Raw genomic sequence first — 144179 nt, forward strand, 5'->3', positions numbered from 1 at the left:
GGGATGGGGGGTTTAGATGGAGATGGGACGTAACGTTGTCCTGTGTGGTGCTGCCTAGCGGGGTATGGAGTTGTTCTGGGTTAATCCCATCTGGGACCCAACTGGGGATGGATACTCAGGCCCTGGAAAAATGCCCAGGTAATACACGGTGCTACATTTCCAGGATGACATGCCCCAATGCCCCCCCCCCCCCATACCACACACACACCACTGGATAATAAACCTTTTCTTCCACTATGGCCAATTTTGGATTGTGGTAAAATTAACAAAGGAGGACAAAAGCGTCGAAAACCCAAGGATTCCCATAAAAATATGCCACCATCCATACATTGTATCACAATAAAGGATTCTGCAGGCCTGAAGCAGCAAGAGCGGTCCCACCACTCCTGTTCGGGGTGTCCCTGGGCTCTTGCTATTACTGCCTGTCCTGTTAACAAAGCAAAAGGGAAAGGAAAAAAATGTAAATGCACCTATTGGGGGAAATTGAGGCACATACAAAAACTATTTAAGTCATTAGTTATCCTGTTACAGCCCTCCCTCGCTTCCGTCATGGATGTCGTTTGCCTGCTTTAGGAGGTCATAACAACAATATTGCATCTAGGGATCAGAAATTTCTATTGCTTGCCAAAGGGCCTCCCATTCCGCTCCATGCCACCACCTGAGGAACAGGGTTTGTCCCTCTGGGGTCCGAGGGAGGTCCGGGGCCACCCACCAGGTATTTTGCTGTAGCCCTACTGTGTCTATCCGGACTATGCACTGCCTCCATGGCACCTCCCCTCCAGCCTTATGCCACATTGTGGCTCGGGCCCCATTAGCAGCTCAAACCAGGGAGAGCCTCTGGAGGTATTTTTCCTCCTCGTAATTATAAATATCCAGATAATCCCATGAACAGATGGAAACCCAGATAGTCCAGGCAAATGACAGATCCACAGCTGAGACCCATGAGGCCATGACCAGAAACCTAGGGAGACAAATGTTTTGAGTTGATTGGCATGCGCCCATTTTAGTTTGCCTGGTAGCTGAAGCTGGTACACTACTGGGGACATGCAATTCACAATGGAGTACGGACCCACCCACTCAGTGTCCAGAGTGTGGGCCACCTTCTCCAGCTTTTGCAACATTACCTTGTCTTTTCTATCCCCGGATGTCTTTAACGATGATCCCCTTACGCTTGGCCTTCTCCTTATCTAAAGCGGCCTCTACAGCTTCACGGGTTTCACATAGCTCCTCCCTTAACGGGGCACAGCTGAAACTTTTTTGGTTGTGGCAAAGAGTAAATGTGATTATTGGTAAACACTGTACTTATATTACATTTACATTTATCTACTAGCAGGTTGCTAACACTTCCATCCTCCCAAAACACTTCCTCCCAGGAATTAACACATACACACTGCCCATTATACAGTACTTTACCAATTCATCCCACATACAGGATCCTAGTGAAATGTCTTTACTACAGGGCTTTGGAGCAACAGGCAAGGATTTTTGAGGAGTCCACTTGGTACAACCTCTGGTGTCCAATAGCTTCCCTCCCTGGGGTAGCCAGAAGGATTCCATGTGCCATATGCAGAGTGGGCTAACTTTTCATATCTTTGCCTTCAAAGCTTGTTGGTGTGCATTTTTAACAATTTCCCAATTAAAAGATCTGGCCTTACCATGCTAGAAACATACTGCAACCATTCGCATTGATAAGTATCAAACAGTGATCTTTTCCTTTGCTTTAGCAAGTGTATCAAAACCTTAGTGTTTCCTGATATTACCTGAAACATTTTGTGTTCCGAGGTGGACAAAGCTAGTATCTGCATTTCAGTACATCCCATAGCTATAGCAGTATGGTTTTTCATTTCCATTTGTTTCTGTATTAGGCTGTCCTGTAGCTGGGACAGAGAGCTTAATTTATTTTTAATTACCTTCAGGTTTACAGTATTTATATTCCCTGCTCCAAAACCAATTCCTCCTAATATGGTGTTTACGATCTGAGGATGTTTCCCTGCAGTATTTTTTTAAATACACAATGGTGCTAGCAACAAGACAAACAACACAAGATAAAACATAGAACACAAAACACAATTTCTATTGTGACAGTAGATTCATGGTATTTTGGGTTGCTCTTCGGCTGGTATCAGGTTTTTCTGATTTTCTGAAAGACAAAAAGAACATGTATCTTACCCCTTTGGGGCTGGCAGATTATTGCTTAAAATATTCCTTTCTTTTACAAGTACCCTTGCTGATTAGAGGCAAAACAGAGGAATTACCCCCATATTTTCCTGTGTCTGTTCTATAGGCAGGTCAGGTTTCAATGGCTTCTACCTTTATCAGTTAGGTAATTTGCATTAACACAGACACTTTTGGGCTTGCTTTTGGATCCAAAGCCATTAGCAGCTCAGAGACTCTGTCTTAAAAGGGACACAATCAACTTTCCCCAGAGTTTTGATTACTTTTCACTTTTAACTCCTGCTTTTAAAACAAACAAAAATCTGAAAAAGAAAACACAACCTATTGTGGCTCCCTTTGGAGTCCTAATACGATTTTAATTAAGTAGCAAGGTATGTTTGCATTTCTTTTACCCCTTCTACAATATACATATCTTAGGGAAAATGCACATTCCTTCTACACTGCTCTGTTTTTACATAGCTGTATATAGATTGCATTCCCTTTATACATTTGGGGCAGTTAAGTTCCAATAGAACCCCCTTATATTCTTTTAGCAAATTTGACTAAATTGTCCATAGTGAAATGATTTCAATTCGATGGTCTCTTTGCCTGGATTATTTACAAACATTCCTTTAGAAAAGGATCTGCAGAGAAATGGCTGCAAAGAAACCAAGAATTTTCTTTTTATAACACTTTTCCTTTTTAACATTTTCGCCAAGTTTAACTGCTTAATTCCCTCCAGCCTTTGCAGAGTTAACTTCTCACAGTTTCCTTAAATCACTTGCTTATCTCCCAAAATGACACCTTAATCAACTCAGATTTCACCATTCCAAGTACTATTTCAGGGATCTGAATTTCCCATGTTTGCACTTACTTTCCTTACTCCTGCCACTATGCCCTCAGGACTTCCAACCGGTTTTCCATTTTTTTTATCTGATGCCTGCCTGCTTGTCAGGGCCTGATCCTGCTTTCCTCACTGAGCCATCCCTTTCCATGGGCACAGGCTATGTTCCACTACCAATTTAGCAAGGATGGTGGGCTCCTTAACTAGCCCCCATCTCTTCTGGTCCCTTTTCTTAAACATTTATTTCAAAATTGTGAAATTTCCACAATATTACTCACAAAAAAACTACACTGCCCAAACTCCTATATTCTTCAGAATTTGATTTAACAGAGCCAGATCTGTTTAAAAGGAATAATCTCTTGAACAAAGTATTATTTTTGGATTGCTTCCTTCTAAACATCTCCTACACAGGTGCTACCACTATTTGCCCACACTCCTATATCCTTCAGAGTTGGGTCTCATATAGAAAATACCACCCGAACATATTTCTTTATGAATTTCTTTTACCTTTATAACTCTTCCATGCCCATGCTCATACAAAACACAAAAGCCTATACCAATCCCACAGCTGCCCCCAAGTTTTTACCCTTCTGCCTTTCATACTCGACATACAGGTCTAACAAATCCTGCCAAGTTTGCACACTTTTCTGAAGCTCTGCCATGGAACCCCAGGGATTGTGTCCCCCCTTGGTGAGAGCCCTCTGCAGCCGGGAGAGGTCCTCACCCCCCTTTGAAAGAGGCAACATACCTTTTTGTTGCCCCTTCCATGGCTCGGGCATCAGGTCCACCAGCCTCCCATGATACCAGCGGGCCAGGCAGCGGGACTCCGTGTCTGCACTACCTAATGCCCATGTGTCCAGCCTTGAACCCATTGTGGATGCCGTCGCCCACGACCGCAGGATTTCCGAGTCTGCAATCGCGACCTTTAGTTTCCTGAACATGCCAACACAATTCATTAGTACAGCCGGTTAGAACAGTTGGTGTGCTAGTCAGAGCCCTCCTCCTCCACACTTCTCCACCAAAAATTTGACAGGTTTATGTTATCAATCTGCCTGGAGCTCTAGGTGATCAGGCTGAGGCCGCAGGATCTTTAGGGCAGGAAATGAAGGAGCACACCAAGTTTAAAGCTTTATTAACCAAATAACAGCGGTGAGTGCTGGGTGCGTCCCACATTACTCAGAGGGAGGAAGAAAGCGTTAGTGCCCGAGTCCTAACCCAATTTCATACTTACACCTGCACAACCCAAGGCCGGCCAAGCCTGGGTGTAACGTAAGAAGAAAAGGGGGAAAGGTATACGAGAGTTCTGCCCTGTGCACAGGTCATCTAGGGTCTGCTGTCTCCGACTTCCTTCAGCTCTCAGGAGGGTTTTAAGCCCTGGGTTCTTCTGGGGGCATTTCCTCCGGGGACCCCCATCCCCCGTGCTATCTGTACCAGTCCGAACTGGCCTTCCGCGGCTCCCTCAGCTTCCCCAAAACACACCGGTTTCTGGGTCGCGAGACTGTTGTGTTCCAACTCACTGACCTTCTCAATCTTACTAGTTTTGCAACCCCTTCAATTCTGTCTGGCTCAGTACTCCTTTCTCACGGCTGGCTGAGATTGAGACACAGGCTTCCGGCTGTTTGACAGCAGAGAGACTGTTTGTGTGCGCTGGCCTTGGGCTGCAGTTTCATTCCTTATTTTCGGGCCTAACTAGATCGTCGAGTTAACCCGTTCCTTTCTCCCTTCCTCTCCCTTCGGCCTCTTGTAACCTGCAAAGGAATCTTCCACTCCACACTCACACCTTGAACCCTTCCCAATATCCTTTCCAATGCATATAAAAGCGTTAGCAATATACAATAATGGTGCTTACCCAGGAGAACCCATGCGGGGGAGGCAATTTTTATTGTGATACTCAGATGCATTAGATCTGGACCCATGGACTTGTGCACATTCAGCTTTTCTAAATAGTCCTTAACCTGATCTTTCACCACTGAGGGCTGCTCACCTCCTCCCTATATTGTGATGCCCAGTGTAGCAGTCTGGGAGCTGACCTTGTGTGTGAAGACTGAGGCAAAAAAAAATCATTTATGTTATGAGTGGGGGGGACAAACATGTCTTGCAGACAGGGCCAAAAAAAGCGCTAAGGCTGGTTTGTTATCTGATCTAGGTATCTGTAATTTTAACATGTCAAGGGTCAACACACCTGTAACACAATACAAGACCAAGTAATTCCACAGACTTTAATATATAAAGCTGTCTTTGTTTCTTGGAAATTTTAAGACTTAATATTTTATTATTAAGTTAGAATTTTATGGTAATATGTTGAAATATTTCTTGAGAAGGAATTGCATGGAAATGTGATACTGTGAAATGTAATTTGTATGTAAAAATAACAGACCCCTGCCTTCCTTAGCCATTGTCCCTGCTAAATGAAAATGAACCAGCTCAGTTTTACCAAACTGAAAAACTTTATATGCATTGCTCTTGAATGCAAAGCATTTTTATTCTAAATGGATTTTGCTAAGTTTGTGAGCCACAGCTCTTTAGAAAATCAGCATTTTTCCTGTTGATTCAAACAAGCACAACAGAAAAAATGTTGTTTATCTCTTCTATTTCAATTAAAATGAATGTAGTAAATTGCAAGAAACCTGAATGCTTGTTAGTCTTAGGTTAAACTAATAGTCATAATTTCAAGCTATTAGATGTAATTGTTTTTGGGTTCTAAGTATTTAAAAAATATACTTTCAGCCATTCCTCCCCCCCCAAAAAAACAGTACATGATACTTGAATATTCTTCTTGCCTTTAATTTTGTACAATTTAAACAGAAGCACAAAATTCCACTATAGCAGAGACCTTTCTGACATATCTTTTAATCTTCAGGAAGAGAGCAAAAGGACTGAGATATCCAGTGCTGCAAGTAGGGTGGTCCCGTCCAGTACGCCATACCAGTAAGATATTTATAGCTGGCACACCGTACCAGTAAGGTATTTATAGCTGGTACACCGTACCAAAAAGACACAGGAGGAGCAGAACATGGGGCCGCTGGGCAATCCCATGCCGACAGCTCCTCCAGTGCTGCTGTACCGCCCCCAATTCTGTCCCCAGCCCTTCCTGCATCCCAGCAGCTGCGTCTCCTGTCTGGGGTCTGTACAGCAGCCTCGCAGGAGGACAGGGCTCGGGGTGGGGCCAGGAGGGGTACAGCTGCACTGGAGGAGCTGCTCACATGGGGCCGCCTGGTGGCCCCACATTCTGCTCTTCTTGCCACTGCGCAGACACCCCAACACTGTGAGCATGGAGCCCGCTGCAACCATCGCTGCAGTTATGGCTGTTGTCAACACCTCGCAGCTTATCATCCACCTTTTCCAGAGGCTGATGCTGAGAAATCGGGAGAGGAGGCTACGGCAGCGCGGTGAGGACATGAAGTCTGAGAGTGGCACAGACCTCTTGCAAAGCACGGGACCCCGCGCAGTGAACATCATGGTCACAATGGGTCATGTTGATGCTGTGGAACGGCGATTCTGGGCCCGGGAAACAAGCACGGACTGGTGGGACCGCATAGTGCTGCAGATCTGGGATGAATCACAGTGGCTGCGAAACTTTCGTATGTGGAAGGGAACTTTCCTGGAACTTTGTGAGTTGCTGTCCCCTGCCCTGAAGCGCAAGGACACCCGGATGCGAGCAGCCCTGACTATCCAGAAGAGAGTGGCCATAGCCCTATGGAAGCTTGCAATGCCAGACAGCTACCGGTCAGTCACGAATCACTTTGGCATCGGGAAATCTACCGTGGGGGTTGCTGTGATGCAAGTAGCCACCGCAATCGTTGAGCTACTGTTGTCAAAGTTAGTGACCCTTGGAAACGTCCAGGTCATCATAGATGGCTTCGCTGCGATGGGACTATCGATGGAACTCACATCCCTATCCTGGGACCGGAGCACCAGGCCAGCCAGTACATTAACCGAAAGGGCTACTTTTCAATGGTGCTGCAAGCACTGGTGGACCATAGGGGACGTTTTACCAACATCAACGTAGGATGGCCGGGCAAGGTTCATGACACTTGTGTTTTCAGGAACTCTGGTCTGTTTAGACGGCAGTGGAAGGTATTTACTTCCCGGACCAGAAAATAACTGTTGGGGATGTGGAGATGCCTATAGTGATCCTCGGGGACCCAGCCTACCCGCTAATGACCTGGCTCATGAAGCCCTATACAGGCACCCTGGACAGTGCAAAAGAACTGTTCAACTAGCGGCTGAGCAAGTGCAGAATGGTGGTGAGTGTGCTTTTGGACGTCTCAAGGGGAGATGGAGAAGCTTACTGACTCGCTCTGATCTCAGCGAAACCAATATCCCCATTGTTATTGCAGCTTGCTGTGTGCTCCACAATCTGTGTGAGAGCAAGGGGGAGACCTTTATGGCGGGGTGGGAGGTTGAGGCGAATAGCCTGGCTGCTGATTACGCCCAGCCAGACAGCCGTGCGATTAGAAGAGCCCAGCGGGACGCGCTGTGCATCCGGGAGGCTTTGAAAGCTAGGTTCCTCAGTGAGCAGGGTAACCTGTGACTATTATGTTTGTTTAAAGAGAAGCTGAACCTGCCCCCGTTTCTTTACCCACTTACTGTTGACTATCCTCTCCAGCTACATACCCCGTTCACCCCGTCCCCCCCTTCCAACACACGTTTAAAAATAAAAAAAATGGAACTTTGTTAATGAACACCATTTTCTTTATTATGCATTTCACGGTAAAGTGTTGAAAGTGGGACGCAGACGGTGGTGGGTAGCGGGCGTACTGATGGAAAGAACGCTTCTAAACTCGAGGAATGACAGGCTTCTGCTAATAGAATGGTCCGCAGTGGTGGACTGGTTGTTTCAACGGAGTCTGCCACCCCTCCTTTTCGGGACTCTGTGTGTGGGGGCTATGTGACTTTGTGGCGGGGGAGGATGGTTACAGATCCCCTGCTGCGTGGCTCTGTGATCCAGGACAAGGACCGCTGCATAAGATCTCTATCCGCCTTCCCCTGCCACAAAGTCACATGTCCCCCTCCCCCAACACAGAACATGAAAACCACCTCCTAGACTGACCAGGGTGCCTAGTGACTGCAATGTGTGTGTGACCTTCTGTTGAACCTGCCCCCGTGTCTGTACCCTGGTAAAGGTGACTGTCCTCTCCAATTACCAACCCCCTTCCCTCCCTTCAAACACAGTCTCCCCTAAAAGAACATGATGAATACAGTAATTAACAGAAACGTATCTTTTATTAACAACTACACAGTTAGGGGATGAAACTGGGACGGGGGCTTGGGTGAAGCGGGAAGGAAAGGACTTATCAAATTTTTGGGAATGAGAGCCTTCTGGTACTTGAGCAGTCTGCAGGCGTGGAGTGACAGTTTTCACGGCACCTGCCGCCCCTCTTTCTTGGGACTTTGGGTGAGGGGGGTATGGGACTTTGTGGAGGGGGATGGCGGTTAGAGATAGACTGCAGCGGGGCTCTGTCCTCCTGCCTCCGGTCCTGCAGAACATCCACAAGGCGCCGGAGCGTGTCTGTTTGCTCCCTCATTAGTCCAAGCAGCGTTTGAGTCGCCTGCTGGTCTTCCTGCCGCCACCTCTCCTCCCGTTCGCTGTGTGCTCGCTGGTATTGAGACATGTTCTCCCTCCACTGGGTCTGCTGTGCCAACTCGGCTCGGGAGCAGCCCATAAGTTCTGAGAACATGTCGTCCCGTGTCCTTTTCTTTCTCTGCCTAATCTGCACCAGCCTCTGTGAGGGGGATGGCAAGGTAGGTCGGGAGATATTTGCAGCTGAGGGATGGGAAAAAGGGAGTGAATTCCTCACAAAGATAATTTTTTTGTGAACAATGATCATAGTCTTTCTCTGTGAACAAGACCATGCACAGCACCTATCACATGCGCACTCAGGACAAGGTCGAATTTTTGGTCTTCACATTCAGTGCCTGGGGTCTTGCAGTGGAGATCAGACAACCGGGGCAGGACAGTGGAATTCAGGTAGCAGGCTGACATGGTAAGCCGTAGACTTTTGGCTGCTTAAAACTTAAATTATAGCTGTGCCCTCCTTTCACGTTCAAAGCAATGCTCCTATCGTTGGCCAGTTCCTGCTGCTGGAAATCCGGCAAGCATGAACTCTGCCCCTGTCCCACCCCCTCGCGGCTGTCCCCAGGAAAGATCCCTGTATGCTGCCCCTCTCCCTCCTCCACCGCGTGGCTGTAAACCGCCGGTGAGAGTTCTGTAAAGGAACAGGCAAGCAGTCCCAATAGTAACATTCCCCTAATTCTAAGCAGGTCACCATGAGCGACATCACTCTGCTGAGAATTTCAGAGACCGAGAAAGAACGCATGCTACGTGAAAGACAGCAAAAACCAGGGCCGTATGCCGCCATGCTCTGCAAGGCAATGATCCAAGAGTACTTGATGATAGCCTGGCGAGGAAAAGTTTCCTACTACAGAGGACACAATAAGGCCGCTCTCCCCAGGAACTTCATGCAAAGGCTTTCCAATTACCTCCAGGAGAGCTTCGTGGAGATGTCCCATGAGGATTTCAACTCTATCGCCGTACATATAGACCTTCTTTTCCAGTAGCTGCACTGGCAAGGACTAAAAAGTAGAGCACCTAGGGCAAACTAATCATGATAAACCGGACATTGTTAGATTCTTTTGCAGTAGTTGCACTGCCAAGGACTAAAACGATAAGCGCCTAGGGCAAACAAATCATGAAAAACTCATTGATAATATTCCTGTTCTGTTTAAAATAAATGTTTACATATTTAAAACACTTACCGACTGATCCTTCCCCTGATTCAGGGTCCGGGTTAACGCCTGGGGACGGTTGGTAGGGGATCTCTGTGAGGGTGATGAAGAGATCCTGGCTGTCTGGGAAATCAGCATTGTAAGCGCTGTCGACTGCCTCGTCCTCCTCCTCACCTTCCTCATCTTCCCCGTCCGCTAACATCTCCGAGGAAGCGGCCGTCGACAATATCCCATCCTCAGAGTCCACGGTCAGTGGTGGGGTAGTGATGGCGGCCGCACCTAGAATGGAATGCAGTGCCTCGTAGAAACGGCATGTCTGGGGCTGGGATCCGGAATGTCTGTTTGACTCTTTGGTCTTCTGGTACGCTTGTCTCAGCTCCTTGATTTTCACGCGGCACTGCGTTGCATCCCGGCTGTATCCTCTCTCTGTCATGGCTTTTGAGATCTTCTCGTAGATTTTTGCATTCCGTCTTTTCGATCGCAGCTCCGAAAGCACGGTCTCATCACCCCACACAGTGATCAGATCCAAGACTTCCCGATCGGTCCATGCTGGGGCCCTCTTTCTATTCTGAGATTGCATGGTCACCTCTGCTGGAGAACTCTGCATCGTTGCCAGTGCTGCTGAGCTCGCCACGATGTCCAAACAGCAAATGAGATTCAAACTGCCCAGACAGGAAAAGGAATTCAAATTTTCCCGGGGCTTTTCCTGTGTGGCTGGTCAGAGCATCCGAGCTTGGACTGCTGTCCAGAGCGTCAACAGAGTGGTGCACTGTGGGATAGCTCCCGGAGCTATTAGCGTCGATTTCCATCCACACCTACCCTAATTCGACATGGCCATGTCAAATTTAGCGCTACTCCCCTCGTTGGGGAAGAGTACAGAAATTGAATTTAAGAGACCTCTATGTCGAACTAAATAGCTTCGTTGTGTGGATGGGTGCAGGGTTAATTCGATTTAACACTGCTAAATTCGACATAACCTCCTAGTGTAGACCAGGCCTCAGAGACCCGGTCAGCTGACTCAGGCTTGTGGGGCTTGGGCTGAGAGGCTAAAAAGAGCAGTGTAGCTGTTTGGCTTCAGACAGGAGCCTCGGCTCTAAGACCCTCCCCACTCACAGGATATCAGAGCAAGGGCTCCAGCCTGAGACTGAATTTTATAGCCCCACAGCCCAACCCCCCCTGAGCCCAAGTCAGCTGACTGGGCCAGCAGTGGCCATGCTACGGGTCTTTTACTGCAGCGTAGGCGTACCCTGAGAGGTTACTGGAGCTGCAGCTCTGGCTGGTGAATTTAAGTGAAGGAACAGACTTCTCTGAACTCATTGGCTGAATGAGTTTAGCTGGTAAATCTGATGTTTAAGTCTTTAGGAGGTCTATAGGTGGGCTCGGTAGAATTCCATTTTTATTTTATTCTCTATCATTTTGATAGATGATATTGATTATTTTAAGTACTTTTTATTTTAATTGATTTAAATTTCATTGTCGTGCGGAATTGTGGTTTTTAAGAATTTTTTAATGTTTATCAATTAAAATTTTTACTGTTGTGACAGTTTATGGGGGGTCAGACAATAATGACCTAATAACAGTAGATGTTGAAATAAAAAAAAAATACAGCTTTATAACTGTTAAAACACAAATTGTCAACATCATATGTCAAAATATTCAAAGTAAATATTCTTAAATCAAATGTTAATAAGTTCTCAAACAGTATTTTTCTTTGCCTATCTGTACATTTCTATTATTATTGATGGAAATGCTGTTGTGTTTTTGGTCGATTTTGTGGTGGGGGGGGAAACTGATGTTTACTGACATTTACTGACAAAAATCTAACCCTATAGGTCAGTACATTTAGCATACTAGTCTTATACCAAGGCACAGTCCTCTGTGAATATTATTTACTCAGTAACCCCAGTTCTCTGTTACCTCTATCACTTCTATCGTGCTCAACTGATGCCATGGCAGCAGCTTGATTTAATACTTTCTATTGAAACAAATTATGCTAAATCAAGATCTGTTTTTTAATGGGTGACCTGCAAATGTTTACACCAAAAAACAAAACCTCAGAATAGTTTTGGAATTATGTGCTGGATGCTCCAATCACAAGAGTTTAGAGCTGTCAATACTGTCCTGAAAACAAATATTTTTGTTCTTATTTGGAGGTCCTGGACTTATAACTAATTGCATACTACTGCTCAGTGTGAGGAATCAGCATGCATTTTCCCCATAGACGTCTGTTGCAGCCTGGAGATGACTAAAGATCAGGTAAGAGACTTATAGTGCTTTATCAACTTTACGTAATGTTTTCATTGTATCCAATGTATTTGTTTTCTGTACAAACTAAAGATATTAACACAAAAAAAATCCCAGCCCTATGTCCCTAATCTCTGATGCATTAACTCCAGATTTTAATCGGACAAAAGCAGACCCTACATAGAATGATTCTGGATGGTGTGGAGATGCTGTAGTGGCTCCTACCTCACTCCTCCCTTCCCACAAAGTTTGTGGCCAAATTATGCCCTAGTGATATCTGGTAGCCTTTGCACTGTGTGCAACTGGTGTGATATAGAGTAGCCTTGAGACTGCTGTACATTATTCCGGGGTGTTAGGATTCACCACTGCCAACTGCAAGCATTCTAAAATCATAAGATTGGCTTAAGAATCATGAGATTTTAAAAATAATATATTTTAGGTTCTTTTTATTTGCCTCCTGGTATTCGATTCTTTAGGGCTCACATTTTCAAACTTTTATCTGCAACCTTGAAGGCTAGAAACTTGCTTTAAAAAAAAAAGCTGTAATTTTTGTGTGATCACCTAACTCTGGGAGATGGGGTTTGAAGGAAAAAAAACACCGCCCCACCCCACCAAATAGTTTAAGGCTTACAATAAAATCTCAAGAGCTGGTAACTCTTCAATTATCACCTGACAGCCCCAACTTCAGAGGAGACATGACAGGCGGGAGACATCAGATGGCACTGTTATCCATAGACTTAAAATTATTTTTCTCAACCACAAGCAAGTTTCTAACTTTGAAGGAAAGCTACATTTTTGTGAGATTTGTTGTGCAGTATTCTCTGAGAGAAGCTGTTGTAGACAGCTAGAGTTTGCTTTCTCTACTTTATTTTCTATAGGTGAAGGCAGTTCTTGAGATAATGTAGCTTCCTGGGAAGTGGGCATTAGTCTGCTGGCTGAGATTTCTGGAAGAGGGGGTTGCCTGAGTGATGGTTGTGACTATTTGTGTTCCAGGGCTGGTGTACGTGTGTAACTAAAGCAAGTTATACACAGAATATACCTAAACTTCACATCATTGTTTTCTCCTCCACTAAGACAGCAACCTACAAAGACCTAGAATTCTTTGACCACTTGGGGTGACACTGGTGTTAGAAGTGAGACACTGACAAAGAGACAAGAGTGGCATCAAGCCACCTTTGCATCCCTCCCTGTACACTATTATTTTTAAAAGACACTTGACAAGATTTTTCTTTTGTTCCCTCTCTCTTAGAATAGAGAAAAGAACTAAAGAAAAAGAAGAGGATTACACATATTGTTGTAGAATAAAATGAGTTAATATAGGTAATAATGGAATGAAAAATTGGAAATGAAGATGGATATAGTAGCTTAGCTCTTGAAATGGTAAACAACTGGATATTTCTTATCCATGATGCTTCAGATCCTGACTTATAGGCCATCTATCTGTACATTTGGAAGCAATTCTTAACATACTGTGCTAGAGTTTGACAGCACCTGCTCCTCATCCCTGGTGCTTGATCCAGGATTCGTTATGCTACCTCTGTATAACATAGTTAATATGTTTCTTTAAATCAGTCAATCAATAAGTTATATGTTAGCTAAGTTAATACATTTTTACATAAACATTTTTGTAGTGCTAGCTTTATAATTCCACAAAGAAAAGCTTGGCGGTACATACAAGTTCCAGTACATAAGCTGGCCTTCAGGAGTCTGTAAAACTTGCGTAGTGGCTGACTAATAAGGTCTTTTTAATGGCTAAAGGCAGAAAGTATTTTCTTAGTGAGGCATTTTTCCAAGTACTCTAGATGAACCACACAAATCTCCTTCTAAGGATGAAAAGATTGGCTGATTTGAATGAAGTTGCTTTTTATTACAATGGGCTAAATAGACCATTAAACAGGGATATATAGTCTTCTGAAACAGTTTTCTGCTTGACTGCTCTTGGTCTTAATTTAAATTTCCCTTTTGCAGAGTGATTTAAATCAGTCTGTTTATGATTTAAGTAAACAGTGTGCCCACTTTGTCAATCCCTCACTGTACTCCCTCTGAAAACTAAAACAGGTATATGTTCTTAACAGATTTATGTTCCAGTTTTCTCAGCTAATAGTGGGTACAGTGCTTGTGCTACTCCACACAAGTTACTGACTGATTTTTCAGCAACATCTTTCATCTGTTTGATAGTTTTAGGATGACCATATTTCCCTATGCTGAATACGGCAAACCTCGTAAAATTACTCATATTCAGGTGAGTTTAATGGCAATCAATCAGAACAATGCAGTACAAACGTTCAATTAACATCAAGTTGACTGAAATTGACTGAGCCCCCATTAAAAAGAAATACTAAGTTGGATTATTTGTATGTACCTTCTTATCTTTAAGGCTTTAGAGTTCACATGGGGAGAGGTGATACACACACACACACACACTCCCAAGCAGCTCTCTCACACGGGGGGGGTGACCAACCGACCTGACCCTCCCTGCCTGGCGCTGTCTGCCCTTCATGCCTAGCTGGGCCCCCAGGACAGACCCACATCTCCTGGTACCTGGCTCCGCATCTTCCCGAGGCAACACATGGGGGGTGACTTGCAGGGTCATATGCCCCCCCCACCAGATTTCTGCTGGGGTTCACATCAGAATGTGGCCAGCAGCAGCCTTTCAGCACTGTGTGGGCAGAAGGGATGGGAGCTGCTTCCAGCTGCAGGGGAGGAGGGGGGGAGAATGGATTACCTGCCCTGTGTCTTTGCAGAGCTCATCTCTTCCCCCCACCCCCACTTCACTGTGGCTGGAAGCAGCTTGTACCTTCCTGCCCGCACAGTGTGGAAAGGCAGCTAACACCTCCAGGCTGCTGCTGGCCACACCAACATATTGAGAGAGATCACTTGATCATTTCCTGTTAGGTTCACTCCCTCTGGGAGTCTGGCATTGGCCACTGTCGGCAGACAGGATACTGGGCTGGATGGACCATTGGTCTGACCCAGTATGGCCGTTCTTATGTTCTTAACATAACCCAACCTCCTCCTGTCCCCCGGCTACAGTTTGGACAGGAAGGGGTTAAGCCCTAAGGATGCACTGTGCCCCAGGGAACCTGACTGCAGGGACTTCAGTGAAGAAGGTGGCTCTGCAGGGGAGGGTGCCTAGGGGACAGAGCAGCCCTACGATCCCTGAGGGCAGGACCTAGGGTGGCAGAGGTGAAGAGGGAGCTAAGCCTCTGCCCAGGGGGCTGCTGTGGAGACTGCAGGGAACAGGCTGAAAATCGCTTTCCTCTCCGCCACCACTCCAGAGCTTAGCCAGCCATGCCAGTGTTGTGTTGGGCTTTGGTACATGCAGGACTGGGCTCCTCCTGGTCTGTGCCCCAGGCCCAAAGGTCTTGGGCTTTCCCGGGTATTCGGCCCAGCCAGAGGCAGTGGGGGAAGGAAGGCTCCTGCCAGCCAGGCTGTTGATGAGCTGAATGCGCCAACCAGGGCTGGTTCTCCACACACAGCACTGGGAGTGGGACACACACCGCTGGGGGGATATGGAGGAGCAGCAGGTCTGGGGAGGAGGGTGAAGGGGCAAAGCAGAGAGAGGACAGTGAGAGGGGGAGCACATAGAGGGCAGATGGGTGGGCAGCAGGCGACACTTAACCACGTGCTGCTCATACTCACCAGCCACTGCAGCTAACAGCCCAGCCAGTGCCAGCCAGAAATGGGCCGGGGGTTGGGGCCCTGCTGGCCGAGAGCCAGCGCGCAGGGGGGGCTGCCCTGACAGACCAGCAGGGGAAGCAGCCCAGCCCTGCGTGCTGCAGCTTTGCTCCACCACCAGCCTTGCACCCCCACCCCCATCGTTGGCCACTGGACCCCCCCACACACACCCTCACCACTGGTGGGTGGGCATCTGGCGAGCAGGGATCTGACCAGCAGCAGGAACTGCCAGTAATGATTGGGGAAAGACAGAAAATACGGGACAATTTCCCCGTTTTTAAGAAAAGGCCAGAACCCTTGTAGAAGAGCTTAAATATGGGACTGTCCATTTAAAAATGGGAAGTCTGGTCACCCTCAATAGTTTTGTTAGCTTTCAGTTATCAGTTTATGGTTTCACTTCTTCTATAATATCAGTGAATGTCATTGTGTATCATCCTCAAAAGTGATCTGTTCCTCCATCACAGTGTAGTTAAATTCACAGCAGTTAATTAGTTCAATGTGAAAAATGCTTCATTCCATTCCAAAAAAGTTTTATTTTTAAGCAGAAAAAAAGAAAAAAAAATCACTTAGCATTTTAATTAGGTCAATGACATGCGTAATTTTTCACTGTCTCCTCCTTCCCCTAGGTTTAATTAATTTTGATCAAATAATTACTAGGCATGGCCCTGAACCAAATTCCTAGATCCAAAATGTCTGAATTTCATTTAGATTTGGGGACTTTATTCTGAACCATCCCCAGGAGTTCTAATCTCTGGCTTGGAATCAAAATTTCAATGGCTTGAGGTGAGCAGGACAGAGTAATGTGTTCAGCTTGTCCAATCTCTGTTGTCTCTTTCCTGAGACATGCAGAGCTATTGAATCACTTTGCACTACTTTTCATGATGCTTCTCCAGGGGCCAGCTTCAGGGAACGGCCCCTATGCTTATTGCAGATCTGGCTGGCTTCTACCTGGGAAACTCAAGTGGAAGAAGGCTTTATTCCTTTAGAATTACCTAATGTACAAGGGGTATTATATCATCCCTCTCCCCACAGACCATACCAATATGGCAATTTCCTTTCTGAATATCAGTGTAGGCTGATCCAGATCTATGCCCAGTTTGGACTGGCAAGGGTCAAAGAGACTGAGACACCTAGAAATGGTGAGGATTGTCTTGCCACAACCTACTCAGTAGCACTGATCAAAAATGAAAGATTGGACACAGGATGGGAACTAGCTCCATCATCAACAGCAAACTATGGTTCTTTGCCCAAAGGCCAATGCTTCCTTAAGCAGTAGGCAGCCTGTCCTGTCTTTGAGCAGGGCTGGCGCTATCATTTTTGCCGCCCCAAGCAAAAAAAATAAAATAAAATAGCTGCTCGGACTACCACACGAATTGCCAAAGCAAAAAAAAAAAAAAAGCCGCCTGGACTGTGCCACCCCAAGAATGGACGGAATGCCGCCCCTTAGCATGTGCTTCCTCTGCTGGTGCCTGGAGCCGGCCCTGTTTATGAGAAGCAATGACAGTCTCTAGCAGTAGTATACCTTGTGCTGCTTTATTAGCCTTCATCAGCCCAGAAGAGCATAGCTCCAAAGCAAAAGCAGTGGTATACAGTCCTCCCAACATCCCTTCTACTTCAATGTGTGACACAGTCCAAAACTCAAGAAGATGTCTCTTATCATTTACCTCCTTAAAAAAAAAGAACTTTGATCAGCCACTGAATGGAGACAGCTTAGGTTAAAACAACTATCTATAACCTGAAACAAATCTGCTGTCTAAGAGGAGGCAATGGAACTCTTATTAATCCTCTGCAGAGCCCAGAAAAACTGTTTAAAAGTCCTTAGGTTTGAGTTAATCATCTGTACTGTAAAGAAAAAAAATCCATGTCAAAATTGGTACCTTGTTGATGGTCTCGGAGGTCAAGGGTTAAATGCACATAGGAACCATAAAAGGGAGTTTGCACCCAGTGATTTATGACTTTGGTGGTTGAGGAGGCTTTACTGTCACTCTGGCTGCCAATCTGCCATGTTTCATGGGATGTTAATTCACTTAAGAGAAACAAAAACAAAAATAACATGAAATAATTGAATCTCTGAGGCTTTTTAATTGCTGCCAACATCACAGAAAGGCACTTCTCCAAGAAAAAATGTTATGCTGATCTCATATGCAAAGGCTTATCACTATGTTAACATTGTGTGAAGTAGCAAGCGCACAGCCTTCTAAAATCTTTAAACTAGGAACATTTTATTTAAAGCTTTCTTCTTACCTAAGAGTATTTGGCAGGGGGTCTTACCATTGAGCTGGGTTCTTCCAAAAAAATAAGAATTATTATTTTAATGAGCATGAACCCCCAGTAGCTCTAGTCCCTAGTTGGGAAAGGATAAAGGTCTATTCCTGGTAATCTGGGATCATTTTATCTATTTAGGGGCATAGATGATCTTGTTATCATCTAGGAAGAAAAGGGTCATTAAATTGTAATGTGAAGTTTGGAATGCTAATGTGTTCATTTTGTGCCAATTCTCCATTCTCTTCATAAACTTTGTCAGCAGAATGGATTAATGCTGGGTCATTTTCTGCTCTTGAAAAAATCTTTGTCCCAAGTATGTGGAATAAGAATTATAATAATGTGAATTATTATTTTGACCTTTTCAATATGCAGAGTTTTATTTGACTGACCATTCCCTTTTGCCTTAAAAACATATTACAATCAGTTTACTTATTACTATGCCTGCAAGTCCTGGTATAGTCAACTACGCTTCTTTTTAGAAAAACAGACAATTTGATATACATAAGGGCTGCAACATCCACCATGACTGGCGTGACTTGACGACAAAGTTTCAGACTTAACTCATTCACAGCACCTATCACTTTAAGTCTTAATTTAAATGCATTTTCTGCTCTTCCAGCCTCATTCTGCAAAGTGCAGAACATTTTGGCCCTGATCCAGAAAAGCGCTTAAGCACGTTTTAGGCCTTACTCATATGTTCTAACAGGAGCACATAACCAGACTCTTATTTGACATCTGTTCAGATGTCAGCATCCTTTCTTATGGCTATTTTTAAAATTATAGTTAAGAAAATTGCTTCCACGGTGAATGTAAACTGTAAGTTCCTTGAAGCATGGACTTTTTCTTCTTCTGTGTCTTGTACAGCTAGTGCCTAACTAATAATAACTCTAATTACACACAGCATGGACGATTTAATGAGAATATTTTATTTTGCACAATAGATATAATAATAGCTAGCTCTTTTATAGCACATTGTAGCTCCATAGTTCTCAAAGCACTTTACAAAGGAGGTAAGTATTATTTTCCCCATTTTACAGATGGGGAAACTGCGGCTCTGACAGATGAAATGATGGGAAAAGGTAGAAACCTAGTGTGACACACATGGCAATTTCCTGAAATATTCTGGATAAACCTTACTGAATTAAATTAAGACTTACTGAAGTAAGTTTAAGTATTTTAGGAGTTCACTGCATTAAAAATGCAAATGTTTGTGTATATTGTAGGATTGCATGTAACGCCGCCGCTATGGAGGTGACCTATCTAATTTAAACCCTATGAAGTGTTGTCAGCTTCACTGGTCTATTTGAAACAATGTGAACTTTTAAAGTTAAGTGAGTTTCCTTGGAAAAACTGGAGAGGTGGGAATGCAAATTCCCCACCTCCATACCCAAGCTTTTGAAGCTATGCCTCCAGGAGAAAACCATTCTCTGACAGATTATCTACTCACAGTCTCTAAGGATCAAAGACCTAAACTATATAAAGGAGAAAATCACAGATTTGTGGGTGTGCAAGTTCTGAGCGAAGGTGGTTATGAACTTTTAACCACAGAAAATCCCTTAGTGGGGGTTCAAGGACCATTTACCGGCCAGAGCCCTTGGTGGAGTTAAGGGGATCTTTGATTATTTTAATGTATTTTCTCGGCAGTGCTTTAATTTTAAGAAGAAATGTGGTTGCTTAGAAAGAGCGGTGTGGTAATTTATAACTTTGGGCAATTACACTATTTAGATTCTCTGAGGAAAGAAGACAAAGAAGACCTGTTTAGAGAGTCTGACTTGTGGAGGGCTCACAATGCAGGCAGGGAACCGTGCAGTTTGGAATTACCCTGGTCTGGAAGGAAATAGATGCACATCCCTTACCCAGAGAGGTGACAGCTGGGGAGCGGAAGCCTAAGAGTGGGTGCCCTTGCTGGACCAAACAGAGGCATACAGGTGCAGTTGCCCTGAGTTGTGATATCCAGACCCTCATTCTACAAGCTGATCTGTGGGGTAGGACCCTTATGCCTGTGTGTAACCCTGTTGGAGCCAGTTAGATTATCCACAGGCACATACAGGAAACTGTGAGGCTCAGACTTTCAGAATTGGAGCTTTCAGGTGCTTTCCAGGTCAAGTTAGTCTTTAGCAAATATCGGACACTAGTTGCCCAGCAGTGGGTTTGGCAATTAAAATGTGAGTGAAATACGTCTTAAAGAGTGAAAAGGATATTATTACAAAGTGCCCATGTGCTGTAATTTAAAGGGAGAATTCTGGCTCTGTTTTTAAAGTTGGAATAAATAACTCTCGTGAACAGTTCTGTTTCTTTACTAAGGGAAATATGCCCTGTTCAAAACACATTGCAAGAGTGTTTACTTCGTGTTTTTGTTCTGTCACAATTAGATTAGACGTAGTCCCCGTTTTCTTGCAAATTAGGTTACATGGCTGTTTTTCACCTCTGTCATTCATCATTTGCACCAGAAATCTTATTTTCTGTCCTTTCATGCAGGCAGAACTGTGCTATTTATTATTTTATTTCCTGCTGATTATTGATTCAAGTCTGCAACATGAAGTCCCATTGCCTGTTGTATAATTCTTTCCTTTGGAAGAGAGAGAAAGGGTTTATAAAAGGAAAGCATTTAGTAACCTTGTTCCTATCCTTTTTAATGTTAAGGTTCCAAGTCAGAATCTGGCAAGCAGCAGCTGGCTGGAAATCTCTTTTTGTTTCATTTATTTAGTTCTGCTTTAAGTGATTATACTGGCAATGCCAAACTGACAAGCTAGGAGTCAGCGGTGGACTAGATGGAGTCGCTGTAGCAGAGGTAATGCAAGATTCCTCATGCCACAGCAAATGTTCCCCTCCCTAGGTAGAGATGCCCCCTATCACTATGCTATTTGAGAGCCTCACAAACTTTAATGTATTTAACCTCACAATGTCCCTGTGAAGTAGGGAAGTACATTTACACCATGTTGTGGATGAGGAATCAGGGTACAGAAGGTTAAGGGACTTTGCCCAAGCTCTCACAAGCTAGCAATGCAAATACATACCCACGGTCCCCTGGTGGGTTTGCAGAGCTAGTGCTGAAGCCCATGCACCACATCTCCACTGCTGCTTTTAGTGAGCTAGCTAGATTAAAGATAGCATAGGCATGCCGACCTCTGATGTCCTGTCCCTTTAAATGTTTGAGCACTCTCCCCAGTGCAAAACCTCACTTTCATGTTAGTTTCAGTTTTTGCAGCAAGAACAATAAAGCAAGCATAGCAGACAGCTATGTTTCTGTCTCCCTCTGTGTCTATCTCCTGCTCTGCTGGGTCAAAATATAGCACCACCCAATCACACCTCCAGTTGTAGAGTACGAATAGCCTAAGTGGTACCAGAAAGAATGACTCCCTTTTGCTTTTAAAGGAAGAGTAGGGGAATATCATTTCTTCACAATGTATTGTATGTAAGATTTTAATGAGAGATGCCCACGTGGAAAAAACACAAGCTGCTGCAGAATGATTTTCTTTATCTAAGTATTTTTATAGCAGCCCAGCAACTCTCAAAATAAGAATACCCAAATTTTTAAATGAAAAAAATTAAAGCTGTACCAAGGATAGTTTTAAAGTTCCATCTAACTCAAGTAACAGTCTTCAGTCTTTTAAATGAAATCTGTCTTTGGAGATATAACATTTCTGAAAAACCCATGAGATATTAAAATATAAAATATCTCTGACAGTCTCCTAAGTCATCCAAAGTGCACATTTTCATAATAATCCATTAATATTATGGATGGAATATGGTGTATTATAAAAGAAAGGTCACACAAGTTGTTTTTATCTCACTCTATCTTAATATAATATATTGAAGGGTCAGATGATGCAGTGAAAGATCTGTCACCAGAACTCATCCAGGAATAAAATATCCAAAAAGTTTAGCTCTACGTAGTCTACATTCACAATGGCATGCACATCTGGATATTTGATTAAAGAGATCGAAACAAACAAAAAAATCAAACTCACTAAGACTGTGATTATCAAAGGCTTCCTAAAGGATTTAAACACCTAATTTCAATTCAAATAAATGGGATCAATATTAGATATGTTTCTTGTTTTATTTTAATGTAGCTTTAAAAAGTGACTAGGACGTAAATAGATCAGAAATATTAACAGACTTTTCAAATAAAATAGTTCCAGTGAAATGACAGTACAGTTAAAACAGCTTATTTAGGGCTTAAGTTTTTAAACAGGGGTTTGAAAATGGACACATTCACTCTGTCCTGCTCCTAGCAATCACTGTGTGTGTGTGTGTGCAGAAAATGAATCGATATTAATATATTACACATTCCACCATTTTGACTATGGTATACTGAATTTTTTTCTTGAAAAATAACCTGAAGTACATACACCTATCATTGAGGATTGTAGGTGCAATTTCTCAGCGGACAACAGGGTATCCTTCTGTGGTAGTAAGCTTTTGCTTTATCTTTTTGCAAAGGAAGCCTTTTGTTACAACTTGTCTATTCTTTCCTCATCCTCAATAGTGGTCTTAGGTCTAAACACTTTTTTCAGAAGCTTTAATCTAACCCTCCTCCTAGCAATGCCATAGATATAACTACTGTAACAATCAAGACTGCAGGAGGAAAGACAGAGGGTTAAAACGGCTGCATGCTTAGCATAGTGACCTCAGCAAGTATGATGTTTGCCATGTTATTTATTTTGTGTATTATTCCAGTGCTTATGGGCCAACGAAGCACAGAACCCTGTTGTGCCAGCCACTGTAAACTAATAATAATAGACAGTCTCTGCTTATGAGGCCTGAAGTAAAGGGGATAATATGGGTTCTGATTTAGCAAAACACTTAAGCATGTGCTTAAAACTGAGAAGAATGGGAGCATGAAGGACACAAAACTACAACTCCCATGAAGGGCTATGTTGCTCAGGCTGATGAAGCGAATAATGCTGTGACCTGAACCAAGTGTTATGTTTTGATTTTTCCTGATGAGAAATTCTGCCAAAATCCATCTTTTCAGGAGGAATGTTTTGATTTTGACAAAAGCCAATTTTCCAATGGGAAAAATGTTTTGTTCATAATTTTTCAAGCATCCTCGCTCAATTCATAATCTGGCCATATGCTTAGTATGTAACCTTGGGCAAGTCACTACTTTGTGCCTAAATTTAGTCACCTGTAAAATGGGTATAATATTTGCTGGTCTCTGAGTACTGGTCATCAATTAATTATAAGTTCTGAAAACAGCTCTGATTAAATGTGCTTTGATGTATTGGCAAAGAATCACCTGTGTGACATCACAACAAGTTGCCTCAGCAACTCCCCTGTAACATGCAAGAAAGCCTATATCTCTGCATGCCAGCTGCGCAGAAAGTCACAGAAAAAGACTGGCAGTAACCATGAGAGTGGGAAGAGGAATGGCTTATGATCAGCCACTGAGTCTATTCTGGAATAGGGAAATTAGAATTGTGCTGGGGGACATAGAAAACATGCACCCTTCCTCTCTCTCTGCAACTACTTGTAGTTGCTGCTGGCCAGCTAAATTTATTTTTCCCAGATACATGCAGCTTTACCGTATGCTATGGCTAATCTCCCCACAGAGAAGGCCATATGCCAGTAGCTTGATTTAGCTACTGAAACTATTTGTGTGTGTGAGGAAGAAGAGACAGTTAGTGGAGGTTCTCCACATTGTATTCTGTGGAGAGGAACATCTATTGGGGGCAAAGAGACAAAGACAGAGTCCTCAGAATGAGTTAAGAAGCTTAATTTTCTGCCTACTGCTCTCCTTTAATCTCCTCTCTTCTATGCTAGTGGGATGGTTTTCCCCCCAGGCCTATGCCAGTGAAATGGAACGGATATTGAATTGACAGAACTCAGTTAGAGAGCATCTGTATGCTACAAATAATGTCAAGAGAGCGATGAGGGAGTTTTCTTTCCCAGGTACCCAGCAGTTTTTTTTCCCTTAAGGATGGTTGTTGCTTTGAGATACTGTTTCTCTTCTTCCTGTGCTTCTTTTTAATTTTTGTTTCCTGCTGTGCTGCATATTGAGAAGTAATTGATGCTGTTTAAACTCCCATGAACTCCTTGCCTTAAATCCCTGCATTACACTTTGTTCCACTGCTGTACTCATAAAATCATGCATAATATTATTATGAAATAATTGATCTTTGAATAAAGAGTGATAAGACTGAATGAAGTAGGAAGTATTCTTAATTCAAAGCCTCCTGCAAATTATTTCAAAACCCTTACTTGTTCCTCTGTCTTGCCTAGGGACACATAGGTTTGTTTTAAGTTAGCGGTCTGGTTAAAATCTGGCAGCGTTTGTCTGATGAAGAACTACAAATGAAGCAAAACTGGCCTATTTTTCCATTTTCCTTTCACAGACTTTGGGGAATTCAGAAATTCAGTCCTGGAAGTTTTGATTTTGCAAAACCAAATCCAACTGAGTATGTTTTATAAATGTAAAATCCAAACAACCTCCAAGTCTGCTCATCTTTACCAGGACCCTCCGTCTGCCCATTCTTTGTAGTCATCTGACTCTTCTTTGTCTGCAAAGATAAACTGGAATAATTACACAGTTATGTTGTGCCTATGCCAAAATACATGAATGAATGGTCACCAAAAATTAGGTTGGAAGCATTTTCACTTGTATGCCAGAGGCATAAGTCTACATTCTATACTCATTCTATACCCTCAAACTACACAAGCGTGCAATAGAAAAGCATCCAGGAAGGCTTTCATTGTGTTTGTGTCACTCTGCTAAACAGTAGAAAGCCACAAACATAGTGAAAGCCTGCCTAGATGCTTTCCTAACATGTTGATAAGCAGTTTTAAGGGCTTAAAATGATAGCTATTTTGGCAAGTCAGAAATATTACTGTATGGCAGCATAAAGCTATTTTTGTGTATAATTCATTTATATTTATCTTCTTCATGAATCCTTCCGGATACAGAGATGACATGCTAAGCATGTCCAGAATTCCCTAACTACATGCCACAGTCTTTTGAAATGACTAGGAAGTCAGGGATCAAAACCCTTTGGAATTATTTCCGAACTTTTCTCCTTATTACATTGCAATAAAATCCTAACATCCTACTGTGAATGCTTGTGACTTTTGAGATCTCTCTTTGAGGAAAATAAATTTTGTATATTTGTCCTGTGCCATATCTGTAATATAAGTACATTCCAGCCAGTCAAAATAATTCACATTGCCTCTTTGTATTGCTTATCCTGGCTTATTGAAAAGTTTGTGTCTTTCTATTGTTTGGAATGAAAGGAAAAAAGGAAAATAACATAATGCTTTTTATATAAGAGCCCACTAAGCTATATTTTAGCTTCTCCTAAGTAACAGACAATCAGTTTTGTGTAATTTTCTAAAAAGTGTCCATTATCAGCCTTTTTCAGATAGTTCCAAGAGGAACTGAATGCCTCAGTGAGTTGTTGTCTCTGTACTTTTATAACAAATTACAGCACTTCTGCAATTTCTTGAATGGACGAGTGAACATGCTTTTCATTTCATCTTTGAAATGGTTCATTTTGACTCAAACTAGATACCGTGATGTACCATTTATAGACTTTGTGACTGTACAAGCCATGGGAGAGTGTGGCGGCCTACCAGTTAGGTGTCAGGATTCCTGAATTCTATTCCTGGCTCTTCCATTGACTCGCCATATGCCCTAGCTCACTTGAACATGCTGGCTAAACTTTTCAAAAGCACCTGGTTAAATTAGGAGGCTATGCCCCTTTTTCAAAAGGGATTTAGGAGTCTAAGTTTCTATGGAAGTAAATGGAACTTAGATAAATAAATTAGATGCTTTTGAAAATATCACCCCGCACTGCAACTTAATATGATTTTGCAGATGAATAAACTAATAGCTTCCTCACAGGGATGTTTTGAATTCTGATGGTGCTGTATCATCCTTGAATTAAGACTCTTTACAAAGCCAAGGGGTCAGATTTGCATCAACTGTAAATTGCCATAGCTGCATTGACTTTCATGGAGCCGGACCAGTTTTTACCAGCTGGGAATCTGGTCCTATGTGGTTTGTATACCATTGTTGGAAGTAATTAAACAGTTAATCTCTATCCAATAATTAAGAAAGCCATGCACGCCTAAAAAAATTAGCCTTTTAATAAATTTTACAATGAACAATAAATGGATTTTACTTTCCCATTTCATAAATCTAATAGGCATTGTGTAGGTAAACTCCAACACAGTGTTCTGAAAATTAACCCTTAAGGAAGGGTGATTTGAGGATGTGCATTACTCTGTGTTCTTATTATGCAAAAGTGCATTTATTAGAATCTGTCTTTGAGCAGTGATTATCCAAAGCCATATGATGGCTGTTCTCTGTATTAGCACAGATTTACATCATCAGTGTAGTACTTCTGTGGCCTTCCTCACTGCAGTGTCTGAGTGCCCCAAAAAGGGGCATTGCAAATTAATATAGCTGAACATATGCTCATTTTGGGCTCGAATCTGCCTGGCCTTTATGAAGATGCACAGAGGAAGGAGAGTTCTCGTTCCCCATACAGACTATACGCAGGCTGGACAGAATTCCATTCTCTGTGCTATGTATAGGCAACCAGAGCTGTGGCTGGCTATATGTAGGTGTGGCAGAATTCAATTCTGATGTTTTTTATCATTTCAGTGGGTAATACCAATGCTTATTTTTAAGCATTTTTTAAATATTGATTTTCATTTTCACATTTGTCGGAAACTATGAAGGGGGGCCAGATAATTATTTAATGATGTTGGGATTCAAAACGTTAGAGCAGAGGTTCCCAAACTTATTTGGCCTACCGCCCCCTTTTCAGAAAAAAAATTACTCAGCGCCCCCCTTTTCAGAAAAAAATTACTCAGCGCCCCCCTAGAAATCTACCTTCCTTAAGCGAACAAACAGAAAGATGCAGTGACAAATTTGCGTTCTTTTATGTATCTATATTTCTACCTACGTCTTACAATATAGTAAAGAAAGATGTGTTATTAGAATATCGCCCACGACATCAGGTATACAGTGGTTTTTGCGTAAGACGGCAAAAGACAACCAAACTAAAATACTAATGAAACTAATAAACTGGGTTTTGTTCTTTGCTCAGCGTTAGATATATGTATTTGATATTAAATTGTCAAATATCAAACTAAATTTATCAAGAAATAATTAATTTAAAAAATAATCAATATTCAATTAAAAATCAGTTATAATTTTAATTTAGTTTGCCCTCATTTAAATAATTGTTCCTTATTAACACACGCCTTATTTACCAATTAACACAGATGATTCGATAGATATAAATAAATGTTAATAGTTAACAATTTTTTTCGATTTTATTCCCCTGTTTTCGTTAATATTGTAATAAAAAATATGACAAATATATTGACTGTACACTTCAAATAGTACTGTACCGACACAAGCCTGCTACGATTTTATTATTAGTAAGCACTAGAGACACAGAAACGTACGGTAGATATGTAAGAAAATGTATAAAAATACTCACGTGTAAATTGCTGTTTTATTGAAACAACAATAATACAATTTGCTTTGTATGTGATCCATAATCCGTAAAGATCAAAGGTATCGAATTATTAATAAAAAATTTTAAATACTTATTGCACTATTGTTAACTGCTTTTTACACAATTCAGAAACAATCTAAATTAGATTTCATACGTCGCCTATTTATAGTATCGTATTGTAAACAAGTCATTACACGCACATATTCCTGCCGATGCATGCTGGACTTCCCGACAATGCGCGACATGCTCGCCTGTCAACACTTGCTTGTTAATTATAACCTGATCGGTTATAATTTGTGAATTTATTTGGAAAATAAAGTAATCACTACAACTTTAACTCTATGTTACACAACAGATGAAACATGTACGAACGGTTTTTCAAAATTTTCTTATATTTTCTTTCTTTATGCTTCCACCGCCCCCTTATTTTTATTCAATGCCCCCCAATTGCACCTGAGGCTACTACTGCCCCCCTGGATCGTTACAGCACCCCCCAGGGGGCAGTATCGCCCACTTTGGGAACCTCTGCGTTAGAGCTTTTATAAGCATTAAAAACATACTGACAAAATCACAAGTCAAAATATATAAAGTAAACATCCTTAAATCAAACTCTAATAAATTCACAAGCATAATTTTTCTTACTTTGTCTATCTGCAACTTTAAATGGTTATCAATAGAAATTTCTTTTCAGGTGGACTTGATGCAATTTGCATTATGTGCTCCCTGGGTTCCTGCTGTGACTGCTGGGCATAGGACTGTTCATGTCTTTCCAGCCTCCTGCTGGAATATGAAAGGACAGAATGCTAACAAAATATTACATTTTAAAGGGATTTTATTGCTGTTTTAATTAAATAAAAAAGTATAGAGCCACACCTTAGCAAAAGTGCAATATTCTATATGCCAATACATCACAGCACATTTAATCAGAGCAGTATGCAGGTGAATCTTCAGCATGTGTTTAATTTTAAATATGAATATAGCACTGCTTGTGTGCTTGAAGTTATGCCTATGCTTAACTTTCTGAAGTTAAGGCTTTCTGAACTGGGGCCTTATAGCTTATTGAATTTGAGTGCCAAATGGTGCTCTGACTTTGGCTTTGAAACTCATAGTGCTTCTGATGCTAAGGAATCAGAAGTGTGCACCTCCTATTTTTGCTACCATATTTCCCCTGATTATATTGTGAATGGAGAAGGGGTGGCATTGATATCATGTGTAATTTCTACTGGAACAACCAGTCCTGAGTCTGGATTTCATTGCTGTCTCTGATTGTGATTTAATTTTTCCTGCTGCCTTTTCATACATAATTGAGAACTGATTTTATTTATTTAGTTAGTTAGTTAGTTAGGTTAGTTATTGGTAGTATCAAATGACTTTGGAAGATTTCTTTGACACTTCTAGGTCCTGATCCTGCAAACACTTATGCACATGCCTAACTTTACTCAAATAAGTAGCCCCACTTTATGTTATCATGTACCTATGTGTAAAATGGGTATAAAGGACTGCCAAATCCCATTTTACACTCATATTGACATTCATTTTGTAAAGGAATATACTAGTTCCAAAGCACTGGCTCTGTTTTGTTCATATAGTAGCACTAAAATGTGATATGTGCTTTACTGAGCAACTAAAGAGCCCCATTTCCACTCTTTCCAAATGGAATCCTACAGGTATTAGGTGCTTCTGGGCCAATTGTCCCAGAAGATCTTGATTCTACCATAAAAATATAATTTTAATGGCATAACTTCTAAAGAAGAAAACTATTACTCCATTGCCTCCTATCAATCTTTCTTGACTGGTTATAGTAGAATACATTAAAAGTGTTATAATTCCTCAAGTCATTTGTATATTAAGTGTGATACAAATTATATTCCTTGCTTCCTTTTAACAGGCAGATTTTGGGATTGCTTGGAGAATTTTTACGATCGAAAAAGGCTACGAAAAAATTACTTCTTCTAAAGTGTCTTTATCATGTTATTTCCTAACATTTTCCCCCTTTTTCATTGTTCCATGTATTAGACACAAGATTTAGGGCACAATCCAGTAAACAGTTACTCACAAGGATAACTTCAGATTTCTGATTAGCGCTTCTTTCACATCTGGGGCCTTTGTGTATTAATCTTTTGTGGACTATAGACCTTTATCTTAGTCCACTGAAGTCTAAGGGAGTTTTCCAGTTGCTTCAATGGGTATTAGATGAGGCCTCTAATTGTGGGCAAAATTTAAAAAAAATAAAAAACCCTAAATACTTCAAGAACTGAAATCCAATTTTTAAAAAGTGTCTAAGCCCTATTGAAAATTAGTGGGTTTTAAGATCTGAAGTGATTTAGGCACTTTTGAAATTTTTATCCTGTATTATGGGTGGGTAGTACGTGCATGTGTGCCTCATTTTTCTTCCAAAGAATTCAGGTTACAAAGTTCAGTGAAATAACGCTTTCATTTTATGAGATTTTTTTTTATGTTAAATCTACATTAATAATAATAATAATTAATGGAGATATCCCATCTCCTAGAACTGGAAGGGACCTTGAAAGGTCATTGAGTCCAGCCCCCTGCCTTCACTAGCAGGACCAAGTACTGATTTTGCCCCAGATCCCCAAGTGGCCCCTCAAGGATTGAACTCACAATCCTGGGTTTAGCAGGCCAATGCTCAAACCACTGAGCTATCCCTCCCACCCCCCCTATTATATTCATATAACTAAAAAGTGGGGATTGGGTTTAAAATGTTGTTTAAAATTGATTTTAAATTGATAGGTTTTATATAGAATTTAGCAGTTTATCTAGGGGTTTGTGCAATAATAAGTTTTTAGGGCTTAACACCAAAAACCTTGATCCCTATTCATAGGGAGGTAAATTAATTTATTCTGCCCTTCTTTGCTAATTATTTTTAACAGCTCTGAACGTACCATTTTAGCATAAGTGATGTCAAGTATATTTTAGTGGTTTGCAAAAGGGAACCCTCTAGCTTCTACCTATTAAAATAGATAATAGTATAGTTTAGCTGACTGCTGACCTTTATATCCCAAACTGAATGAAATTAGTCATCATTTCTTATATCATTTGGGTTAATTCTATCGCTTTTGATTGAATCTACTTAAATTCCCTTTTCAAATGTTTTTAAAGATATAAATGCTCTAGACGATGAACCACTCACTTCAAAGCATATTTGGGAGATTCCTAATGTATCTCACAGAAACTGTTTCAGAGTTTCTAAGACATCAGCACTGCAAATTCTGGCACACATGCTTGTAACTTGAAGCACATTGATTTTGATGTGTAAGTCACAATGTGTGCAGTACATTTCAGAGCTATATACTGTCTGAATGGAAGAATCAGAACACACTGCAATTGGGACAGCCATTTAGGAAGTCAGTTTCTATACAACTGCAGGATTGGAGAGGGTAGGAGACATATAAGACACAGGAGACAGGGGGAAAACAAGCTTTTAGGGGCTGATGTAACAGAACCAGCTCACCTTTTATGGTTCACCCATTTCTGTATGAGGCCCCACATCATATAGCCATCCTATCCACCAAAGCTAACTGGTTATGACTCAGCACAAATTTCATCCTTCTTGTTGTTTTACCAATCAAAAGTGAGGAGCAATGTGAGATATGCTAATCTGACCACATTTTATAGCATTTTTAGCCCCCTTGACCTGGACATCAGATGTCTTACCTTTGCTTTCCATATGGCAGTGCAAAGATTCCACATTCTGACAGTTGTCTCATTTAAAAAAAAAAAAATGTCAGGCATTTTAAGTGCCAACAGCTTGTAAAAAATAGACACAAATAAGTCAATAGAAAGGGAATATTAAAGTAACTCTGGTCCATGGCTCCCTGCTGGTACCTTTTTGTATGCTTGATCCACCTACCCACTGACCTGCTGTACTGTAACATTGTTCCTCTAAACATTCTCTTTTCTTACATGTAGCACTTTGGGCAACAGATTAGAGTGCAATAAAAGCATGATATTTCCTTCTGCCTGTGGTTTTTTTTTTATTATGTTGGTAGCAAAGTACTTCCTTTATCCAAAGGTCAACAGGTTCAAATCTTGTAACTTTTGAGCAATTCCTTTAGTTTCTATATACCTTAGCTTCTAGCTCATAATATCAGAATGACATTTAGAAATTTAACTGACTAGTTTCAGTACTTGCTAATTTTTCAGTGACTTGTGCTTGTGGCTTCTAGAGGACTCTTCTCTATAGCATGTATCATATTGTTCTTCCATCCGCTCACTTATTTATGGTGTCAGGTTTCAGAGTGGTAGCCATGTTAATCTGTATCAGCAAAAAGAATGAGGAGTACTTGTGGCACCTTAGAAACAAACAAATGTATTTGGGCATAATCTTTCGTGGACTAAAACCCACTTCCTCAGATTAGTCTCGTTAGAGTTGGTATGGCAACCCGCATTTTTTCATGTTCTCTGTATATATATATATATATCTTCTTACTGTATTTTCCACTGCATGCATCTAATGAAGTGGGTTTTAACCCATGAAAGTTTATGCCCAAATAAATTTGTTAGTCTCTAAGGTGCCACAAGTACTCCTCGTCTTTTTACACTTTTGTATGTAATACTTTCATCTAAATGGGGTTTGCTTGGTCAATTGGACAGGAAACCTATGACATGCAAGCACACTGTCTCCAGCATTAGGAATTATTCTAGCAACTAAGTATATTTCAGGTTTCCATATTGCAGCACAGAACGTGCTTTTTTATGGTGTGCAAATGTGGCTCAAACACTCTTGAAAAGAAATCATTGTCAAGGTATTCATAAGGAGTTCACAGGTGTGACCTTTCTCTTTTCTATCCTCGTAACTGCTTCCATGAAGTTATAAAGTACCAATGCCAGACTACCAGCCCCAAGATTCAATAGCTGGGAGATAACATGCTGCCTTGCATTCAAAGGTAGTTAAGCTTATTTTTTCTTGCACCAGATTTTCATTCTAAACACTGCATTAGTTATAATTTTTGTCTTTGTTTTATCCTTGTGAATAGCATTATGTATGAAAGATTCTGGCATGACAGCCATAGAGACTGAAGTTCTCTGTTTATCTACAAAACAGACACGTGAAGACAGTAGCAGAGAAAGCTTCTGTAGGTTGCCTGCCTCAATCCTTACCTGAAATGATCACTTCTGGAGTGGAAAGGAAGTCATCTCCGCACCCATTCAATGTTTGGCTTTTCTTCTGAGGCTACCAATAAAGAGGGCTAAATAGTGCCAATCCTGATTATGGCTTTTGCAATGTGTACCCATTTGGGATGCAATGTGTACACTGGGAACTCTTCTGAGCCAACAATCTCATCACACCAACTACCTAACAGTCATCTGAGTGTGGGCCTTTCAATATTAGATCAACAGTGAAAAAATATTTTGTGGAGACACTTACAAAGACAGCTTGAATTTTCTCAACTGCCCTTTGTGGGTTCACACTTCGTACAATTCATTTTTTGCAAACAGTCAGATGACTTCTGGGTTCTCATGAATTGTTCATGAATTCTGGAGAAAATCAAAACTTGTCTGACATTGAGATTACCAAATACTATACAACTAACTCTAATCAATAGCAACGTGAGGTCCATTCACAATTGTTATGAATAGTCTAAATATCAAAACAAACTATTAGGCAAGGAGACAAAATGTGACACTAATGCTGTTTAAAGTATGGTCTCTGTATGATTATTGATTACCAATAGAAATCATAATGCAAGAACAGATATATTAAATGAGAATCTCTCAAGCTGACATGAAAAAGAATAAAGACAGTGAGCTTGATCCAAAGTTTAGATATGAATGGGATTCTTGCAATTGACGTCAATGAATTTTGGATCAGAACCAGTATGCAGACAACGCAGGTAATACTCACATATCCAGAGAATCAGGTTAGTAGTGAAAGCTAAGTATTTTTACTAATAAGGCCAAGTAATCTATGTTGACAGATGACACAGGGAAGAATGCAGATATTCACAATGATATATTGATAAGACTGGCAAGCCAAGAATTATTCACGTAAATACATATGATTTCAAATAACTGATACACTCTAGAATTCAGCAATCCATTTATGGATAATTTTTGAACTTGAAACAAAAAGTGAAATGTTTCAAATTATTCACTATGAATAATTCAGTCAGCCCTATATACCTCTGTGGAGTGATGTGAAGCTTAATTTATTAGCTTTGGAAAGGACTATGGATACTTTAAGATCCTTGGGTGGCGGTATAAAAGTGCAAAGTATTATGATTACTTTAAAAAAAAGAAAATGTAATGGACCTCCAACATCTCTTATGCTCCCTGATCTTTCAGGAGTTTTTCCTCTAATTTATCAGTACTAGTGTGTTGTTGTGTCACTTTAGTCTGAATGGTCTACATATTTGAACAATGGATGAGACTGAGACAAAATAGAATAGCTGAATTATACACCACACGATTAAAGAGTTTTCCAGATGTCCATGGTACTAGGAGACTGAGCTGTGCCTGATGTCTAAAAGAACACTAAAAAAATAAAGCCAGAATCAAGTCACTTACATATTACTTTTCACACTGTGCCAATACTTTTCTAAGATATAGCTGAAAGTAACAATGGCAAACTTTTCCCTGGAGTTCTTTTTATTTACAAACAGGCCAAACAACTGGGCAATAAGTCAAATCTAGCTGACATAGAGGTTTGCCTGGAAGTAGCTGAAATAAAGGTCTGCTGCCAATTTTGTTTGTAACAGAGATTTGGTTATCCACAAACCTAACAACATCTGCATTATGTATAGAAAAGGACATTCAGAAGCATAGACTAATGAAGGTCTCTTAAATATGTTATTGACTTGCAGGGAAGCTGTGTTTTTGGAAGAACTTAATGGAATGTAAGATAATTATTTTTTCAGGCCAGAATCCACCTAAAGAGCAGAAATAATCTTGTGTGACATGAAGTGTACTGTAATGGAAAAGAATAAAGCCCTACATTCAATAATATCTGTATTAATAATAGTTTCACTTACCAGTATTTAGGTCCTGATCCTCCGGAAACATAAATAGGTGTATAGTTATTCATGTGAATAGTCCTGTTGAAATGTATGAGACTACTCATGTGTATAAAGTTATACATATGCTTAAGTCTTTGGAGGATTATGGATTTAGTGTTGATCATATGGGGCTCTCAAAACACTTTGCAAGCTGGATCCAAAAGAAAACTCCTGATCTGAAAATTATTAAATTTTAGAGTTTCAAAATCCAGGTCTGAATTTTTCATCTCTAACAATACTAAGTAAGCTCCACACTTTTATGTAGGTAAAGTCGTATCCATTTATAAATGGGTAAACTGAGGCATACTAGCCCAACATAAAGAGAGGTGTAAAACAAAAATTCAGATCTGGATTGCTAACCCTATGTTTTCAGACCTTTCATTCTGGTCTGACACCATTTCTAGTTCAGTGACGGTCCCAAAAAGAAAGATTTATCCTCTTCACCTGTAAAATAACATGGGAAAAACATGTTTTTTTCTTTCCAGTTTATTGCTAGAAATCAGTGGCTTACTCAACAGATACATCTTCTATTATTAACCAATTTGAAACATGAATTTAATTAGAAGTGGTGTTAGCTGTGTCTATTTCATTTCATATCAATAGATATTTCAACTAATCTCCTGCTTCATTCTTTAAGAGACTGCAGCATTGCGTAGGGAATCCATGTTCCATCTACTACATGCCCATGAAATTATGATAAATTTTAAATGCGGTATGATGGATTCATAGACTTTTTAATTTGGGCATATTTAAAAAAAAATTGGAATGTGGGTAGCTTGATTCTAGCTCAGGTCAATAACGACTGAAAGTTTTTACTATCTGTCAGTGCAGTTGGTTTGCTGATCTCACTTGACTCCTCATTGGACTAATAGCCACATCACAGAAATTACTAGCACAATGTTACCCACCTTGTTTCACTATCACAACTGGCCTTCCTTTTAGCAGCCCCAGCAAAGAGGACCAGGATTTGAACAGTGAAGAAAACTAAATTAATCTTTCAATCTCAGAGCAGGTCCCACTAAGACAGGACTGAGGAACAGTGGCAGAATATATTTGCTTTGCAACTGAGGGAGTAGGCATCTCAGCCCCTGGGCTCAGCCACAGGCTGGCTGGGAAGGGGAGGTTGTTTGTTGCTTCCTGCTGCACTGCAGGGAGCAGGCCACATCCTGAATCCTTTCCAGTTACCTTCAAAGATTAAGATTTAGTGGTGATAAATCATACCACGTATCACAAGGAACTTGTGCCCTGGATGATGGAAGCTGCTATACTGTGCCCTTGGGAGATGCAAGTAGACCACCCAACTGCCATGGCCCAGTGGAACCTCTCTAAACCCTTCAAAAGGAAGGATGATGGTTCTAGGATATGGTGGAAGGAGAATTTTCCCAAACCAAATCATATGAATTTTCAAGAACACAAGTGCTGAGGTTCATACTTTCCAGGCTGTGTTGTACTGTCCAGCCACTAGGTGGTGAAATTTGTAACATACCTTATTTAAGCTGTCAACAGCCGTTTCTGGTCGTGTATTAAGGATCTTACAGCAAACATGTGCGGTGTAACTCTCTGGGAAGGAAGCGCTGTAGCCAGTCCATAGCTGATCTGGAAGCCTGACCTGCAGTAGTAGCTCTGCAACTTATGTGCAGAAGGAGAACATGACAGTTAAGGCACTAGCCTAGTGAGTAGGAGACCTGGGCTCCACTCATGGCTCTACCACAAATGTCCTGTGTGACCCCGCATAAATCACTTAAACTTTTTGTGCATCAGTTCCCTCTCTGTAAAGCCGTGATAATAGCACTTCCCTGCCTCAGAGAGCATGTGATGGTAAAAATCATCAGTGATTGTGAGGTACTCACATACAGTGATAATGAAGACCACAGATACTCCAGATTGGTGGGTCTCAACCTATTTATCTTTGTGTGCTGCATATGCGGACCATAATGTGTTACCTGGGCCGCAGGTTGAAAACCACAGTGCTGCCCTGACCCCAGTGCCCCCCCCACCCCCGAGACCCCTCCACAGAGTGGGGCCAGGAGTGGAGACCAGGTGGCCGGGCAGCCCCGACCCCGGACCCCACTGTGTGGCAGGGCAGCCCTGACCCCCACTGCATAGTGCTGGGAGGCAGGGCAACCCCGACCCTGGGCCTCGGCAAAGGGCCAGGCAGGAGGGCAGGTGGGCAGCCCTACCTCCCCCTGCCCCCCCATGCCGGGCCACACGGCAGGGCAGCTGGGACCCCTGACCCTGCGGCGCCATGCGGCAAGGCAGCTGGGACCAGGTGGCCTTTAGCACACAGCTGGGCTGCAGCTGTGTACTAATTGGGCCACATGCGGCCCACAGGCTGAGAACCACTGGTCCAGATTATATTAATTGGCCAGTATTGGGAAGCCTGCACTAGTATAATCTACCTTTTCTGTAGTGGGAGGATTTTAGTCTCCAGCGCTGTCAATCGTAATGAGATATGTATCTCAGGTGGCTATCCCAGTGAGCTAAAATACCCTAGAACAAATAGAGATAGTTTCTTTCACTGGCCCTCAAAATTTATTTAAAAATAGTTTCAAAAATTTAATTCTGAGGAAAGGTTAGCTCAAGTGTTTCTGCAGAGACTGTGGTGCTTCACACAGTGACACTATTCCCTGGTGTACTAGATAGGCACTCAGCGTGGACATGAATATATTGGGAGCAACTTAGGCCCAACAACTAGAGAGAGCCACAAAGTCATGATCTAAAATGACAGCTTGAAGAGGAAATATTAGATCATTACAATTATTGCTGTCTTATGTTTTCATTATAATCTTGGTCACACGAATGAGACATTAGCATTTTAATGCGTATTTGAAAGAGAGCATGCCTCTGCTTTTCTCTGGACATACAAAAATATAATTCATGCAAGTATTGTTACACTGTTACAGATAAGGACTGACTGGTCTAAAGAAAATGCTCCAGTTTCAGCTAATAAATATCTCATAGTACCGAAGTATTCTATCACTCTCTTAAATGTGGGACAAATGCACGTCATTCCCCCTCCCTCCCACCCTTTACCCCCCACCTCCACTTTGCCATTACCATTGCTGGTTCCTCAGGCCCTAAGTACATGTTTGTGAAGTTAGGGTTACCATATTTCGTGCCTCCAAATGGAGGACACTCCATGGGCCTCGGCCCCGCCCCCAGCCCCGCCCACGCCCACGCCCCAACTCCGCCCCTTCCCCAAAGTCTCCGCCCCCTCCCCTGCTTCCCGCGAATATTTAATTCGCGGGAAGCCTGTAGCAGGTAAGGAGGAGTGTGGGGGGAGGAGGCGCGGCCCAGGCTGGCCCCCCGGCGGCTCCAGCCTGGGTCGGCTCGGGCCCTGGGGTGCCGGCCCCGGCCGACCACCCCCGGCCCGCCCAGCACTGCCGGCCCCCGGCGGCCCCGCGGACCCCCCGGCTCCCGGCCCCGCACCGGCCCGCGGACCCCGCGGCCCAGCGGGCCCGGCCCGGCTCCCGCCCCGCGGCCCAGCGGACCCCCCGGCCCAGCGGCCCCGGACCGGCTCCCGGCCCAGCGGGCCCCCCGGCCCAGCGGACCCCCCCGGCTCCCGGCCCCGCGGACCCCCCGGCCCAGCAGACCCCCCCGGCTCCCGGCCCAGCGGACCCCCCCGGCTCCCGGCCCCGCGGACCCCCCGACCCAGCGGACCCCCCCGGCTCCCGGCCCCGCGGACCCCCCGGCCCAGCGGACCCCCCCGGCTCCCGCCCCGTGGCCCAGCGGACCCCCCGGCTCCCAGCCCCGCGGGCCCAGACCGGCTCCCGGCCCCGCGGCCCAGCGGACCCGGATCCCGGCCCCGCGGGCCCCCCGGCCCAGCGGACCCCGCGGCCCAGCGGACCCCCCCGGCTCCCGGCCCAGCAGACCCCACGGCCCAGCGGACCCCCTGGCTCCCGGCCCCGCGACCCCGGCCCGGCCCCGCACCGGCCCCGGCCAAAGAGGCCCCGGCCGAGCCCTCCCGATTTTCCCGGACATGCCCGGCTTTTGGGGATTTCCCCCCGGACGGGGATTTGAGCCCCCAAAAGCCGGACATGTCCGGGAAAATCCGGACGTATGGTAACCCTAGTGAAGTGATGCTAAATTTTAAATACAGCATGATGGATTCATAAATTTTATTAATCTGGGCACAGTTTTGATTTAAAAAAAACCCTAGTTTTAAAATGCATAATTCTTTCAGTGTGGAACCCTCTCTCTTTTTTCAGTGGCTTGTGGGGTTTCTGCAAGACAGTGCTTTTTCGTTTTTTCTTCCTGAAATACATATATACAAGTTTGTGACCTATTCCCGAATGTGTGGAAGAGTACAAGGAGTCAAGGAAAAGTTATGGTTTTATTTTAAAGAGCAGGCTTTCAGAAGAAACACTGGTGACATGGTGTAAAATTCTGACCCAACTGAAGTCAGTGGGAGTTTTGCCACTGAAGTCAATGGGGCCAGAATTTCACCAATGGAATTCATTAGGCTGTTAATACATTCTAATAAATGTGCTTTTGTGTGGTCATTGCTGTTATTTCTAAAGGAATGCAATACTATCACAGCCATCAATGCACGTCACAGGGTGAACACAAAATCAGCTTTAGTCACTGTTGTTCTACTCCACAAGGGAGACCTTGGCAGTAGTAGTGGGAACAAAGGTTTAATCAAATACTGTTTGAACCCTCAGTGTGGCAGAATTCTGCCTCTGATAGTGCAGTGCTAGGAAGACCTTAAGGCCTTTAAAAGGTAATTATGATGCAGCAACAATTATTTCCTTTTAATGCTCCCTTATATAAATGCACTAATATCCTTCACAACTGTTCACAAATAATCATGTGTTCAATGTTAAAGATGACTTTATATTTTTTGCAATAGAAATAGCATTTGCAATCCCTGATTTGCTTATATGAACTGGGAAGCCTAGGAATAGAAATGAAATGTATCTAAATAAGCTGCAACTCAAGTCAAGAAACAAGCACAGTCTATTAGTTTTTATTACCTTTTGGCTTCCTTTTGTAAATGTTTACATGGCTTTCGGACAGATAGCATACAAGTATGAAACATTAAAAAAGCCAATTATGATGCCAACATAAAGCTGCAGGAGCTTATAAGCCCATGTCTTTGTTAAAGTTATTCAAGTCTAACAAGCTCACTAATTGAGGGTGAGCTTCATTAAGTTCAATAGAGAAATGATAGACATCTCAATGTGTTATTAAGGAGATAAACCCATTCTTCATTTCATTCCTTCCATCCCCCAAGAATGATGTTTTCAGAATTTGGTCGGTCTCTCCTCTTCCAAGTTATAAAACCCAAGTGTTAAAAAGGTGCTTATCTCAATTACCCATGCCATTGGTGATAGATCTAGATAGCAAAACACCTTTCTTAATCAAAGGTAAGAGGAAGATCTTAAATCCAATTGGCTCAGCCCATCTTTGATAAATAATAAAATAATTGAATGCAATAAGCAGTTTGGTTTATAACTGATTTCACAGCAAGCATTTACCATGAACTGAAGCATCTGAAAGTATTATTGTGCTCAGGGTGCTGGGATGTTACATATTCCTGTTTTGCAAGGATTATGTCATCTTGTTCTAGACAGTAGTTTTCAGCACTATCCACATTTAAATGCACTTCGCCCAAGGTGCGCATCTTTTTTACGTCCCTCATCGCTCTCATGAATAGTTTGTTCTATCTTGCAGCATTATGTTGCATTCTACTCTCTAATGATGGCTCTCGGTTAGAGAAAATGCAGAACAGAAGTGGTAGCATATGTTCTGATAAATTATGAGTGGCTATCAGAGATGGCTGGAATAGCTAGCACCAAGGTATTTGTTCAATTAGCTACTTTGTCAGCCATAAGTGCCTAAGGAATATTCCAGGCACAGTCCTTGTCTCTTTTTAGCTAGATAGAACATAAAGTTGTCTCTCTTGTAATGAAGTTGCTGGGAAGGCTGTCATCGCAGGAGTAAAAGCTGCAGACTCTGCTCCTAGGCTTGGTCTCGTGTGGTTTCGGGGCTCTGACTGCCCTACTAAAAGATCTATTCATGGCAACATGCAGCCGTGGCTCTGCCCTCCTCCTACTGCACCTTGCTAGTGAGCTGTTGAATGGGACTGGATGAGACAGCTGTGACTCCTACCACCAACTCATCATCTGCTTAGGAGGGTGGGGATTGCTCTTGCAGCATGCAACTGATAAGTAAACGTGACAGAGGTGGTCTTCTCCTCTATAGGGTATGTCTACACTGGAATGTAAGCCCAGGGTTAGTAGAACTCAAGTTAGGAGACCCTGGGTTTGTTAACCTAGGGCTTGAGCATCTACACTCATTTGTAACCCCATGTTAGGAATTGTTGAACCCTGGGTCCCAACGTGGGGGTACAACTGCTACACTATATTATGTGGGCCCAAGTCCAACCACTCATTTTCCAGACTAGGGCTCTCGTAAAAATGGGGCTTCTCTAGCCCTTTGTTCCTGGGAAAACTTGACTGTCCAGAGGACAAAGAAAGAAGGCCCATGGGATTGTAGAATGCTTTTGGCAGACTCCAAGAGTACAAGTCCAGTGGGGCTGCATTTACACTGCAAAGCAATACGTCTTGAATCTGGGGTCCTGGCTTTGACTGAGACTGCACCCCTGTAGGGTCCTGGAACCCTAGGTTACAATAATTTTAGACAGAAGGGGATTAGGTTTGAGTCTGAGTTCAAATCCTGGGCTTACATTGCAATGTAAACTTACCCATAGTGTTCCCCCTTTCATTCTCTCTCCTCCAACTTTGCCATGTACCCTCTTTTTCGTTTGCCCCTATAATGATTACTGTTGTTATTGTCATAGTGAGACAGCAGATAAGCCAGATTGTTCCCCATTAGGACCGTAAAGTGTAGCCCAAGCTTTACTGATTCTTATGGCCTGTTATTACAAAGGGGAATAAAACAAACTGCAGAACATACTATTAACATGGCCAAATGTTTTTATTTGTTTGTTTTTTTAAGAGAGATCTCTTGATTTATTCATCAAAGTTTTTTTTTCCTGTATGTTTGTTTGTATTTAATGTATATCATTTCACCGACTTGCTTTTTTTTTTTTAATGGCCTAGTTTATCACATTCCCTCCTAAGCCTGCATGAAGCTCACAGGCTGGTTACAAGGCATTTCCAAATTTAATTCACCAAACTTTTTTTTTTTTTATAATATGGCACTGATCTCAATCAGGTCATTTTTCTTAATCCTGTTCACACCAGGAATTAACCAAAAAGTATCAATTACTCACTCATTGCTATTTTGTTTGTTTGAAGACCACAATGCAATAAAGCAGGAATTATTAGGCATTCAGATATAGACATGACCTTATTTTAAAGGCACCAACAGTACAGGTTATTGTATTGGCCCTCTTAGCATTTCCCAAGATGCTCAGCAATGAAAGGTCAATGGCAGAGTTACACTTTAACAGCAAAAGGTGGGCAGGCAAACAGGGGAAATATAAGTGATTCGATGGTATTCTCCCCCCCCCCTCCTCCCTCCAGCCATGTGTGTGTCTTCATCCCATGGACAGGGGTGCTGGAACAATTTTTACAGTGGGGGCACTGAAATCAATTGACAAAACTGTAAACCATGTATATAATGGAAGCCACTTCAAGCCAGGGTGTGGCAGCACCCCTAGTTCAAGCACCTATGTCCATTGATGAAGTGTCAAGGAGTGAAAGGTCTCTCACATGGGATAGGTGCTTGAGGAGATTGATCATCCCTTTAGGAGACAGGGCTTTTAATTAAGGGAATATGTTATTTGGAGAAGTTGTTCCCCAGGGGGAAGTGAACAGTGAGGTTCAATAGAAGGAGGCTGATGGAATGTGTTACTCACAAGAGCTTGGTACAGAATAACACAGAGCTGAAGTCATCATCAGGCCACTCTCTCCCCATTGGCTACTCTTGGCAATGATGAACCTGTGCACAGAATGAGGAAGCTGTCGTGTGGAAAAGAATAGCATGTGATTATGCAGTTAAAGACTGTACCATAATACATATGCACAAAGGGGCTGATATAAGGTTGCATGTACACCTTTAGTTCTGGCATTTCCTAACTCTTCAGTGTCTTACTTTTCAGCCTTAAGATTCTTTTAATTTAGGTGGGGGTTTTTAATGCAATTATTTATTTATTCATTATAGTTAAGGAGAAAATGTCTCTATCTTGCATTCCATGACTAGCATTGTATCTGGGATGTTAGTGGTGTCTGCTTGCTTGTTTTGTAGGGCTAGATTAGATGACCCCTGTGGTCCCTTCTAACCTTATGGTTCTATGAGATAAGTCTTGTTCACTTTTGCATTCAAAATTATCGTTCCCTTGTTTAGGTGTCAAGTCTCTTGGGTCAGCGCATTCTCTCATAGGCAAAAGGACAAATGTCATACTATAGGGAGATAGCGGGTAAAAAAATCGCATACAACTCAGTATACCCAGAGCTCTTAGCAGAAGCAAGATGCTTTTTGTTACTGTGGCTCAGAAGTTCAAGGGCACATCAAAAGGTAGCAGTGCGCTTTGCCATAAATATTACTGACACTTATTCATTGCACTTTCTTTAAAATCAAGCTAATATTTCAAAAATAAATTAATAGTAGCATCATTCCTCAGCTCAATTATAAAATATGCTAATGTGTTAGACACATTCTTAATACATCAGGACCAGCTGGGGAATACTGCATGAAGGAGAGACAGAGAAAGGAATTTAAAGAGCAGGATTCTGTAGTGAGTAATTTATCCATATGGCCATTTGATTGGTAACATAATTTATTGAAAGGGGTGTCAGGTATATTATGTTGCACCTGGAATAGAGAGAGACTGCCCAAAATGGGGAACTTTAGTGGAAGCAGAGGGCAGAAGAAATACTATAAACTGACAAACTCTTTTTATTATTTTTCATTCCACCATTCACTATTCTCCTCAGATTCTCTCAGGAAATGTATTTGCTTGTGTGTATTATAAATGCCCTATCCAATTCAGGTGGATTCAAGCTTCCCACGAAAGGATGAAATAACCACATTAGATGAACACTTGCTAAATCAAAAGTTTTTGCAGTGTGATTCTGCAGAAGGAAGGGAACATCTTCTAAGGCCAATGCCCATTTATACATGACCCTAGTTGCATTCACTAGCTAGGCACCTTGTGTGCCTTCAAACAGCTGACTGCATAGTTCCAATAATCATAATCCAGGTCTTAAAATGTATACCTTCAAACCCCCTTCACTCCAGTACCTTGGTCCGAAGTATTGGACCATTCAAAGTGAATAGGCAGGTGTTTGCACTTGCTAAATGAGGGTGCATGAATGTGTGCATGCAGTATGTGCACACTTAACTGGAAATCCAATAGAGGCCTTTTGGGAAAGTTACCCCTTAATAGCTTATTGTAGGGTTTAGAGAGCTACCGGGGATGAACTTTATTCACTGAACAGCTTTCAGACACACACTGTTGTCCATTTTACTGTAAATCAGACTAAATAAATGTGGCACCTGTTTGTTCAGTGCAGTGCAATTGATTTTCAAATAATGGAGAGTCAGCGGGGTAGAGAGATGCAGTAAGATTGTTCCGGATGGCAGAACTGCAGAAAGAGCTCTTGTGCCACCAAGGGAAGGTAATAGATGAGGACAGGGTGCAAGGAGGGAAGCAGAGAGACAAGATCCAAGAAAGAAAGAAGTTGGGCAAAATTCAGAGGGTTTTAAAGACCATTTTGAACTGAATGCTGGAAAGAGGGAGGGATGGCATTGTCTCTCGATGGGGTGATGTGGCTGTGTAGCATTTTGAAAAGCAACAGGCCAGAACCATTTTTCACTATGTATCAATTTTTCTTAACGATTATGATTAAAATTGACATTTCTGACCCTTCTGCCTACGGCTCTCCTAGCTGGTAAGTAAACATCATTTGTCACATAAGTATTATGCAGAGTCCACTTGTACTAAATTAACTACTTTCCAAACCGTTGACCTTAAAACAAAAATACCAGTGAGAAACAGACCACAAACAGCTGCTTTCTAATCAAAATGTTAAATGATTCAGTAGCTACTCACAGTAAAACTAGAGATAGGAGAGCTTGTTTTATCAAACACAGATTTACAATAGAATGTGCTGTTTCTTAAGCTTAAGTGCCATTTGGCTCTGTCATACTATGCATTGTAGGATGATGCATGTATTAATTATTTCTAGTTATTTAATACTGTTGGTAGCTGAAGGTAAGGGTACATTTCAAGCAAGATATTTACAGTTTGCATACAATGGCTTCTGTTGAGCTTTTGCAAACAAACAAAAAACTCTGAAAAGCTTTCAATTAAACCATTGTTTTTAAGGAGGGAAAACTGTTTTACCAAATGCAAAATGTTTTTCTAATCCCAGCACTTGAAAGAAAACAGAATTCAAGAAGTTCCATGAAATTATAAAGGTTGTCTTATTGATATTAAGAATACTCTGCTAAGTCAAAGAGTTGCTGCTTTCCATTGAAAATTCTCTTCCAAGGGCACCTCAGTGATTCCTTTGCCTGGTATTTTATCTTAATTTATCCTCTGAAGTCTATCATTCCATGATGTGATACTGTGTTACACAGTGTTAATAAGATTTCAAACTTGTCAAATAAGGACACCATGTGGAGTTGAAAAGACAAAGTATAAATTATCAGGGAGATATGGAACAGCTGGCTTAGAACAAGAGTTGCATACGATGCTAAATAGTTTGTGAAAATCTGTGTGAAGAAATAGCATATTTAAAATATCTCTGTTACATTCTAACTAATACCTTTATACTGTGCTTTGGGAACAGAATAGGACTCAACTGGCAGACACAGACAATTTGCTACTGAAATGCCAGTAACTACAGAACAGAGATATCGATTGTGGTTGGTTTGTTTGTATGTGTGTATGAGGGGCAGTGAGGAACAACTTCCCCTCCCCCCAAAAACAAACTCACAAATCACTAACATTCAATGTACCACCAGAATAGTACAAATGTGTGTGGGGAGAGGGGACAGGGAGGAATTCTGTTTACGTTTCCACCTGTGTAACCCTGTTCAAATTGGGCTGAATAGATGTAACTAAGAACAGAATTTGGCCCACGATTCAGTCAATGGATTAGGAAATAGAAAAAAATATCATGTGCCTTATATAAAATGAACAGCTCAGCACAAGTAGGAAAATGTACAATGTACAATATAATTCCTAAATACATATTTGTGTGTTTCAGGTAAAAATTCACTATTCTAGATTATTCTCACTAATAAAGGTTGAGCACCCATGGAGAAAACAATGGTTGAATTGCAATCTAAGTGAAATTTGCCTTCAGATTCTTATGAATATTTCTGGAACACTGTTTCCACTAGTCATATCTTTACAGTTTCTCTGAAACCCTGCAAACAAATACAGCTGACATACTTACAGCTTTGCTGTCAAAACAGGCCTGGATCCTCCAAACACTTATTCATGTGCTTAATTTTAAGCACACGAGTAATCTCTTTGAATTTAATGTTTGCAGGATTAGCGTGTCAGTGTATTAACTCGGTTTTCTGTTTTATTCAAGTCGCATGCTGTGCTCATCAATGTTGCTTTCAAAAATGCATTGAGCAATGTAACTATCATCTCATGTTTCCACTCCTCTACTACCCAAACCTCTAAATCTGACACCCCTCCACAAATATATATATACAGAGAGAGAGAGAGAGAGAGAGAATCGATTGGTTCAGGAAGAATTAAGTCTTTCAAAAAAGATTCTTCCTTATCTGTGTAGCTTTATCTATTACAAAACATTGAATTTAATTAATCTACCTCCGAAGCGCATGTGGGAGGTGGGAGATGTATCCATCCAGATGATAAGACCATCAAAGATGAAAGCCATAAAAAGTCTTTTTTCTTTTTCATTTTTCAAAAGAAATAATTTCAGACACACACACGCAAAGGGATAAACATCGTGTTCGCAGCTCAGAGTTGTAGTTTAAAGTATAATGGGAGACTGTGAACACATTTCCTTAGTGAGATATTCCCATCTGATTTAGAAGAGAAAAAAAATGCAGCTTTCAAGATGATAATGATAGAAACATTTTCTTTGTTTATACTTCTATCACATCTCAGCAGCATGTACACAGAAATTAGGGTGCCTTAGAACAGCAGCATTTATGTGGTCTTTCAGATAACCCTCGAACTAAGCTCTCCTTGATTTCTGGAAACAATACCTCTTCAAAAACCTAACAAATATACCATCCAAAACAAGTATCTTTTCTCATCAAACTACAGATATCATAGTAGCCTTTAGCTGGTTGCTTTTCTTATTATTTTACTGACTAATATATTAGCCTTTGCAAATATCAAAGTGCTCAGTAGAATCAGAATACCTCTGTAGTGATCATTTCACACAACCAAATGCAGTCACGTCTGGGGAATAATGTGTCATCCTTTATAATGGTTTCAGTAGGATAACAAGTTACCAACACATTGATTTTAGTTCAGAGACTCAAGCCTAAGGCCTGTATATTGGATACACACCAACGTGTTGGGGGTAGCAGCCATTAGGAACTGCTTCCCCCATACAAAGCACACTGAGACTGAAGTGATAGGAAAATCGTGGAAGGTAGAACTGAATTGCCTGGACGCTCCTAAACTCCAGGGAAGTTTGAATCCGGATCCATTGTTAACAGTTGTGAACTATATAACATTAATCTATGGTGTTTAGGAAGGAGAGCCTGGGGACCTATCCCATAATTTATTTATCAGAGAAAGAAAACATTGCTAGAGAGTTTATTAAGAGACCTTAGTAAAACTAGATTCATCCAACAGTCTGGTCTTTGAAATGCTGTATCTGTGCTATGTCATTAAGCCTTTGAAAGGCAGCTATTAAATACAATTAATGTTTTTGTTTGTTTGTTTTTCCCTTAACGAACCAAATCCTGTAAGATTCATGGTTTCCAAGGCCAGAAGGTACCATACTGATAATCTAGTCTGACCACCTGTAAAACACCCCATAAAACTTCCCTAAAACAAGTCCTAGAGCATAGCTTTAAAAAAAAAATCCAATCTTGGTTTAAAAATGGTCAGTGATGAAGAATCCACCAACACTCTTGGTAAATTTTCAAATGGCTTATTAACCTCACTCTCCAAAATGTACACCTTATTTCCAGTCTGAATTTGTCTATCTTCAACTTCCAGTCATTGGCTTGTGTTAAACCTTTCTCTGCTAGATTGAATATTTGTTTCCCATGTAGATACTTGCTATAATCAAATCACCCCTTAACCTTCTCTTTGATAAAATAAATAGATTGAGCTCCTCGAATCTATCACTATAAGGCATGTTTTCTAATCCTTTAATCATTCTTGTGGATCTTCTCTGAACCTTCTCCAATTTATCTATAGCCTTCTTGAATTTTGAGCACCAAAATTGGAAACAGTATTCCAGCAGCAGTCACACCAGTGACAAACACAGAAATCAAATACCCTCTCTACTGCTAATTGAGTTTCCCTTATAAACACATCCCAGGATCACATTAGCTCTTTTGGCCACAGCATCACATTGGGAGCTCACGGTCAGCTGATCATCCACCCCCAGATCTTTTTCTGAGTCACGGCTTTCCAGGATAAAGTCCTGTAAGTTTGGCTTTGTTTCTAGATGTATATGTTTACATTTAGCCATTTTTAAAATGCATATTGTTTGGTTGTGCCTAGTTTATCACTCAGAGTCAGTGACCTGTCCTCTTCTTTATTTAGCACTCCCTCAATTTTTGTGACACCTGCAAACTTTATCAGTGATGATTTTATGTTTTCTTCCAGGACATTGGTAAAAATGTTAAATAGTATAGGGCCAAGAACCAGTCTCTGTGGAACTCCACTGGAAATATACTCTCTTGATGATGAATCCTCCTTTGCAATTACAGTTTTACACCAACCTATTAGCCATTTTTTAATCCATTTATTGTGAGGTATGTTAATTTTATATTGTTCTAATCCAAATGTCATGCGGTACCAAGTCAAACGCCTTATAGAAGTCTATGTATATTTTGTCAACACTATTACCTTTATCAACCAAACTTGACATTGAATCAAAAGTAAATCAAGTTAATTGGACAGGATCTATTTTCCATAAACCTATGTTCATTTGCATTAATTCCATTACCCTCCTTTAATTCTCTATTAATCAAGTCCCATATCAGCTGCTTCATTATTTTGATAAGCTGGAGAAGGAAGCTGTTCACTAACCCCTACTGTGCACAGTTGTTTACAGAAAATTCTTTAGGAAAACTAGGAAGAGATTGTCTACAGTTAGCTAGATCAGAGTTGCTATCTGGACAGCAAGAGATGCTGCCTGGCTGACCAGAGGGTTCAGAGTGGAACTTGCTTACAAGAGGAAATTAATTCAAGAAATAAATTAATTCAGGGAATTCCTATGGGCTGTGTTATCCAAGAGGTTAGACTAGATGAGCACAGTGGTCCATTCTGGTTTTATAATCCACAAATCTAAGCAAGCTATTCACTTTTGTTCTCCTGTGTAACTAAGCTGAAAATGCATTATCTAGTTTAGTTTGAGACCAGATATGTTAAGCAAACTGCTTCTTTTGTTCTACATAATTTTTATTCTGCTTTTAATAAATCTTGGTTTGGTTCAGATTACTGCAGCACGGATAGTTTCATACATATGTTCCCAAATAGAAGACAATCCCAAAACCTCTAAGGAGAGGTGCTGAAGGGTAAAGAGTTGCTGGAACCTATATTTCTCTGTCAGTCTCAGTCTTGGGATGTAGACAGAGATGTCTGCTGTCAGATTTAATTATTTTGTTGTCAGGCTGAGTGAAGGAACATAGGTGGGAGTAGCTGCAAAACAAAGGAGGTAATGAGAATTGGGGAAGGGTGGTACGCACTGAGTTACATTTGGTAACCTTCTGTATTGTAGTTTAGATCATTTTTAACATGCACTAAGTAAAATATTAAGAACACTGGAACAAGCTCTGTACAAATCGTTTACAGGAACTCCTCACTTAACGTTGTAGTTATGTTCCTGAAAAATGTGACTTTAAGCGAAACGATGTTAAGCGAATCCAATTTCCCCATAAGAATTAATGTAAATGGGGGGGTTAGGTTCCAGGGAATTTTTTTTCACCAGACAAAAGAATATAAATATATATATACACACACACACACACAGTATAAGTTTTAAACAAACAATTTAATACTGGTACACAATGATGATTGTGAAGCTTGGTTGAGGTGGAGGTATTAGAGGGTGGGATATTTTCCAGGGAATGCCTCACTGCTAAATGAACTAGCAATTGACTGAGCCCTCAAGGGTTAACTCTCACACTCTATGAGGCAGCAGGAGAGGAGGGAGGGCTAGACAGAGACACACATCCTGTGTGTGAGAGAGAAAAATGCGCATTTCCCCTTTAAGTAGCTGACCCCAGGCTTAAGTACACTGCCCTGTTAATTAAATCAGCTTGCTGAGACCTCCTGAGACCCCAGCTACTGCCTAGAAGCTCCCTCCGTAATGTGTCCCCCCCCCCCCCCCGCTCTATGGAAGATGGGGTAAGTGGGGTGCAGGAGCGGGGGGGAGGGGGAGACACCCTGGCATTAGCCCTCCTCTTCCCCCTCCCCCGTACAGCAAGCAGTAATCTCTGGGAGCAGCTCCAAGGCAGAGGGCAGGAGCAGAACATGGCAGTGGGGGGAGGGACACAGCTGAACTGCAGGCAGCTGCTGCACAGAGAATTTAGGGGAGCAGGGAGCTGATAGGGAGGGCTTATGGTCCACCCTGGTTCCAACCACCCACCAGCTAGCTGCAAGGGGCTGCTCTTCCTGCAAGCAGTGGACAAAACAGGCGGCTGCCAAAGGACTTTAGAAGGAAGCATTTCACAACTTTAAACAAGCATGTTCCCTAATTGATCAGCAACTTAACATCGAAACAACGTTAACCCAGACCACTTTAAGTGAGGAGTTACTGTATTTTAAAGTTACATTTCCTTGGGCCAGTTATAACAAAGCTTGAAAGTGCTCAAGCGGAGACACTGTCAGTCTGGGTGTGCTAATTTGTAGCAATCTATTAAGGTGCTAGCCAGGCCCTCTTGTGTACTTAGGAGGAAATTGCTCAGAGAAAGTGTTTTTGTGTGTTTCATTTCAGTGTGTTCAGTTACAGTATATTTACAGTTATGTGACTTATGAGATACATGTAAATAAGTTTCTCCCTTGTATATATTTTGGTATATTTCCTGAGAGACTGAAAACATATAAAATCAGTATTAAGAATCATAATTTATGCCTTGGATATTGGACTGGCGATTGCAAAATGTATCAGAGTAAACAGTGTGGCTCAGTTTGTAACTCTCTTGTTCCCTGTGGTGGCCTCAGATAAAGTCTGACACTGGTGCTCATGTTACTGCACAGTAGTTCAGCGTGTAGCTTGATGCCGCCCTTCAGGTGAGTTTATAAACCAGAATTCCTTCTTCTATCATTCTTTGGCGTCTGTATAAATCCAATGGCATTTTTCAAAACAAATGAGATAGTCCCATTGCCCTGATAAACATCCTCTTTTACACAGTTAAACATTTTGCAGAGTTAAACATGTACCAGTGTTCAAATCTATATGTCTGTTCACGTACTATAAAGATGCACTTACCCTCAAAGGATGCAATCCTGCAGCATCATGCACTCTCATTTAAGTCTGAAGTCTAGTTTCCTATTTCTTATGTATATTCCATATTTCATTCTATCAACAGTACAGAAAGCTCTTTTCTAGATCACTTTGACCACTAAACCAGCAAAATCACCCAAATGTCAACTGATTTTTTTTCTCCTGGTATGTTTCTTTTAAGTATTATTGGTACTTACTTTCTCTGATCTAAATCAGAATCAAAATGTCCATGTTCCTGTTCAGCCACATCCCTTTACTAAGTATGTCCGGTCATAATTTCCAGGGATATCTGAGCACCCTCACTGCATAAGGAACAAGAATCCTTCTCACCTCAGTCCTAGCGTGAAATATGTGGACACTCTTAACCATTTGTTTAACTCCACTGGGAAAATATCACACTGCTGGAATGATTTTGCTCAATACTATTGCAAAAGGAGGGGGCTAAAAAATAACAGTTTTAGAAAATACATAAGACTACCTCATTATATGCACTATTCCTAGAACTTCTCATGGGGAATATAAAAAAATACTCAGGCAATGAGTATAAAGCTGCCTATTGTAGCACATTTTCTGTGCCCATTGTTGTTAACAATTCATTCTTTATGTTCCATGGACCAGATTCTCAGCTGGTGTAAACCAATATAGCCCCAGTGAAGTCAATAGGAATACATGAGCTGAGGATCTGGCCCTTTAAGCTTAGAATTATGTTCTATATCTAAAATGATAGACTGGGAGCAAGCATGCAGCAAGTCTAATGTTCCACTTTTCATTTGTGATCTTTCCTATTATTATCTACTCAAACATTGATTTGTTTGGTTCCTTGGTTTGTGTGGCAGCTAAATGTGCTTACTTTCAAAATACAAGGGGTTGGAGGGAGGGGCACTGTTGGATTATCAATTTTTTAATATCACCTCTTAAATAAGGACAAGGCCCTTGTGACAGATATTGAAATTTTATCCAGTATTTTTGCAGACCATTGCATGAAACTTATGAATGGATTGTGTTCTACTCCATGGGAGAAGGTTACCACAGTTCCCCCACAGCAGTGTGTGTGTGGGGCGGGGGGGAGAAGAGGTGATTAAGGTGAGTCACTGAGACTAAACAACTCTAGAGCTGTACCAAGTCTCGAGAGGTTTGCATAGACTGGTTGAAACTTGGTTTCCAGAGACTCAGACAAAAAAAGGGTATTGACACTCCAACCCACACTGGGCTGGCCTCACACTAAGTCAAGGTAAGCAGCAGTTGCTTTCCTGCCTAGCTCAGGTTCCTTCAGATTGTCACAGAGTGTTGGGTAGTCAGACTGCTGGAGGAAGGGAAAGAGCAAGTTCCCCATCTTCCCTATCTCAGTTATTGGTTTCTTGTTACCTGCAGGGTAACTCCTCCCGCCTCCCACCCTGTGCCTCCCTGCAGTCGCATGAGGGAGTGTGAATCACCCTCTGCCATTCCTAGAGAGAGAGAGAGAGAACTGGATTTGCTTTTAGAGCTATAGCATCATTTCCCAAAATAACACAATGCAAGACATAACCTCCCACATTCTCACAATCAGAGTCCCCAGAACATTCTTTGGTGTCCATAGTGACTCAGGCCCATGCAGGGCATTAGTGTTCATCACAGCCATCCATACCTGTTTGTCTGACAGCCCCATAATAGGTACGCCCTCCTGCCTTTGCTCCTGGGTCCCATGGACATGACTTGACCCTCTTCTTCTGTTCTAGCTGGTAGCATTTGTCCTGATCAGCTAGCTTCTGTCACTCCAGCTACATCTCTGTCTCCTACACCAGCAGCCTTTTCCAGCCTCCACATCTCTAGACCGCTCACCATTGCTGCTACCTCTGCTATGCCATCTGTGGTACTATCCTCCTTGGTCTCCTGTAGGAGGAAAAGGGAGCTCTCTTGGTCTTTTCTGGAGGGGGTACCTGTTCCTGCCTCTGATCATCCGAGTGCAGCGTGGCTTACCTCCTCCAATTTATTCAGATCAGCAGCAGACAAATCTTGCTTCTCATACAAGTTCCACAGCTGCTGTTTCTACAGTAGTTCCTAATCCATGTTCATGTCTCTCTTCTTTATTCTTTTCCCGAAAAGGATTTCTCTGTGCTTTGTCCTTCTACAGTATTTGCTTTCAGTGCAGTTAGCACTGTACTGAGAATTACTTTACTGAGAATCCCACTACTAGGGCTGACAAGTCATTCAAAAATTAATCACAATTAATAGTATGATTAATCGCACTGTTAAAAAATAATAGAATACCATTTACTTAAATATTTTTGGATGATTTCTACATTTTCAAATATATTGATTTCCATTACAACACAGAATACAAAGTGTAAAGTGCTCACTTTAAATTTATTTTTGATTACAGATATTTGCACTGTAAAAAACAAAAGAAATATTTGTTTTTCAATTCACCTAATACAAGTACTGTAGTGGAATCTCTTTATCATGAAAGTTGAACTTAAAATGTAGAATTATGTACAAAAAAACCCCGCATTCAAAAATAAGACAATGTAAAACTTCAGAGCCTACAATTCCACTCAGTCCTACTTCTTCTTCAACCAATCACTCAGACAAACAAGTTTAGTTACAATTTGCAGGAGATAATGCTGCCTGCTTCTTGTTTACAATGTCACCTGAAAGTGAGAACAGGCATTGTTGTAGCCAGCATCGCAAGATATTTACATGTTAGATGTGCTAAAGATTTATATGACCCTTCATGTGTCAACCACCATTCCAGAGGACATGCGACCATGCTGATGACATGTTCTGCTTGATAACAATCCAAAGCAGTGCACCCCAATGCGTGTTCATTTTCATCACCTGAGTTAGATGTCACCAGCAGAAGGTTGATTTTCTCTTTTTGGTAGTTTCCGCATAGGAATGTTGCTCTTTTAAGACTTCTGAAAGCATTCCCCACACCTCGTCACTCTCAATTTTGGACAGCATTTCAGATTTTTAAACCTTGGGACAAGTGCTGTAGCTATTTTTAGAAATCTCACATTGGTACCTCCTTTGCATTTTATCAGATCTGCTGTGAAAGTGTTCTTAAAATTAACATGTGCTGGGTCATCATCCAAGAGTACTATAACATGACATGTGGGTAAAACAGAACAGGAGACATGCAATTATCCCCCAAGAAGTTCAGTCACAAATTTAATTAATGCATTATTTTTTTTCATGAGCATCATCAGCATGGAAGCATGTCCTCTGGAATGGTGTCCAAAGCATGAAGGGGAATACGAATGTTTAGCATATCTGGCACGTATATACCTTGCAATGCCTGCTATAAAAGTGCCATGTGAACACCTGTTCTCACTTTCAGGAGACATTGTAAACAAGAAGCAGGCAGCATTATCTCCCGAAAATGTAAACAAACTTGTTTGTCTTAGCAATTGGCTGAACAAGAAGTAGGACTGAGTGGACTTGTTTTGTTTTTGAGTGCAGTTATGTAACAAAAAAAAATCTACATTTGTAAGTTATACTTTCACGATAAAGAGATTGCACTACGGTACTTGTATGAGGTGAATTGAAAAATGCTATTTTTATCATTATTACAGTGCAAATATTTGTAATAAAAATAATAATATAAAGTGAGCACTGTACACTTTGTATTCTGTGTTGTAATTGAAATCAATATATTTGAAAATATAGAGAAACATCCAAAATATTTAATAAATTTCAATTGGTATTCTATTGTTTAATGGTGCAATTAATCGTGATTAATTTTTAAAATCGTTATTACTTTTATTAAGTTAATAATGTGATTTAACTGCAATTAATTGACAACCCTACCCACTGCTATCACCATATTGTCACAGTTTCAGGGTAACAGCACCTGTACCACCCCCATCCCATGGTCCACTCCTGGAGTGGCCAGTCAGGTCTCACGTCTTCAGACCTTACTTCTTTCTGGGCAGGGATCCTTGTCCCACTCCCTCCTGATCGCAGGTTCTAAGGCTGAACAGCTCCCTGCTTTACAATGTGATAACCCCAGCTGCCTACTGACCAGCACCTATGCATTGCTTTCTCCCCAAGGGTATGAAAAGTGTATTGCCAGCAGTTACAAGTTACCACAGCTCTTTCTAAGCTAATGCATTTATTCTTAAAGTAAAAACATTACAGAAAAAAAAACAGAATAAATCCAATAAACAGATTTAAACATGCCCGTAACATACCAGTAATCACCCATCAGTCTTATAGGGCCCTACTAAGCCAAAGTCTTTCCCACCCTTCTGCAATAGTTGGGACCCCTCTTGGACAGAAGGTCCTCTTTGTTTGCTGGATCAGAAAGAAGGCCCTGTCAGTTCAAACTCAGCCCTTTTATACCAAAAGCCCTTTCTTTGTTTGAGTCCCTAGAAACCCAGTTTCAACCTCTGCAGGGGGTGGGACCTCTCTGGAGCTTAGTCTCAGTGACTGTCCTGAATCACGCTCCATTCCCCATTATTTCCACTTGTCTAAATATCCTAATGTCCTGATCTATATAATAGAAAGGAACAGGAGTACTTGTGGCACCTTAGAGACTAACAAATTTATTAGAGCATAAGCTTTCGTGGACTACAGCCCACTTCTGCAGATGCATATAGAGTGGCATCCGAAGAAGTGGGCTGTAGTCCACGAAAGCTTATGCTCTAATAAATTTGTTAGTCTCTAAGGTGCCACAAGTACTCCTGTTCTTTTTGCGGATACAGACTAACACGGCTGCTACTCTGAAACCTGTCATAATAGAAAGGAATACAGCTTTCTAATATGTTAGATGAGAATGGCAGATGGTAGAATATATCTTATAGAACTCGCCTCTTCCATTTTCTAGCTCTTTTGCTGACTACTTAGAAGCTCTAAAGTTTGCATTCAGTTACCTATAACTCTGTCCAGGACAGGTCAAAATTGGGGGGCGGGGATACACCAAGGCTGGCAAGATAGTTGGACACTATCTTGTCAAACCCTTTTAAAAATACATTTGGAAGGTAGCTATATGTTTCTCCCACTTCCCTATATGACTCAAAATCCCAGTGCAACTCTTCCATAACCATTACAATAAAGTGGTGTCCTGATGAGACAAGGCAGGGCCCCTGGGACAGAGGAGGAAAATCCTATAAGTAGGTCCACATCTGAGGCAGCGGCTGCACAAGGTTTTCAAAGTCAGTGTAAGTTTATAAGTATACTGTAAACTTTCCATAAACATGGATATAAACCTGAAAGTGTTTAACTTCATTTAATGTCCTGCCAACTTCAATCGCTCTTTTACACTTCTGATGCCTGTGCTGGGAGCTGCTCAGCCTCTGTCCTTGGAAAACAGATGTTACCCCTATTAGCAGTACAAAAGGAAAAAGCTTAAGTTCAAAGCTCTTCTCCCTTGATCTGCACAAACAGTTTGAAAGCTGTTACCGTGTTTGGATTAAAGACACACTAAAACACATTAAAACTATATAGCTAGCATTTGTAATGAGTGCCTTTCATTACCATTGGTTAGCTTAAAATGACAGCTTTGAGTCATTTTCTGGTGGGAAGTTGCTTGCTGGTAAATTGGGAACTTTTAACCTGCTAGATAATATCAAAAATGTGTTAGCAAAAGTTATTATAACTACTTTTTATTGTGTTTACTGAAAGTGGGTGGGAAGAGGGATCTGGCTTATCCCATAGTTAATTCTCATTTTCTTTTATGCCAACCAAGATTCTTTTTTTGTAACTGAAACATATTTTTAACCTTTCCATTTTTCTTTCATGTTTCAGGGACATTATTTTACTTTATCTGAACAATGAAATGGATGAAACTAGATTCAGAGAATCCTTCAACTCTGTGGGTGAGAATCTTTGTGGCAGTTGTAAAAAGGACAGCAGAAAACTCACAGCTGCGGGGGGGAGCTAAAGAGGCTTTAAGACATTTTAGCACCTTCCTGATCATCTGCTTTTCTGTGGCTGGAGAGGAGCCACCGCATAAAAGCCCTGGGGACCTATCTAAGCTACAGCAGCCTCCCCAGACTATCTTATAGCACTTTCGGTGCCCTGCATGCCCCAACAAACCAGTCCCTCTTCCAGCATCCTCCCTATGCTGGGGCTTGGCTGGGGGTCTTCAGGTGGCAGCCTTTTAGCTATCTGCCACTGTCCCTGCAGCACTGGAATCCTCTCCCAGCTCAGGGTGAGGCTTTTAGGGGTCTCTATATCTCTCTGGCTTTTTTACATGACCTAAAGCAGTTGGAACATGGGTGAAGACTGTCGCAGTTCTGGAGTTATAACTGCACCTCTTCCTCTTCTGTGATCAGCTCAAGGGTGTCCCTTCCAGTCACAGACCTCCAGCCATTACCACACTATGGGCAGAGAACAGTACCTAGGGCTATGACAGTCCTTACCAGAGCCCAGCCAGCCTTCACAGAGCACAGTACCTTTATTTTAGGACAAAAGCATTACAGAGAAAACTGTTTATTAGTTTGCATTCTGTCTACACGTTTGCTAAGTTCACCAGGTGTTACCCATCTTCTACATGGAGACCCTGGCCGGTTCCAGTCCTTCAAACCTTTCCAGCAGGGTTCTTCCCTTTTGGTTACAACCTCATAACAGTGGTGGGAAAAAATGAATGATTCCTCACCCAGTTCAGGCTGGAACGTTATAAGAAAAGCTGTCTTTGTCTCCTGGGCCTCTTGAATGCGGTCTGAACCAGTGTAAGCAATTCATACTAGGGGTGGCACTTTTCTGGAATTGTTTACTTATCCCAGGGGTAGTAATTATCCCCCTTGATTTCACTTGTTGGGGAAAGCTCAATAATCCTCCCTCTGGAGTTAGCATACAGTCCCTGGCTCACAAGGATACATATAACATTTATAGACAACAGTTTATTACAAATCCTGGTGCCTATGGTGTCTGGACCATCTAAATAGATTAGTTTTTTGAGGTTTCTACATGTCCACGGTCTCACATCTGTCACAAGTATCTCAGCCTGTATGTTTGCATATTCTCTAGGCTACTTCTTTCCCCTTCTGCACTTCCTGATAGATGCATGCAGTATTCACAAGATGGCACTATGCCACGCCCTCAAAAGTGGCAACAAACCATCTCCAGGGAGTAGCTGGGGAAGCTGGTTTTGTGGAGTGCTTTGATGGAAATCTACATTACTAACAAACAACTTTTTAAAAAAATCTCCCCATACCTACTTTTGTTGTTCAAGTGACTTGAAAAAATTACAACAATAATGGGTGTATCAACTTGCTACAGTCAATCAAGCTATTGCTAATCAAGCCCTGCATTTAGCTAACAGCTGAGTTTGTGTTTTCTCACTAGAATAAATTGATGGAGCTAGGCAAATTGAGTAGTTGTATTTATCTCCAAAACACATGATAAAGTAGCCCAGTGAAAAGTTAAAGTACTCCATATATAAATGTGTCATCAACTTTTTATTTTAAACCCAGACTAAGCAATTCTATTAAAGGGCCATAAATTTCCACTGTTGAATGCAGCAGGCCCAGTTGAATGGCAGATGGGTACTGCTGTTTTACTGGTGCACACAGCAGGAGATAGTATGAAGAATGCAATCAGTTCCTTTTTCTTTTATTAAATACGATCTAAGCTTAAAGAAAAACTCATTCTCTTCCAATTTAAAGGTTGCATTCCTGGGCTTAATTGCCTATTTCATTAAGAATTAGGGTTGGGATTTTCCATGGGAGCTAATTGAGTTAGGTACCTAACTCTTATGGGTTGTAGTATCCAACGGGATACTGGATATACAACATCTTTGATCAATTACATAGTGATTGCTAGAGGTGACCTGCAGATCATGAGCTCAATCATACATGAAATGAATGAAAAAAATAGTGTCATATGAAAAAAAAAGTACAGTCATTTCCTGGGATTTCTCTTAGCACCTGTGTCACCAGTATGATGATGATAATCAAAATTGGTTATAGAAAAGACCAAATAAGTGTTCTAACCTTTCCCACAATAATACAGAATTGTCCCCTACCATACATTTTCAAATACTTTTATCTAGCCTTGTTTAACTGCATGCAAGTGCAGCATACAGACTTCCATGTAAGCACTGGCAGTGTTAGCATGTGCTTGGTCTCTTTGAAAACATTTAAGTGCTGAAATCCAGGTGTCCCACTTATCCATTGAGTGGATATATTTTCTCTAACCTACTAGAAAGAGCAATGAATGTGTGTAGGCATGGAGTGGGCTTGCAAATATTTAACTAGGGTTACCATTCGTCCGGATTTACCCGGACATGTCCTCCTTTTTGTGCTAAAAATAGCATCCGGGGGGAATTTGTAAAGCACTCAAAATGTCCGGGATTTCCCCCCTCCCCCGGCAGAGCAGAGCAGAGTGGCTGGGAGGGCTGCAGGGAAGTCCCGGGCTGGACTCCGGAGCAGCTGTAGAGGAGCTCCGCCCCCCCTCCTCCCTCCCTGCATTCTGAGCCGGCAGCTCTTCCCCGGCAGCCCCGCGCCCCGCTCCAGCAGCACTGTGCAGGGCCAGGGACCGGGTTTTGTTGTGCTGGGGAGCGCAGCCACGTGTCCGGCTGGCACAGAGCCCAACACCCTGTTCTGAGCAGCAGGGTAAGGGGGCCAGGGGGCAGGAGAAGGGGCAGGGAGGTTCTGGAGGGGGCAGTCAAGAAACGGGGGGGGGGGTCGGGAATTCAGGGGGGGGCTTTTGGGGGGGAGTGGAGAAAGTTTTGGGCAGTCAGGGTACAGGTAGGGGGTAGGGTCCTGGGGGGCAGTTGGGGGGGGTCTTAGGAGGGGGCAGTTAGGGGACAATGCACAGGGAGTCTTAGGTAGGGGGTGGGGTTCTGGAGGGCAGTTAGGAGCAGGGGTCCCAGGAGGGGGCAGTCAGGGGACAAGGAGCGGGGTGGGGATGGGGGGTTGGGAGTTCTGGGGGGGAGCTGTCAGGGGGCAGGAGTGGGGAGAGGGATCGGAGCAGTCAGGGGACAGGGAGCAGAGGGGTTTAGATGGGTTGGGAGTTCTGGGGGGGGCTGTCAGGGGGTGGGGAGTGGTTGGATGGGGCGTGGGAGTCCCAGGGGTCTGTCTGGGGGTGGGGGTGTGGATAAGGGTTGGGGCAGTCAGGGGACAAGAGGCAGGGAGGCTTAGATAGGGGGTGGAGTCCTGGGGGGCAGTTAGGGGCAGGGGTCCCAGGAGGGGGCAGTCAGGGGACAAGGAACGGGGGGAGGGTTGAGGGTTCTGGGGGGGCGGGAAGTGGGAGGGGCAGGGGCGGGGCTAGGGCGGGGCTCCTCCCGTCCTCTTTTTTGCTTGCTGAAATATGGTAACCCTAATTTAACCCTTCTTTAAATGATACATGCTTTAACTCTCAGCAGGTTCATTCTCTACAAGTATTATGATACTGAAAAAATGCTTCCATCTCCATCTCCCTCTTCCCCACAGGACAAAGTTTCCCAAAAAAACATTATGTAGAGAAGCTATAGATATGGTTTCTTCATCCTTTGATTGGAGGGAGGGGATATTTTGCATTTACTCATCACATAATCCAACATAAGAATGCCATTAAAGGACTGCAATACAGTTGAGGTAGCTGGAGGGTAATAGCTACAATAAATGAAAAGAGAATATTTTCTTTTTTGTATTTCTATGCTAATAAAGCTGAAGTTTCATGCCCACTGGTAAGAAATATAGCACTCACATTTACAGGACATAACTCAAACTGGTCAAAAATGGAAAATCAAAAGTGGTGTGTGTTTCACAAAAATTACCCCTTCCCCTTTTTTGCTATTTTAATTTTTCATTAAAGTTTTCTCCTGCCAAAAGCCAGGTGTTTGATGCACAAAACTTTGTCATTTTATAACATTTTAAAGAAAAAGGGCCATTTTAAATGAAGAAAATATCAGCCAACTGCAGATGTAACCCAGCATCCACACACTCCTCTATTTGTGTCCTATTATTTTTCATGTAACCAAGTCCTTTACAGTTGCCATTGTGAATGTATGGAATGTGCACTGCATTCAGAGGTTGAGAGAGGAGCCATCCACAAGAGCGGCTTTGTCTGCCCACAGTAAGAATGTGTTGGTGATACAATAGCAGAGCAAATAAGTAGAGCACAAACACAGCAGAGATAGCTCAGAGAGCTTTTCCATAGTGCGTCTATAAAGTCAATTGGACTGTACATATTTGGTCCTTTTTGTGCCACCTTATGTTTGTGGCTCTAGCTGCTAGATAACTGAGCTAAGGATGACTGTTTCAGATGAGAACAATCCAGAGAATTTAACAGAGGTTGTCTTCCCATTCTTCAGAGAGCAGGAATTTTTCTTCCATTTATTGATAAAACAATGGGTAGACAAAGAATGGAAAATGTCTTGCATAATAAATAGTAGTAAGATTTGGCTTTCCCCTTTGGATAAAGTTATTGTTTGTCTATACGTTGGTAAATATTTATATTGCTAACCTGGTGGCTACAGATGTCTTTTGCTTGATTTAATACATTAGGAGAAAATCAGTTGTGTGTGTGTGTGTGTGTGTGTGTGTGTGTGTGTGTGTGTGTGTGTGTGTGTACTTATTGTCCACAAGTAAAATTGGCATTAGAGTGCATGGTGATGTCAATATATTCTATTTGCTTTCCAGGGCTTTCCTTTACTACTGGCACTGTGCAGGTTGCAAGGTATTAACGTGCACTCAGTTTGTCATGTGACTTCTCCTTGGCTACATTCATTGTACATGAAAAGTTATCCCTGCAAACAAAGGCATATTGCAACAAAGTCTTGCAACAAAGACTAGTTCACATTAATAATAAGGCAACTTCTTCTCCCTGTAACATACAAGTTTGGTCTTCAAATAGCTGCCTATCTTAATTTGTTTTGAAAGGTAATGCAATATGGCTTTGAAAGTGTCCCTCTGGATTAGGAAAACTTTAGAAGGTAGTAGTAGCAAGAATAGGGTAGCTGCTAGGTGTTTCAATTCACCTGTCACAAAAATGTACCCACCTAAGTGGTGGTTTTATTATTGTACAGCAACACTACACAGCAGGTCAGGACAACAAGGGAAGAAGAATTCAGTGTCTAATTGAAACTGCAGTGGATTATATGTAGATAAAATGAAGTTGCGAAGTGATACTAGTTTTCGTCCCATGAAAAGTGAAAGATGTCCAAAGCTAAGATACATGACCTCGGGGGACTGGTAATAAAAATAAATAAGGAAACAGAACCCTGCCAGTGAAAACACCGGGAAAGAAGTTCTCTGTGTTTCCTTAAGTATTTTCATAACCAGGTGGAAAGAACACAGGCTAACATTTTCAGAAGCACAAAAATTCCCTTTTCAAAAGGGCTTACACACTTCGGGGTGGGATTCATAGAAGTATTTATTCCCATTAATTTCAACAGGATTTAGGTACCTAGATACCTTTGTGAATCCTACGCTATGAGCCTAAGTTCCATGGGAGCCTCTCACTTCTTAAAATGAGAATGAAACACTTTTGAGAAATTTATCTGCAATTCAGTTTGATAAGCAGTGTTTGCAGATTAATGTAAAAAAATCAGTTTTTTGTTTTTGTTTTCCAGAGCAGGTTTTGTCTGCCTGGCTTGGTTCTGAAAGAGAACTGCTATCCTGGTCCAGTTTGGATGTAGGTGGATTCCTACAAGAACAACCATTCTTGTATTTTTTTCACCATCTATCATGATGGAGATTACTTGATTTCTACAAGTTTGGGCCCATGAAATTAAAACTGAAGTAGACCCAAAGCCAAAACCCTATTCTAAACCTGATCTATGCCTGAATGCTATCTCCTTGGTCCATCTCCAGAGATTCAATTTTTACTGTTCTATAAATTAGAAGTTGCTTGGTAATTCCAAAAGGCTGTTTCCAGAGGATACCGTTTCTGTAGCTACATAACTGTTCACATAAACTGAAGCTGTGTCTAACAGAGTACTGTCATTTGCAAGTGCATTGCTATCATACACGCTACAAGATGTACAGTAAAGATTGTTCTATGCCTAGATTTAATAATTTCCCAGAGTCTACCAAACAAGAATCATTACAGATTTTGAATTGGCATGGAAAGATGCAATTGCTTTTGACTTCCCAAAAACTGGCATACTAGGTAGGTTGATTTTGTTCATTTGTTTTTTCATTAGCTTTGCTGTCACATAGAATGTTAGATCATATTATAAATATATCTATTATGACCGGCTTGCTTTATGTATGTAGGGTATATACCCCTTGTTCTACCATCTTTCCCTCCCAGTGATAAGAATTATGTATTAGCTTATACAACATACTGTTCATGATGTAGAATTTATCTGATAAAAAGCTGGCAATTCATATGTATAGAGATTGCCAATTATATACACAAAATCTGTCAGTAATTGGCATTAGAGTACATGGTGCTATAAATATACTGTATTCTATTTGTTAATCATGGCTTTCATTTATTACTGGAGGCTGTGCAAGTCTGCAAGATATTAACAGGACATATATTTAACTTGCTCGCCTAATCAATGGCTCAGTGGTAGGTGATGACAATAGTATCCAATTAGAACACTTGGAAGCATACAATTACAGGATTCTCAAGAACAAATACTGCTGTGGAACCTTGGCATAGCTATACTCAAGATGAACTATGTATGCACCATCAGTTCATTTGGAAATTTAGTACTGGGGTAGAAAAGGCTCAGTGATAGGCTACAATAGAGAAAAATTGCTTTTTCCTTACTCAGAACATAGAAAGACTAACAAAGAATTTTAGCTGTGAAGTATGATTGATATCATAAATGTAATGTTTACTTCTGGTGCATAGTTCAGAATGTTGTTTTATTATCAATTTTTGTTGTTGTTGTTCAATAAAACAAGGTGAATTGCAAAAAAAATTCTGATCATATTTTGAAAATATTTGATCATACTTTTTTAAATGAATTCACTTTGGACATGCTTATGCCCTTTTTGTGTTCACCTGCTGTGAAAATTCAAGTGATTAAATTTACTGGCAGAAATATTGATGGAGTGGGGGTGGGAATTCACAGTGGCATGAACATGTATTCATGGAAACAATACTTTTACGGGCCGATTTAAAATGATGTTATGGCAGGAGTCACCAGAGGGCAGATAGTTTTACAAGTTTTTAGTGTGTGAGCGTTGTTCGGCTTTAAGAAATGCAGAATTGTTGTTAATTCTATGATGTAGGTCCTTTAGGGGAGCTATGGCAAACAGCAAAAGAATTTGCTCTTTGTCTTAAACTCTCATTAGCATAAATTCTTGGGACAGAGTTGCTTCACTGGAACCAGACACTGGTGTTCATGATGAGATTCCTGCAAGCAGGTATTGTTTTTGTGCTATTAACACCACTAAAAATATACCCAGACTCGAACATGCAGGGCTCCAACATTTGCTACCAATAGCTCAACAATATGTATGTCAGATGCACACTCAACCAACTGGGGAAGAGAGACTTGTTCGATGTACCACAACTCAAACATTACTGCCCATAGAGACTATTCATGGTTCTTTCATGGGGTTAAAATGTATTTACAAACAAAAATTGAGTTGAATAATGACTAAATTTGAGGAAATCTTGGCCCTTTTACAAATATTCCACAACCAGGAAAAATGACAGTGTGTGTGTGGGGGGGGGAGGAGGGTTGTCAGATGATACCCAAATAGGCAATGATTGCCTGGTTTATGACCACCTCATTCCTCACACACCAAGTCACTTGAAATTGCATTTTGCTTGACAAATGAACAACAAATTTGTCATTAAAGCTAAAGCTGTTTGGATAAAATCCATCCATTAAAGATGGATTCTGGGGGTGGGTAAAATGTAAAACAATCCAACCCACTTTATTCATTCAAGAAGTTGTCGGAAACTGAAACAGCTGCACCTCCATTCAAGACATAATAGTGCTGAGAGAACACCTGACAGAGAGACTGGATATAATTCAATACAATATTCCAGGTCTTTTTAAACACATCTCCAAAGTAAACTCTTGTATGGAAGGTTTAGAAAATGAATTGGGGGTGTGTGGAGAGAACACCCTTCTGTTGAAAATAATGAGTTTAGGGGTAAACATATCGCAGTGAATAACTGAACTATTACACATACAGAGAAGCAAGGTTATTTGGAAAAACAGATTCAGAAGAATTAGCCTTTGGACAATTGGTGTCACTAAAGGTTTTGAAGGGGAAAATGTTACAAGTTTTCTTCAGAAATTTCTCCTGACATATGTAAATATGGGCTCTCAGCTCTTATCAGTAGATGTAGAAAAGGCTAAGTGTTTGTCAGGTCCCAAAAAGACAGGATTTGCACAAATCCTGACCTATTATCTTACAGCTATTCAATGAGAATATGATAAACACTTCCAGGAAAGCAGGAGAAATGCACCATAATGACCTCACAATTTCTATTTTTCTGCTAACCTTCTCCCCCCTACCCCAGCTGCCCAAAGTGCTACATTTAATGGAATAAAGCAGATTCTGAATGACATTGACATTAGATATACAATCAGGTACCCCGCTATCAATCGTAGGTTACACAGGATTTTATGAAGCACTAGCAGAGGCTTGGCAGACACTTCAAAATCAAAGCTCAGATCAGACCAAAATAATAGTACTTTTATTTTTTAGACCTAAAGGCTGTCCAACAGTGAAGTACAACTTTCACCTATAATGTTCAATTTCTAGAGTAACAATATTCTCATTAAAACACTAGTTCACCGGAGCTTATCAAACACTGTGACAAAGTACTGTATATGGATATATCTGTTTGCTTGTTACATTGTGATGTTCAATATTCCTTGTTAAAGAACGATCTATATATGGCATTTATATATGTGTGTAGTATTGCATATTAATGTACTTTAAACTCCACAGTGAGGAATGATAAAATGTTAGTGTTATCCTACTTCATTCTATTCCTCATCTAATTGTGCAGGGTATTTTATTATTTTATTTATTTGACCAAACTATCTTCAGTATTTTAACCCTGACATTGTACAAATTAGCAGGAGAGGGATGTGTTTGTGATAAAGAGTCACTTCATTCTTTTGGAAGCAAAACCACAAGACTACAGAGGAAACCCTTGATTGGTAGATAATAATCTAATTCGGAATGGACCTCTGCAAATTAGGGAGTATTCATAAAGTGCAGTGGGGGAGAGGAAGACTCTAATAGAAAATATCCCCAATCAAATGTGGACAGCGTGCTGAGCAACTCTTAACTAGATGTAGCAAACTATCAAGGTACTGTTACAGTGATATAGCATCTGATAAAGATTCTGCTTTATCCCATCACAAGATTGCCAGGTTCTTCAACATTTGAAACCAGTCCTGTAAAAAGGATACCGGTTTGATTACTTAAGTGAAATCACCTTCCTATAGTGTGACCTTTATCTTTCATCTTGGTCAGAAGTCCCCCTTGAAACTCACAATTCTTATTGCATGTATCACCAATCTCCCACAGCTATAAACGAGTGCACTATAGAGACATTGAAGACCTGAAACGCTTTTCTTTCTGTAACTGTGCCTCAGTGGGTCACAACTGAGAATATCAAATTCAGGACAAACTGCTAAGAAATAGGGCAGACACGTCCCCAAACTGGTGTTTATTCTCCCATAAGAGAACCAGCAACAAAAGTAAACTTCTGTTTCACCACACTGGCTAACAAGAAGTCAGAACAACAGTTTCCTTAGGCATTCCAGTCCTCGTATCACAATAAAAAAAACATTAGACTTTAAGATGCGTGGTTCTTTACAACCAACTTCATCAAATGAAAGGTTCTTCTGATCCCAAAGGATCAGCCACAGACCCAGGTCAATATATAACTCAGATCTTATCCAATAATCACGCCAAAAGGGTCAAAAGAAGGGAACCTGACAGGGACACTGAGCAGAGAACCCCGGACAACGCCCACTGATCCTCGAAGGAATCAAGGGAGCCAGTGGACGCTGCCCAGAGGAACTCTGCCCGCATATGTGAACGGACAGAGGATCGGAAACAGGCCCCACAGTCACAGGAGTCTCCATCGGCCAACCTCCTCTCCCTGGTTTTATAGATGGCGGTTTTAGCCAGGGCCAGGAGGAGGTTGACCAAGAGGTCCCATGACTTTGTGGGGCCATGGATAGGGAGTGCATAGAGAAGGAGGTGAGGGGGAAAAGTCCAACCAGAAACATAACAGAATATTCGTGAGGAGCCAGTATAGGGGCTGCAACCTGGCGCACTCCAAATAAACGTGTTCCAGGGTCTCCCTCATGCCGCGGAAGGGGCGGGTGTCTGGGAGAGGGGAAAACCGCGCCAATTCACGCCCGTGCTCACAGCCCATGAAGGAGCCACCAGCTGATATCCCCGGCGGGCCTCGGGACCAGGGTGTAGGATAGGTTGGCCCACCGGGCTTCTCACACTCTAGAGGTTTAATTGCAACCCAACCAAAACTGACAGGTCCCAACTACAAGGGGTGGGTTCAGGTCAGGTCACATATGAAAACAACCTGACATGCTTGGGTTGGGTTCAGACTGACTGTGGTTTAGTTAGGTTCAGGTTGGGCTTGAAGATAAGCCCTGAGCAGACCTCTAGCTCGATCCAGCACATTTCAAAGTCAATAGAAAGAGACCCACTGACTTCAATGAATGTTGGATTGTGCCCAATTACTTTGCCCATCATTAAACCTGAAGTAATGTGGCCCCAGATAGCCTTGCTGTCACTTCCCAAGATCTCAGATCAGCATATCTAGAGAGCAAAATAAATTAGCAGAACATGAAACAAGATGGAATGTTTTGAAAAATGCTAGATTTCTTTTTTGTTGTTGTTGCATTTGAACGTTAATATTGATCTAAACCTATTTGTAAATTTTAACCATAGTATTGATGTACTTTTTATGTACAGTCTTTAATTTAACCAAGGGTAAAAGTAAGTGAAGCCTCATTTTGCTAAGAAATGAGTCACTTCAATATATTCTTCAAGGACTGATTTCAATAAGATCAAAACCAACAAACTTACATATGTTTGAAGTTAAAATTATCACTACCATGCCCTGCATCCTCTGAGCAATGTGTGCATAAAATAATTATTCATGAGAGTTAGTTCTGTGTTCTGAAAAAAAATTATGCTGCTGTGGTGAGACTTCTATTATGTTCTATTGTTCACAATTCACTCTCACAGTGATAATTGTTACCAGATTTGCCTTTGCCCATTACTTTGGGGTATGCTCGATCATACACACACACCGTCTGAGGACTGGGTTAATCAGCACTCCCAAGCTGACCCCTTATATGTCCCTGGACTCAGCAGACTGGGTCAAGCAGCATTTACAAGCTGTCACTCTCATAGGCCCTTGGATTGAGCTGGCTAGGTCGAACAGCACCTCCAAGCTGTCACCCTCATATGCCATGGGCACTGCAGTGGCATAGAATACCCCTGAGCAGGCTGGGTCGAGCAGCACTTTCAATCTGCCATCCTCATATGCCCCAGGTTCAGCATGTCTCTATCCCCACTTTCATGTTATAATTGTTCTGTTTGTAACCTACTTCATGCGCAAACCCCACAGAATTTTTGGGTGCTGCAGGGATCTTTAGCTTAGGCCCGAGGAGCGTTGTTGCAGAGTGAATGAGGAAGCCAAAAAAACACCGAGGAGGGGAAGAGAGAGCGAGAGAAGCAACCAGCTTAACCATGAAAGTTATTTATTGCCAGGTAATAACCATAGGGGGGCCAAACAAACAAAACCGATAATATTAAATTTGTTGGTTTTGATCTTATTGAAATCAGTCCTTGAAGAATATATTAAAGTGACTCATTTCTTAGCAAAATGAGGCTTCAGTTACTTTTACCCTTGGTTAAATTAAATACATTTAAATAAAAGTCAGGTTTAGAAAACTATAACTGATCACACAAGTCAGAGTCAGAAGGCTATACCGAGAGAGCGAGAGAGAGAGAGAGAGAGAGAGCTGGGTTCTCACCACTCCATGAAGCTTGAATCGATTGTGGGTCCCAGGTGGTGGTGGTATCTGAGGGTCCGGAGTGCTGGAGACAGGCAAAGCCCCAGCATGATCTGTCAGGAGAAGATGAAGTCCCAATGGAACTGATGCAGATTTTGGATCCAGGCATTAGAACACTTACTTGAGCATGGGTATTGGTTTTTGTAGGGAAACAACAATGGTTCAGGGGAGAACACTAGGTTTGTTTATGGTTAAACTGATGGTTTAAGGGAGTATACCAAAGTTGTTTTGTTCAGACTAGACAATAGGAACTGATCGTTCCTGGGTATGGGCGGTGTTCCTTGTAGGGCGCTCACAATGCAATTAGGGAGTTTCACTATTTTGGATATCAATAAAGGATTTATTACTAGAATTGGTCTGATAACTACTGAGCTGAATGTGTGCAGGTGTGGGTTCATTAACATCTGGAGCAGAGATCTCCCATCATGCAGTGCTTTCCTGCTTTTCTGGTCCCAGAGTTCCTTGCAGTTCTTGCCTTGGAATCTCTGTTCTTCATTCTTTGTGCTAATGGAGATGCCTCCCTGACCCATCTTCAATGCAAATGAGGCTAGGGGAGTTTCCTTAATCCTGTCACCCTTGTCCCAGGGGTTTAGGTGTGTCCCATGGCCTTTTCATTGTTTTTTGTAAGTCTTTCTTCTGACTGGGTTTAGTTCAAGCAGAGGTTGGGGGTGGGGGGAGGGGGGAAAGGCCTCTCATGAGTAAGACAGGCTGGGTACTGTGCCCTGGTTCCCCAAGAACACAGAGCTGACAGGTAACATAATTTCTTAGACTGATCCTTACAGCCATAGGTGACATTTTCCCTAGGTGCTGCTCTCTTTTTTCTTAAGCTGACAGGGCATTTTATGTTTTCTTTTTTCCCTTAAAAGTAAACATGGTGTCAGTCAACACTGACATTCAGCAACAAAAGCAGCAGAAACCCCATCCACCTTCTGGAATAACATTGCGTTATTATGAGCATTTTGGTGATTTCTGACAACCTTTGTTTCAACTGGAATTGTAGGGAAAAAATACTACACAAAATGTGCCTGAACTGCAAGTGGGTGGAAAATTAAATTAATACATCTTTTATTCTGCATATTTAAACCCTTTTTTCTGTTCTCAAATGACCTGCAGACAACTAATGATTTTTATTTTTGATTGATTTCTCATGTATAATGGTTGGATGCACTTTTTTTTTTTAAGCAAATAGCATGTTATGGATTGTTCATAGAATCATAGAATTATAGAAACATAGGACAGGAAGGGACCTTGAGAGGTCATCTAGACCAAACCACCTCACTGAGGCAAGACCAAGTATAGCACAACCATCCCTAACAGGTGTTTATCTAACCTGTTCTTAAAAACCTCCAGTGATGGGGATTCTACAACCCAACCTTGAAAGCCTATTCCAGTTCTTAACTGTCCTCACAGTTAGAAAGTTCTTCTTAATATCTAACCTAAATTTCCTTTGCTGCAGATTAAACAGACCACTTCTTGTTTACCTTCAGTGACTATAGAAAACAACTGATCACTACCAACTTTATAACAGCCCTTAATGTATTTGAAGACTGGGTATGTTTAATCCTGAGAAAAGAATGTTGGGGAACCTGATAACAGTTTTTTTTTTAACCTATCCTCATTCGTCTGGTATTCAAAGTCTTCTATCATTTTCATTGCTCTCTTCTGGACTCTCTCTCCTATTTGTCTACATCTTTCTTAAAGCATGGAGCCCAAAACTGGACACAGTACTCCAGCTGAGGCCTCACCAGTGCAAAGTAGAGCAAAACAATTACCTCCTGTGTCTTATATATAACTGTCCTGTTAATACAGCCCAGAATGATATTAGCATTTTTCACAACTGTATCATTAAATAGGCTCATATTCAATTTGTGAGCCACTGTTGGCCCTACATCATTTTCTGCAGTACTGCTGCCTAGCCGGTTATTCCTCATTTTGTATTTGTGCATTTGATTTTTCCTTCCGAAGTGCAGTACTTTGCACTTGTCTTTATTGAATTTGATCTAATTGATTTCAGACCAATTCTCCAATTTGTCAAGCTCATTTTGAATTCTAATTCTGTCCTCTAAAATGTTCGCACCCTTTCCCAGCTTAGTGTAATTTGCAAATTTTATAAGCATACTTTCCACTCAAATTATCTAAGTCATTAGAATGTTGGATAGTACTCGACACAGGACAGCCCCTGTGGGACCCCACTAGATACACCCTCCCAGTATGACAGCAAGCAATTGATAACTACTCTGAGTATGGTCTTTCAACCAATTGTGCCCCCACCTTACAGTAATTTTATCTAGAACACATTTTGCTAGTTTGCTTATGAGAATGTCATGTGGGACAGCGTCAAAAGCTTTACTGAAAATCAAGATAAATCATGTCTACTGCTTTCCCCTAGGCCAGTTAACCTATCAAAGAAGGAAATAAGGTTAGTTTGGTATGATTTGTCATTGACAAATCCATGTTGGCTATTACTTATCATGTATTAATTGGGGTGTAGACTTCCAGGCTGGGTTCTGGCCCAAGTGCTTGTACCTCCCACCTTGCTGAACCTGAATGTCTACACGGCAATTAAGCCAAGCCTCACAAGCCTGAGTCAGTTGGCAAGGGGCCAGACATGGGTTTTTAATTGTAGTACAGACATGCCCTTGAAGACATAGGGTAGGGGACTAGATGGACCCTGGTCTGAAATGGTATGCCACGTTCCAGCTTTCTTCTTTTGACCCATGCATGCAACAGGACAAACTGATGTCTGGCATAACTCCACTGGAGTCAATGGAATTATGTCAGACATAAATTTGACCCAGTATATACTGGACAGCACTGTGCTTGCAGAATCAAGAACCTCATGAGTGAAAGTGAGGAACCGGTTGAATGCCTCTCAATGAAGCAAATCTAGACTGTTGCTCTAAACTTTGTGAATTCATTTAAGCAAACCTCAGTTGCTGGCATATCTCAGTTTATTGGAATGAGAGAGGAAGGTTTTATTACTCTCAACTCCAGTTAAGGGAATGTACAATGATATTTGTTAAATTAGTTGAATGTGTTTGGACAGCTAATATCTCAAATAGTCTATTATCTGTATTGAGTACAACACTATAGAATGCGATCAAATTAATTATATTCTTCATAGCTAAACAATGATTGCCTCATTTAGAAATAGAATTACCTATCACTGAGGTTTTCAACTGAAAGGTTTTTTTTAAGTACGGTATAGCAACTTGCTTTTGCCAATCTTAGTTTAAATCCCTTGCTTCTTTCTTCTCCTTGTAAATGTTTGAAATTTGAGACAACTGATTGTTTTAATATCAAAGTTTTATTCCATGTATTAAATGTCATAATACACAAAGGACAGTTTGACACTAAAAGAACAGGAAGACTAATAAGACAAGAGACTATCGACTGACAGCCTCTTACAGAATACTCAGGAACATAATGGGATTTGTGAGCAACATCCTCCTCCTCAAGGTTTAAAAGCAGAACAAATTAATATTCAGGAACAAAAATAATAACCCAGCTCCCCAATGGGTCATTCAAGGAGAGGCAAGTAGTAAAATGAAAATCCTTCAAGGTCTTCGCCAAGCTTGCAAAGCATTTGAGATACAGGTCACACAGATAGTACAGAAACAGGAATACTGGTCCATCAGAGATGCATTGGACCTGCAAATGGATGGCCCAGATTTACTGTTTGAGATGGTATAAACCTGGTGAGTAGTTACTGAAAGTCACTTTGGAAGGCTGTTTTACAGCATGAGTAATTAGCTTGAGTCTAGCTTCTACTGGATAGTTATTCAAGTGACAACTTGCAATGCTGGCACCCTGTTAGTGAGTTGAAGCTATAAACATGCAATATACATACACTAGCCCCCACAGAGGCAAACTCTCCAGATCAGAGTTGAGACATATTGGAGAAAAGTGGAAAATATATATGTGGCACACTGTACCTCAAAACAGCACCCTGGCACCCCCACATTCACCACTGTCATATAAATATGATATATTTTGTTCAAAGTATGCTGTGTGAGGTATAATTTTAAAAGTATTGATCTGTTGAACATTAATATCCTCTTGGATTGTATGTGCTATCATTGTATGTGAAGGTACGAAGTTTTACTATGTGTGTGTTACTGAAATATGTTGTGAGGTTGGGAACAACCACAACAAGCCTTTCAGGTACAACTGTGGAGTAGCCAGATGTACGGATGGCCCATTAAAGGGAATCCACTTTCCCAACAGCCATCCCAGAAGACTTCTGGGAGAGCACGTAGACAATGAAAAATGCTTGACCAATGGGGGTAGATCCCCATGTCACAAGCATACATCTGTCCACCAAGCTGGAAGAAACTATTAAAAAAAAAGAGGAAGAAACATCATGGCTTCGCTTCACTCCCCCCACAACTCATCACTTGGAAACATGTCTGGAGGACAAAGACTTTGAACTGGGGAGGGTGGCCCCAGGCTGTAGAAGAGTTCCAGCCTTGTACTGAAGATCTGTGATCTATCAGGGTGAGACACTGCTTGATTCAAATCCTGTTTAGTTTATACAACTCAAATTGCAAATTTATTGTTATTTCTTAGGTAACCAACTTTGATTTCTACACTCACTATTTATAATCACTTAAAATCTATCTTTCTGTAGTTAATAAATCTGTTTCATATTTTACCTAAAACAGTGTGTTTTGGTTGAAGTGCTTGGGAAATCTCATCTCAGGTTACTAAGGCTAGTGTATCTCCTCTCCACATCGAGGGAGGGGTGGACTGGGTAATAAACTTACACTGGTCAGGCTTCTGACTAGAGCAAGATGGTATAATTGTGGGGGTGCAAGGCTGGGAAGCTGGGGGGAAGTGGCTGAAGCGTCTCTATTGTTGGTTCATGAATGGCCGGGAGAAGCATTCATGTAACTCAGTTGGGTGTGTCCCTGCCTGTGGATGTCTGTGTAAGTGCAGTACCTGCCAGAGGTTTGCAGCTTGTCACAGCATCACAGTGTGAGAGGGATACCCCAAGTTGGTGGGACAGAGTTCTCAGTGGTCCCACAGTTCAGGTTGCACCCCGGGAACCCCATCATTGATACTTGTATAGTTGTAAAACATACATATATATCCCAACTATATTAAAGCTCAAATGGGGGGGGAAAGCATTGATATGCCCAAACCCTTAGAAATATAGCAAAAACAGAGGGGAAATGGCCAGATTATACCATAATCTGAGTATAAAGGGTTATATAGAGCAATTTGTACAATAGAGTATGCACTGTACCATTAAAAGTATCCTATGGCCATTAGATAATCAGAATCCATACTGGATAAAGTTCATGGAAAGGATTAAACTTCTGCCAAAAATTAGGTTTTCAGTCAAATAAAGCATGTCCTCAAGAATTTATGACTTCCTACCCTGTGTATTATTACATTACATGAAAATAAATTAGTTTTTAAAGGAGACTTGTGATCTCTCAACAATCTGTCACTCCACTTAGATGCCAGCCAGATACTTATAACTACCAGTTACTTTAAGCTGTAAACCTACTCACTGACTTTTTGACTACTGTAGCTACTCACGGCTTCTCTGATTGATAAGACATTTGATTTATACTAGATAGCACGGCTGTTTTCTGTGTGTCATCTAAGTTGCTATACTGATTTACACATAGTATTGGTTTGATTAGCCACTTTCCCAAAGATTTACTCTGTCACTTAGCACTCATTCTTCCTCCAGATTTTTTGCTAAATCTCATGCTTACTCTATGCTACTCAACTACTTGAAGAAAAACAGAGAGAGCTTTGTTTATATGTGAATTGTGTTTTGAAGAATATTTCTATGTACTGTAAAAAACCTGTTTAAACTCAAAGGGGAGATTGTGGGAACGTATTTGCAATTGCTCATCCATAAATTGTGCAAACTTCACTCCTAAGAGTGTAGCACTGCACTGCACCCTCTGGTGGAATGTGGCAAAGAAAATACACTCTAGGACTAACTTTGTTCTTTCTTGGGAATATTACAATGTTTCTGTACTACAAGCCTTTCTCATAGCATCTGGTTCAATGTCACTTATAAGAGGAAGGTAAAGGACTGTTTAAAAAGGACAGTTACTTCAAACTTCTTGAAATGAGAATTTGCTCTTTCTTACCTCTTAAAGGGAAAGGGAATGTTTCTTTATTCCTCTCATATAAATAGAAATATGTGTTAGGAGCTTATTTTTCATTTGGTTCACAGTTGCTCTTATTAATATTTTTAACAAAGACTACAAATTATTATTATTTATTCATATAGTGGATATATTGTGGTAGCACATAGGAGCCCTCACAGTGGACAAAAAGGTGGTCTCTGCTTCATAGAACTTATGATCTAAACACATGTAAATGAAATAAAAATAAATAAATTACCTACCCACAGGATTTAATTTAAAAAAGTCATCCACTATTTATCATGATTTTTAAAAAAAATCTCTAATTTCTCCTTCTTAATGTTTCAGAAACACATTTGACCTGAATTAGTTCATTTTTTTATTTCTCATTGTTTCACAAAAATGTATTATAGCCCAAAAGATGCTGGCACACATTTTTTCTTAGGATGCTGCAGCATATATGAGCTGCAGTGGATAGAGAATATCAAAGCTAGCATTAAAGAATGTCTGGTACAGAATTATTTACTGCAGGGGGCAAAGAAAGAAAACAAAAAGAAAAGAAAGAAAATAATTGAAAACACAGTGTTAGTGATTGATGGACCTGATTCTATTTTTCTGAACACCCCAAATACTGCATGATTTTGAGCAACTGAACTAACATACAGTAAGTCCATACCAAGCTCTTGGTCCAGTTCTATAATACTAGTTAACATTTATTTTTTTAGTTGTAAGCGTTAGAATGTACCTTAAGTTCCTGAGGGTATGGCCTGTCTTTTCTTATGTCTCTTACAGCAAGGATTCAAGCCACGGCTGGTAGGCTGCTGAGTGCTCCAGGACAGATAAAGTGACCTAACCCCCTATTTTTATGATAGCAGATGAATTATATATTTTAAGTTCAGTGGAAGCTAAGTGACCTGGCCTTGTGGCTGTAACATATATAATCACTGGGGCATGGAGTTTTAGTATCACAGTTTTGGTCATATGGTTTAATTATGTTTTAGATCTATAGTATGAGGAAGAATCTTTACAGTCAGTGTTATAAGTAAGTAACAGAGATGCCTGTTGCAGCCCTAAAAATGTACAGGTTTCTCATTATAAGCCATTGAAAAAGAAAGCAAACAATTGCAATAATGTCCCTACCTGCAACTCATCCTCTTTGAGTCCTGGGAGCACTGTGAAGGTACAGGAATAGTAAAGACTAGTAATGACAAAGAAAAAGATCTTAAATGTTCACAAGCTCCACAGTTACAGATTATATGAACTGAATTTGGACTGAATACTTGCTTAAAGTAACACATGAGGGTATTTTATATGGAACTTCACAAAGGGAAGTAAAGTCAATTAATCTTTGATCACGATACAAAAGCTGAAGAATAGAAAATGGAATACGCTAAGGATTGTAGCTAGTGTAGGGCCATTTGTTCTGCTGTAATGCACATACAAGCCTAGGAAAATGGTCAAGATGTTGGGTTGTATAGAGTGAGTAGAAATTTTTTTTCCACAGCTGCCTGTCACTTCTATGCAACAAAAGATTTAAGGCAGATATTCATATATGACAAATCCTTTCGTTAATCAAGATACCAAAACTTGGATTTATTCATCAAGGGGCACAACTGGGTGAATGTCTTGAGTATCTTTTGTGTGAGATTAATTTGACTATTATTTGGTCTCCCCTCTGCCCTGCCTTTAAAAGGTAAATCCCCTCCACCCAATACACACACACAGACACACACACACACTTTGGCTGCTACAGATATGGAAGGTGCTCCTGGAAAAGTTCAGTACAATGAGTTTCCTTGGTGGAAAAGTAATTTGAGCTCACTGATGCCATTTACAAATTGCTGCTACAATGAGGCTAAACTGCATGAAGCTCAATTCAGACAAGAATAAAGTAGCAGGGGAAAACAAATGGAAGTGTTGTCAAGGAATACATCTGATACCTCTACTGCTTTCAGACACCTTCTCCCACATCTCCCTCTCCTCATTTGACTCCGTGGTGTCAGTCTTCATCTCCACTCTCTTCTCCACACTTGAGTCTTCTGCTCCCCTTTCTCACTGCTCTTCCTGACTGTTCATCAATCACAAGCTCTGGTTTACCTCACACATCATCACATTCTTGCAGCTGAACAATTCCAGGATTGTGAGACTTCTTATGCTATACATTTTGAGCCAGAGCTTCAGCTGAAAGTCTATGGAGCTGTGCCAATTTACCCTAACTGAGGATCTGTCCATTGTTCTTTTCCCCTTCAACTCCACCATCTTCTTTGCTAAACCACTCTCTCTCTCCTCTCCACCCTTAATAGATTCCTGTGAATATAATTCCCTTCCTCTCTTCTTTTCCAGCCAAACATACATTTAGTATGGTCTCCATAGTGGTTTCTCCATGAGTTGACTTCTGCTACCTCAATATTCATTCATGCACCATTGATAGTGTTTTTACACTATACAAAATACAGAAGAGAGCCCAATCTCTGCTAATTACTGCTAAAAGTAGTCAGCTTTTGGATATTGTCAAGATTTTTGTTTTCAGTGAATTCAAGATTTAAAGTATTGCCTTGTTACATATATCAAGGATACTTAATATTTCTGTGGAATCGGAACAAAACCTGAATATGTAAATTCCAACTACTTTATATTCCTTCCATTTTTTGCTTTACCCTTTCTCTGTATTTCTTTAATTGTCTTTTCAATGCAGATTTCCTTTCCCATTGTGATCACACTCTTCAGGAATTAACATTCATATTCTCAATGGTTTTGTACAATCAAAACCTACCTATTCAAAAATCATGTGCAATCTACAGGGAGGAATTATTAAAAGTGCTTTGCAGATTTGTTTTATTGCCTGGTACAGAGGAAGAACTGAGGATTTTCAAGCTGAACAGCTGAATCAAGATCAGATTTTACTATCCTTTGAAATAGGTTTGAACTCTTCAGGTCTGGATCCTAAAATGTATTCCAAAAGCTGTATTTTGAATGTTTAACAGGGTCAGTTCTGCAACTGGTGTAAATAAGAGTGTCCCCATTGACTTCTATTAAGTTACATTGATTTACATCAGCTGAGTATCTGGCCCTTAGTGTAACTATAGAATTAAAATAAGAATATAATGTAGTTTAACATAACTTGTTTAAAGCTCAAGATACCCCAAAGCACATCAAAGTGTCTCAAGTGACTATGGGCAATAGGTAAATTTGGCTGCACTTATGATTTCAGCAACATCACATACCCTGCTTTTAGTATTATAACTTGTTTCATTGAAGGCTAAGAAAAAAGGAGGCACAAAGGACATCAGTTTAAATGTCTCATATGAAGGACAGCAACAAATCTTTTGTACTCTACTACAGTGTCACCACTGAGCATACAGTCAGGTCCTGGAGGAAAATTTGAACCTTCTGATGAAGAAGTGTGAGTCTGACTAATATTTTGGGTTAATCAGACCATGTTGTATGCAATAATTGCTACGAGATCTAAAGTGACGAAGTTCAAGTCTTTTGCAAAGTCACTACTGCTCTGAACCCATTATTCAGGCATAACAAAGACTGATTCAAAGGTTTCTTTACTCTTGCTTCTAGCCTTTATGGTACTGGTTCTTCTCTGGTACAGAAAATATAAAATGTATAATTAGTAATAATAGCAGCTATTTTTAGAATGAATGTACATGATTTACCCTGATGAAAGGTAATTAACATTGTTTATCCTGTTTCACCAAAGTTAACTGTGAAAACATACTGTAACACTACGTAGTGCTAGGATTTCTAAAGTTAAGATACTTAGCTAACACCAGACTAAGTACTGGCTTTCCAAAGGACAACATCAACTTGATTTTTTTTTAAGTGACTAAGTGAAAAAAAAATAGTTTCCATTATAGTACCCAAGCTGAGATCAGGGCCTGATCATTCTATGTGCAAACACATAAGAGATAGTCCCTGTCCCAAATAGCTGAAGTAGAAAAAATAAATAAAGCCTGGGAGGGGAACAGAGAGGTGAAGAAATCGAGATCTTAATGCAGGTAAGTGGCAGAGCTGGGCTTTGAATCCAGGTCTCCTGACTCATAGACTCATAGACTCATAGACTTTAAGGTCAGAAGGGACCATTATGATCATCTGGTCTGACCCCCTGCATGCTGCAGGCCATAAAACCGTCCCTACCCCTTCCCTGGACTCTGCTGTTGAAGTCCCCAATCCTGTTTTTAGTGACTGCAATCGGCAGAGACCCTCCTGCTAGAGATCCCTGCCCCATGCTGCGGAGGAAGGCGAAAAACCTCCAGAGGCTCAGCCAATCTGCCCTGGAGGAAAATTCCTTCCCGACCCCAAATGTGGCGATCAGTAAGACCCCGAGCATATAGGCAAGAGTCTCCAGCCCGACCCCGTTAGCCATTATACTATTTACCCACCATTGCTTGGCTTTCCTTGACTACTATGTTTTACCATTAAACCATTCCCTCCATAAACTTATCTAACTTTATCTTAAAACCAGACAGGTCCGTCGCCCCCACCGTTTCCCTCGGTAGGCCGTTCCAATATTTCACCCCTCTGACGGTCAGAAACCTTCGTCTAATTTCAAGTCTGAACTTCCCCACGGCCAGTTTGTATCCATTCGTTCTGGTATCCACGTTAGTACTAAGCTGGAATAACTCTTCTCCCTCCCTTGTATTAATCCCTCTAATATATTTAAAGATAGCAATCATATCCCCTCTCAGCCTTCGCTTTGTCAGACTAAACAACCCAAGCTCCTCTAGTCTCCTTTCGTACGACAGCTTTTCCATTCCTCTGATCATCCTAGTGGCCCTTCTCTGCACCCGTTCCAGTTTGAGTTCATCTTTTTTAAACATGGGAGACCAGAACTGCACACAGTACTCCAAATGAGGTCTCACCAGCGCCTTGTACAACGGAAGCAGGACCTCCTTATCCCTACTAGATATACCTCGCCTAATGCATCCCAAGACCGCATTGGCTTTTTTCACCGCCATACTCCACTAATTTATGCTCTTGACCACACTGTGTTTCTATTTTAAATAATATGTCCCAAATCTTTTTTTAATGTTTTTAAATAACAGGCTTTTAAATGTATAGAAAAGGTAAACATGTTCAGAAAATATCAAAGTACAAATGCAAAGGACAGGGCGTAGTATCTGAGCTGAAGGCGTTGTAGTCTATAGAACATCAATTTATAAATGTTTCCTAGCAAAGACAACTGAACAAGCAAGTGATTACAATTAATTTCTACTAAAAAAAAAAAAAGACACATTGACTTCATTGAGGTTCTACTTTACACCGTCAAGACATGTTTCCCGTGCTTGCCTTATTTTCCTATGGGTATCTGCTAAATTCAGCCACCATGCTGCTATGGAAGTATATCAAGTAGCTCACAATTTCTTCATTTTGAGTCAAGTACATCAAGTACCTTTTTTTACACACTAACTTAGCAGGAAAATTGGAGAATGTTTAAGTAAGTGATGTTAATAGAGTCCCAATGGTACTTATATCACATATGAACATATCAAACACAATTTAACATTCAAAATATCCTCTGTCTGACAGTTTAGAAATTATGTTCTAATTGTTAAGGTACAAGCCCATTCAATAGACAGTCTGTTTTAATGTAAAAAGAATGGCAATGTATCACAAATACGGTGATACAAAATAGCCATACTTTCATAGTTACCATTTGGAAAAAAAAAATTCAGAGATATATTTTTCCAAATATGCCAAAGACTTAGACAAGGCCTTCTCTATATATCCCAACTGCTGTTGCCTTCAGGTAGGGGAAAATAAAAAGTTTAGGCTTAGGTGCTAGAAGAGAAGAATACAGTACTAGAAAGGACACTCACATTGAAAGGTTAAGGGAAAGCAATGGGTTTTGATCTTGAAATAGATGAAGCAGGCCACTGGATCCATGGGAAGAGAGATGGCGTTCTAAGCATAAAAGGTGGCTTGCTGACATGCATGAAACAAGGGCAGAAAAAGAAAGGACCTGGCCTGATTCTTCTCTGCCTTACACCTGATGTGGTCATTTCTAGCTGGTTATAAACGTCTGTGGCTCTGATTTGCTTGCATTTATAGATTTGCACAGGTGTAAATGGCTACACACACAAAAATGCAGTGTAATTGGGTCAACAGCAAACACCAGAAGGAGAAAATTGGCAGTGCCTATGATAAGGGGGAATGAAGAAGTAACTGAAATATAGCTGGGTGGAGTTGCATTAAGGTGGTGAGAGGAGAAAGTGTATGAATTTAATGCAGAAACAAGATGGCAGTGTAGGAATGCCAGACTATTGTTACCATGGATGCTATTACATGATAGGATGATGATTTTAACGGCAATATTTTGGATAGATTGTGATGGAGAGAACGGTGATGCCAAAGAGTAGGGGGACAGGGTAGTAGAATAAGGGATGATCCAAGCCCAAGGTTTTAGAAGTAGAAACAAGCACTAGGTGACTACCCAGTCAGTCATAGTTACTGCACATCCTGGACACGTTTAGTATTGAATGATGATCCTCTAATAAACAGTGTATAGGAGACATGTTTTACAATTCTTAGATCATGTGGCTTAGACTCTGGGTTCTCTTTCAGGCCCTTCCATGGACTTACTACCCTCTTTGGCCCTCAGACAAATCATGTAATTTACCTATCTGTAAAATGGGTGCAACATAACAGTATTAACCTCCATCAAAGGGTAACATTATCTATGAAACTTCATTATTAACATTTTTAAATTCCATATGGTCCTTGAATGAAATGTACTATCAAAATGCATAGCCTAATTATTGGAACTTTTAAGGTCTCCTGAAATATATTCTCTTCCTAGAATATTTATCTTTCTGACACATCACTAGGCATTGTACACAATTTGCACAATCTAATAAGAATGCAGATTAATGCTAAACATAGAGGTGGTGTTAGCTAAGGCATTGGACTAGGAGTCTGGAGAGCTGAGTAATGTTCCCAGCCTTGCTGTGACATTAGGCAAGTCATTCATCCTCCCTGTGTCTCCAGTTCCTCTCTCACTCTTTGTCTTATCTACTCAAATATAAGCTCGTTAGGGCAGGGACTACCTCTTACTGTGTGCTTGTTGTGACAGACCCAGACCAGTGGAGTACAGGAGCAATCAGGAACCTGCTAGAACCAGTTAAGGCAGGCAGGCTAATTAGGACACCTGGAGCCAATTAAGAAGAAGCTGCTAGAATCAATTAAGGCAGGCAAACCAGGGTACCTGGGTTTTAAAAGGAGCTTACTTCAGTTTGTGGTGCGAGTGTGAGGAGCTGGGAGTAAGAGGCGCAAGGTAGGGTTACCATATTTAGTGCCTCCGAAAGGAGGACACTCCACGGGCCCCCGGCCCCGCCCCCAGCCCCGCCCACGCCCCAACTCCGCCCCCTCCCCAAAGTCTCCGCCCCCTCCCCTGCTTCCCGCGAACATTTGAGTCGCGGGAAGCCTGAAGCAGGTAAGGGGCGGTGTGGGGGGAGGAGGCGCGGCCCAGGCTGGCCCCCCCAGCGTTTCCAGCCTGGGTCGGCTCGGGCCCGGCCGAGCACCCCCGGCCCGCCCAGCACTGCCGGTCCCCGGCCCGGCCCCCGGGCCCCTGGCGGAGCACCCCCGGCCCCCGGCACCGCACCGCCGGTCCCCAGCCTGTCCCCCGGCACCGCCGGCCCGTCCCCCGAGCCCCCGGCCCGGCCCGGCCTGGCACCCCCGGCCCGTCCCCCGAGCCCCCGGCCCGGCCCGGCCTGGCACCGCCGGCCCGGCCCCCGAGTCCCCAGCCCGGCCCGGCCTGGCACCGCCGGCCCGGCCCCCAAGCCCCCGGCACCGCACCGCCAGCCCGGCCCCGGTGATGGGACGCGGCTCATACGGGCCAGCCATTGGTTGCAGAAAATGACACGGGAGGATGATGTAGAGGCATACCTTCTGGCCTTTGAGAGGACAGCCCTACGGGAGGCCTGGCCTCGAGATCAGTGGTCTGGCATCCTTGCCCCATTCCTGTGTGGGGAGGCCCAGAAGGCCTACCATGATCTGCCTGAAGAGGCTGCGGCAGACTACCCCCAGCTGAAAGCAGAGATCCTGGCCAGATCTGGGGTAACGACAGCAGTGCGGGCCCAGCAGTATCACGGTTGGAGGTACCAGGAAGACAAAACCCCGCGGTCCCAATTGTATGACCTCATCCATCTCGCACAAAAGTGATTGCAAACAGAGTCCCAGAGTCTGGAAGAAATACTAGCGGTTCTGGTCATCGACTGATACATGAGGGGACTACCACCAGACCTTCGTGTCTGGGTAAGCCAGAACGAACCCTCCACCTATGACGAGGTTGTCGCCCTGGTAGAGAGGTGAAGGACAGTGAGGGAGCTGACCTGACCAGTTAAGGAAGAGGCACCCCGGGTTAAACTAGCAGCACCAAGCCCTAAAGTTTGGGTGACTGGGCCACCAGGAGGGCCCAGGTGGAAAAAGAGAGAGGCTGAAGGCCCATCAGAGGACACAAAGAGTCGGAGCACTGAGAAAGAAGAGGATCGTGGTGCTAGACTGCCCAAACCAAGAGACCGGGGACCGCCTAGGGCTCCATACAGATGTTATGCCTGCGGGGAGTGGGGACACATAGCTGCACAGTGTTCCAATGCTGAGGAGCCTATGCAGAGTAACCTGGGGAACTGGGCAGATCCATGCTCCCTAATCCACCTTGTGGGGGGTCTCACTAACCCACATATATATACCAGACCAGTGAAACTAAATGGGGTAGGGACCACGGCACTGGTTGATTCGGGGAGTGCTATCACGCTTATCTCAGGGAAGCTTGTGAAGAGTAGTCAGCTGCTGCAGGCTAAACATACGGGGATAACATGTGTCCATGGGACAGTTAGTTACTACCCCACAATCCGAGTAAAAATCGAGATCCAAGGGAACACTACTGAGATAGCAGCAGGTGTAGTCCCTAAACTCCCATACCCGGTGCTCATAGGGAGGGACTTCCCAGGGTTTGGAAACTTACTCCGAGTAGGGGGATTGGAGAAAGATGGGGACCCTAAAATTGGTGAGGCATCCACAGCAGACTGTCACCCCCAATCTTCTCTGAAATATCCCCAGATTTGTTCTCCACTTCCAAACAGGGTAGAAAGACAAAAAGGGAAAGAAGGACAGCTAAGGCCTTGGGAACCCGAATACTGACCCAAAGCCAGAGGGTCGCTCTTGTAGGTAGGCGGACCCACGCAGCTGAAAAGGAGGCCACGCAGGAGGGAGAAGCACCTGAGTCTGACCCCCACCCTAATGCTTCTGAACCAGTAGAGGCAACAGAGACTGGGCCCCTAAATCTTGGGCAGATTAGCCCCGGGAGAGGAAATTTTGGATGGGACCAGGCAGAAGACCCAAGGTATGACAACATTAGGAAGGAGATGACTGAAATAGATGGGGTCCCCGTGGAAGGGAAAACCCAGGGACCAGGACCCTATTTCATAATGAAGAAGGATCTCTTATACCAGGTTGCACCAGTACAGGGGCAGAAGGTACAGCAGATCCTAGAACCTCAAAAACACCAGAACGCTGTAATAAGTCTTGCTCATAGTCATCTTTTTGGGGGGCATTTGGGGGTAGAGAAGACCCTGGCACGAGTCCTATGATGGTTTTTCTGGCCCGGAGTACATGAAGTGCGGAGGTACTGTGCCTCCTGCCCGGAGTGTCAGCTGCACAGTCCCCATCCCCACTTGAGGGCACCTTTAGTACCCCTTCCCATCATAGAGGTCCCTTTTGAGCGAATAGCCACGGACCTAGTGGGACCCCTAGAGAAGACAGCCCAGGGCCACCAATATATACTTGTCATTCTGGATTATGCTATTCGTTACCCAGAAGCCGTCCCCCTGCGAAACATGGCCTTTAAAACGATAGCTAAGGAGTTGGTGGGGATCTTTGCCCGAATGGGGCTACCGAAGGAGATATTAACCGACCAAGGAACCTCATTTATGTCAAAGCTAATGAAGGACCTCTGTACGCTGCTCCATATACATACCATGAGAACTTCGGTCTACCATCCGCAGACTGATGGGTTGGTAGAAAGGTTTAACCGAACCCTCTAGGCTATGATAAGGAAGGTGGTAAGTCGGGACAGGAAAGATTGGGACACCTTATGCTCGCTATTCGGGAGGTACCTCAGGCCTCAACTGGGTTTTCCCCCTTCGAGTTATTATACGGGCGTCACCCCCTTGGCATACTAGATATCGTCAAAGAGATCTGGGAAGAGGAACCCAATGAGGGGAGAAATATAATAGAGCATGTAATGCAGATGCGAGACCGGATAGCCTGGGTTACCCCTATTGTACGGGAACATTTGGAGAAGGCAGAGGAGGCCCAGTGAACCCATTACAATCTCCAGGCAAAAGTGCGACAATTCCAATCAGGGGATTGGGTTGTGGTGTTGTTACCCACGGCAGAAAGCAAGCTTCTGGCCCAATGGCAGGGGCCCTATGAGGTGGTTGAACCCGTGGGGGAAGTAACCTATAAGGTGCAGCAGCCAGGATGCAGAAAACAAGAACAGATTTATCACGTTAACCTTCTGAAACCCTGGTATGCACAAGAGGCATGCACAACAGTCCAAAAAGACCTAACCCAGGAAAACAAGCCTTCCAAACTGGAGAGAGTGTCTCCTGATTTAACACCAGACCAGAAAAATGAGGTGTCTGAGATGATCTTCCGGAACCAAGATGTGTTCTCAACAAAACCGGGTCAAACAACCGATACATATCACCACATTGTCACGAACTCTGGGGCCAGAGTAACAATGAGGCCCTATCGGGTGCCAGCGGCAAAAAGGGAGGAAATAAAAGCACAAGTAAAAAAAATGCTGGAGTTGGGGATCATCGAAGAATCCCAGTCAGTGGTCCAGCCCAATCGTGCTGGTGCCCAAACCTCATGGCACCACAAGATTTTGCAACTACTTCCGGCAACTAAACAAAGTATCCCAGTTCGACACGTACCCCATACCTCGCATAGATGAGCTAGTGGACCATCTGGGTAATGCCCGGTACTTGACTACCCTAGACTTGACAAAGGGGTACTGGCAGATTCCCCTTGCAGAAGACGCAAAGGAAAAGACTGCGTTCTCTACACCAGAGAGTCTTTTTCAATATACTATCCTACCTTTTGGACTACATGGGGCCCCAGCTACCTTCCAGCGCCTCATGAACAAGCTATTACGCCTGCATCACAGTTATGCTGCTGCCTACTTGGACGATGTGGTCATTCATACCCCAGACTGGGAAACCCACCTGGAGAAGGTGGAGGCAGTCCTCGATACCTTCAGGCGAACTGGCCTTACAGCAAACCCTTCCAAGTGCGCTGTAGGGTTTACGGAGGCCAAATATCTTGGCTACATTGTGGGAAAAGGTCTGGTAAAACCCCAAGTGAACAAGTTAGAGGCCATCCTAAATTGGCCCCAACCAAGTCGCAAGAAACAAGTCCGGGCGTTCCTAGGTGTGGTGGGGTATTACCGACGATTTATCCCCCACTTTGCCACAAGGGCAAGCCCCCTGACAGACCTAGTGAAAGCCCATGGACCTGATCTGGTGAGATGGTCTGAGGCAGCAGAGGAAGCATTCACAGACCTACGGACTGCCCTCTGCAGTAACTCCGTACTGATAGCCCCTGATTTCACCAAGGAGTTTATCCTGCAGACGGATGCATCGGAAGTAGGGTTGGGGGCCGTTCTATCACAGATGGTCGGGGAGGAGGAACACCCAAGTCTATACCTCAGTCGGAAACTCCTTCCAAGGGAACAAAAATGTGCAGTGGTGGAGAGAGAATGCCTCGCTATAAAATGGGCCATGGAAACATTGCGCTACTACCTGCTCGGGTGCAGATTTGTCCTCATGACCGACCATGCCCCTCTTCAATGGATGCAGCGGAACAAAGAGAAGAACACAAGGGTGACTAGATGGTTCCTATCCCTCCATCCTTTCCAGTTTTGTGTGCAACATAGAGCAGGGAGCCATCATGACAACTCCGATGGCTTGTCACGTGTGCACTTTCTGGCATCCCAAGCTGCCCAACCCCTTGGCGTTGAGCAAGGGGGAGGGATATGTGACAGACCCAGACCAGTGGGGTACAGGAGTCTGGTAGAGGGCAAATATACTGGTCACTGGATGAGTAGTTTTCTGTTCCCTGAGTGACCAGAGCAGGGGCTGCACTAGAGTAATCAGGAACCTGTTAGAACCAGTTAAGGCAGGCAGGCTAATTAGGACACCTGGAGCCAATTAAGAAGAAGCTGCTAGAATCAATTAAGGCAGGCTAATCAGGGCACCTGGGTTTTAAAAGGAGCTCACTTCAGTTTGTAGTGCGAGTGTGAGGAACTGGGAGCAAGAGGCACAAGGAGCTGAGAGTGAGAGGGTGTGCTGCTGGAGGACTGAGGAGCATAAGCATTATCAGACATCAGGAGGAAGGTCCGGTGGTGAGGACAAAGGTGTTGGGAGGAGGCCATGGGGAAGTAGCCCAGTGAGTTGTAGCTGTCATGCAGCTGTTACAGGAGGCACTATAGACAGCTGCAATCCACAGGGCCCTGGGCTGGAACCCGGAGTAGAGGGCAGGCCTGGGTTCCCCCCAAACCTCCCAATTGGCCTGGACTGTGGGTTCTTCCAGAAGGGAAGGTCTCTGGGCTGTTCCCCAACCCACATGGTGAATCTCTGAGGCAAGAAAATCCACCAATAAGCGCAGGACCCACCAAGATAGAGGAGGAACTTTGTCACATTGTACATTGCCTAGCACAATGAGGACCTGATCTTGGTTGGGGCACATACACACTATTGTAATATACATAATAGTAATAGTTTGCAGATGTAAATACGGAGATTTAATAGATAACCCAACAACTAGATATTCTACTTTTATTTTGTTGGAGAAAAAAACTGAGCTGAAATAAGGTCAAATGATGCAGCAACTCATTACGGCTTCAGTCTCCATGCACACCTGCTGGCTAATTGGCATTGCCATCCTGCTGTCTTGTCAACCTGCTGACTGGTGCTGCCCTCCGGTCGTCCTGTCCACCTGTTTACAATTTATCTCCAATGTACACCATTTTGAGCATCATTTAAAAATAAGCCCTGTTAAAAATATTCTCATCCTTGGCTTTTTCATTTCTAAAATCTTTGGGTTTGATCCAGAGCCCACTAAAGTGAACAGGAGTCTTTCCATTGCATTCAATGGTCTTTGGATAGCCCCCCCTAATGATCTTTCTGCTATGGCTAATTAATCCTCTTCATTAGTTACTCCCCAGATTCCGTTCTTCTTCCTCATCTCTTCATGCCAGTGCACATTATTCTTGTCTTTTAAATGTTAATTGTTGCTGTGCATACCCTTCCTGTAGTGCTTTAAGATTAAATCCCCCCCAGATATCCACCTAATGCTTCCAAGGACAGGGAATAAGAATGTGGCAGGTGCAGTGCAGGCCAATTAAAAAACAAATCTGTGCTAACCGAGGGGGGATATTCAGTAAAAATCACAAGTGACAATACCAGATGTCTGGGGAAAATTGTTATTGACCAAATATTTCCATTGCTGGCACAGCTTTGACACCTTTGGCTGTTGTAGCTTTTGTAAAAGATAAGTTCCTTGTATTTTCACCATTGGATGTTTGCACAATGACTGTCTTATGCATCTTATCTACCTACTTTAGTTCCTTTCTTCAGATTCATGGGATAATATTAGTCAGACCTGTAATTAATCAGTCATTTATTCATTTCCCCCCAAAGCATAAAAATGTCTGTTCCTCTAGATATTTCAGTTTGTTTGCTGATGGTTAGAGTTCCAGGTTTATTATGATTATTTGTAACAGAGCAGCACCTAGAAGCTCCACCAAGAACAGTGTCTCATTGTGCTAAGCAACACATACTAAGAAATGATTTTCCTGCCTAAAACAACTTACAATCAAAATAGATAAGAAGAAGAAAACATACTGTATGTTACAAGTCATTCAGAAGTGTGATTGCAGCTCAGGGCGGTAAACCCACACTAGCTTTTCTTTAGCAAGCATGCTAAAAATAGTGTTGAAGATGCAGTGGCATGAGCTTCAGTGCAGTCTAGCAATGTGAGTAGATTTGGCCCAAATCAAGAGAGTACCTAAAACATATATGGAAAAGTTCTCTTTTGGGTGGGCTTGTCTGGCCTGTGCTGAAGTCCATGCTGTGATGTCTTCATTGCTATTTTTAGAGTGCTAGCCACATTACAGCAAGCAGAGGAATGCTTATCCAAACTGCAGATCACACCTTTGCTGGAATTGTAGATATACCCAAAGAATGGGAAAGGAAAGAGAGGCACCGGAAGGTGAAAAGGTATGTCCAAGATGACACAGCAGGTATGTAGCAGAGTCTGGAATAGACTCTGATTTCCTCATTCTAGACCAGTGCCCTACCCAGTAGGCCACACTCCCGTATTGTTATTGAACATTTCTTTTTATTGAACATTTCATAACTAATTCTCTTAGATACAGATATTTAAGAGCCTGATCTGAAGCCCAGTGAAATCAGTGGGTGTCTGTTCATTGACTTCAATTGGCTTTGGATCAGGCCCTAAAGGTCAGGGACAAAATGATGGTATGTTGAGTGGTTACTGGAACTAAGCTAGACTCTATTGGGGGGGAGGAAGAGAGAGATATTTCGGAGACACTAAAAAGGCTGTATGTATCCAAATTTCAAGAATTTGAACTGAACTAAGCTGTTTGAGGCATCTCATCACTAATCACATTCTGCTTTTCAGAAAGTTCAGGAATGCTGGACTTGTAAATGAGCTGTTAAATTAATGACTGTCGAATGATTTTCTTTTCAACAGTCACTGAAACATCTTAAAAAAAAAAACTTCAGTTTTGCTGTGACTCCCACATGATTTTTATAAGTCTTTAAACTATTGTTCATCTGTGCTTGAATCTGAGATCAGGCCTGTCCAGAGAAGGTTAGGCTCTGACAGGGGCTTGATCAAACTTCAATAATTCTGAAAAATCCCAACATCCCTAAACAGCAATATAGGCTTTAGCAAGCCAGGTTTCACTTGACTTCATTCACTCACCTTATCCTCAGAATGTATTAGACATATAGTTTGGGATTAGCAGCAAATTGTTGGGGTTTTTTTGTAGGGATTGTCAGCCAACAGATATACTGTGCATTGATGGAGGATGACTGTATATTGGAACATAGCCACTCAAGCCAGGATAGAGAGAAGTTAGTTGAAGGTGATCAAAAAGTACTAACAATTGGCTTTAGCAGCTTAGAGAAAACAACTTGGAAAAAACCCTAGAAAAGCTGTTCTCCACAGTATTGATCCCTGTACAATGCACAGACACAAGTCCCCAGCAGATTTCCCTTCTCTTGTTGTTAAAAGTCAGCTGTAATTTGCTGTTGACAAACAGAAGGAACAATGCATGTTCGATTTTTGGATCACACTCCATCTTTTGATGATTAATGCTTACTGGTTGCCTAAGTTTTACTGGCATCCTGGGCTTCTATGTATTGTTTTCCCATAAGTATGTAAATCAGCAGGCCAGTTCGCAAATTTTTATTCAAGAATATATTAAAATTAAACAGATCATTTTCATACAGTACAACTAAAAAGGAAAAAAAAAAGCAAATTCAGTAATACAGGGCCACTGCACTGACAAGATAGTGAAACAATAGAATAACATGGTAAACTTAACCGTTAAGGCCTTGCCCCAAAATGCCTGCTTTTGACTCTTCATATCACCTGGATTCAGCTTGGGAGATGCAACAAAAAGGTAGAAGTAAAATTGGTTGTGAATTCAGGGCAGATCTGCAGATGGTGTATTTTGGCATAGCTCCATAGAAATCAGTCCAATGAGAGAGCATATCAAAGAAGCTATGCTGTTTTACATTAACTGAGGATCTGGCCCAGTATTCTTTATGAATTTAGTTCCTTTTTTGTTTAGTGAATTGTCCATGAGCTGATCCCGATTTTCTTCAAATGTATTTGTAATTCACAAGTGTTCACCATGTGGTTTCAACAAATAATTTTCAGTCTTGTTCACAACTTGTACTCCCTGTGTCTTTAGTCACTAAGTTAGACACGTGGCATTTCTACTGCCTGATTGGCTGACTGAAGCATTTTAAATAGGAGAAACAATGAATAGTGAATGCGCTTCTGATATTTTCAGACAAATGAATGCCCACAGGACTGCTGCCAAGGACAGCCTTTGGCCTTGTGGAAGGGAGTAACATGATGGGTCTGTGACTACTCATAAGGCGAGGCAATGTTGCAATTAAGATTGAGCCTGGCGAAACCCCAGCTACCACACAAGAGGTCTCTGCAAGCAGAGAAAGACTACTGAAACCACTTCAGACCTACAACTTCTTGTATAGTGTTTGTTTCCGGGTCCAGTTGAAGATCCTGATCTTAATCTTAAAGGTACTCAATGTGCTGGGGCCTGGCTAGCTCTGAGACCAGTTCTCCATTTGCAACACAACTGTAGCTGACCTGATGCTATCTATGCCCACAGTAAGGAGCCAGAGGCAGGGCTGTCATGGGGAATAGTCCCTGACTGTATAACTCCCAAACTGAGGAGATTAGAATGAGCTCACACCTGACTATTTTCAGAGCTAGATAGAAACCTCATCTTTTTGTAGAAGTTTCCCTGCAATGGCAGACACTACACTAAGGGCATGATCCAAGCCTATTGCAGTCCGTGTAAAGATTCCCACTGATGACAGTGGCCTTTGGATCAGGTACTGTATGTTCAAAAAAACCCAACAACAAGTATTGTATATCTATTGAACCTAGGAATGATAAGTTCATATGCACTACAAACTGGACCATTAGCAAATTGTAACACTGTATTTAGTGCCTAGATACTATAGTGATGGGTGTGCTATAAATATTTAAGATAGAAATTGGTGAAGAATCAGGGACTCCATGGTTGTCTGATTAAAATTAATTTTTAAATGATTATTGTACACTTCACATTTCCTTTTTTAATAGGTGAAAAATGTTACTGATACAAATAACGATAAAAGTTGACAATGAAAAATAAACCATGAGAATGAAGAGCAGTAAAGGAAGAAAACCTGAAAAACACATATGCAGACAAAACATCTTTATGCTTGCAGGCACAATAGTTTCAGTGTACACTACCTTTCAGGAAGGATAGAATACAAAATAAAAATGAGGGAACAGGAAATGCAGCATCAAGATTGTACTTCTCACATGAGGAACTGACTCATACTCGACTAAGAAGCATAGCCTTAACTCTGCCCCAGTTGAGACACACATGCAGTATCTCATAGTTACAGGCATGAATATAATTCTACAAAATGGTCCTCAGCGAGTGCCCGTAGAGTAATTGTAATGCTACATTTGAAATGTGCCTGTGATAAATTTACTTCACAATGCAGTCACTTGCAAATTAGATTCCCATACACAAATTCAAAATATCAAACTTGAAATACAGTCATTGTGGGCACAGGGGAAACTACTCTCAAGGACAATGTGCTACTGTTGCTATTTCATGAATTAGAAGGTAAAAGGCCTTATTAATTTTGAGATTCCCAATTCAGCAAGGCACTTACAGATGAGTGTAACTTTCAGCAACTCAGTGGAACTACTCACAAGCTTAAATTAGGCACATGCTTAAGTGTTTTATTAAAATCAAATCAAAAGCACAATTATTAAAGTCATCATAATAGTAAAGCCATCTCCCATTCTGATTTGCAAGCATTGTACGCTGACTGCCTAGGTGTAAATGATGACATAAGTGACAAGGCAGTGGGGCATCAGGCTGATAGCATTTTCTTTCAGCAACTGTTAGCCAAACTCTGTGTCCAAGTTTCCAATAGGACTCAGGGTTGATGTCGTTGCCCTTAACTGTGTGTCCAGCCTTAATTACAGACCTAAATGTTTCTGTTGAAGATTAAGAATTGAGTTTTTTAATTTAGTAGTAATGAGTTTGGAAAATAGCCAATGCATTTCTCTCCTAAAACAGATTAGACTCAAAGACGCTTTCAGATTGTAAAAGCCATAAAATTGCTATAAATCTTTAAAAATGGGAAGTATTCAGTTCCTAAAGGGAGAATGTAACATGCTTTTTTTTTTCCTGTGGCTCAACAGTTAATTTGGGATCTATAAATATATTAAATTTTCAAAGAACAGATTTTTTCAAATGAACTGTTTCATTTCTTAGAGTCTCATAAAAAGCAAATAAGTCACAAGTGACATGATAGCACTTGAAAGGTTTTTAAATATACTAAAGATAAGTAATCACAATCTGTATTTTTTCCTTAAAACACTGAGTGATTTCTCAGAAGTGAGAGATGCATAATGGGCCCAATCCAATGCCCTTAGAAGTTAATGGAAAGACTCTGATTCACTACAAAGGGTGTTGCATCAGGGTGGGTATGGGGAGCTTTCATGGAAAGATCCAAATGCAGCTCCATCACTTTGTCTCAACACCCTCTGCTACTCTAGTCATTATGTAACCAGTCATTATCCCTTTGGACAGACTCTGTGATCCTACATAGGGAATGAAGCGCCATATGCACGGGCCAGCAAAAACTGCCATTCCTATGTTTGGAGAAGTGCAGAGGCTAATCACCCCAGAGATGCAATGCATCCTGAAGGGTCAAGAATCAAACAGGGACATTGCCTCCTCCCCCCATTCCTGAGAATGGAGCTCCAGACATGCCCTTCCCTGCAGGGGAACAATAGGAGCTGGCTGCAGCCTCAACAGATACCTGGTAGTGCATTTACCAGAATATAATCTCAGTGTTTCTTGGCAATGTCTTCTTTGTGGGCCCCCCCATTGAAGACATTACATCTGGGTCATGGAGATAAGAATGGAAGGGAAGGAATCCACTTATGGGATGACCCAAAGTTGCTAGGAGTCTGGTTCTAGGTGACGGGTGGTAAACAATGAAAATCAGGAATGTGTTGGCGTGAGGGTGAAATAGGGGCTGGATGTTAATGTGCGTGCGGGTATAATTTGTTGTGGGCTAAGGGGGTAATGGGTCAGGTTGGTTATGGGGCTGCGATGTAAGCAGCAGGGATCAATACAGCAGAAAAGTATTCAGAGTGGCAGATCCAACAATGTAGCCATGGCCAAGAAGGTGTTGGGGGGAGGAAATCTAGATTTAGGTTCCATAAATTCAGATACTACTGAGACCATACCAGGCTCTGCCCCAGAAGAAATTATATCTGTAATAAACCATTGAACAGTTATCTCTGTTTGCAGGGCTATTTTATTTGCTCTTTTAGTATTTGGTTTGATTTCTATTTGTATGTGCCTATATATCATGATAATATCTGAACGGTTTGTGTAGCAATAGTGTCTAACAGTTCTGTCCTTGGCTCAGCCACTGATTGGCTTCATGACAGTGGGTCAGTCACTTGGACCAACATTTTCAAAAGCGTCCCCTAGTTTTAGTTGGCTCCATTTGTGAGTAACCATCTCAGATGCCTTAGGCCTGATGTTCAGATGTGTTGAGGAGGCATAACTATAGTTAAAGTCTTGGGGAGCACCACTGAAAATCAGGCTGTCAAAAGCCGAGCACACAAACAATGAGGCTCATAAAGTTATTGGACATTTCTGAAAACTGAGGCCATAATCGCTCTCTGCTCGCTCTAGTTTTCTTAGCTGTGCAATGGGGACAATATTTATTTACTTACCTCACAGTGTCAGTGGGGGCTGAGGCTGGGAATTTTAAAGGATCTAAGGGAGTTTGTTGCCCAACTCCCACTGAATTTCAATGGGATTTGAGTACCATGCTCCTTTGGGCTCCTTTGCAAACACCAGACCCAATGTGTTTAAAGCACTCTGAGATGCTCAAATAACAGATGCTGTATAATTGCAAGGATTTATCAGCAGCAAGGTGATATCATGAGTACTTTGATAGGGGAAGGGAAATCCTTTACAAATACAAACATTGTTAGTTCATTCTCTATTGTGAATTTGTGCATTTGGGGATGAAGGTAGCTTTTGTTTTGCCCTTGCCCTGTTTTTCCCTTTCCATTTTCCCCAGCATCCCAAAAAGTCTGTTTCCCGTGTCATACTCCAAAAAATTCCACTGTCCTTTGTCTGGCTAGTAAAAGGTTGCCCTTGTATAGACTGGCTGGTACTCCCAACACCCAGGCAATATGCCATATTCAAAATAAGCTCAGCCTCCAAAGACATGTTATCTGAAAGCTGTATTCTTTCCCCAAATCTGGTCTCATAGTTATCAATGTTATAAAACAGCTGCTAAGCCACTGGGCTACCTCCGCAGAGAATTTTTTGGATAAACATGCCATGTGATTCATAGTTTTTAATACCAGGTTCGCTTGACAGAACATTGCTGGGATAATTCAGCATTTCTTTCCTTACTTATGCATTCTTATTAGCACATCCTGACTGTATGGATCATTATTAATAAATTAGAGATTAACTGTAAAAGATTCCTTAATGGTATCTGTAGATTTTTTTTTTCTTCCTCAGCATTTCAGCTCACCTGTTGGTAACAGTTGTACCAAAAATATGTATTGAGTTGTAATTCGGCAACAAGGTATAAAAATCATCTTTATTATTATTACTACGACTACTACTATTATTATTTATTTTCCTGTATCTCATGGGGACATAAGACATCTGGTTTAGAAGATAATGGCAGTAATAATTATTTGCATTATAACTGTAGCAACGTGGATAGTTGAGAGCATCTGTTATGATTTTTCAGTTTCTCTAACCTGTCCCCAGAGAGGCTATGATGGCTGAAATATTCTTTTCCATTTCTGTCTGCAATAATATTCTTTATGAAATGCAGATTACCTGTCACTTAAGGAAATTGGCTCCAGTGATGCCTGTTCTTTTTTGTTTTGCATGTAAAAAATGAAAAGAGCAGAATCAGTTAAAAACATTAAATACTGCTATGGGGAGACAGTTTGCAAGAAAGTGGAACATGTACCATTAATAATACCCCTTATATTCTTCAATCTGCATATAGCCACTGTGGAGTCTAAGATACTGCATCACAAGAAGAAGAGAACTCATGGTGACTTGACGGTGTAAGTTGACTTAGCTTTTGTGGATCCAGAGGTCAAACAACCCAGTCCTGCACTGCTCAGTTAAGCTCAGATTCTGCAGTTTTTTGCTGATACTGTATATCCAGCCAGGACAAGTTTATCCTAGTGGAGGGGGCAAAGCTCTGGTGGCACTGAACCAGTATAGCTGTTCCTATAGTTACCTTCCCACACACAGGTGTGATTGAGAAAAAGGGGTGTGGCCAGGACATCCACTTACCCCAGTGACACCTGAATGTTCTATTGACCACTTGGGGCTGTTGGTGAACTGTGCAAGTTAGAGCAGCCTTCAGGCAACACTGACCGATGCTGAGGGGCTGTAGCAGCACACAGCTGGCCTAGGATCTAAGAAGAGCGAAGATGGCTCAAAGATACCTTTTCATTCAAGCCCCTCCTTCACCCCTCCAAGTTGTGCTGTGAGCTCCCTCTAATGAGTATGAAAAGGTGGAAGAGGTCAAATGGAATAGAAAAGGGGGGAGGGATTGAATTTTAATACACATTCCATTTTTGTACAGCACTTAGCGGCCAGGGCATTTCCTTCTAAATCTGACCAAGATATATGTTTTAATTATCCCAGTGGGAGCTAGGTTGGCTGTTTTTGCTGCTGTTTTTAGTGTACTTTCTTTCACCCAATAACATCTTTTTAATATTTAAAGTTGGAAACTAGCATTTTATTGTAGGCTTTTCTGGAGCCTGATCCAAACCCCATTGAAGTCAATGGGAGTCTTTTGATGGATTTCAGTGGGTTTTGAATCAGCCCCATGTCATTTATGGTCCCTGATTTCACTTCTCTTGGAGAGGGGGTGTGTGTGTGTGTGTGTGCGTGTGTGTGTGCGCGCACAAATTCAGAAATGAACATTTGGAACTGAACTGCTAAGGCTGAGTGGGGAGCTCATAATCTCTTTTGCTTCTGGGTACGGTTAGTAGATGGAGAAGGCGATATGAAGGTGTAGGGATTGGGGGCTGAGTACCAATCCAAAGAAAGACAGGGAAGGAGAGTGGCAGGGGGCTGGGGAGAGCATTGACAGGCTGATCAACCAGCAACTTCTACTCTGAGATGCTTTGTGTTTCTGGAACCATCCTATAGAATGTGATGGCATATGATAGTCCCACTACAGAATTGTATAGGATAATTTTATCTATCTATATTGATATCTATAGCTATATCTTTTGATATCTATATTTATTGATATCTATATAAAAAGACTCTCATCCTCTGTGAAAACGTACCGAATCTTATAGTCCTTTATAAACAATCTTTCCACACTTTTATAGAACACTGCTGATTTCATCTCTGTTAAAGTCTATGGGACTTTTCCATAAGAGTGACAGAGAAGTGTGTGTGTGTGTGTGTGTGTGTGTGTGTGTGTGGATATGTGCGTGTACTGTTTCCAAGTGGTATTTTTAAATAAAAATATCTTGCAGTGGCTGACATGGATTATTGCACTTTGCAAAAACATTCAATCTGGCATGCACAAAAGCTACACTTCAAAAAGCCTTTATCATCAACAAATTATTCCATTGTTACCAAGGCTTTACAATTGTTAGTTATTACAATGGTGTCAGTGTGCGTATCCAATGCTAAGATTCTGTCAGGCTTTTTATTATAAATTCCTATTTAGAGGTGCTTACTATCTTAGTCATATCTCTCAATAGTCCCTCATTTTAGATACAAATTTATCTCCATCCTCTCAGACCTGGCATTCTTTCACTTTTATTATTGTAAAATATTTACATCAGAAACACAGAATTATAAAACTGAGATTAGAAAACAATGCCCTTTATGTGAAATAAATTAATCCCCTTCCCTCATCATTTTCAGATGTCTGCATTTACAACTTGTCTTGTGCGTTCCTCTTTAGTCTTTGTGCCATGTTCTGTCTCCTACTTGGCCCCTGGCAACCTGAGAAATATGATCTTGGCTATTTCAAACCATACATTACAGAAACTTGGCATAAGTCCATACACAGATGCAAATATATGTAAATTAAAGTGAAAATTGTTAAAGTAAGTTTTAGTTCTATAGTTGCAAATCAAAACCCTCCCTCATTATATTTCCATATTAAAAATCCTAGAGCTTTGGAAGATTTTGTGACAAATACACACAAGCTTGGGCACCAAGGGGAACATACATTAAATCAAAGGAATATTAAACATGAACAGATTAGAGCAGCAAGAAAACTTGTGGTTTCTTAATGTATGCTGTTCATATGTAGTGGATACCATAATGGCATCCCAAGTAAGTGACAATAGTTCGATACAAATATGCCCTAAGAGTTACATTACTTTTGCTTACTTAGGCTTCAACCTTAATGTTACTAAAATATAATTTTAGGTGATTCCTTTGAATATTTCTTGTACTCAGATTCTGGGTTGCATCTAAGTAAGTAGAGGCCGATATCCCAGATGAATGTGCAAAATTGTGTAAGCAAACAAGGTACAAAAGTGTGTATTACTACTTTCCCAGTTGACTACATGTACATGTGAACACCTGATTGTTGAAGCTAGTGGATGTGACAGTCACCCCTCATTCAGGATAAATGAAGAAACAGTTAAGCCCCTTTCAGAATAAATTGGCTGAACAAAATAGGAGCCACTGCCCAAAACACAGGCCACAAACAAATCCATTCAAAAACTGAGTGCAGGGGTTTCACTGGGAGCTGAATGAGCTTTGTTTTGGTGGAGCTATGTGTGTGGGTATGAGCAGAAGCAGCCAGAAACACAACCAAAGCAGAGAGAGAAGGCAATGGATAGCCAAGAACAGTCAGAAAAGCATGTGTAGCATGACCCTGAGAAAAAGCTAAGACAAAGAGCTTTTGGGGCAGAGTACTGACCGGAAAAAGAGGCTTGGAATATTGAGCAATGAAGCTGTCCCCTGTGTTTGATTCCTGCAGTGTTCAAGGAAGTGGGACTTTATGTACATTCTTTGTAGATCAATGGGACTGCATCAAAGAAAATATTTGACCCCATCATATGTTTCTCCTTCTAATGGAAACAACCCCAAAGACCCCAAATATTGGCTAACCACTTTGGCTAAAAGGGTTAACAGTGGTATTTGTATATAAATTAGATTCTCACAATAGCCTACAATGGTATTTGAAAATAGACTTGCAATATCTTGTTCAAAAATGAAATTTAAGATTAAGGGTGAAATTCTCTTCTCGGAGTTGCATGGCAGATATTAATGTTCTGTTAGCTATGTTTGAGATCTCTTTGTATGCAGGCTGAGCTGAATATTGTTAGTGTTAAGATCTGCTTTACAACTCTGAGAGGGCAATTTTGCTGTTTGTACCTCTAGCTGAAACAAAGTTAATTCTGATACTCATGCAAAATTAGGAAGGGAAGTGTTATAATACAATCAAATGGATTTTTGACTCTGCATATATGAGCTAAATTCTTCTCACAGATGCACTTGCAAGTTTTGCATGAATTTTAGGGATTATTAATGACCTTTGATCCACTATGCATTTGTGAAGTACAAGTTAAAGTGAGCTGCAGGATGGGCACAGAATGGAAGAAAAGAGACTACTGCCCAGACGAATTAGAGACAAACTCAGAACTTAGACCATTTTTCAAACATTTACTCAGTTAAGAAACTTTGATCTGCACCTCTTCCACTAACATAACAGACATCTTAAGTCTTGGGAACCTGGACAGCATTTCAGAGTAGCCTGATCACATCTACTCTCACTCTGAATGTTTGATTTTTCTGCAGCCAATACAACAGCCCTCCCATTGAGATGATCCAAGAGGAAAAATGAAACAACACAAAGGGACCACAGATAGGATGAGAAACATTAATAGGCTCTTTGTCAGACAACAGATCCTTGTAAGATGTTAGATATGAGGCCAAAAATAAAATCCAAACAATGAAATGGTTTCAAGAAAAGGGCGGCCTCGGAGAAGAATATGGAACAATATGACAGCACTGCTGTGAATGTTGGATTCCAAACTCTTTGAGTCCTGGGGTTAGTTTCTAGGTTCTGAGAATGCACAGCAAAGAGGTACTTCTGTTAGGGATTAAATTCAGCAGCTGTCTTGTTAGAAAGAAGAGGGTTCTTTCCTTCAGGCCTACCTGGATACCTCCATGAGTTACATAGTTTTGATATTGGCTCTAGGGTGGATTTGATAGGCACCAGCAGCAGAGAAGCAGTAAGATACCATTTCCTCCCTGCAGGGGCCCCTGCAGAGCTAAAGCATGAAGATCAAACGGAGCCATTGTATGAGTGAACACCAGGCTGGAGAAGCATGGCATCATTTTCAAAATGAAATACATCCAAGCACATACATAGAATCACTCATAGAAATTGCACTGCATGTGAACTTGTCAGCAAAGGTGTAGCTTAAAATCTAATAGTGATTAATAGTTAGTTTAAGGGTTCTTTTCTCTTTGTTGCCCACCTGTAAACTGTGAGGGAAATTTAAAGTAAATAATGGAATTAGGGCTTAATTTAGTATTTCTGTTAAGAGTGTACAGTAAATCTGTGAAGAGCTCTGACTACACATAGAAAGCAGGGTAAGACTTTATACACAACCAGCGTCAAAGGTTCAGGCCAAGTATGTAGATGCATATCCCAATGTGGGAAGATTTACCATCACCTTTAGAAAGAGAAAGAGAAAGAAAGAAAAAGAGTTTAACAAAATCAGGAATTTTAAAGCAAGATCCATAGCATCCAGCTATGTAACTAGGTTAGACAATTGCTTTCAAAAGCCAAAAACCTGTTCTAAATGTGTTTTAAATTCTAAAATACCATGGACCACACCCTCGGCTCATAACTGTCATAGCTCCATTGAAATTAGTGGAACTAGGCCAAATTACTTCAACAGAGAATCTGTCCCCTATGTATATGAAAGTATTTTCCATTTGAATAGTCCTGTATTCCAAGAGGACATAAAAAGTGCTTTATAATTGCCTGTACCATGGTCATTTTTCCCTCAATTCCCAGCTCTGGGCAGCCAAGGGTACATTTTCAAAAGTGCCTAAGTGATTTAACCGCGTAACACCGAAGGCCTTTCAGTGAGATTTAGGCTTCTATGCAAGTTTTGAAAATGGGGCATGGGCACCTAAATCTCTTAGATGCTTTTGAAAGTTTTACCCAAGGCTTTGTTTTACACTTCATTTAAAAGATGGCAGCTCCATCTGCACAGTCCTCCCTGGCTAGGGAGAAAGAAAGCCCAGCTTGCCCAAGGAGGGAAAGAGTCAAATAGAATAGAAGATGATGGTTTGCTAATGGCTCTTGCATTGGTGGTCTCTGCACAGCAGTGCCACTAGTGGCAGCAGGGGGTTCAAAGGCCCACATGTGAGGATCTCTGGAACTGATCTATAGCTAAGAGGTGGCAGTCATTTCTTACAAAAGGGCTCTATAATTCATTCCCTTCTGTAGTCTACTAGAACCCAAATCTATCAGTCTTTAAAATACATAATAAGATTAATCTGTTTGGGCCAGTAGATGGTAGAGTCTGTATTTTATCAGAGACTGTGGATTTATCATGTTGGTGGGAACAGATTTATTTTGTTACCAGTATTTTGACAACAGTCCATCAATATTTTCTTTAAAATACTCGTAAAAGTACCCAGATAAGATATTGCTGGGCACAGCATACACAAATACATAAACTCAATGGCTCTGTGATAAATCATTATGCACTAGCATGAGGCTAATACAGGGTTCGGCAACATTTGGCATGCGGCCCGCCAGGGTAAGCACTCTGGCGGGCCGGGCCGGTTTGTTTACCTGCCGCTGTCCGCAGGTTCAGCCAATCGTGGCTCCCCCGGCCGCGGTTCGCCGCTCCAGGCCAATGTGGCAGCGGGAAGTGGCATCCAGCACATCCCTCGGCCTGCACCACTTTCCACCGCCCCCATTGGTCTGGAGCGGTGAACCGGGGCCATGGGGAGCCGCGATTGGCCGAACCTGCGGACGCGGCAGGTAAACAAACTGGCCTGGCCTGCCAGAGTGCTTACCCTGGCGGGCCGCGGGCCAAAAGTTGCTGATCCTTGGGCTAATAGGATGACTTCTACTATTAGCAGAGCTTTGAGAAAGAGGAGGTTAGTAGGCTGTAAGTATAGGTTTAGGAGGAGTTTTATACAGAATTTACTGTGGTATTTCTCTACCTTGTTATATGCACCTTAATTGAAAGCCAATAAAAAAAGTTAGTAAAAAGAAAATGTTTCTTGTTTACCATTTTTGTCCTTTTCTTTTTAACAGACCTTCTCCCCCCCCCCCCCCCACACTCTATTTTTCTGAAGGCTTGAAAATGAGAAGCTGTTTTTTGTTCAACAAAAGTTACAATATACGCCATCACACTTTATCATATAAAACAGCCTGAGTAGCAACCTTATTTTAAAAGTGATTTGCACTGGTCAGGGCCACACAGACGATTGGGGAGTGGGGGAAAATTTGAAACTGACTCCCCCCTCGCTCCCCTTTCTAACAAAAAGAAGTTAAAAGAGTTGCAGAAGAGATGGAGGGTTTGGGAGAGCCCAGGCCTGTAGAATCACTGCCCTTCCTGCAGGGATGGAGGTGGAAGGTCAGAGAGGGTCTAAGCCTGTGATGTTGTGCACTCCACGCAGGGATAGGGGCACTCTGCTCTGCATGTGGCCAGGATGCTGCTCCCAGTCCTGCCTCCCCCTCAGCTCTGGCCCCACTACCAGTGGGAGCAGCATCCCCAAACCCTGACCTCACTTCTACCTCCAGGCTCTTAGCCTCGTGGGTCACCCCGGGCCCAGCACAATGATGCCTGCAGCAGCAATGGTGGGAACTGGGCCTGGCTAGGGTAGGCAAGTCACTGCCTGCACTACTGATGGCAAGTGCCAAACCTAAGTGGCACTGTGACCCTGTGCACCAACTTGCAATGTCTCTCCCACAAATTTGGTCCAGCCACTCCTCCATCATTTTGGGGGCCCTCTCAAACAAGGGCCTTGAGGTAAACTACCCCTTTACCCCTACCCCCGCCCCCCAAGCAGCCCTGGCACTAGTGGACTGCGAAAATACAAGAAAAACTAAGGGTCTGATTCTCCTCATTCCCCAGTTTTACACTGGTGTAAGTCCATTGATTTCAATGAACTTACTCTTGATTCTCACTAGTATAAGTGGAGAACCAGGATCTCCATATTTATGACCAAATTCATTCCCTCTGGGATACTTGGCATTGACCACTGTCAGAAGACAGGATACTGGGATAGATGGACCTTTGGTCTGACCCAGTATGGCCATTCTTATGTTCAAATTTGAAGACCTTACCCACACAACACTCCCATTGGTTATAGGCTGCAGGATTTGGCCATTAAATCCTGTGGTCACTGATGATCCTCCCATGATAAGACCCATATGAGGGGGTGTCTGAGGAAAGAAATCTATGTGAAGTTTCCCTTGCAGAATACCCTCCACTTTCATTAATGAGGTGGTGGGAGGACAGAGCTTGTTGTCCCCTCATCCCCCTACATTCCCCACTTTATTATGGAACAGACTGCCCTCACAACTAGTGAATCCATGTGAATCTCTGCAACAGACCACGGTCAACCACACATATGCTTCCACATTCCCTATGGTGTTCTTCAGTCCCCACATTGTGGCAGCATAGTTCCCTCCCTAGGGGCAGCTGCCCATGGACTTCTAAGAGCAGAGGGCTCCTTGGTAAGAAAATGCTGCCCCGCACTGCGTTGTCTTTTCTGATTAAGCTCATCAGGACTAAAATGGGGACAATATGCATCAACTTCTTCCAATGGCCCATTCAGTCTCCATCCATTACTCCTAGTCCCAAAGACAGTGGGACTGAACAGTCAATATTAAGTCCTTTGGCTTAATATGCCTGTTCAGCCAAACTGTTTGGAAGTGCATCTAAACATCTATTCCACTCAGTTGCCAAAAATCTTGAATATCTTTATATTCTCCACTTCAGGTAAGTGGCATAAACAAAGCTGTTTAAAAGTCAGTGGCAATGTATGTGCTTAAACCAGTTCTGAATTTGGTCCAGGCAACAGTGTTCACCCCATTGAAATGGAGCCCTAATCCTCAATCTTGTAATGAGCTCCATTTGGGTGGAGCTCTTTGCCGATCCTGAGCTCCACTGAAGTCAGCAATGAAACTGACTGATTTTAAAGCTTGATCCTGGAATCATGTGCGTTTAATAAGGAATGTCATATTTCACTGATATGCTTCTGGTTTTATTTGTTTTAGCAATCTACCTTATTCTACCTTCCACAAAGCGGATGGGCTGAAATATTATTTGAATTTGAATTTAGTTTCTATTCCACTATATTACTGGTGTGGGAGAAACATCTAACTATATTTGCTCTGTTGCTCACCTGATAAAGAGGATTGTGCCATGTTTAGTAAATCTGTGAGCTTTTTACATGCAAGTTGACAGTGTATTCAGGTCCATGACATCCAGCTGTCAGCTTTTGTTAAATATTTATAAGCACAATTTGGATATATGCTGAATGAGAAAATATCATTCAGTTTGGTTGGGGAGAGGTCATGTTTTCACAGATATGAGACAACTCTTTTAAGAAGAGGTTTAAGAAAGCAAATGGGAGAATTGTTGATAAAAGTGCTTCCCCCCCCCACCCCAAGAGTTGTACGTTTTTTCCCCATTGTCATAAACTAGCACAAAATCTAGATACAGAATATGAAAAAAAAAGCTGATGGATCATATCTGCTTAAAAACAAAAAAGGGTGACTGTCAGGTTATGCCAATAGATATTTTTGTCATGTACTGGTTATAATGTGATGCAGAGTGATGCAGAAAGCAGAGGTATTCTTCACCTGGTATGACTATTTATAAAGGGCTGTCCTGTCTTAAATTACATGCACAGATTAAAAATGCATGTTAAATAAGGAATATTAATGGCCTCCTACCCGTCCTAACACCACATAGTAAAAAATGGAATTCATTTTTATTAAGTGTAATCTTACCAAAAATTGGGACCCTTCAGGGGAGCATGTGTGAATGTTAAGCATGTATTTCAAATAAACCAATATGTTGGAATACTTTTATAAAAGCATCCTCTGGAAAACCACATACGCATAATATAATTTATAAACACATTTATCTTCAGAGCCTTGGGTGGTGGTGGTATGTGTTTGTTTGTTTGTTTGTTTGTTTTTGTTTTAATCATAGACTTGTTGAAACGAGTACTTGGAAAAAATATACAGAGGGGGAAATTTCTGTTCCATGTGTGTCTGCCAACCCATCCCCAATAGCCATATAATATAGAACCGGGTGGAGAACAGTAATTCCATTTCACAGAAGATTTCAAAAATGATACATTTGTTTACATTCCAAGTCAGAAAATACCCGCCAAATTTCAGGACTCTACATGGAAAAACAATTCAGACTGATCTAAACTTTTCATTTCAACAAAATTGAAATGTTTCATTTTGAATTAGACTTTTTAAAAATTTTACAGTATATAAAATACAAAAACATTTTGAAACAAAAAATCATTTCAAAAGGAAAAACTGAAACATTTCATTCCCAAAATGCTGAAATTGGATATTTTGACATTGTCAGAATTTAATTTTTCCTTTCTTGTCTCTGAAATGAAATGCCAGTGAAATGGACCTGCGTTCACGAAGCATTTCTTTTTCAACAGAACTGTATTTTCAAAAAGAAAATTGTTCCAGTGAAGTTTCTCAACCAGTGCTAATATAAGGCCCAACAAGTAGCAGAACCAATGAAGCTTCATGGCATTCATGCTTCCTCTAACACTGTCCTTCATCTGCAGCAGTGTGGTAGTAGAATGGCTCCAACTGTTAGCTTTCAGATCCCTCACAGGAGCTACACATTCATTAAGAACCTAAGAGACCTTTGCTGGGTTCAAAAAGACTCTTTTTTTCATTTTGTTCTCCAGTGGAGGTGTTAACCCTACTGCAGGAAATGCAGCCCCCATTGCTGGGGGTGGAGGGAGGAATAACAATGGGCAATTAAGAGATGCCATATTCTTTAAGCAACAATTTCCTGTTGGGTGATTTTCGGGTGGAGCTTTGACTTGGTGATATATGCCTTTTCACCAGAATGGATTAATATTTGAGACTGGATTGGAACAAAGGGGAACAATAGAGACCTTTTTGAGGTGGTCAAGGGGGGGGAAATACATGCCACTACTTAAAAGGCCATTCATTTATGTCAGGAAAAGAAAGGTTATGTAATGCCGGAGGAATTGGTATTGTAATTAGTGCAGCCCAAATGCTTAGCCCACTGGCAAGATAACCCATAAATTAATTCATAGTCTAAAAGGTTTTCTTCCCAGTTACAAAATCTGTCCAATTACTACAAGAGGCAAGGCACCAGTAAACAGTCTCTCTTTTGAGAAATTGCCCTGGAGGTGTAAGTTAAAAGAAAGCTGGATAAATAGGAGAGACTGTTGCTGGCCTTAACCTTTGATATTGGTTTGTTGCTATTCCAATTCAGGGCATGTTTTAACATAGTCTACTTGTCACTCACTGAGGCCCTGGAAGAGGAATGCAGCATAGTACCAGTAAGAGAAATCTATCTCCTCCGGCTCTGATTTCTACTGCTCTAAAAGTTTTAAATCCTGATTTCCTAAGACACTGAGCACCCACAACTCCTATTGAAGTCAATGGGGACTGTAAGTACTCCACACTTCCAAAAATAAGATCCCCCCTAATGCCCTAAAGTCTGACACTCCAACAGATAATGCAGACCCTGGGACAAAGTTGAAAATGAAGATTGCCCCACTGAAAATAAGATAACGAGAAATATTGCATTTGTTGTCTACCTACCATTATATGCATGCACAATGAGCAGCCAGGATGTACAGGAAGGAGGGGAAAGGATGAGGCTGTGATGAGGTTTTCTGCTTTGAGTTTGATCCAAAGCCCAGTGAAGTCAATGGAAAGATGTTGTCACTCTCAGAGTCTGGGTAAGTCACTCTTGCTCAGTTCCTGGCTTTGGGTCAGGCATTTAATATGTCTTAGCTCAATATTAAAATACTTTGATACTGTTTTCCTCTTTTTCATGGATATTCCTCTAGAAAATAGTTGGAGGTAAAACTCCAGCATGATCAGCTTTTCTTGAAAGAAACATTTTATTTTGCCTAAATTTCTATTGACTGCAAATGCCGTGGACAACTGATTGCCACTTCTCATAGTTAGGGTCAAAAAAGGATTCTGTTTTACCAACCAATAGCAAGAAAGGGAATATTAAAATCTTCAGATTAATGCTTAAGGCCTTTTAAAGTATGTATGTCTATATAGCAAGCAGATCAATGTTGCTGCACTGCTTACCACTGTAATAACAGCTATAGGCAGCTCTAACACCTGGGATTGGATTAATATACTAATAAACATATGACCAAATCAGAGCAGAAATATAGAAGCAGTTTCACTAAAGACTGATTAAGGAGAGTTACTAATACTATGGTACATATATGAGTGAGATTACAGTAGCACTAGAGGTATTTAGAATGGTTTCAGAATGGGAAACAAAATACAAATATCATCCCCATCAAAATATTGATCATGGCAATTTCCCATTTGTGCTCTCTCTGTTGGAAATGTATGATATTCTTGGGCAACCCTAAAAAAACAAACCATCCTTCAAAACTAAAAATGAAGCAGAATGTACCCGAGAATCAGCCTTAGTACATTTGCGTATTACAAAAGTTATCCTTAGAAAACAATCTAAAGAGCTGACTGCAGATACCAACACTGAGACTGTGTCTTCTTTCTATAATCATTGATAAGGAACATAGAATAGATTAAAATTATATTGCTGGTGAATGAAGCATTCAGCTATTTAAAGACATATGACTTCAGCACCTATAGCTTGCAATTTAGCCATTTTGGGGTGGATTTTTGTTTTGTTTTTTACATTCATGTAATACAGCTAGCTAGATAACAAATGGTCTATCAGGCCTGTAAGATATTTGGAACAACAGTTTGATTATATGGAATTATTATTTGTTTCCCCCATTATTAAATAACTAACAGCTTCAAAATACTTATGGTTTTTTTAATGACCATTTTTATGACATATTAATCATTATTATTGTTATTCTAAATCCTGAATTCATTACTCAGCCAAAACTCCCACTGACTTCAGAATTTACTCCATTATTATTATTAATGTAGCACTGTAGAAATGCACAGGGATTTTATAGCACTAAAGAAAAAACATGTTCTGAAACAGAAGTCAAGGCTGATGCCCCAGAAATAATACAATCTAATGTACAGTTAGAATGAGTATTGTAATAAAAGTGTGACAAACAGGAATGCAGGTAAAAGGTGGCTCTTTGCTTCCCAGAGGTGTTCACCTGACATGGGGCTGGATTCCAATAAGTTAATGTTTTTGTTGCATGGAGACTCCTATAATGGAGATCAGAGCAGATGTCCTCCTGACTGCATTGACAGTTCAGGCGATTACTTTGCCTCCTTTTGGACATCTCTCAGTATTTATCTCTGAATCTCTGTGTCTTTCTGGACACTTCTTATTCTCAGAACTCTTTCTTCAGAAATGGCCTCTTCAGACACTGATGTGGATCTGCCACTTAAAGCTAGGGTGATCAGATGTCCCAATTTTATAGGGTCAGTCCTGATATTCAGGACTTTTTCTTATATAGGCGCCTATTACCCCCTACCCCTTGCCCCGATTTTTCACATTTGCTATCTAGTCACCCTACCTAGAGCCTCTGTTAACTGCTCCTGGTATTTTTCATTGATGTATGGGCACGTGTCTCTTCTGTCAGCATGAGACCACTGTCAGTAGCATTCTCAAGGTCCTCCAGTAGTATTCTGAATTAAGATCTGGGACATGATTCTTTGCTAGCCCTTGTACCAAGGCAATCACCAAAGGGAAGTCAGTTAAACATACCTACCAACAGGGAGACAAAGGGGCAGAGTCCTGTGTGAGTCACACTTGCCAAAACCCTTGGCTTGCATCCCAAATTAAAAATACTCTTGGATTTTAGTAGTGCTCGAGCATGATGGCCTTACTGAAATCATTTTGAACGCATACACTTGTTTGGTTCTGGTATAGTTTAAAAAGAATAATTAGGCAGGCCAAAAAAAGAATTTGAAGAGCAACTGGCCAAAGAATCAAAAACGAAACAGCATTTTTTAAGTACATCAGAAGCAGGAAGCCTGCCAAACAATCAGTGGAGCCACTGGATGACCAAGGTGCTGAAGGAGCACTTCAGGATGATTAGGCCATTGCAGAGAAGCTAAATGAATTCTTTGCATCAGTCTATACTGCAGAGGATTTGAGGGAGGTTCATACATGTGAGCTGTCCCAGATCGAGATGTCAATAGAGGAGGTTTAGAAACAAACTGACAAAATGAAACAGTATTATGTCACCAGGCTCAGATGTCCTGAAGGAACTAAACTATGAAATTGCAGAACTACTAACCATTCAAATCATTGTATGTACCAGATGACTGCAGGATAGCTAGTATAACACCAATTTTTAAAAAAGCTCCAGAGGCAATCCTGGCAATTATAGGCCAGTAAGCCTAACTGCAGTATCAGGCAAAATGGTTTACACTATAGTAAAGAACAGCATTATAAGATAGGTGGACATGATTTGATGGGGAAAAGTCAACATAGCCTTTGTAAAGGGAAATCATGCCTCACCAATCTATCAGAATTCTTTGAGGGGAGGTCAAACAAACACGTGGACAAGGGTGATATAGTGTACTTGGACTTTCAGAAAGCCTTTGACAAGGTCACTTCTCCAAGGTTCTTAAGCAAAGCAAGCAGTCACAGGATAAGAAGGAAGGTCCTCTCATGGACCAGTAACAGGTTAGAAGACAGGAAACAAAGGGTAGGAATAAATGGATGGTTTTCAGAATGGAGAAAGGGAAATAGTGGTGTCTGCCAGGGATCTGTACTGGGAACAGTGCTGATCAATCTAGTCATAAATGAACTGGAAAGGGGGTAAACAGTGAGGTGACAAAGTTTGCAAACATTACTTAATATAGGGTTACCATATTTTGTGCCTCCTAATGGAGGACACTCCCGGGGGCCCCGGCCCCGCCCCCAGCCCCGCCTCTGCCCCCGCCCCAACTCCGCCCCCTCCCAAAGTCTCCGCCCCCTCCCCTGCTTCCCGCGAACATTTAATTCGCGGGAAGCCTGAAGCAGGTAAGGGGGGGGGAGGAGGCGCGGCCCCGGCCGACCACCCCCGGCTCCCGGCTCCCAGCCCCGCGGGCCCGGCTCCCCGGCCCCGCGGGACCAGACCGGCACTGTGACCCTGGCCCGGCTTGGCCCCCGGCCCGGCACCGCGCGCCCGGCCCGGCTCCCGGCCCGGCACCATGTCCCCGGCCCCGCGACCCCGGCCCCGCACAAAGAGGCCCCGGCCGAGCCTCCCGATTTTCCCGGACATGCCCAGCTTTTGGGGATTTCCCCCCGGACGGGGATTTGAGCCCCCAAAAGCCGGACATGTCCGGGAAAATCCGGACGTATGGTAACCCTACTTAATATAGTTAAGTTCAAAGCAGACTGCGAAGAATTACAAAGTGATCTCACAAAACTGGGTGACTGGGCAACAAAATGGAAGATGAAATTCAATGCTGATAAATGCAAAGTAATGCACATTGAAAAACATAATCCCAACTTTAAATACAAAATTATGTGATCTAAACTAGCTGTTACCACTCAAGAAAGATCTTGGAGTCATTGTGGATAGTTCTCTGAAAATATCCACTCCATGTGCAGCAGCAGTCAAAAAAGCTAACAGAATATTAGGAACCATTAGGAAAGGGATGGATAATAAGACAGTAAATATCATAATGCCACGATATAAATCCATGGTACGCCCACATCTTGAATACTGTGTGCAATTCTGGTTGCTAAATCTCAAAAAAGATATATTAGAATTGGAAAAGATACAGAGAAGGGCAACAAAAATGATGAAGGGTATGGAATAGATTCCATCTGAGGAGATATTAAAAAAAGAATGGGACATTTCAGCTTGGAAAAGTGACTACTAAGGGGGGATATGATAGAGGTCTATAAACTCATTAATGGTGTAGAGAAAGTGAATAAGAAAGTGTTATTTCCTCCTTCACATAACACGAGAACCAGAGGTCACTCAATGAAAGTAATAGGCAACAGTTTAAAAACAAATAAAAAGAGGTAGTTCTTCACACAACGCACAGTCAACCGGTGGAACTGGTTGCCAGAGGATGTTATGAAGACCAAAACTATAACAAGATTCAAAAAAGAATTAGATAAATTCATGGTGGATAGGTTAATCAATGAGTATTAAGGAAGATGGTCAGGGATGCAACCCTATGCTCTCAGTGTCCCTAGCCTCTGACTGCCAGATGCTGAGAGTGAACAATAGGGGATGGATCAAGCAATGATTGCCTGTTCTGTTCATTCCCTCTGAAGCGTCTGGCATTGGACAGTGTTGCAAGACAGGATACTGGGCTAGATGTTTATTGGTCTGACCCAGTAAGGTCATTCCTACGTTCTTATAGTGACCACACTCTTCACCCAGTCAATTTGAGTCTGAATTCATTCAAGAACTTCTAACTTTACACTGGATGAAGTTCAGCTTTTACTTTCTCTCTAATTCCTAATGGTGTATTTTATGTCACCCTAGTTTCTATATCAACATGATGATTATATACTTAATGTCCACTAAAGGACACTGTAAACCATCTTAGTCCATTAGACACCTCATGAAAGTCATTAATACCTTTTGCATATTGTTCTGTAGACTATTTGATCTTCTGTAATTGCAGACTGCTCTTCACCTGAAGCAGAACTAGCACTTCCCAATTCACTATTTTGCACTATTTGACATTTGGAGCCATCCCTGGCTATATACAAACATGCCACTATGGTTTTGCCACATAGGCCCATTTTGTGCTTACAATGTGATAGATTTCCACTTGTCACAAGACCCAAGTAAGGGTCAGACCAGTGTGGGAAGTGTGACTGAAAATCACAATTCTCTCCTTGGCCTCCCCTTGCTCCAGTAGCAATCTATGTCAGTAGCAGAAGATGTTTCCCTTCCATGCTGACTCGGCTGCACTAGCTGGTGCATTCGGGGTGAAAGTGCCAAGGCTCTGTCCATTCCCTACCCCTGCCCATATAGGTAGGAGGTTGGGTAGCGACCCTATTAAAGATGTTTTCTCCTCCTACATGGGAACCTGACAGGCACCCCTTGTTCCCGTTTGTGGACACATAGGGCAAGGGACAATCTTGCCCCATATGAAATAACTTTAGTATTTTCCTCTTAATATCAGGAAACGACTAACAGACCAATCTGTGGCAGAGCCTTGCTTTGTGAATTCTGTTCCTGTATCATCATCCATTTCCCCTCAAGGTGTATGTTCATAAATGCATTTTTTTTTAATTTGCCTGCAATTTGTGCTTTGCGACACCCTATAGCAATATGCTTGCTCTCATTTCATACATGACATTGTGCTCCTTGAGCTGAAAAAGTTGAATACCTTTGTGCCATGGTGTGATTTCCTCCACATTTACTGCAAGCAAATCTTGACTCAGCCATTTGTTTACTATGGTATTCCATATTTATAGGGTTATCAGATAGCAACTGTGAAAAAACGGGACAGGTCCCTTTAAAAACAGGACATCTCAGCACCCTACATATTTAGGCATTGGTACATCTTTTTTAATTGAAGGCTCTTCTGTTCTCTCACTACTTGCTAATGCTTTAATTTGACAAGCACAGTTTTTACTTGCCTTGTAAATATCTATTGCTCATTGCAAAGTCAAGTTCCTTATTTTCATTAACTTTGTTAGAATTAATAACCAGGCCTATCACAGTTAATTTTGTTTCTAGTTCATCTATCTGTAAGGTTAACATGTTTAGCTTTATTACACAGGTCTGTGGCTAAGGGCATGTCAACATTGCAGCTGGGAGGTGTGACGCCCAATGTCGATAGACAGATTTACACTAGCTCATATCAAGCTAGTCTGCTAAAAATAGTAATGTGGACATTGAGGCACTGGCAGTATCTTTGGCTAGCATGCCTGACCAACCTCTTGGCTCTGAGCCCAGGTGGCTAACCTGAGCCACCACCAATGCTGGAATATACACATGGCTATTTGTAATGTGCTAGAGTGAGCTCAGCTAACATGGGTCTTTCTACCTGCACTGGGAACCAGACCTCCCAGCTGGAGTGTAGATATACCCACAGTGGCCTACGGTCTCACCATGCAGCTGGTTTCCTATAAAGAATAGGTCTTTCCCAAATTACACTTTTGCCTGCATCACAGTATTCCTAATGGTTCTAAAATGACATTGTCTAGTAGTTTTAAGTCCCTCATATGCTCCCCCTGGAAGGATTGTAGATCACCATTGCCTTTATGTCTGCCACATATCACAAAGTGAAAATCTCACACCCTCCGATTTCTTTGTAATACCACATGATTCCAGGAAAGCTGGGAATTGCTACAACCCCCTCCTCCAATTCTCTGCCAGGTTCTCTTCCAAAATGAGAGATTAAAAAGTTTTCATTTGTCAAAGATTTAGTTTACTTCTTACACCATGTAATAAAAGCAAGACACACATGGGGTATTGGTAAGGGACAGATTGATTTTAATTTCCTGATCATACTCAAATGGCATGGGTCAGGGTTACCAAACGTTTATAACTTTATCTCATGACGATGGTCCATATCCAAAAAGTTATTACAGAGTTGGCTTTCTCCATTGGAAAAGATCAGAAAACTTGGCTCTGTTCATCATAAATTTGAAAGCTAACTGCTGGTCATTTGTATTCCTCTGATTACATTTTATTTTCTTATTTCATTGAAATACTTAGAATTTGCTTTTGTTACGTGTTTCAAACAGTGAAATTAGGCAGAGGCAAGCTTTTTTCACAGTAAATATATAAGCCAGTGTCTGGGTAGCTCTGATATAATGTTGAGACAATGAAGCAGAAAATGAACAATGTGGAGAGTACTTCAATGTTAATATTTTGCCTGAGAGCAAAAGGCCTATATTAACCAATATTTCATAATAGAGTTTAATTTCATATTTATAGTACCTATAATTTTTGCCTGATTCATGACGTTGTCAGGGTTCCCCAGGACTCTTCCATCTCAGTTAACCAAGAACTCAGTTTGATTCCAGTTTCATTGCTCAGGTTCCTTTATTGGCACACAATCAAACTATATTTGAGTTGTTAGGGCTCAAATGTAGGGGGTGGGTACAGAGCATACCACACAAGCAAAATTATACAGCAACCTCTTCCTTTATATACACTTATACATTACAATGCATTTACTATACATTGCATCACACATTTTGGAGTTTGCTTGGTAACTTTGGCACCTTAGAGACTAACAAATTTATTTGAGCATAAGCTTTCGTGGGCTACAGCCCACTTCTTCGGATGCATAGAATGGAACATATATTAAGGAGATATATATAAACATACTGAGAGCATGAAAAGGTGGGAGTTGTCTTACCAACTCTGAGAGGCCAATTAAGTAAGAGAAAAGAAATTTTGAAGTGATAATCAAGATAGCCCAGTACAGACATTTTGATAAGAAGTGTGAGAATACTTACAAGGGGAGATAGATTCAATGTTTGTAATGGCTCAGCCATTCCCAGTCCCTATTCAAGCCTAAGTTGATTGTATCTAGTTTGCATATCAATTCCAGCTCAGCAGTTTCTCGTTGGAGTCTGTTTTTGACGCTTTTCTGTTGCAAAATTGCCACCCGCAGGTTATTGAATGACCAGACAGGTTAAAGTGTTCTCCTACTGGTTTTTGAGTGTTATGATTCCTGATGTCCTATTTGTGTCCATTAATTCTTTTGCATAGAATGGACACAAATCTGACATCAGGAATCATAACACTCAAAAACCAGTAGGGGAACCTGCGGACGCGGCAGGTAAACAAACCGGCCCGGACCACCAGGGGCTTTCCCTGCACAAGTGGTGGAACAAGTTTGGGAACCACTGCTGTATGGCATGCTCCATCAATGCACTGTCAATGTAGGACTTACTCTTACTCATCTTTATGTTCCCAATTTACCTCATCCATTGTTCTTAGATAATGGTTCCCCAGGTGTTTCCCCTCCTAGCTAAAAGGCAGAATGTCTGAGCTAGCTAAGATTACTGTCCCATTTACTTAGCATAAATATTTTTTTCAGCCTGCTGATCTAGTTACCTCCCTAATCCTGTTGTCCAAGAAACGAACCCCCCCCTCACCTCCCCCACACGCACATTTAATGACTTATGTCAAGACAGGCCTACAGATGGTTAGGCCTGACAAAAGGAAAATTTGTTAACTTATCTCCTTTATAATGCTCACTATAGTCAGGCGCAATTATCTTCCTCATTGTCCCAATATAAGGCCAAAGCAATCTTGCAATGATATGGAAGTTGATGCTTGCCATTTAATTTCTTAATGGCTTAACTTTTGCCAGAATTCATGCAGAAATACATTCAAATCTAACTTCAGAAAGGAACACATTTCATCAAATATTATTGCTATACACCAACTTAATTCATTCATTTTTGGCAATTTTGTGCAATTAATCTGATAAGTGTCCATTTTGTCATTCCTTTTTCAAAAGATTATTATTATTATTTGGGTTTAGGGATCTTTTAGGTGATGGTAAATAGTGGCATGACGAATAATATAAAAACCCACACAGTCCCACCTTTTAGCATTAAATTTGTGTACACAATATGTATGTACACATGCATGATATTTTAGATATAATGTATGTGATTGTGTGTACATATTTTTTCTGGAATACAAATATCAGCAATGTAGGTTGTGTTTGATATATCATATAGATCAAATTGAGCAGTGGTGTAGCTCTTCTGACTTCAATGGAATGGCTACAAGGATGAATTTGGCATTAAGACCAGACTCTCGGCTGGCAGAGATTGGCATCACTTCATTGATTTAATTGGAGCTAAACTGATTTATACAAGCTGATGTCCCTTTGTTTTAATACAAAAATTATAACATATACTATATATGTCTCTATCCATATACACTTGTTATATAGTGTTTGCATAGTACTATCAGTATTGTTTTACATGGGAAAATACAGGTATTATATTGGGGGCGGGTATAATTGATTGCATTGAAATTTGCAGCAAAGCCTGGATTCAGGTCCAATAATTTCTGATTACTATAGTTGGATATACTCCCCCTATTTCACACACTGAAACCAGGGCCGGCTCTGGCTTTTTTGCTGCCCTAGGCTCAGTGCTCATGTTGTTAATAGTCTTAAAAGATTACTTTTAAAGTCTGAGAATAATATGAATGTTCTATTGTCTAACTAAAGTTTAGAAGGTTTTAAACATCGATAATAGTGTCAAAATATGAGCTGTATAAAATATCAGGTATAGTGCATCTGTGAATTAGAACTGTTCATACGGGAACTTGACTGGCTTTCAAATATGATGGAAATGTTTCTTTCCTTTCATTTATGTTGCAAGCAGTTGTTTTGCTAGCTGTACTTTTAGTCAAGTATTAATATCCTTCAATATAACATAAAAATCAATGTGAGGAAAAATCCCCCTATTTTTAGAAATATGAAATTCGGGCAGAAAATTGCTTGATCTACTGTATAAGCAATTTAGGCCAGATTCTGCACTGTGATAAACATGGTTGGACTGCTGAGCCAATATGGAGCTGCACTGATTTAATTGACCAGTGAGCATCCTGGAAACCTATACACTGAAATTGATATGTTTCTCAGATAAACTTATATACATTCTTGAGACATCACTGCATTTTTTGTTCTTCTTTTGCATTTTTGGACAGTAGTTTGAATGTAATATTTTTTCTCTTTCATAATAATTGGCAAACCTTTTTGAAAGAAGAACTAGTACAAAAATGGCCTTCCTTTGAAAAGGAAATGATATTTTTTTTTTTATTCTCAATTTTTAACACTTGAGTTAGGTAACGTAATAATGACCCCAGCTGAAGTGTAGACAAAGATGAGGTGTGTTCAGAATCCTGTCAGTAAGTCAAAGGCAAATCTTGGTCCCAGTATGGTGCTACCTACGGCTAGCCAAGCAAGACTCTTCCTTGTCTACACTCAGCACCCATCAGCTTATCATCTGACTCCTCTTTAAACATGATTCACTTTACCAGTGAAGACAAGACCCTAGAAGTACATTTTAAATATTGTCCATAAATCACTACATGTGTTAGAGGAAGCTGAAAAATGTGGATATAGATTTTGTTTTCCTGTCTCTGTCCCACCAAGCCCTGTGGTTCTGGCATGATCAGATTTTTGGGATTGATTAAAGCTTGTGGTATCTCACTATGCTTCACCATTATAACCAAGCTCTGACCATCCTTGTGACCTGTGTACATATGGGCTATGGACAAAGCTGCAAGTTAGAGTTGCCAGAGTCTACTTTATACTTTTTTTTTTCATTTCACTTTTATTTTCCATTATAAATACAGGGCTAGGTTGTGATTTGGCTATGTACCTGCACTAGGGAGTAAGAGAAAATTAGAACTCCCTTTATGCCTTAACATGGGCTACCTGGAAACTGGATCTAAGCCTATAGTAGTAAGTGGAAGTACTCTTCTTAGTCCTTCTCTAGAGCAAGTGTCCAGGGAGTGGGTGGAGCCTTGGCTCCATCCCTGGCTATTCACCTGCTGGAGTTGATGAGCCAGTGTGGAGTGAGTAGCAATTTGCTGAAGTAAGCTGTTTCCCCCTTTTCCCTGAGAGGCAGCAGAGAAGGAATTGTTTTTCAGAATTGTGCCTATAAGCCACAATGGAAAATGGAGGGGTCTTACACCATACCACCCAGAATCAACAAACCAGCACTCTCAACCCTCCTACCATTGATGGTCATTCACTCTTCTAATGAAATGCTCACAAGATACATAAATCTACTTCTGGTTTTATGTTGTGGTCTGATACGTATCTTCTCCTTATTCTGAATTCACCCTGACGTTGCTGGTTTTATTTGTTATTTTCCCCAAGTTAATACTATTGAAAACCCTGTGGCTACTTTCTGAGGTGACTGCTGACAGGCCCACCCAAATCTGAGCAGGGGATGTAGTGCTGCCCCTGCCCAGCCCAGTCACGGGCCTGGGCGCCTGGCCTGGCTCCCCTCCAGCTCCAGTGCTAGTCCTGCCCCCATGAAACCAGGGCAGCAGCACACAATTCTGGGAAGCACACAGCAGGGCGGTTGCCAGGCGGGTGGAGAGGAGTTCAAAAGAGAGATAGCGACCTGGCGTGGGGTGGTGGGACAGTGCACACTGGAGAGCGGAGTCTCCTCCCAGAGCTGAGGGTTCAGGCGATCCCTGGCCAGAGCTTCCATCACCCCCTCGCAAGGCCAGATGCTGAGCCCCACTTGCCTCCAGTAAAGGACGGAGGGAGGGGATGGGAAGAGGTGACTCCATGATCCCTCCTGCACATCCTGTCATTGCCCGCCACCCTGAAAGTCAGGGCCCACCCAAATTTGCAACCCTAGCTACACCACTGTCACAAGCTCCACAGGCCCCCCTCGGGGGAAATCAGACTGTAAAAGATTTTTTTAAGGGAAGCCTCTAGGTCTTTTCCTTGCAAAGATAGCCTTGAAAGTTTAAAATGATATGAACTGATCACTAGTGTTAAAAGGAAAAAGCTGCAAGCTTCTACTTCTTTGGTGGTTGGCTGGAGGAGGAGGAGCTACGCATCCTTGCTAGCAATGTGTTTTATGTAAAATGAGTTACTAATGTATTCCAATGAATCATCCTCCTAACCTGTTCCAAAGTACTCAGGCCATCTCAATGCATACTGGTGAGAGCAGTGTAAATGAAACTGATAATGGGTTCTTTTGGGTATCCTTTGTTTGTTTGGTTTGGGGCGGGGGGTTGGGGAAAGGAGGAGACATTTTGTTTTGCCTGCCCCCACAAATGCATTAAAGCCACTTCTGGTCATAAGTTCAATTCCTGATTCTGACTTGTTGTGTGACCTTGGGCAAGTCGATTAATGACTCAGTTCTTCAGTTTCCCTCTATGTAAAACAGAGTTAATAATGTGCCATTGTAAAATGTTTAGAGATCTATGGGTGAAAAATGTTTATAAATTTAAAAAATAGTATATATATCATCAAAGCTTCTTTCTGAAAACTAGATTGGAAATCTCACAAGTACTTGCTGAATGTCATCAGACTAGAAATATTCAGAAAATAACCTTTTTTATGACATTTTAGTATTTGCACTTCTGATCCCAACTGAAGCCAGAAAGTCCACAGGGATATGAACATTAATAAATAGAGATATAAATTGAGAGTGTTTAACAACACAAAATAATAGCGTGCGTTTTATTTTGGATTAAGTTCTCTTTATTTCTTCTCCTATCCGAACCATTTCTTTCTGTTTATTTACCGTTTTTATGTGCCCATCAAGATTTTCTTGGCAAGTTTACATGTCATGTGTTTTGTTTTAAAATTATATAGAGACCTATGGTTTCTTGAAGCAGGCAGCCTAAGCTAAATCAACCACATTTTCCACCTTTGCACCTCAGGCCCCAACCCAGCAAAGTATTTAAACTCTAAAGTTAAGCACATGATTCGGTGCTTTGGTGGATTGGGGGCTTCAATCAAACACAAAGGAAAACAGAAATGGTTTGACACTATGCCAGCAAAATCAACAAACCCACACACTGTCAGACCATCCTAAATTGATGGTCATTCATTCTTAAAGTGCAATACTCACGAGGCAAATAAACCTGTTTCTGGTTTTATGCTGGTCTAGCAAATATCTTCTCTTGTTCTGAATTCACGTTGACATTGCTTGTTTTATTTGTCATTTTTCCCAAGTCAATACACCTGAAAATTATATTACATGTATGATTCTTTTCATATAAAAGTATAATACCTGTTTTTGATACTCCTATCATCAGCTAGGCCGGCAACACAATGTAGATAATTATATCTATTGATATGAAAACATCAAAAGTTCGGTGTTTCAAAACCAGAATTGAGAGAGATGGTGCTGAACAAAAACACCACTGGCATAAGAGCTAACGTGTACCCCATAGGTAACCCGGAGCCAAATGATAACATAGGATTATTAGAAATATATCCCCAAGAACAACAGAAGGACTAAAGTAAGCAATTGTCACAAGATGACTTCCATCTCTATTTTGTCGGTATTAGTATAATATGCAAAAAGAATAATAAAGGAACTGTGGGATATAAACATTTTATGTTAAGGAAATAAGATTCAGCCAATTCAAAGATAAACTCCCACCTGAATGCATACAGAGTGTTTTGTTAAAATATCACATGGAGAACATGTTTCTGAATAGGAGGGTGAATCAAAGAGAATGCCTTTGAAGAAGAAACAAATACATAGCAGGCAAAATCTCAGCTACCACCAACCAATGAAAACAAGCCTAAGCCACAGGTCATAAAGTAAATATGGAACCTGGAAAAGCTACCAACTGGGTAAAACCTGAATTTGAATGAGAGATTTATGTCAAAGCATATCTGAGATGAGTAGCATGCTGAACAAAACCAATTATGCACAACCACAGGAGTTTCTCATGTTCTACTGTGGCCAATGCCCAGCAAAAGTTTTCCAGTGTGTTTTGAACTGGTTTCTTTCAAAGTCATTTCCACTTAGGTTCAATAGAATGCCATGATGATTCAAGGAGCTTGTATGTGAGTGAGGTGCCTACTGTAGGTAGCCTTACAATAGCCAAAGGAAATAAGGAAGTTAGAGAAAACAATTTGCCAGTTTAGTCCTCTGTGTTCAGCTACGTTACAAGATGTTTCCCACAGAACACTTGCTGGATTTATTTTTTTATGCATTTGTTAGCCACAGATTTCCATTTTATATTTGCAAGGACTCTAATCTTATGCAACCGTTGTAGATCTTCAAAGAATGCCAACCACTAAAAGAAATATGGTTCATTGGGCTACCAACATAATTATGACTACAGTAGGAATACACTGGTACTAAGTTACTGTAACGTCTATCAGATCTGTCAAGCAAATCAGAGCTCCCCAGTCAAAGTGATAATATACAGTATCTGTGTTAGAAGACACAAAGTATCCCTCCATGTATGTTCCAGTCCTCCAAGTTAGGAATTTTTCAGAAGCTGCATATCATATGCAACTCTGGACTAAAGTGTGGGAGAAAGGTTGAGGTTGGTCCCTAAAAAGATTTAATTTAATTTAATATTATTTTGCCTCAATGTTTTCAGCTTCAAAATCTGGTTGAAAGGTAGGCAGTATCAGCTGCAAAGGATAATTCACTCATGATGATATTTACACAGTAGGCAGATAGCTTTGCTTCTAAAGACTTGGTGAAGCAGATTGTCATTTCAATGGATTATTAATCTTACAGTGAATTATACATGCAGGGCACTTGGGATATGTGGCAAGTGGCAAGTTGGGAGACTATTTCCAGAAAACATTGCTCTCTCTGAGTGCTGGAGGCTTTTCGTTTCCAGATGTAAGGTGTAAATTGCCTTTGATCCTATAGTACTTACTGAACCTATTGAAAAAGGCAGTAGTGCCTAGGGAAGGAGCCCGTCATCTATATCCAGATACAAAACCTCTGTTCCACATCAGCTATAGCCCAGAACTATGCATGTTGAAGACCATAACCTTCTGTGGTTTATCCAAGTTTAGTCTGAACAGTTCCACAGGCTGTGAAAACCACAGCAATAATATTTCTTAGCTTCTCAGGGACAATATGGCAAACATTATTCTGAGAAATAAAGACTTTGGAGACATTATATCACTGAAAGTTTCAATGGGCTGGATTCTTCTTGTGTAAAAGTGTAAATCAAGAATATCCAATGAAGTCAATGGTCCTGCACCTGATCAATTTATCTTCCCCACATACGACTATACCACTACCACCAAATGGCCCAGTACTGAGATGGGATCAGCTCATGGATGAAGCTGATTGAAACGAAATCTGAACAAGAGTGTGTGTATGTTGAAAAGGAAAGCACCTCTGAAGAATTTGCAGCCACATCGCTGTCCCTTTGGCTGAAGGCACACACCCACAATTGGTCAATTCAGTCCATAATTTAAGAGAGCTCTTGAACTTCTTCCTGATGCTAAGCTCTCACATAGCATCATCCATGAATAATGTTTTCTATTGTCTCCACTTGGCTAGGAGATTCCATCCCATCCTGAAAGACAGTGACCTGACTTCAGTTACACATACTCTTGTCACCTCTTGTCTGGATTTCAGCAATGCAATATACACAAGAATGAAGCCATTTGCCTTCAGGAAACTCCATGTAGCACATCTCCTCAGAAGTATCCTTGACATCTGCATGGCTGTGTGGTTTACACTCACTTACACAGTCTTTACATGAGTGTAAATGACCACAGGATATCCAAGATAGCGGAGAATGAGAAATATTGACCATTTTATGGTGACCATTCCATCATAAAAATGCTTATGATATTGACATAAAGTTATGAGGCCAGGTGGCCTAGAAAATAGGGCCCTGGAGTGGGACTCAGATTTTGGTTCTATTCCTAGCTCTGCCTCTGGCCTCCTGGGTGACCAAATCTATTCACTTCTCTGTACCTCAGTTTCCCCATCTGTAAAATAGGTATAATGATATGTATCTGCTTTGTAAAGCTCTATAAGATCCACTGAAGAAAAGAGCTATTATAAGAGTTCGGCATTATTATTAACATCTCGGTTTCCCACATTGTGGTAGTAAATGCTTTGAACTGAACCAATCTGCTGCACACTCTAAATGAAGTGATTTAATGGAAGTCCTGGATGGAAACAGCCATAACTATCAGTAGGGTCAGTAACTCAGTAGTGAACATTATTCACTTTCAATGAGACTAAACTCCTAAATCACTTAGGGCCAGATTTTTTAAAGGTATTGTTTAAAAAGTGCAAATAAATGGGGAGTGCCTAGGCACTTCTGAAAACTCTTACTAGATGTCTCCCCCGGAGTCCGACCTATACCTCATCATGGTGGAGAGGTGTAACATCTGAAGTAGGGGATCTCTCATTGAGTTATGCCATCAGCGATGAAGGCTTGTCCGAAATATCACCTTGGGCATTATGCAAGGTGGATAGGTCCAACAAGAATCCTGAAAATGATGGCTAACACAGGTGGCAAAGATGCAGTGCAGCAGCTGCACCTAGCTACCCGAGGTGAAGGAAGTTGCTGAGAAAGACTCAATGGCTCGGGTCACATAGCATGAAGCCAGTACTGGTAGACCAGGAAGAGGGTTGTGTTGCTGTGCCTCCATCTCATCTCAGTGGGACGAGGTATTTTTTTGGAACAATCGTTTGCTCTTGCTTTTGACCATGAATAAAGCCCCTGCCTTATTCTCAGATGTAGATGCCTTGCCAGTGCCAACTTCCCTCAGCACAAATATGATGGGCTCGTGCCAAAGATACTCTAAGGATGCGCATCCTCTGATGTTGGCAGGCATGTCTGCAGTATACTGTATACGATGACAATGCATCCAATTGTATCTGGGATCTCCACCTGTCCATCAAAATTGCAACCTGGAATGTTGAAACTCTTCACAGGCGTGGTCATCAGGTCACTTTCTCATGTGAAATGGACTGTCTTGGCATATCAATCACAGGCCTAACAGAAGCAAGGCTGATAGATCACGGACGTCATAAGGTGGAGGATTCCTCACTTCTGTATTCTGGCAATCTCAACCACTGACATGGGGTAGCTCTGCTATTGTGAGGCAAGGCCAAGTCCTCGTTGATAACCTGGATGCCCATGTCTTCTCGATTAGACATTGGCACGGTTACCTCGCTGTCATACTAGTCTATGCACTGACACAGGAATCTGTTGATTCAGTTAAAGATCATTTTTACGATCAAGATCAAATGGAATCTCTAGTATGCACAGTCCCTCCATATGATAATCTCATGATCCTGGGCGACCTAAATGCAGTTACTGGCTCCCTGTGAATTGGGTTTGAAGAGGTCATTGGTCATTATGGTTCAGGTATACCCAATGATAACTCTTGCTGCTTGCTCACATTCTGTGCCTCCCAGAATCTTTCCATTCTTGGGCCATGGTTCAAGCGGTGACGCGTACATCAGATGTCATTGATCTCTCACAATCGCGTCACTCAGATGGAGTTGGACCATATCATCACACGTGACAGGCGTCTCTTCACCTTCTGTAGAGTATATTGTGGTGCAGAATGTGCGGCAAACACAGATCACCACCTAGTGGTTGTCCATATGGTGTTGATGCTCCAACGAGGAAGTAAACCCTCTGCGATGATGAAGAAGTTTGACATTGATGCACTTCGCATGCAAGGTTTAGCTAACGGGTTTTGTATCGATGTCAGCAATAGATTCTCGGCTCTAGCCAACCTGCCGAATTACACGGACGTTGCCTGGTCTCTTTTCACTTCCATGCTCCACCAATCCATTGAGCAGACAATTGGCTATAGGCGTCCAGCACGCTGACCCTAGCTATCGGAGGAGGCCTTCCAGATAATTAAATTGAAGGCCATAGTCTGCCAGCATGGCAATAAGAGCACTCACAAGCAGCTGAAGTGAAAATTTTACACCTTGGCATTCCGTGATCGCGAGGAATATTATAACCAAGTGGTGGACAATGTTGAATTTGGCTTAGCCAGGGGCAACTTAAAAACAGAATTTTGCACAATCCGTAACCTCAGCGGTCAAAAGGTAGTCACTACGAATGGCATCCTGGTCGACAGCTAAGGCCATCCATGTAAATTGAACAAAGACATCCTCTCATGCTGGGTGGAACATTATCATAGTGTCTTGAACTACTCTCCAGCTGCTGCTTGCTCAGAGCGGAATAATCTGGCAACCACTGTGGTTCCGAACCCAGACACTTGTACTGATGCACCAACACTGGATGAAGTGAAGCATGCCATCTATAAACTGAACAATGGACACGCAGCCAGCGCTGATGGCTTCCCCCCCCGAGTTGTTAAAATGTGCTGTTGACCTATAGCAGAATCACTTCTGGGCATTTTTCATCTGGTGTGGAGAACTGGAACTTTGTCAGCCACCTGGAAGGATGGTATTGTGATCTCACCTTCTAAGGGCAAGGGACCGCACAGTGAATGTAAGAGCTATAGGCCAATCACCTTGCTGTCCATTCCAGGGAAGGTATTTGCACATGTTCTGCTGGTGTGCTTGGAGCCTCTGTTATATCAGAAGCATCGCCCTCAACAGTCAGGCTTTACGAGGAACAGGTGCACCTTTTGGCGCTCCGTTTGTTGTCGGAGATACACCGTGAGTTCAGGAAGCCCTTGCATGTAGTGAACATTGATCTTAAGGCTGCATTTGATTCAGTTGACTATGTCATGCTATGAAGGCTGTCATAAACAAATAGTTAAGGGTTAATGCATCTTTTACCTGTAAACGGTTAAGAAATTCACTAGCCTAGCTGACACCTGACCAGATGAACCAATGGGGGGACAAGGTGGTTCAAAAGGAAGGGGGGAAGTTCCCTTTGTTTAGTTTCAGTTTAAGTTTTGACCGGAGTGGGAAAGCTCCAGAATTCAGCCTCTTATCAAGTAGTGAGTATTAGTGAAGGAAATAAATAGGTTTATATTTATTTCTTTGTAACTTGTCTTGGGAATTAGGGAATAATCAAATTGGGTATTTTTTGTGGAACTAAATTTTTGCCCAGGGGGACATCCTCTGTGTTTTGAATCTTCTGTCTGTGAGAGTAGCTAGTATGCTAATCTCTCCCAGAGGGTTTTCTTTTACCTTTCTTTTCTTTAATTAAAAGCCTTCTTTTTAAGAACCTGATTGATTTTTCCTTGTTTTAAGATCCAAGGGGGTTGGATCTGGGCTTACCAGGAATTGGTGGGGGAAAGGAGGGGGGATGGTTAAATTCTCCTTGCGTTAAGGTCCAAGGGTTTGGATCGGTGTTCACCAGGAAATTGGTGAAGAAGTCTCTCAAGGCTACCCAGGGAAAGGAGTTAGAACTTGGGAGTGGTGGCAGCAAAACCAGATCTAAGTTGGTAATTCAGTTTAGAGGTTCACATGCAGGTCCCCATATCTGTACTCTAAAGTCCAGAGTGGGGGTAAAACCTATAACAAAGGCCTTAAAGAGCATAGGTGTCCCTATCACACTGCTGGACTTGATTAGAGAGCTGTATAATGGAACCACTGACCATGTAAGGCTGGGGAATCAGATGTCAGCACACTTAAAATCTGTATCTGGTGTCAGGCAAGGCTCCGTCTTGGCCCCTCCACTTTTTTGTCAGGCAATGGATTTCATAATGCAGCATTCCGTCAAGTCCATAGGCATTAAGATTGGTGATTTCTCGCTCTCAAACTTTTACTACGCAGATGACATTGTTAGTTTATACACAGCCCCGACGGGTTTCACGAGGCACTCCAGGAAATGGGTTCAAGAAGTCTGTTCGGATGTTGGACTCTTGTGGGCCATCAAGTCCTTGCAACTGCGCAGGAATGGACCAAATGGCGAATGATTGCTACGTCCGACTGTTCGGCTAAGTGTTGAAGACGACTAGATGCCTGTCTGTGTCTTTAGGCACCAAAATACCCTAAAAAAAAATCCAACCCTTGGGTCTTGCAACACCAAGACAAGCAACACCTAAATCTCATTTAAAATTTCTGGGCCTTAGGTGCTTTTGAAAACTCCACCAGAAATCTGCAGAAGGCATCACATCTCAGCACACATGCACAGCAGACTAGTTGCCCATAAGAGCAGGTTTGTGAATTTCATCTCTATGATGCCCAAGCACACATCTTACTATCCCTAAACTTTGTCTGGCATTGATATTGTGGGTCTGTGTGAAGCAAAGGTCAACACTGAGAACTTGTTTGATAATTAAATCATAACCTAATCAGAATGAGGTGTTCTGAATCTTTTCCTATAACATCTTACTTTATATGAGGTTTAAAAAAAAAGTGCTACAAAAAAGGGATATTTTATTGCAACCTTTAAATTAGCACCCTGGGTTACACCCAACAAAGCAATATATGGTGATACTATTACTAAAACAAAAAGGTGCCAAATTCACGATGAAAGGAATGCAAGGATTTAATATGTGTACAAGGCAATTTGAAACAAATTGCTCTAATGGACATTACTGAATAAAAGAAAGGGTGATTTCACCTTCTGTGCAGCATAGCTTTAGCACTTACATACCCCTTTGACTGACACAGTTGAAATGTTTTATTATTTTAGTTACATTTGTGCCCATCAGTCATAATAAATATATAATCTTTAAGGTGATGTTTTTGTAAGTCCTTAGGAACTCTGGTATGATTATACTTTAAGGAATTTTGAAAAAGAAAATTAAAAACATCCGTTATTAAAGCAAATGCTGAAGCTATATATGTAGTAATAATAATGTATATATTCTTATATAGCCCTTTTCATCAGTAGATCTCAAAGAAAATAATCATCATCTACATTTTAAAGATGGGGAAACTGAGGCATAGAACAGTGAAGTGACTTGCCCAAGATCACACAGCAGCTCTGTAGCTAAGCCCAGAATAGAACCCAGATCCTCCAGTCTGTTATCCCAGTGTGTTAACCACTAAACCCCACTGCCTAACTACAGGGAGAAAATTTCAAAAGCTTCTAAGGGATTTCAAAGTACAAGTCCCAATGACATTCTACAGGACTAGATATTTTGGAAAACCTACCTCATAACTGGTATTAGAGTCTATTACCATTCCATCAATACCATTATTTCAAACAATCATGTGTTTAACAGAGATTTGCCAGATGCAACCAGGTTTGCATAGCTCCTGATATGGAATGTCACTGAGGGTTACAACGTTACATTAGCTAGGTTGTAAGAAGGCATTGTGACTCTGATATATGCTCCTCAGTGGCTTAGCTAGTCTGACCAACAGGCGGAGGCTTAGGTAGTCTGTCCAGCATTTTTTTTTCCCAACTGAAATTGGGTTTTTGACTAAATTAAAATTTTTACAGAAAGCATCTACTTTTGTTGAATTTTAAATTTGTCAGAAGACAACAAAAAACATTTTTCTGTTGCTGAAAAAAATGGGGGGAGGGATAGCTCAGTGGTTTGAGCATTGGCCTGCTAAACCCAGGGTTGTGAGTTCAATCCTTGAGGGGGCCACTTGGGAATCTGGGGCAAAATCAGTACTTGGTCCTGCTAGTGAAGGCAGGGGGCTGGACTCGATGACCTTTCAAGGTCCCTTCCAGTTCTAGGAGATGGGATATCTCCATTATTATTATTATTATTATTATTATTAAAATAAAAATAGTTTAATAGCCAAAAAAAGGAAGAAATATATATGATATATTTCTGTCCTATATAAATTTGAGTGAATTAGCAAATTTGGAGACAACATCACTAAGTGAACAACAGGGCAAACGTAATAATTATGGACAATTTTTTTTTAAGCTGCTCATTCGAATATGAGCACTTAGAGCTGGTTGGGAAATGGAAGTTACATTCCACAGGAAATTCCAACATTTCAAAATTTGTTTTTGTTACAAATGAGTATAAAAAGAAAGTTCAGGTATGATTAATGTTCAGCCAGGCAGAATGCATTTCTTTCTCCATTAGTTTCTTGCCTTGTTGCTCTTTGATCAACTTCTACAAGTATTTTAGCTGTGAAGAAGGAAATCAGGGCCAACGAGTCAAAATGGCATCAATGATTGATTTTTAATGATGCTCTCAACCTGCCGTGGGGAGCAATTTTGAATGATGGAACTGACAAAGAATAGGTCAGATTGTAGTGGGAAATCTGAAGAATGATGCTTGAAGAAAAGAATGAGCTAGGGAAGCAAAGTTATGCAGAGGTCCCCAATTCAGCAAAGCATTTACTACATCCTTAACTCCTATTGACTTCAGTGAATAAACAGGTTGGGAGAGAAGAGGAGGATTAAAAGAAAGAAACAAGTCACATAGTAAAGAATATCTATAAACAGCCAAAGCCTAAAAGGATTTCAAATACAGAGGCCTGGCAACTCTAAGATTTTGTGTTTGTTTCTTTCTTTTATTTACGCCATGTGACACAAAGTACTCTGTTTTAGTTCTACAACATCTGTTTCACTGCATTTTTAGTACTTTGGAGCCCAATAAAAACAATGATTTCATTTTAAAACATGTTTTGTTTTCCGGGATGCATTTAGTCTACCTTAATACTTAGAAGCTTTTAAGTTTTTCCTAGTTTCCTCCCCACAAGAAATAAAGCAATGTGAATACCTAGGAGAAAACTCATCTGGTGGCCCTCATTTTCCTCTTACTTACACTAGGAGAAGCTAGGTGTAATTAGATAAAACCACTGTAAATTAAAGGACAATTGGCCTTATGTTGTGTGGAGCATGTTATATTATTCATCTGTTTTGTGCATGCTGCCACTTTAAGGGTTAGCCTACAATGGCAATGCAGCAGCGCTTTAATGTGGCAACGCAGCAGCACTTTAACGTGGCTTGTGTAGTCACAGCAGAGCGCTGGGAGAGCTCCACGAGGGGCATGGTCTACACTGGTGCTTTACAGTACTGAAACTTGCTGCACTGAAGTGGTGTTTTGTCACTGAAGCCAGTTGCTATTTTGTGTTCAGCAAGGCTGTTGCTGGACAGGGGAGATTGGCCAGAACAGTCATCCTAGGACCTGGCTTGGAGGGGGATCAAGAGCAGGTCTGTGGCTCCGAGCATTTGCGGCAGCAGAAGCAGTTCTGATTGGCTTCTAATACTGTTGAGAGCGGTCAAATGAGTTCCCCATACCAGTAGATGTGCTGAAGATTCCCCCAACATCCACCCACTCACACACACACATGGGGAATCGTCAGGAAACCAGTCATGCCTGAGAGAGGCAGATACAAACAGCTGGGTTGAACTAGGTGAATTAATTGTGTTCCATAGTTAAACAATAAAAACATTGAAAGATTGCACCAGAAAGATTGCAGAAAACTGTGGGGTTTTGCTCTGTATGCAAGGGAGTATTTTTAATTTCCAAAGTTATAAAATCTCAGAGAATGGGAAGCAAGATGCTAACATCACAAATGACACTTAAGTGTTTTTATTCAATATGTATTCAAAACTTCATGTATGTCATAGAATGAGCACATGCATTCTGACTTTGGAGCTGGGGATACTCCTGCCTGCCACTTTCCCCGGACAACCCTTCACTTTAAAGCAGGGCAGAGCAACAAGGCAGCACACTTTACTATTGCTGCTACCTCTGCCAAGGAGCAGTAGATGTCAGGGCCTTCAGATCAACCTCCTGCTGGAGGAAAAATCTTACTGTAGTCCATTACATTATGTACACCAGTCCTTAAACAGGTGTGGTTACAAACAGCATGCAGACAAACCTGGCTTTTAGAAATCTCAGCCAAAACACAAATACCTCATTCCCAGTGTTGATAAATTGTATAGTCAGTTTCTTGACCACACTTTGATTCATTATGAAATATATTCAAAAGGCCAAATAACCAATGTCAGTCAGGTTTATTGCTCTAAGCCAATACTACAGTACCCCCCAAAAAAAAGGTTCTATATATTACCAGTCTCCAGGAAAAACAACAAGGAGTCTGGTGGCACCTTAAAGACTAACAGATTTATTTGGGCATAAGCTTTCGTGAGTAAAAACCTCACTTCTTCGGATGCATAGAGTGAAAGTTAGTTAGTCTTTAAGGCGCCACCAGACTCCTTGTTGTTTTTGTAGATACAGACTAACACGGCTACCCCCTGATACTAGTCTCCAGGAAGCATCTTGTGCAGCGATGTTACATTCACCTTATGCAGCACCTTATGTGCTCCCCAAAGTTATATACCTAAAGACATCTTTTTTATACCCTACCTGTTCACAAGTAAAAGGTACTGTGAATGTCATTTGAAACTAGGTTTAACCAATCAGCTTTCTATCTTATTTTTCTGTTACCATGGTGTACTCCTTATGTCTTTATTCTGGATACATGCATTTCAGATACCAAAAGGCATGACTACACCTTCTAGGTTTGTGCTAGGATAGAACAATCATGTGTCTTGTCCTCTTTCTTTGGGTTATTCCAGTACAGACCTGTGAAAGTAACTTCCTTTCTGTTGCTATAGTAAAAGCACTAAGCACTCATCTGTCCTGATCTTGACAGCTTGCCTATTTGCTCAAGCCAAAACTTACTTCAGTAAATGCCTAGGGGTTATGGGATACTTAACATAAGTGATCAGGGTTATACAAAAATCAGACCAATTTAGGCTATATTATATCTATATCTATATGGTGTGGATAATACATATTAATACGATATGTATATATGCTAGCCAGCATATAGAGTCAACATCAGGAAGCAACTCTATACCAAGAAATTGACTAGTAAGGCAGAGAAAGAGCAAACTTTCTTGCTGTTTTAAGAAGCCACAGCACAAAAAAACAAACAATACAGCATTTCTTCAAGGACTGTACACTACTTGCATGCTAAGAAAAAGAATTTACAAGCCTTTGTGTAACACAGCCACTTGTTGATTCCTGCCATAACAATGCAATGCAGTCAGAGGAGCTTCCATGAAACGGGGGAAAGTGGTGCATGGCAAAGAGGTGCAATTCTCCTGGGTCCTCTCCACACAAATATATGGAGGGAAACATGAGGGTCTAATTAAACTAAATGGTAACTACTGGAATAGTAAACACCTGTGTCTTAACCAGTTCTTCAAGTTGCAGAGGATATGTAACAACTAGCAAACAACTCGTGGCCACTTTATAGAAACAAATTCTATTTTCCTGTTATTTTTCCATAGCTAACTCAGTGCCAATAAATCCAAGTATGATATGGACCTTTGGCAAGGTGTCCAGATATCCCCTTTATTTTCTTTTTATATTGGCACCCAATCTTCCGCATGCCTCAGTGGGATGTTAAAACACTGTAGCTTAGCTCTGACAGCAATACCCTTTTCTTTATTGCCAGCTGTTAATTTACACAAAAGTAAATGCAGGAAAGGTTGAGTTGACCTCTGAAATGATTGACTGTCATGATGGGAAATTCCCTGACACAGAGAATCTTTATGGGACAATATTTTAATTATTTAGACAGAAATCTCAGCTGAGCATACTGTATAGCACATGTTCTCCGTCTAGCTTTAGACAGAAATGTTCCTCGATTTAGCTTGCTGGATTATGTAAGTGTACAATGGATTTTTTAAAAAAAGCACTGCTCTAGGGGGGTCAATCAACTGGAGATAGAATACAAAACTTCTGGCATAAACTCAATATGTTTTTTTCTTTTTTTCCCTCTTACCTGACACTGAGAATCCAAATTTGATTTGTTATCGTTCAAATCGTCCATGAAATTGCTCAGTAAAGATCACAGTAATGGAGATAAGTGAAACAGGCCCTAATACTTGGAACACTTGTTTAATATGGTATCCCCCCCCCAAAAAAGGTTACTTTCTAAAAACAGGCTGTGGAACAAATACATTATATTTGCAAAGACTGATGATGATGCTGACCAATAAACAAAGACTGAATAAGGAAGAAGCTTATAAATTACATTGTAACAATATTGTGGGAGGCAGTGTGTCTATTCCTGACTCCCAGGCTAGCCTTATGCAAGTTATGAATCCTCTGTGTCTCAGTTTCCCTATCTACAAACTGGAAATAATAATCCCCATCTCCTGCTGTGAGTAGAACTGATCTGAACTTTAAACAACATTTGTTTCCAATGCATACGTTTGGAATATAGAAAACACCCGTGAAATTGGAGATTTTGGCAAAAACAATTTTGTTTACTTACAAGTTGTTTTGAAGGGAACATTGGAACAATTCTCTTTCTAATCTAACTTGTCTCCCAGGACTAAAACTCCCTGAGTTCACTCATGAACCTTCTGTGCTGACTAAACATGCCTCACAATCACTATTGGGGAAGAGGAACAGCTCCTGCTGCATCTGTGTTGGTCCTATACGGCCCCCATCTCTGAAGTATTGGAGTTCCTCCCAGCAGTGAAATGTAACAAAATAATGTATGTCTCCTGCCACTGGGCACACTTAGGCACCTGTTTAGAAAATGCTGGGCTTCGAGGCAAGTCAAGTGGGATGTCCTTCCTTAAACAAGAGAGCAAGCAGAAGGTTGGGTGACTCTCAGATTTCTGGACGATGGGATAATAGGGACAAAATGGATCTAGTCCTTTCCTGAAGGGGACATTGCAGCATGTTCTTCTCTAAGGGTACGTCTACAGTACAAAATTAACTCAAACTTATTCTATTCAAATTTTCAGAAGTGATTTTATACATTCGGTGATGTGTGTCCCCACTAAAGTGCGTGAATTCGGCGGAGTGCGTCCACAGTACCGAGGCTAGCATCGAATGTCGGAGCGGTACACTGTGGGAAGCTATCCCACAGTTCCTACAGTCCCCGCCACCCATTGGAATTCTGGGTTAAGCTCCCAGTGCATGATGGGGCAAAAACATTCTCGCGAGTGTTTCTGGGTGTGTGCTGTCACTCACTCCTCCCTCTGTGAAAGCTACAGTGGATGCCATACTGCCAGCAAACGGTGCACCGCCTGTCTCCTGATACTATGAATCCACCCCACATGTCCTCTCGTCTTTCTATCTACTCTTTTATCTAACCATTTCCCACCTTTTTTCGGCTACCGTGAACCAACCAGCACAGCTTCCGCCGCAAACTCTGCTCTCCTGCTCTTGCATCGCTAGCTATTTTTTCCATATTGTCGGTCCTGGGATCCCGTGGAAGCTACAGAAGACAACCATTTCCCGCCTTTTATTGGCCATCTTGAACCAAATGGTTCTCCGACGTTTCGCACCCTTTTTCCAGGATTACCCATGCAGGCGCCATAGCGCAGCAAGCATGGAGCCCACTCAGATCTCCGCTGCAGTTTGACCATTATAAATACCTCATGCATTATCCAGCAGTATGTGCAGTACCTGCAAAACCGGGTGAGGAAGCGACAACAGTGCGATTACTATACTGATGAGGACACGGACACAGACATTCCTAGAAGCACGGCATGTGGCAATTGGGAAATCATGGTGGCATTGGGCCAGATTCATGCCGTGGAACACCAATTCTGGGCCCGGGAAACAAGCACAGACTGGTGGGACCGCATATCCCATCCCATCCCATCTCCTAGAACTGGAAGGGACCTTGAAAGGTCATCAAGTCCAGCCCCCTGCCTTCACTAGCAGGACCAAGTACTGATTTTGCCCCAGATCCCTAAGTGGCCCCCTCAAGGATTGAACTCACAACCCTGGGTTTAGCAGGCCAATGCTCAAACCACTGAGCTATCCCTCCCCCCATAGTGTTGCAGGTCTGGTGTCTGCGAAACTTTCGTATGCGTAGGGTCTCTTTCATAGAACTTAGTGACTTCTGTCCCCTGCCCTGAAGCGCAAAGACACCAAAATGAGAGCAGCCCTCACAGTTGAGAAGCGAGTGGCCATAGCACTGTAGAAGCTTGCAATGCCCGACAGCTACTGGTCAGTCGGGAATTAGTTTGGAGTGGGAAAATCTACTGTAGGGGCTGCTGTGCTGCAAGTAAGTAGCCAACACGATCATTGACCAGCTGCTATCAAGGGTAGTGACTTTGGGAAATGTCCAGACCATTGTGGATGGCTTTATTGCGCTGGGGTTCCCTAAAAGCGGTGGGGCGATAGACGGAATGCATATCCCTATCTTGGCCCTGGCACACCGGGGCGGCCAGTACATAAACCGCAAGGGGTACTTTTCCATGGATGAGCCCTTTAAACTAAATGTGAACAGCCCAGCTTGGCTTGGTTCCCCCCCCCCGCCCCTCACCACATGGCTCCGATCAGGCTCTCACTCACCAGAAGTACCTTCTCCAGGGTCAAGGTCCGGGAGCCCGCCTTGGGAGTGGGGGGAGGCTATTGGCTCCAGTGTTAAGAATAGTTCCTGGCTAGGGGGAAAAACGGATTCTCCACTTGCCGTCTGTGCACTGTCCTCCTCCTCCTCCTCCTCTTCATCCTCCAATGACTCTTCCTTCTCGCTCTGTGCAACTCCCCCTTTGCAGGTGTCCACGGACAGTGGTGGGGTAGTGGTGGTGTCACCCCCCATAATTGCATGCAGCTCACGGTAGAAGTGGAATGTATGGGGCTGTGACCCAGAGCACCCATTCGCCTCTGGGGCTTTTTGGTACGCTTGCCTGAGCTCCTTGATTTTTGTACGACACTGCTCTGTGTCCCTGGAGTAGCCTCTTTCCATCATGGCCCTGGAGACTTTAGTGTACATATTTGCGTTCCGTTTTTTGGAACGTAGTTCTGCCATAACAGATTCGTCTCCCCAACATGCAATGAGATCCAATACCTCCCGTTCGGACCAGGCTGGAGCTCGTCTGCGAATCTGGGACTGTGTGATCTCTTGTGATGGTGGACTCTGCATGATCGCCTGTGATGGTGGACTGTGCTGATGGTCACCTGTGCTGATGGTGACCAAACAGGAAATGAAATTCAAAAGTTTCTGGGGCTTTTCCTGCTCACCTAGCTAGTGCATCAGAGTTGAGAGTGTTGTCCAGAGTGGTCACAAGGGAGCATTCTGGGATCGCTCCTGGAGGCCAATAACGTCGAATTGCGTCTACAATACCTTTAACCCGGGATTGCGATCTCGGTTTAAGCGCTACTCCTCTTGCCGAGGTGGAGTACAGAAATCGGATTAAAGAGCCCTTTAAATCGAAAAAAAACAGTTTGGTCGTGTGGACGGAATCATTATTTTTTCCGAATTAACTCGGCTAATTCCGAAATAACAGACTAGTGTAGACCAGGCCTAAGAGAAAGCAGGTTTCCTCACTGCAGGGCACAAAAAGCATGCACTGCAGATGCATGAGCAGGCATAGCTAGCAGGAAATTGAGATCCCTACTCAGCCAGTCAAATCCTCTCTCTCTGATTCACTGTCACCAGAAATATGGGGAGAGCTGTGATCATTTGGGGAAATGTAAATAATCTACAGCTAAGTATTGAGTTAAGATTTTCAAAAAACAGTAGTGGTTTGGGGTGCCCTAATTTTTGACTGGCCAGTTAGAGATATCTCAAAGGAGCCTGTTTTTTCAGAAGGCAGGCACTCAAAACTTTTAAAAACGCAGGCCTCTTTAAGACATCTCAAATTGGGCACCCAAATATGGAGACAAAAATAACTAGCCATGTTTAAAAACTTGAACCTTTGAGTGTTTATCTGGACTGAACTTCCAAAGCTCTGATGAGTTTATTAATTTTGACAGAGACTGCATTAATTATTTAACTCTATAGCAAATGAATTAATATCTATATCAATAAATATCGTGAAAAGGAAGGAAAGACTGCTAACTAAAAGTGTATAGTGCTGGCCTAGGAATGGGTCCATCATTTTTTCTGAGGAATTACATTATCTAAACTAAAAGGAAAATATACTTTATACTGCCTTCCCCTCCCCTTCCCCCTGAATTTCTGGTAAATTGTCAATCATGTCAGTAGTTTTATGACCTTTTATGCTGCTTTGGTAGCATTTTCTATACTTAACATCATCACGTCCTATAATTTTACTGCAGTAACATCAATCTAAAATGATCTTATTGCCATAAAGCAAGGAATTGTCATTAAGACATCTTTTCAAATCATAAAATTGTTTAAGTAGGGGAAGCGGGCCAAAAAGATAAGTTCCCTCAACACTAAAAGACCTTCACAAAGACAACATAAGGGCTTTGGAAAACTCCAAACTGTTTTCATATGAAGGATAGGTAAAGGATGAAAATTTGAGAGAAGAACCTCTTGCTTCTCTTTTTGTTCCTTCTTTTCTTCTTTCCCACTCTCATTATTTTAGTGTTCCAAATACTCAGGACATCTATTTTCACTATGCTTAGTCAGCATTTCAGAAGCAATGCCTTCTACTCAATGCCTCTTTAACCCATAAAGAACATTTGCCTCATTCACCATCACATGCCAAAAACCAAATGGTGGGAGGAAAAGTGCAGTGAAAACCTTGGCATGTTGTGGAGGATCTGGCAAACTCCCATCAGCCTGGATCACTGGAGGCAAGCATGTAGCAGGTCACCCTCTCAACAATAATTCACATGATACAGCCAAAAGATCTAAACCCTTTAAACTTGCGTCAGTCCTTGGATTGTATGGGAAGACACTCCTGCCACTTCTGGGGGAGAAAGAGCAATCCCCGCCCCTCCTGCATCATACAAGAATTGGAAGGAAACTGCAAGTGAAATTTTATGAGGATTCCCCCGCACAAGGGGTCATGTTAAATAACAGGATGTTACATATGACTTTGCAGTCGGTATAGACAGAGACAAGATATGTTTTACTGAATGTTGTGCCAGCTGGTGGTGGTTAAACCTATGATTCCAGTAGGATATAGGGTATGTCTGCAATGCAAAAAAACCAACCACACAGCAGCAAGTCTCAGAACCTGGATCAATAGACTCAGGCTCTGAGACACGCCACTGTGGGGCTTCTTTTGCAGTGTTAGATGCATCATTAACCACAATCAGCTGGCATGATGTTAAACACAGCTTGTCCCTGTTCCCACTAACTGCAAAGTTGTGTTTAGAATGTGTAATGTTGTCAAATTAATTTGATTTGTTTTTACCTAGAATATAATATGTAAATAATAATGGACTGTCTTCCTGGGTCTAGGTGGCCACTCTAGGGATCTAGGATAAGGAAAAGCAGCCTGAGCCTGAACACAACTCAAGTTCTCAAGTGAAGATAAAACTCTATATGGGAATTTAACTTGGGCAGGGGAGAATCTGGCCTTCAGGGCCAAGATATAGTCAGCATAGTATATAGTGATGTACTACTGCTCGGTTAACCTAGTCTTTGCAGAAAACATCTCCAGTCAAACAACACTATCTGTGAGAAGCAAATAGCCCAAAATGGAAGAGTGATTTTTCCCCCCATGGTAACATCTTCACTTCAGAACTCTGTGCTTCTAGCATGATTGGCATCTACCCCACCCCAGTACTCACTCTAAGAAGGGATATTGTGCAGGTGTAGTGATAAGATGAAATTGGAGCAATGCTCTTAAGGGTGCCATGGTCAGGTGCAGAGAATCAAGCAGTATTATGGAGGGGTTGGCACACACTGAGGCTGGAGCTTTATCTTCCTAGAGAGCCACAAAGACTTTTGAAGGCTGCACTCCCTACCGGCTGTGTGATCCCTTACACTCCTTCACCCACAAGAGAAGGGCAGTGACATTCTCCAGTGTATTTCCAGCATTATCTTACCATGGAAGAGTATAAATAGTATCCCAGGCCCAGTTCTTTGGCATTTCCTGGAAGATGCCGAGTGTCCTAAGGTCCCAGTGGTGTCAACAGGAACTGAAGAGAATCAGCACTTCACAGGATCAGGCTGTTAGTCATTCACCAAAGATTTATAGCATGAGGTACAGCAGTTAAATTATCAAAGTAGATAATTCTGCTTCTCATAAACTAAATCAAATTTGGCTTTTAAAGAACTGATCTTTTTAATTGACTACATCTCTGGTCTTGTAAAATTTCAGTTTTCCCAGCAACAGAATCAATAGGCTATTATATCTAGAATCTGTTGAATTATTTAAATGTGCCAAATTATTTGTGCAAATCATTTTAAAAGGCAGATAACTGCACAATCCCTGATCACAGAAGTTCACAATGTCAACACAGCTTCCTCTCCAGTTATAGAGTTCTTCCATCGGAGATATGGAAACATTATGATATTGTCAACAAAACAACAGTTGTGTGGGAAATTATTGCATACCAAGCCTATCTGTTACTGAAGTGTACACCTAAAAGAACCATTATTCCATCCAGGAAGAGACAGGAAATATAATCTCACTGAAATGATTTTTAATACAGTGAGGCAGTCTTGGGCATGTATGAATGACCATTATTATTTGCAATTAAATACACTGAATGATGTATTCATAGCAACTTGTATTACAACAAGCACATAAGTACAAATCCTTTTGCATTGAACTGTCCATTCACACTGCATAATATATTTAGCAGTAAACTGTGTGGAGTGCAATGATTTTTTTAGTAGCTTTACTGCAATTCAATTCCATTTTAATTTGATACAATGTATCTTGAAATGTTTGATAGAGAAAACTATGAAAACACTTTTTAGAGCCAGGAGCCACTATTCCCATTTTACAACAGCAAGGCATATGATGTATGAACATGGCTAGACTAAAAAGAAAATTAATGTGTTTTACATCAGGAATAATAAAACATTCTAATTCTTCTGTTGACATTCCGCATTCCATCGTTAAATGTTTCTGCAAAGAGAATTTATAAAAAATCATTTCAGAAAGGTGCATACCATTTGACCCAGATCAGGAAATGTGTTTTCTTTGTGGGTTTATTGTTATGAAGTTCATTATTTTGGCAGTAGTTTCACTCTGGTTGAGATATTGAAAGAAAGGCTGGCAAGTGATTGGTTAATTCCCTAGTAGCAGGATTTCTATCCCCCCATCTTTTGTCAGTGGAGGATGTCAGAACATATTACTTGGATGAGTTAGAAATTCTAGAGATTTGCAACTTGGAAAGGGGAAAGTATAATAATGTATTTTGTGGTATAACGGGCTCTCTCTTGACCTTTGTTATTGAATTGCACAACAGTGGTGCCACCCCAGAAGGAGCTGCTGGAGGAATTGTGTTTCAAGGAGGTGTAAAGCCAGAGCTTCACAGCATACAGAAGAAATACAGAAACTATGGGTATTTGGTTTTGATTCAGAGCACCAGCCTGGGAGCTAGAAGGTGGAGAGAGTGAGGGAAATGTGGCAGAGAGAGGAGAAGCATTAGAACTATGTCTGCTCTAGCTCAGTGGTTCTCAAACTTCATTGCACCGCGACCCCGTTCTGACAACAAAAATTATTATACAACCCCAGGAGGTGGGACCAAAGCCTGAACCCGCTTGAGCCCCACCATCCCAGGCATGGGGGGGGCCGAAGCCCAAGGGCTTCAGACCTGGGGCACAGGGCCTTGTAACCTGAGTCGTGCCACCCAGGGCTCAAGTGGAAGCCTGAGCCCCATCACTCTGGGCTGAAACCCTTGGGCTTTGTCCCCAGGCAGCGGGGCTTGGTCTTTGGCTTTAGCCCTGGGCCCCAGCAAGTCTAAAACCAGCCCTGGCAATCCCATTAAAATGGGGTTGCAACCCACTTTGGGAACCCAACCCACAGTTTGAGAACACCTGCTCTAGCTCAACCACATGTTATTGGGCTTTATTCAGGAATCATGGGATGAATTTCTATCATGTGTCATTCAGGAGGTCAAACTAAATGATCATAATAGTCTCTGCTTCAATTCTGTCAAATCTATGAAGCATGGGGAAGAGATATCCAATTGCAGCATTAACCATAAATATAACACCACCACACACATTCAGATTTCAGTTCTGAAACTTCTACATGAAAATTACAATTATATCAATAATTAATTGTTATAGCAATAACACCACAGACCACTCAACCTCAGAACTTTTCCTCAATTCACACCTTTCTGACTTTTCCTCAATTCACACCTTTCTGACTTCTACAAACCAATACAAAAGCAAATATATGTAATTTCTGAGACATATTTCTGAGAATTTCTGACAGCCAAACCAGCACTATGTTAAAATACATGAACTTTATTAATACAGATAGTTTGAAATTTAATATTTTAATTTTAATGTATTTTTATTATTTTGCCAGAAAATGCCAGTTCATCAAAACTTAAACTGTTAATGGGAAAGGGGTCAATTTTGACAAATTTCTTGTTTCTAAATAATCTTGGGGGAAAAGTTTCAAAAGTGTTGAAATGTCACATTTTGACATTTTCAAAATGAAAAATGCTGGGGTTTTTTTGTAATTAAAGCTAATTACAGTAAAATGTTTGAAATAAAGTTGAAATGAAAACTAAACATTACACAATTTTTTTTAAAGTTGCAATTGACCCAAACTCCCCCATGCTACCATCACCCCCAGATTGTCTGCTCATGACAATTTTCAGGATTTCAACTGAGTCAACATGAACATTTTTTGAAATCTTAAATTTTTTCCTGGGATGGGAAAATCATTCGCTGCTTAACTCTGCTTATAACCAATATACTGGCAGGAAATAAGGCTGCACTGTGGTTGTTGAAAATCGGGATGGAGATACATATGGAAGAGAGGAGTAGCTGACATTGAGAAGTGGAGTATAATGTGATGTCAAATGAGAACTTCTCATTTCCTTTGATCTTATGACATTTGTTAGTGCATTTTAATCACAAGGCTTGAGACATTTTGGATTTTCTTAAATCCATGTGAGACATTCAGCTGTCACATTTTTAAAAAATAAATGTCTAGTCTTCATGGTTGCCGAGAAAAGGTTATAAGGGCAAAGCTTGATGGTTCAAAGCTCAGTAGGAAAATAAAATTAACTTAAAAAAATAATTATATAAAGAAAATCTCCTACCCATCGGCAGCTAGCTGGGCGAGGGTGGGTGGAGAAAACCTCTTTGTCAGGCATGGTGGAATTGCATAGCCAGAAACCAAGGGCTGCAGCAGTAGCTATGGCAGCAAGCCATTGCAAGCAAATAGGTCACCTTTATGCAAACAAAGAACCTCCCCCCATTTCCAGTAAGTTCAGGCTTATCCACGGATCCAAAAATATACCAGTCAGTAGGTCTATGGATATCTTGAGACATTTCTGGTCTTGCAGTAGTCCACCGACATTATCTCAACCATCTCCTAAAAACAAGGTAAAAATGCAAATATAGCAAAAAGCTGGAACTGAAATCAGGACTACACCAAGCAGACATTCACTCAGTTATGTTCAGAGACAGAGCTCTGTTTTACAGATAGATCTTCCCTTTACATATTGGTACTCAGCAGTCAAGCTGGGCACCCTTTTTTGGGGGCGGGGGACAAATAGTAAATTGACCAAAAAATGCATTTGTGTGCAGGGAGGACATTGTAACTAGTCAGGAATTTGGTTTGAATTTGACAGTTTTTTGGCCAAAAAAAAAAAACAAAAACAAAACCCCAAATCAAATCACATAAAATCTTTAGAAAACTTTGAAACAAAATGTTTCAATATTTGCAATCAACTATTTTGACATTGTTTTAAAGTGACATTTTCCAATCAAAATGTCATTTCAAATTGTTTTGTTTGACCGAAATGGATTTTTTTCAAGTTTTTGGTTCACTGTAAAACCAAACCAAAAATCAGTTTTGGGGTTTGAAAGATTTTTTTTTCCCCTGGATTTTTTGATTCAGCCACTGAACTGAAAAATCAGTTATTCACTCAGCTCTGCTCAGCTGCTCAAATTTGGACAGCATATTTTTGATGCACAAAATCTGGGAGAAAGGTGATACTTTTATTCAATCAAAGGGAAAAAAATCCTCCTATATTCACAATTTTGGGGCTAAATTTTTACATGCAGTCCTATCTACTTCACCTCAGTTACTCAGCATTAACTGAATTAATCGGATATAACACCATAAATAAGGTCGCTTCTATTACTTTATTAAATGTTATAGCACTCCCTTTTGAAAACAGTGCTCTGAAATATCTTCTTCTGTTAACAAAGGAAACATGATAACTGCAAAGGGAATTCTTGGAAATAATATCTGTTTGGATATTCTATTTAAACAAAAATGTAACCAAAATATACTCAAAGCCTTTTACAAAGGTGGACTGCTGTAAAGCTGGGGATCCAGTCTGTTTTGCAGACCGTTCTGAAAATGTGGGTGTTTGTTTTGAATCAGAATGAAACCAAATTTTGAAATGTCAAAATCCTCCAACACACACAGTTACTATTCTTTTATCCAACTCGAACATGATATCATCTCCCTCACTTTCAGCTATTGATGGGCAAGCCTGTTAAGTGTTTTCAGTGGCAACAAGCCAGAAGCAGAACTTTAAACCTTGACCTTGTCCAATGTCAGTGTGTCTGAGGAGAGTCTGTTAATTCAGATGTAAATAATCTGGAAGTATAATCCTCATTTTCTTTAATATTTATTTTATTTACCGATATTTCCAAGGTGTGCATTACCATAACACTTGAATACCTCAATAATTAAAGGTAACCAAAATTACCTCTAGAAGACAGTTTTTTTCCTTTTAATCCAGTGCTCTGCAGTGTTGACTAATTCTCTTGCAATTCATTACTATATGATTGTCTGGGGAAATACTTTTTCTCCCCTAAATGATACTTCAAGTGCATATGAGAAATGGATGCAGTTACCTTGCAGCAGTGTAGGAATGGTTGGCCAACTGGCATGAATGACTGAGAGCAGCATAGATTACAAGAACTTTCTGACTGACCATTTGACAATTATTCAGTTAATTACTTGCCCTACTATTGATAAGAATCACTTTTCCTATTTTAATAAGAGGCAGGAACATGACTGAGGGGAAAGAAAAGGTAGCTACTTTTGTTTAAGCTTAGGAAACATTTTGTAGAGAGTGAAAGCTTAGCTGAATTCTTTTTGCTCTGACCAGTAAAAGGGGGAGAATGCCTAATCTGTGTAAACATAATATCAAACTTTTGAATAAGGGGATGTCAAAGCTGATTCCCCACTCTGGCACTTCAAGTGCAGAAGGTGGGGGCCCGCAAGGATTTTAAAAATTAATACTGGCCATTCCAGGCTGGTATTAAACTCCCAAGGTCACAGCTTCTCTCTGACCTTGGATCAGTAGATGCTGCCACCACCCAAATGCAAAAAATCAACACCTTTGAACCAGAAAGGCACACTTGGGAATGCCTTCCTGTGGGGTACCCTCAAGCCCCCCGCCCCCAGGGAAGAGCTGAGAAAGAAAAACAGAGGAAATCAGCTGTTGCCACCAGCTAATTAAACATATGCACAAACCTCTTAGGACACCAATAATCCAATCCTGTTCTTAAAAAAAGGTAAATTTTATTTAAAAAGAAAATAAAATACATCTGGAACTTGTTGCCAGATTTAAAAAAAAAACACTTACAAAATTTAAACATCAAGAATAACCTTGAGGTCCAGCTTAAAGGTTACAAGCAAAACAAAAGCATTTGGGATTAGCACAGAGGAGTCCACTAGCCAATAAAAAAATAAAAGAAATAACTCTAATTGCGTCTTCCTAGACATTCCATAATTTACTTACATTTCTGGGGTTTCAGATAAGCAATCTTTAGGCATGATCTTTTTTTCATACCTGGCTTAAAGCTTCTTACAGCATAATTGCTCCCTATTACCCTCTTTCCTGGAGAACCACAACACATAGACAAAGGGAAGCTTGTTCCCAATTTTAAAAAAGTTCTAGCCCTCCTTTCCTTTGGGGAAAAGGAAATTGTATCTATCCATCCAAGTATTTATGTTGCCCTCATCATCATACCTTTTCCCCCTCCTTTCTTC

The sequence above is a fragment of the Chrysemys picta genome, chromosome 8 (assembly GCF_011386835.1).
Source record: "Chrysemys picta bellii isolate R12L10 chromosome 8, ASM1138683v2, whole genome shotgun sequence".
NCBI classification, from domain to species: Eukaryota; Metazoa; Chordata; order Testudines; family Emydidae; genus Chrysemys; species Chrysemys picta.